Source organism: Seriola aureovittata, chromosome 7, assembly GCF_021018895.1.
Source record: "Seriola aureovittata isolate HTS-2021-v1 ecotype China chromosome 7, ASM2101889v1, whole genome shotgun sequence".
NCBI lineage: Eukaryota > Metazoa > Chordata > Actinopteri > Carangiformes > Carangidae > Seriola > Seriola aureovittata.
In genome coordinates, this window is record NC_079370.1 from 3,506,671 (window position 1) to 3,617,354 (window position 110,684).

Consider the following 110,684-nt stretch of genomic DNA (forward strand, 5'->3'; position numbering starts at 1 on the left):
CTGCACCTCAAAGTTATTTAGGGTGCTCGGTGTGGCATAAATTCAGCTCTATTCTAAAGTCTTACCTAATGCTGCTTAAACATGATGAACACCCTAAACTTTTCACCTTTATGTTGCCAAACTCGGTCGCATCCAGATGGCTGTGACTGCACAATAGCCAAACTAAATACTGACGTTTTGAAATGAGAAAAGAATTGTAACTACCCTTGCAGAATTTATGGGCAAGTTAGGCCCTGAAATGAGCTCTAAAATGTGAAATGATGCCTTCACTACTTGATTAGTAGCCATTCCTGTGGAAATTAAGTTGGCTGTGACTGTGAATAGCAAGCCGCAGGACGTGTGAGCTCGAAAAGCACATTGGTTTCCCTTCCTCCTGCTGAAGTGCCTTTCTCAGAGCATCAGTATCGCCGGAGAAGATCACACCCTGTATGGCACCAGCTCCATCACGGCTCCCGCTGCCTGGCCTGAAGACAGATTTAAGAGACAAAGGCAGGCGGGGATGGCCGCATGTAAAAAAAAAAAAAGGGGGCTCTTTGCTAGCGCCTAATGAGGATAAGAAAAAATATGGAGCCTTTTCTTTTCCGTCTTAACTCCTTGAGATGCCTGGGCAGGGGTGATAAAGAGAGGGAGAAAAAATGGAGTTCATTTTATGGAGCTGGCTGCGACAGAGATGAAGGTTTCCAGAAATAGGCAAGTTTAAAAGGTGCTGTCGCCTGCACTGATGGACAAATGTGACGGAACAACCTTTAGCTGCTTCTCAGCTGTTATTGATCAAGGAAAAACTGTCCACTTAACTTTAGTGAAGAGCTCACTGCTTCTTATTCTCATACTGATTTGACTTTTACTCCTCTGCTAGTTTTCTCCAGCTGCCAACTGAACAGGAATTAATTTTGGTCACAACCTGATAAAAACTGATTACTTAAGACTTAAGGTAGATTTGGAGCACAGGACCTTACATTTAAGGTCCTACATTTAAGAAGATTATACAAATATAGGAATGGGCTTGTCACAGATAGTTTCTTATTTAGGCTAACAAAGTCCCGGAGGGTTCAGCAGTTAATCTGCTTCAGAAAGCACATCTTTACATGAACCGCGACCTCAGTGTCAATCTCAAAAGTATGTTGGCCTTGAAGGTTTGAAAAGCAGAGAAACTGAAATATATTTAAAAGGTGTTTCCTGGTTTCAACTGCCAAATATGAACAGCAGTTATGAGGTCATATTGTGTCAGCAACAGTAGCGAATCAACATAACACCAGGTTGGGTTGGTTGGGTTGGTAACCTTTCACTAGACCGGAACCTCCACAGTACATGGAGTCCTGAATTTGACAAAATATGTATATTTCAAAATTGTCTGATTACCTTTTATTACAGTTTCTGTGTCAGTTTGAGTGCAACTTTAATTGAATATCTTGTTAGCATCCTTGTCAGGACTGCTCACCATGGAACTCTCCAAGGTCCTGATCCTGCAGCTGTCAGCAGCTAGGGAGCTATCATTGGGTGTCACATAAGCTATCATGAGTCTCCAGAACAGCTTTAGTCTTCCCCAATGTAAATTCTCCAAGTTTGTGGAACTGTTCTGGAGGGATGAACGTAATTCTTTCAATAGATATTCATTCATTTTGGGGTTTGAAAGTGGCTGGTTGTAAGTTTTCTCTGCCGCTGAACGTGGTTTCTTGCAGGAAGCGGGTGGTGGTGATTGTCGCTTCACATGAGCTTCAGCACTGCTATGTCTTCAGGGAAGATTGGAGGCTGCAGTGAGTCGCTATCAGAAAAGTGACAGGATGGGTCAGGGCTAGCTGGTTAGCCTGCTAACTTCAGTAGAAGAAAAGATGTGATGGAGTTAATAATTGTGTTGTTTTCCACCTATGGAGACAGCTGTTGGTGAGTAAAGGAATAAAATTTGATGCTGAACTTGCAATGTTTCTTCCAGACTGGTGAGTAAACAGCTCTTAATGCTAACGCTGGCCACGTAGCAATAGAAAAACTTACATGCAGCATATACCATCTGCCATAGGTGTTGGCTCAAGATCTGGTGACTATTAAGGCCATATAGTGTATGACTCCTAATTTTCATACACACTGAACACACATTCAGCCCTTATGTCCTTTATCTGTTTAGTTTTGGTGTCAGATGCCAGGATTTCCTTGGCTGTAGTGTTTCTGTGACTGCACCACTATAACTGTGATTAATATACATCATCTCTTTCTTGGGGAGATCTTTAGCTACTGGACTCAGAGTGCAAGCTGGCTGCCCATGCATGATTAGTGAGCAACACAGCACAACAATGTTAACTGTTGTACAGTGATGGCAGCTCTAAAGTGTGAATGACTGGATTTAGCAGTGAATGCAATAGAAAGAACAACCAAAGAAGTGTAACCAAAATCCCCAACACATTATTTTAGCCCTCCTCCCCTCACAGTAACCCCTAACATTTTCCTGGTAAACACTGTGCCGAGTGAGCTACAGGTGCTGTCCTGTCACTTCCAATTAGATGCCAGCTATCCAAATGCAGAGCTCTGCTAAGCAAGTGTCAGGACATCATTAGCAACGGGTCAAACTGCATTATGCTCAGAAAACCCCAATCATTATGGCCAAACAGGCTGGCTTGTCCACAGCACGGAGAAAATAGGTCTCAGTTGAAGGTAAGCGAGACTTCACTCAAACATGCAAACCATTCAGAGGACATCTCCCACTCACGGAAACGTACAGTTAAGGTTTATTTTTCCTCAGACAACAGCTTGAAAGTCCGGCTTCAAGTACAGCAGTGAGCGAACATGGTGTCTGGTGAAACTGAGGAACATATTTGATATCCTGCCAAGCCTTGAGGATTCAAGGACTGCGTCATCAGCCTTTTTTTGTTCATGAGTCTCTAAATGTTTACAGGTAAACCTGCTCACTGATGCTAGCTCGCTGAAACCCAGAGAAGCCGCTGAACTGACAACAGGTGTACATACACACTGTAAGATAATAACAGTACGGCTGTCAGACCTGCAACATCCAAACAGCAAAGAAAATGAGTCACAAACAGTCTCTTTACAACACACACCTCCTTAAAAGAAGCAAGATCTGAAACAGGTTTCATGCTTCACTGGTTCCTAAATTCTCTGATGTGACTTTGTTTAAACAGACCAAAACATACAGGACCGCATCAAGAAATTCAAACACAAAATAATGTATGTTTTAAAGAAGAAAATCCTACACACAGCTTATCGAATATACAGAAGAACCTCATATTTTTCTACTTCTTTTCAGTATGACTTAGCTCAATGAAACAACAAGGGAGTTTAGGTTTTAAGTTTTTTTTATATTTCTGCAATAGTCCGAGGATTACCAGAGTTACAACAATTCATCCTGAGGGGGAGATGGGCGGTTGCACCAAACTTCACGGCAATAGCTGGTTAGCCTGAAGCTCTCGAGATATTTCACCCAAAACAGAAATATCAACCTCATAACCACCTCTAGAAGAAAAATGTTGGTGCTAAATTTCATGACAATCCGTTCAGCAGTTGATGAGTCCAGTTTGGATAAAAGCAGTGACCAAGCAACCAAACAACCAATTTTGCCATTCCTAGAACCATGATATGATACTTGCCAATAAAAATTGATACATAACAAACACAATGAGCGTAGTAAGAGATTTTGAAGGGTCAGGTTTTAAGAAACCAGAATGAGCCTTGCTAAATTGACTTGGTGGCGAAACGAAAAAAAAAAGCTTATTTTTTATTAGACAGGCTACATTCATTGGAATCTCTGGACCAAAACATATACTTTCACATTGTCCCTTATTCATCTGTCGAACCTTTCAATCAGCCATCAAATCCCACAGACCTCACCCTGACGGTCGTCCCGTTGACTTTCCATTGACTTTATTTTAATTAGAAATAGTTACATCAGATTTTGTGTGCTGGAACGTGGCACATACCTATAATGACACTAAATAATCTCAAAGCAGGTATCAGTCACAGAATTCATTAGTAACCATCCCTTGGTGTTAAGCGATCCGGTGTTTTTCCTTCAGGCACTTTCCATTAACCTTCAGCTCTTTTTTAAAACACACCCATTGATGATAAAATTCCCTCAATGCAACTTCCTATAACAAATCTATTAGCGCCCAGTCCTGTATATTTCTTCAGGCACGCCCCAAGCTAAATGGTTTTCAGAGTTACCGTTTCTCATTACAGTAGTAAACATTTGAAACAGGATGACCTGTTAACTCAAAAGCCTGTAAACCGCTGTAGGGCTAAATAATTCTCTCTATTAAATCTGTTACCAGTATAAAGCTGCAGCCAGATGAAAACCTTGAAGCCTGTAACAAATCTAATTTTCCGGATTGTGGAGAAACAGTCCTTTTCCTTTTCTCTGACTGATAACAATGCATGTCTCAAAGTTCATCAGGACTTTTTGATTGTTTTTCATGAACCCACTATCGAGCTGCATTCGAGGAAAAATAAAAAGGAGTTATGAAGCAGACAGGAGTAGTTCAGTACTGTCCCTCCTCTGTGTGCCTGTCCAGAAGAAACCGAGCAGAGCAAAGCGAAAAGCAGCGGGATGTTTTGAAATGGATTAATGCTCCCACCATTTGAGGTTAACAGCCTGTCGCTGGGCTTCCTTATCAGACGGCCAAGATCAATGGCACAAACACATCTGCTCCCCAAACAATCTGCCAGAGTATTGCTGGACACTGCACTGAGAATGAAATAAAATCATCCAGCAGCTCCCGGAGCTATTTTATACCCATTTGTCTTCTGAATCTCACACAGCGTAAAGAGCAAAATTCATTGACCAGTTTAGTAAGACGGGTATTGTTGTTGGGAGACTGATTCAAAACTTGAAAACAAGGTGACACCTAACACGAAAACAGAGCAGGGTATTTTATTTCTGATAAACCATCTGAAATGTGCACTGTGATTAAAATATCAGATATGGGGACATGATGTATTTTTAGGGGCATTTTACAGTACATTTTCTGGCAACAGGTACCATGCAGTAAGTACTACCAGTCTTTATTGGTGCTTGAATTGTTCCAGTACTGGAATATTTTAATGAAATCTAAGTGCTGTCGGTGTCTGCCAAAACAGGCCTGTCTGTGGAGGCAAGAGGCAACTGAAAATGAGAAACTGTGTGAGGTACAATATGTACTCTACTGTAGTTGCAAAGCTGGAGGATAAGGGCTTAAATTTCTCATTCGATATGGTCTATAAATAATATTGCAATATTTTCAGACTATATTGCGATATACAATATATATCATGATATTTTGAAATCTCAAATGAATAATTCCCGCAGCATTTGTGCCCTCAATGTTGCATTTGCATGCTATGCAGGCCATTGTTTAAAATATGAACTTTTTTTTTTTTTTATTTCAGTTCATTTTAGATAAATATTGATATATAATATTTTAAATATCAGTAGATCTGCCAGGAAGATGTAATGCTCACATTACAGGTCTGGAGTTTTTCAGGTTTTGTGGTATTAGCCGTTGCGCACCTTTCAGGACACAAGAGTGCAAGGCTTGCTAACAGAATGTGCTGTTCCTGAGTGGAAGTAGCAATAGTAGTTAGCAATAATTGTAGTCTACATGATTACTTATGAAACCATCGTTTGATTCTACTTTTGTATTATTTTCCCCGTAAATAAACAAAAATCTAACAAAATCATGAGAGAGGCAGAAATAAGAAGGAAATTCGAGGCAACTGAAGTATTCAAGTCAATACACAAAACAGTTATCGACATTAACACTCATTACGAGTAGTGTGTGTATTACAGTGCAGTGAACACAGTGTCAAGGGCAGCGAGTCTGTAGGAGAGCTAATATCAGCAGCAGCTGAGCAGAGTCACAACGATCTCTGCAGCGAGTGCATACAGCTACAGTAAGCCCTGAGGGGAAACGTGTGTCAGTCAGACACCACCCACACCGCTTCAAGCAAGATAAACTGTGTCACACATTAATGAGTGAGTTTGTAACATGATTTAAAATTGTAATGCTTCCATCTCATTCACTGGCAGTCTGGTAAAACAGAATAAGAGCGAGCAGTTGAGAACTTTTGTCAGTGCAGACCTGGTACATGAAAAAGTTTCATTGAAAAAAGTAATTGTTTGTTCATTTTTTGCTAGCTCAAAATCTTGAGAACCAAGTGAACGTTCGTGCCAAATTTGAAAGGATACCCTTGAAAAGTTCCAAAGATATTGTGTCCACAAAGCCAAAACCATGGTTTGTGAGGTCACCGTGGCTTTGACCTTTCACGAAAATCGAATCAGTTCATCCTTGAGTTTTTGAAGAAATTCCTCAAGGTGTTACTGAGATATCACGTTCACGGGAATGGGGCATACGTATGGACTGGCGGACAACCCAAAACTACAATGCCTCCAGGCCTGGCTGTCGCCAAACACCGCAGCACTGAGGATTAAAAGACTACAAATGTACAACTCCTACATGTTACACTGTTTAGTTCCTCTGATCATTCAACCCGAGGAACACAAGCGAGCGACCAGAAACATCCTGATATTTGAATTTTGAAGGTAAAATTGAGGCAATTATCCCTTCAGGCTGTGTAATAGAAAAGTAATACAACAAGAATGCTCTTAGGGAGCAAGCAAATAAATGAATATTATTACTTCTGAACAAACAATTGACATGCAAATATATTCAACCCCTGTGTTTCTTGTCATTATCATAAGTTTCAGCAGTTCTAGTAAAGATTTCTGGGTAGGTTTGTGTGATTTTTTTGTGTATGTCTTAACAGCACACATTGTGCAAGATGACTTTTTAGCTCAGCTGAGCTGTGAACAGTCTGAGCACCAGTGTTGCTCTCCTTTTACAATGAAACACAATCAATTCTTTCATCACAAGAAAAGAAAGTCAAGATCCTCGTTTGCCATCTCAGGCCGGAAAGTCACATCAGCAGGAATTAACAGGTTGCTGCTGGTGATAAAGAGAAAAAGTTTGTCTGAAGAGGTGTACAGCTGCAGATCTGCAGAGTCTACTTGCACTCAGAGTCTACTCAGCATGTTGATCTAAAATGTTAATCTAAAAATATGGATATACATGATTGTTTGGTTTTGATGGTATTAAGCTAAATTCTGCTGCTGCTCATATATCAAACTTAAGCACATCGTCACACTCAAGATCAACATACACGAGGTCTTCTGAGCAGTGCAGGTGCACGCCTGGTAACATCCCAGCTGAGTGCTGTGATCACATCTTTGTTTTCTTGACATTAATCTCAAAGTAATTGTGTTCACATCAGTTGGTAAGGCACTGAGCTTCTCTTGGGAAATCAAACAGGGACTCTGCTGAACCAGAGAGCGTTGTGTTGTTGAAGTGGGACTTCTGGATGAAAAAAAAGAAAACGTAGGTAACACAGCATTACTCAAAAAGATCTTAAATACTGAATATTTCAAAACACACCTTTTACAATCCGAAATTATAATTAATAATTACAAACCATTTTTTGCTTTAATAGTCAACAAATGGAGTAAAAAAAAAAAAAAAAGGTTACCAGTCAGATAAATATCAATAAACAGAGTCAATACTTGACAGGGAGTCTAAGCTATCTACACACCATGTATTGACGATGATGTATAACTATTATCAACTCTCCCAAATGAAAACTGCTGTGGAGCTGCTACAAACAAAAACATCAGCATGTCATATTTGTGTCTCCTGCTCTCTCTTGCTCAGTGTATGTTTAGTTATTCTCCTGCCTCCTTTAGTAATAATGATACATATAATGAAAGTAGTTTATTTGCCATAATAGAGGCGAAGCTCAGTGAACTGGAAGCCCCACTCCACTTGCCTGCAGCTTCAGAGCAGCCAGGACACCAGGGCGGCTGGGGGACTGCCTGTGTGAAGAACTGAATCTAGTGACAAATCTGCTAAGTTGGCAACATCGCAGGCTGTAAAAGCCCCCCCCCCCCCCCCCCAAATAAAAACAGTTTGCACCAAATCATTTTGAAAGAGCAACGGCCAATGGAGAAACTTCAACTCAGTCACGTGGCATTCAGCTGTAGCTGCTACAACAACAATTACAAGAAAAAGTTATGAAATCTTTATTGTGATGGAGTAGTATCTGAAGTCCTTCAAGTCTTTTTTTACATTGTAATGAAATAATTAAAAAACAGTGGCTGCCTGGAAGATGTATAATCAACCCCTCCATATGTATATTCAAAAGTAGCTGTAAACAAACTGCAGAACACCAGACGTTGCTCTTTCTGTAGCTTTATTATATTACTGTGAATATAACAACAGAGTTTGATTTAATTATGCATAGACTGTTAATGTATTTAACAGCTCTGTTAAAGAAAATTAAGTTCATTCGTGTTCTACAACTCTACAAATATTTCGGTGAAAATAAAGTAAATATGTGTCTGAGTGGGACTCTCGTCTTGAACACCTTGTCCAGCCAGCATCAGAACAAGTTAGTTACTGAAGGAGGGAGTCCAGCTAAAAAAGAAAAGGTCACCTGGGAGTGTACAGCAGTGGGATGCCTTAAAGGTTACCTCCATCGAGCTCCATCAAATATTAATGACATCAGAGCCCCTGACAAGACCCCCCTGGCAGACAAACAAGTGCATTTAGCAAAAGGGGTGTTTTGAGAGCCCACTCACCATTGTGATGCAACACGTTGCTGTCCTGCTTCAACCTGATCCTCTCTGTTAGACCCTCACTTTGTGCAGCTTTGTCCTTAGTGCTTCAGCAAAACCTTGACTATTCTGCCATCGGGTTTAAAGAAGCAACATTCCTGGATTTCTTTTAAAAGGTCACTGACAGGTGGAGTGTGACTCCTTGCCCTTATATTTCCAGTATTTTGTATTAACTTATCGATCCAGTTATGTCAACACGGGAAGCATAAAGGTTACAGCTCAGTGCACCATCTCCACATCCCTGACTTATTAACTATGCAGCTGATATGGAGACCTTATTCTTGGCAGTAAAAGGAGCCAAAACTAATATTTAACTGGGGGAAATATGCCCCATAAACAAGCCCGTATGTTGTCCTTTCTAAAATGCAATATTGGCAGCACTCCTAAAAGAAATAATCTGAAATGGTGCTCTGAACTATTTTCTCTGATTCCTTCCAAAAGTGGATATTTTACCTCAGAGAGGGCAGCAATGGTAAACAGTGCAATAAAAGATCAAAATCTTTCCTGGCAAGTCACCACACAGGGCACTGTTGTTTACCTCTTTCCAAAGTTGCTTTCGACTTGCTGTAAACTGAGATGAAGACTTTACTCTGTGGATTATTACAGTAAAGAGATGCGGCGAGGCAGTTACAGGTGTTGGCCAGATGTTCGTGCAGAATGCTGGAAGCTGCACACAGTGTTTCTGCTGTCTGTTTGTCATCGTTGTCATTGTTTTTGGCACAGGCAATCTGTTTTTGTTTGTTTGTAATACATAAAAATCACTGAAGACATGGACTGAATTTGTGCAAAAGCCTCCAAAATTGCACTTATTTATTTATGTTTTTTTTTTTTTATGACAGCAGCTCTATGTTCAGTAATCACTAAAACTGCTCAATCTTTTCATGCAGAGCTTGCACAATCAACCTGATGACAAACTTCCTACATTTTCACATATTTCATCTTCTATCCTCTAACGCTTCATTTCTATCTCTCTATCATTTCATGGTAAGGTTTCATATTGGAATAATATTTTGTAGTTTCTCTTCCCTAAGTGTGGATCGCACTAAAAGAAATCTGGCATTCAGACTGAATGCAAATCAGGAGAAGCTCAGTTTGTTGCTGGAGGCTCTCTATGTATGTGTTTTATTTTATTTAATATTTTTTGCTGCACTCTCAGCCTGTAGTCACATTTGGAGCTGAGCTGCTGTGCATCTTGTTTGGTTGTTGAATTTATGGAACATCTTAATATTGCACAGGTTGCAGAGCTACTGCACTGCAACATGGTGTTTTTCCTTTTTTGAAGGTAGGTGTTAAGCAAAGGCCAAACAATTTAATTCAGTAGAGCTTTTTTCGTGCAAACATGCAAATACATAAAAAGAGGGATTTCCTTTGGTTTAAGTCTAAAGAAGAAAAAAAACATAAAAACATGTTTTGACTCAGTGGAACGACTGTGGTTTTTATAAAGGCCTTTTTCTGCCTCATGCTCTTTTGAGTCAAAAGGTCAGCAAAGTTGCTGTTTTCTTACAAACTACCACACACCCCCTACACATCTAAGACTCCGCATCACATATGTTGAGAATGAACAACGAATGAAATCCTCCTATGCTGCTTTTATCGCCTCAATACTTCCAAACCACTGAGATGAACCCTGTCGTCCCCAAAACTCCTGCAGATGCCCCCTTCTTCCCTCCCTTGATCCGGTGTTAAATAATAGATTGTGGTCAGCAAGTCTAGTCTTCCTCTTGCATTGGGGGGGGGGGCTTGCCTTCAGTTACAAGGCTACTGTACCGTACCTCTCTTTTCACAGCACAAGGATAGGGAAAACGGCTTCCCTGCCCACAGGCTCCTTACGTTGCTTTCCTGTTTGAAATAGCTTCTGTTGTGGTGTGGCAGGCGAGTCGGAGGTTCATGCAGTCACACTGGGGAACTGAGAGGAAAAATTCTGCAGTTCATTTCCATGTGAGGAGAGTGAACCGAGAAAAATAACCACAAGGAATTGCTTTATGTAATCTTTTATGTCTGAGTCTGCATCCTCAATTTATGAGGCTGTAAACAATATGCGCATATTTCATCACTGCAAAGGGAGAGAGTGTGTGTTTGTGTGTGGCGGGAGTGTATGTAGATGTGTGTGCATGTGTGTGTGGTGGCAAGGGAAGGGGAGGGGAGGGGGGGGTTGTAACAGCACCACAATATTAGAGTGTGAATAATGCATATAATCCACCTTTTCAGCGCGAAAAGAAGACTGGGCCATTAAAAAGCTCCAAACTGAAATTGATGATAAGCATCAGAATTTGCAGAGCAATCCACCATGGCAGTATGAGTGGTCTCTGAGTGGTTAGATGAAGCTGTTTGGCTGCAGTTGTACATGCAGTGAATGACTTACAGTTTAAGTGGCAATATCTGGGGCAGCTACAGCCTAAGTGCAAAATGAAACAGCATTGCGGTCTTGTGAAACTTTGTGTAATTAACATGTTGTCTTAAATGTGAAAACTCGCGCCATACGAGGCGATGGAGGGGTTTCATCATCGTCAAAGGAAGGAGGAGCATTTGCAGATGTGCAAGTACATTTACATCTGTATTTGTTATTATTAAATGCTTTATTGGTCAAGTTACTCGGGAACTGTAATCAATTACACATTACTCATTGTAAAAGTAATTACAATACTAACTTGAATGGCACATACCTCCACCCAGGCCAAACAGTCCTACACACGTCTTTGGTTCTCAAGTATAATTTATTTATTTAGTCTTTAATCTTTATACAGAGAGCTTTGGTTTTATTACCTGCTGCGTGAAATGATGACATCAGCATTATACAACTGTATGAATTGTGTCATTGCTCTGTCGCAACCGCTATTGTTCTTATCCAATTTTATTAGTTGCATGTTGCATGAATGACTGATGCTGCCGGTGCCATATGCACCGTTACTTACTATTAATAATAAGCACAACTGTGTGTAATGTGGATTCAGCATTTTCTTCCACCAGATCCACATTATCATCTGGATCTGGACCAAATTATGGAAAAATCATAGATGTCGACACCATAAATATGTCAGATTGTTTACATCAACATCCAAACGTTATTTCTCGAGAAATTGATGAGTGTCAAAAAATGCCTTATATCGTAATGTTAAGGAAAAACTTTGATTCCATCCTTAATTTTGAGATTTATGTTAGTGAGATACTCCAATCCTGCTTCTATCATTACAGCAACATGGCTAAAATCCTTTCAAGTCTGAGCTTCAGAGACACAGAAACCATCATACATGCTCTCATTTCCTCACGTTTAGATTAATGGTCTCCTAACTGTATAAATCAGATAACAATTCAACTAGTACCGAATGCATAATGCATAAGAAAGTGCAAGTAAAATTTTCATAAAAGTTGCTTCTAGGTAGCAGCATGTATCTCTGTCTACAAAGAGGGTCTTTTTAAAATTACCACCAGGTGCTACAACTCACAAATGTTCAAATCCTACACATTGTGACTTTAAAGCAGTAATCTTAAAGATTTTCATTTAAATAAATGTATGTTAAGTCTCTATTTATAACCAAATAAGGTAACTCAATGCTGACTGAGTCTATGGTCCACTGACAAAAGTATTTCAGTATTTATATATTTGCAGTATTATGAACTAGGTGTCTGTGGTGACATTCCTTGGAAAAAATGCTGTATCAAGTTGCTGCTAATGCTAACCAAACACTTCCTACTGCTGCAAGTTCACATTAAAAGCATTTAACCGGCAAAACACGAGTTGACTTTCATTACAGATGTCATTTATATACTGTATATATAAGTATTCAGATGAAGTGTTTGTCTTTTATCTAACTCTGCTCTCTGAAGCTAATTTTAAACTAAATGGATCAAACGCTGAGATGCACAGGGCACATACAGAGTTTGTGCACTTGTTACTGTACATTCCTGTGTGTCTGTATGTGTGAGCATTTATTTTAAAAGTCCTTCGTTCAGCCCGTGCTGGATATCAATTTGTGAGTGTGTACTGAAGTCTGGGAGAAGAGCATTGACGTATTGACGTGCGAGTTAAGGTGAAGCTGCACCACGGGAAAATGGGAGCCACATCCTGTTTACATGTGAATCAATACTGTTACAAGTCTAAATGGTGAGAAACGTCCAGGTCACACTGGGTAAGAGGAGTCCTGGATGAGGCTGGATAAAGTAAGAGAGAGAAGGCAAAAACGTGTCTAAGTACACGGTGTTATGGATAGAATGAAAGAGAACATTATGCTCTTTGCCGAACCTGAACGGTCTGTGATGTGATGTAAGATATAAAACAACGCTGTGTCTGCTGAGCTCAATGACGCACCAGCGAGTGTGGAGAGCTAAATTATTGCAGTATATACAGGCTTGTGAAAAAGCTTTATGCGAATAAAAGCCATCAGTTTTTTATCACCAAATTTCAGAGGCGACATCAACTCCTCTAATTAAGTGCAAAAAACATCAACAGCAACCTTTGTGGGGCTCAGAAAATGGTTCAATGACTAAGCATCAGTGGTTTTTTAAGGAGCTGTCATACAGGTAGAAAACTAAGATGTTCTCACATTTTTGTTCTGTCAAAGGATGCTTTGCTGAGCACACATGCTTTTTTCCTTCCTGCTTCACATTCACTCTGTTATGTACACCAGGGAGCTGGTGTAACTACAGATTTCTGCTGTTGGCCAATGAGCAACTGAATCAGAGGGGTTGGGATTGAAGTGCCTTGCTTAGAGGATGCCCTGCGGAGTTTTCATTAACATGTTTTGTTTGCATTCAACCTTTCTCATCAAAATTCACTTTGTGTTTCATTAAGACTTAACAAACATGATGAATCCTCCATCCTCCAACTGGCCTTCACTCGCACTATAAACAACCACTGCAGCTCTTTCCCATGCTCTAAACGAAGCCAATCAGACACATTCAACATCAAAACACCACTTGACTCTCGTTTCTGTCTTCTATCCATGACGGCAAATGTAAAAACCTTGATAGAGCTCGCTAGGGTTTCACACAGCAGACTCTCTATTTATTTGAACAACCACAAATGTTGTTTGACAAAACTCAAGGTTCACTTGCTAAGTTTCTGTGAAACGTTTAACAGCATCTTACAGTCAGTGAAATACATGGTTTGTCTATTCCTTCAAACATGAGACCAACAAATGTTTTTTTACGATGAATCATTTGACTTGTGCCTGATCTGCAAACTCTCTGTTTAAGAAATGCTTAGGCAAATAAAACTTCTTGGTAAGGTAAAAACTGCACTAATCAACATTTTTATACAAGCAGTAGGTTAAATTACTATGTCTAAGATGAGAGGGGTCGAACATTGTGATGAACTCAGAGATTTGTCACCCGGCCTTAACTTTCCTCAGCATTTTAACCTCTTTCAGCTCACTGTTTAGGTTTGGTTCAGTCTCAGCAAACTCATCAAACTCATTTCCAGCTGCATCACACAAGCTCTGATTAACCAACAGCATTTAGAAAAAAAAAAAAAAAAAAAAACTAAATTGCATGCTACCTAACGGCTGCTTGGCAGGTAGCGTACAGGAGCATTCAGCTGCTGAAGAGCTGTGATGTTGATGAAAACAGGGCTAGAAAGAGAATATATCAGTGACTATTGGACTTTAGTTGCCAAACCTGCGCCTGAAAGTCTATCCAAAGAAAGACCAAGCAAAAATATAAAAGCCTCAGCATCACCTAAGTGGGACTAGTTAAAGTACAAAGCTTTCAAAGAATACACAGGAAGAGCAGTTTCTTCCTTCCACAACTTAGACAGCACTTACAGTACTCAGTCACCCACTGTTAAGAGTGGAGGTTCCCAACTAGACCATAATTAAGGTTCTTTTCTTCAAAGTACTACTCTTTTCGACTTCTAGTTTCTACTGCTACTCCAACTCGAATTGTTGTTTTGTGCTCAGCCAGTGAGTTGCAAGAATAACAGGAGGAGATCATACCCTTTTAGAGTAGCTATGGGTGATAACTGACTACGTAACACACTGAGCAACCGAGTTTAGTTCCCTACGGATGTCAAGATGTTGTTGGTCCCTTCCAATATATTTACCCATCTCAAACAATCTTGCCATTTGAACTCCCCTCTGTGTTACCAGTAAGATCTGTGCAGCAACTATTAGTTGCCAGATTTGTGTGTTTTCTGCAAACTCTTGATTATAATGATAAAGAGGGACAGACCGGGATATTGGGATACTCAACTATGATTTTGCAACCCTCAACTTCAAACTGCATCATGCACTGTTGACCAGCTGCAGCCTGGCAGTAGCAGTAGTGGACTTGGTGATGAGCAATGGTGAATCCAGAATGGTAAGTTCACTGGACAAAATAAACATCAGCTGATATTATGTTTATAACTCAGTGGTTTGCTAATTTGTGATGTGAAAATGCCTCCCAAAGCGAAGGACAGGTCCTTTTTAAGGAACCTAAGTGTAACGAAGAACTCAAGTGTAAGAAACAGCTGAGCTCAGCTAATAAGAAAGTTCTGTAATTAATCCAAATATGTATCTTCTTTGAAATTAGCTGGAGGAATATTGAGAGTGAGATTTAAAAATGACTCACAGCAGATAGTTGGTTCAGAGTAGCGCACCATCTACAACCAGTTGGTTATTGTCTTGAAAATCTATGTCATAATTTCGTTTAATTAAAAAAGTAAAATAGCCCATCTGTTTAAAATCAGAGAAAAAAAGTCATGACAGTTTCAGTCAAGTTATATCAGCAAACACATTCAACTCAAGTCAACTTTCTGCAGAGTCAGGCCCTTTTTGCATATGAATACATGTGAATGTGAATGAGAAAACAGGGATAGAGAACAAGTGCACATATCGTTTTGGCCATGTGACAAAAAAATGTCCCTACCAAAGATAAAAACAAACCTAGGCCCTCGCTATAAAGCAATATTAATTGTTATTCAGCTGAATACTGAATCATAGTTTCCTTGTGGTAGGTGAATAAACAGAGGACCACAAACACACCAAGAGAATACATCACACATCACAACAGTTGAGGTGACGAACTTAACAGATGTGTTCCCTTGGAAACACAAAAAGTTTTGGTTGTGTTACAACTTTTTATCAGTGTATGTTTGTCACCTGCCTGATAAATTAACTGAAACAACAAACTGAAGTAGGTGATTTAACACAGACACACACAAAAACCCGCTAATGTGTGGAAACAAGGCCTAATGAAAAGGGAAGGGTGCAGCCTTTTCACATGGATCATAAACACACAAGAAGCACGCGCTCACTCTGACTTCCTTAATAAAATAACTGCCTGAAACAAAAGCCACCATATCCCCTCAGAATATTCAGTTACTGTATATCCCCGCTGGCTAATACCACTGTTCTAAATTAGTATGATTCTGATCCCTACATCAGCATGGATTAGCGCTCTCCATCGCTTGTGTGTTTTCGGAAGAACAAGCTGGGGTGGTACCATGGCATCAATTAGTTATGTAAATGTCATCATCGTTATTTAGACTGGGTTTTGATACCTCTATTCTGAGCGGCAGGGTTTAACCCTTGTGTGGTGTTCGGGTCTGTGGGACCCGTTTTCATTTTTTATCAAAAGAAAAATTATATGATTAAGTATTTTTTCAAACCCAGACTCATTGGCCTTGGCTCATTTTCTGTGAAGAATATTTATCAGAACACATTTTCAATGACCACACATTGTACACCCCCCCTACACATTTCTATTACATACAAGATGTTCGGGTCCACTGGACCCGGGGCTAATAAAAGTATGGAAATTGTTGTACCTTCACTCTGTCCTCCACCAGTCTGGGCCAGCTGTTAGTGTGTGTGTGTCTGTGTGTGTGTGTGTGTGTGTGTGTGTGTGTGTGTGTGTGTGTGTGTGTGTGTGTGTGTGTGTGTGTGTGAGTGAGTGAGTGAGAGTGTGTGAATGTGAGTTTTGTGTTTCTGCCACTGCCATTCCCACACAAGGTTGCAACATTGTTGCAAAATTCAAGTACCAACACCTGTCTGCTCTCACATTCCCGTACATCTTACCCTCTGTATTGCGGGAACCAATCTTTATTTTCTCATAGTCTATCCCAGCTGCAAATTGGGGGCGGGACACTATAAATATAGCTTTGCCAGTGTGGTTCCTTATCACAACTGATCAAGATGGCCAAAAGATTCTCTGTTCAGAGGGCCTTGCAATTGGTTTTTGAAGAGAGTGAAGCTTTTGATGATGATGTAGGCCTGGAGGAAGAGGTTTCAGAATGTGAGGATCACATTACTGAAAATTCAGAGTCTGACAGTGACTTAGAAGAAGCGTATGAGATTGAGCATCAGCTAGCTCCAAAACAAAGATGCCATTTAGGGGCCACTGCCCCTTTAGGCAGTATATACCATCTACACCTGCAAAATATGGTATAAAGATCTGGGCTGCCTGTGATGCCACTTCCTCATATGCTTGGAACTTACAAGTCTACACAGGGAAACCTGATGGACCCTCGTGTGTTGTATAGGCTGGTATGAAAAGGCAATGTGTTCAATGGGGCTGATGTGTTGTCTAAACTGACATGGTTACTATATGTGTTCAGCTTGTGTTGTGTAAACTGACCTGAATTTGTTAACCTCCTAAGACCCGAGCTCTATACTTTGCTATATAGGCTGATTGGGACCTGAGAAAAATGATGTCCACATATGAGGACATTAGTTTTAAATTTCGATTACTGAGTGGCAGTATAATATCCTCATATGTGGTCACCAGGCCTTTGTTGAGAAAAAGTTAGTATTGTGGTCTAGAGAACCCAAAATGTGAGGTCCACATATGTGGACGCCAGGTCCTAGGAGGTTAAATTTCAAATGGTGTTCAAATAAATGAAAATCAATAGTTACAAAAAACCTTGCTTCATTTGTAAATTTGTTGAATTTTTTCCAATCATATCTTGATTGTTATTGATTTTCTTTTTTTATTACATTTTATTAAAAAACAAACAAAATCGAGTAGCACTTTAATTTGTAAGTGTGATCTAAGAAAGGTAAAGGGCAAATATTAACCATAAAAGTAAATGCTGTTTACTGTATATTGCTTGTAATTGAGATGAAGTAAACATCTGTTAAGTATTTTAATAGAAAATTGTTTGATTGTGTTGAATTAAACCCCAACAAATGCAGCGGGTCCACCAGACCCGCCAACACTGGCTGAGTAACAAAAATATGAACATCACACAAGGGTTAAATGAAAGCTTAAAATGAAACGAGGGGAATGAGGAATCTGTTCTGATGCTATCCACACAGCTGTGGATAAAATATTAAACAGAGACCTCCGGGGCACAGCGGCTATCTGATTGGCAATAAAAACCACTTGAACAATTTGAAACGGTGTTAATTGTGATGCGAGAGACAATGAGGCGTGGCAGAAGGGGAGAGACAATGAGAGGGTTCAGGGATACCATGTGATCACGGATCAGCTTGCATTATATTTCCTTTATTACGTCTGATTTCGTCTTGCACAAAAACAATATGCCGTGTCTTCCCTCCTGTTTCGCACGCCTCGCCATCTGTTGTTTTTCTCACTGAATTGTTCTCTTATGTTGCACTTCGCTCTTACAGTGGCCAAGATTGTCTAACTGTACCTCAATTTCTCTAGGCGTGGAAAAAAAATGAAATGAACAAAAGGCCTATTTCTACACAGATACATTTTCTCTCAGCCCAGATTGGAATGAGTCAATCTGTGGCCCTCACAGAAAATGTAATCACACTTCAAGAAAAAAAAAAGAAAGTGGCCAACTTTGGCTCCAGGTGATGTCGAAGTCAGGATGAAGGTAGATAGAGCCGCTACCTCCCAAAAATCTGAGCCCTGTCAGCGAACAGCATCGGCACAGCAAATTCTTTTCTCAGTGCTTCCTCTCAGGCCTTTGATATGCTTTAATAAATGTTAATAGAATACAGAGTGCTCGGGGTAGAGTTTAGAAATTACAAATTGCTGAGCTCATTCGCAGGCATCCTCAAGGGACTTCTTGGACTCCAACACCTTGACACATTCCCTTGAGGGCTCAAACGGGAAGGAATGAGAATCGTGCAAGAATGTAAATTGACTGGAGGGAGAGGCTGCCAAGAGAACACGCAGATGGTTGTGTCAAGCTGGCAAAGGACGGTGGGCGAGGGGGGTGGCACGTGGCTGTTTTTGGCACACCGCAAGCATCTGGCACCGATGGCACAGCAAAAACGTGCTTCCCCACAACACCGCTACCACCCTCATTACTGACGACAGCCCCACCTCCTCCCTCTATATTTGGCTTATCTCACCACCCAGCATCCGGGAAGACAATGGGGCCGTGAAAATCCAGCCCGTGTGTCCCCTCACTGCAGGGGCCTCTCTGTTTGTGCTATGAATGTAGACGGCTAAAGGTTTATGTTAATCTCATCTCAGGGCTGACTGTGTTACGCAGGATTGGGTGGTCACAGGCAAGTGAAGTACAGAAGAGAGTTGTAGCTGCAGTAAATACGAGGTTTTGTTGACAAGATGGAAAACCTTACTCGTGCAGCACAGCACCTCTCTTGAATGAATCGATGTTGTACACACTGAGCTCCCCAGTGGTAGCCTCTTACACACTTATGGCTCGAATTGGTTCTTGCAGGCCTTACTGGCTGGAATGACTGCAATTACAAAATTGTTTTCCTGGTGTTCAATTGCAGACTTTTAAAAGATAGTTGTAATGTTGTTATTATCCAATTTCAGAGACACAAAAGGCAGGAAGCAAATGAGTAGCTCTTGGCCTCTCTATGAGCTTCTTCCGTCTCTGAAATGGATCTAAAACATCTCAGACAACTGTCTAATCCACAGGAGTGTACATGATTGAGCAGTGATTGAATGCAAAAATGTACATTTACTCAAGCACCGTACTACAGTACAATTTTGAGATGCTTACACTTTACTTTAGTACTTCCATTTCATGCTACTTTGTACTTGCTCTGCAACATTTAAAGACAGCTATCGTCACTGGTTCATTCACGAATTAAGATACTAATAGAAAACCCATAGTTAAAATTTGCTTCATCTTGTATATGCATCACTATGAAAGGGCCATTCTACTGTGGTTTGTTCCACATATAATGCATTATCTTTTACATTTCCTGATAACTGCTTTTACTAATAAATAAAGATCTGAATAGTTCTTCCACCACTGCGATTGTGACACCATCACAGCCAGAGACAGAGAGAGAGAGAGAGAGAGACTACAGAGAGATAGAGAATAGATACACAGATACAATAATAACAATTACAGCTATGTACTTGAAGTGAAGATATGGAGAAGCAGCCAGTGGGAAGTATGAGTCATACTCCTTCTCATGTTTTCACGCACAGCAACACACAGACAGAAGAAAAGAAAACTGCTCAGCGCTCTCATCCCTACTGTGTCTGTACTATTTGTCTCCCATTGCAACAAAACTCATTATGGTGCAAGGAAATATCTACCAACCTGAAATGTTTCATACCTGCGAGCTAGCTAAGCATGTTATTAAAGTAAAACTCCCAACTTTTGGGACATACTCTTTGGCTTAGCTGCAGTTATATGAGAAGATCGATATCAATTTCATCTCAGAGTGCTCACTTTGAGGTTGCACTGTGGCGTGCTGAGTCTGGTTTAGCACAAATCCTGGAAGCAAGGGGAAACTGCTAGCTTAGCTCTGTTAAGATGCCTTCTCAAGGTATCATATTACCACAATGTCAAGCACCTTGTGTGTTTAACTAGTGTAGAAAGAGGAAACTGGACATTGTAGTCTGACAGGCAGTTGTGCATTGGAGCTTTTTACTGTGGAAGAACTGACGGGCATGGTGTCACAGGTGGAAGTCCCAGCACTTGCCCTCTTTACACACTTTCCAGTCCAGTGCAGTTCAGGTGAAGCTTGGATGTATGGATGGCTTGCTAATATAAAAAAAAGCCACAATACAGTTGTGGAGTTGATGGAAGGTGTGTTTTGGTCTTGGTAGAGGCTGGCTATTTTCTATCTGCTTCCTGAGTTTGTAGTAAGCTTGGTTAATAACTAAACATTGTAATCATGTACTTAGATTTGGTCAGAATGGCTTTGTATACACATATGACATGCATTAGCATCTGTTATTGCATGCTATATACAGTAGGAGTATTTATCATACATGTGCAGATTGTTATTATTACATCTTCTTGTGATGAGCAGGCCTCAAGCTTTTAATGAAAAACCTATAAGGAACAATGGCTCGTAAGAATTTGTAATATCTTGTTCATTCAGCACATTTCCGATTTTCCATCACATTTTACATAGAGCTCATACACAGCACGTCGGCACTTTGGCAGGTGTCTCATTAATGAGTTTAACGTACGAGACCAACAATCTGGTATCCATTTACCTCCTATGTGGGGATTCCTGCTAACACCCAATCACTTGGCAGAGAACTTGCTTCGCAGCATCCAAAACCAAGTCACACAGCGATACATCGAACACATTGGCAAAACACACAACAGCATCTTATCGACACTGACACAAAAACAAATCCACACATTACAAGGGCAAAAGCTGATGCACTCAACAGTGTGCCATATGATCTTGAATTCTACACCAAACCTGTAGCTGTATTTATATTATTCTATTAATCAGCTACTGAAGTCAATCACTATCTCTTAAATGACATTTTTGAGCAAATATGCAAAAAAGTCAAGATAATACTGAAATAACAGACCTATTCATAGACAGACGGCATGAATTGCTTTGACGCAATTGAATTTTTGATTGCAGATAACTATTGTTCACAGACTGTGAAATTTGTACAAACCACTTCAAAAGGCCCTTCCTACGTGTTTTAATGCAGAATTTTGATGTCAAATGTTGCACCTGTACCTAGATATTACTTTTCTGCAAAATCATCAGAGCAAATGTAAATGAAAATCAGAACACAATGAAAGTCCTGGTGGCAAATAAATCAAACAAGACATGGTTTCCCCTCTCTTACTCTCTTGCTTTGCCCTAAAACATCAAACCTCTTAAATAAGACTGACATTGCTGCAAAGATTTGTTGCCAACTGTCAGTTGCCAGCAGATGCCAATACACACTGTCATCAATGATGACACTGCAGAGGGACAGCGTGAGTCGAGTTCAAAATTTTTGTATCATCTGCTCTCCAGAAGCGTCTTCTGAGACAGAGGATTATGGATCCAGTCCCAGCTCAAGCTGCTGGGCTCCGCCACCGGCCGCTGTGCCGGGGAGAGGGTCTGCAGAGGTCTCAGAGAGACTCAGAACATTTCAAGAGCTTTCAGGCAGAAGCACTGTGCTGGTTTATCCAGCAGGGGGTGTTTAACCAGCTCGTCACATTTAAGAGTACCACTGGGACTCAGGATTAAAGGACAATTCCCACTTCTGCCTCTCTTGCTTCTGTGATATTCAGTGTGTTCTGGCTGTTCTGTGATCAGGTGTGGACCCCCTCTCTCTCAACTTCTACTCCCACATTTGTCTCTTATATTTCCCAGAATTGCTTTTGACTGTCAACATGCAGGCAAAGTACCTGGACTTATTTGCATTAGCTGTGGGTAGTGGAGGATATAATGATACAAATGACTGCAGTTAGAGAACATATTTCCTGGAAAAAGAAGGGCTTCCTATTGCTTAAAATAAAAACCGCCTTATGGCTGCATTGTGAGTGCGTGTGAGCCTTTTATCTGTGTGCATCATTGTTGAGCATTTAAGGAAATTCTGAAAGAAGTTCATACTCTTTTATCGTGCGGCACTAACTGCAAAATCTGACATTTATTGTTTATTTTTTGATCGTTCGAAAATGTTCTCCCTCAAACTTCCTTGTATCTGCACAGGAAATATTTGGATATGTCGCATCCTCCACGTTTGGTCTCTTTGGTCTCTCTCTACAGCAATAAACCAACAACAGACAAAAATACTTTGTCTAGGTTTTGTTTGTTGTTTGAAAAAATAACTTTTATTGAGTTTTACTGGATTTAGAAAAGTTTCAGTCGAGCTGTTTTCTATTGACAAAACAAACCTATTGAACCACCAAAGTAAATCTAGCTAAAATTAGATATTCACATACTTTGCTGATAGTATCTCTGAAATAATAACAGAGCGGTTAAAGACCAAGAGGAGCCCATTATTACCCATGAGGCATTTCATTACCACCATCATCGACCTACTGGTAAGAATTCTTATGTTTCAGGCTGTGCTGGATGACAGTTTGTGACGAATGTGGTTAAAACTGAGAGTGAAGTTCATCCATTATTTCAATGTAAACAATACTTCAGCCATGATCGCCAAGTCTCTGCCACATTGTTCTGTGAATGATTTACGACACGCAGTGCTGAACTGCTTCACCATTGGAGGCTTGTGTTTTTGAAACAATATACTACACACCACACACACACACACACACACACACACACACACACACAGACACACACACAGACACACACACCCACACACACACACACACACACAGACACACACACCCACACACACACACACACACACACACACACACACGAGCGGGCCTACCACAGTCTGGCTGCAACCCTGTTTTAAATTACCACTCTCTGATGCAATTACCTCCCTTGCTGCGAAGGGTGATGTTGGCTTTTTGTTTCACCACCATTTGTTTTCACCGTACGTTCTCTCCGGAGCATCCTGACAAAGACTCCATGACCTTGCCTCCCATTTAGACATCGCTATCCAACCGCGCAAAAAAACCAAAGGCGCTACTCTGAGGGGGAAAAAAAAAAAAATCACAATTGAAGAACAATTCCCAGCGGAAACTCAGGGGAATAAGAACGGGAAATGGGATGTTCACTGATGTGCTGAGGAGTGCATGTGCATGCATGTAGGTTGAGTGTGTGTGTGTGTGTGTGTGTAAATAAGCAATTTGTGTGCCTCTGTGGAAGTGCGTGCATGTGTGTGGCAGGAACAAACTACAAAAGCAGACAAGGTGGATAAATGGACTGTTCAACATCTTTGTGCTGTTGTCTTTCCTGCTTCCTGTGTTGTGTGGTCACTGTAAAATCGCATGTTGGGAAAGGAATCTGCTGAACAACTGCTTCCTTCAGCACTTTGTTCAAGTTACTGAAATAAAACATAAAACTTTGCTTCACTTCACAGAGACTGTCTCAATATTTAATCTTTACCTGCCACTTCACAGGAGCCAAAGTATTTCCATGACTGTATTTAGGTCTGTTTTCACTTTTGGAGACTGCAAGAATGTAATTTACAAATCAAGGTTGTGAAGGGATTTATATGAATCATCTTGTATGTAAAGTGCTAAATGGTTGTCATTTGTGAAAATACATGTGTGATGTACATGTTACATCCTGATGAGAGCTTTAAAATCAAAACAGAATTGTCGCCAGGATCACTAACAATGGGCTCAATTATCTGCTTTTTGGTTTCATTCAGTCCAGTGTGGGCTGTTTGGCCCATAAAAATCAGTGTGGGCAGATGGCAGATCAGTAAATTACACATAAAAAGCCAGTTAATTCTGAAAACCCACAGACAGAAAACAGATAAAAGGAGCAAAAGAACAGAGCACTGATAGTGATTATCACAATTCATTTATCACTTATGCATCCACCCTCAGTGTCCTCACTTCACCTATTGCATCGATGCAATGTTTCCTGCCTGTTAATAACACCATCAAGGTGTGATCTTAACACAGAGCTGCAGCATCTGTTAGCAGCCTCGAGTTACTCTGGTAATACATTTAACAAATGCCTTGGAAAGCAAAGAAAATGCTTTCCTAGCAATTTAAGTTTTGTTGATACAATGCCTAAAAATGTTTCTCATCAGGAAGCAAGTACCTTGTCTCAAAATCCTCTAAAAAACCCAGCTCAATTAAGGCACAATTGCCCAGGTATTAACTGTGTAAATGACAAGGATAGTTATAATTTCCTCCAAAACTAATTGACAAAATACATTGTTTGTCATTGTATGTTGGTCATTTGTAACACAAGTTACATATGCTATTATAAAAACGAATCATGTATGCATTTTCTGATGTGCTATGGTTACGTTTTGGGAAGGTTTCGACACAAAAGCTACTTTGGGTTGAGCTCAAAGTTAAGGATTGATTATGGTGGGGGTTAAAGGAAAACGATGATGACTGCTGGTAGAAAATGGCAAACAAACAGTGATCTCCTGTGTCCAACTACTGACCGATCCTTCCACTCCAACATCCTCCCCGCAAAGCTTAGCGGCTCTTGTTCAACTCCACCTTTTTCTCTAAAAGACGAGTCATTATTCATGCGGTCATTGCAGGTCCTCCTTGCTTGGTAAATTTTAGCATAGGTTGTTTAAGGCATCTGAACAACAAATGCTGATGTTTTTGTGTGAGTACAGTCTCATATTTACATATATAATACATTAAAAACAAGTATTTGTAATCACAGGTCAAAATGAAGGCCTTTACAGAGCAGTTCTTTGGCAATACTTTCCATTTCTGTCCAAGTTTGTTGTTTGGCAGAGTATTTTTTCTCATTTCCAGCCACTACAATGGAATTTCGAAAACATCAATGGCAAAAGTCAGGCTTTGGTGTCAGTCAATCAGAATCAAAGAGCCAAGGGCTTATTTCTAATCTCACAATTCTGCACCGACATTCAATAATCAAACAGGGAGAAATCCATCATAGAAGGCGTGCAGAGACTAATTTCTCCAACAGTGGCCTCGGGAGACTGATGCAACACAGCCACATTCTGTGTTGGGAGCAAAAGGAAAGACTTACACCTAGTTTTACAGCCACTAAAGCTACTTTCTACCAATGTGCACAACTGCTAAATTCAAGAAATGTGAGAATTTACTTCAAAAGTATTTGGACCATATCTGATTTCAACATTTTGAACTTAATGAATTGTTGGTAATGAGGCATATTGATGGATTCTGTGGGTACACAAACACAAATCGTGGAGGGAAGGTAAGACTTAACCAGGATACCATTACTTTACACTACAATAATGGGGAAACATGGCGGTTCACTCTTGACCTTGTGAACAGATATACTTCTTAAATTCTAAACTCAACTCACTTACTAAGTTTTCAGCTGTAAGTGACCCTTGAGTTTAGAATTATCACACTATTATATTGGGGCTTAAAGGGTTAGTTCTCCAAAATCATATATTTCCATTTACCCCCAGCAGTACGTAGCCATTCAGATGGTTGTGGTTATATTTATGAAGGTTTTGAGACTGAATGTTTTCAGCATTGATAAGTGGCATAAAATATTTGGATTATAGTGAGTTTTTAAAATGTCTGAGGGACTGAGATCTTAAAATCTGACCTAAGAAACCCAAAGCATCCGCATGGCTGGATACAGTTAGAGGTAATTTAGATTTTTTTTGTTGTTGTTGTCGTTTTGGCTGAACTGACCCTTTGAATTCTGTATTTCACCTCAGTCCGAATCAAAATCTGAATCCCCTCAGATCTGTTGAATCTCTCTGGTTCCTGATGTAAAATCACAGATCATAGAGCTGATGCAGTATTGTAAACTGGCGTTTGAAGATGACAGATTGTCTGTGTATTGTGTGCAGTCAGGGATAGATGTGTGAGGTTTTGCATATGTGTGTGTGTACGTACTGTACTGTGCATGTTTGAACACATAAGCATATGTGTATGAGTCGGTGTGTATATGTTTGGATACTGTATGTGACCTTTTCGGAGTGTGCATGAATCACTTGTGTGTTTGTATGTGTGAGTGTGTACAGGGGAAGGAATCGGTACACAAAACCACGTTAGAGCTGTCACAAGCAGAGCTGAAATTAGATTAGTGTCAACCGTGATAAGGCGAAGGGGCGAAAGAGGGAAGAGGAGAAAATTGGAAGAAAGGAAACGGCTATTTCACCACCACTACCTCCTTCTCCACCTCCACAGTAATTTCATTTCAAATTCCAGGCAGTGAATGCATAACCGCAGTGCCATGCCGTTATGGAGCTGGCTGAAGTTAATGGAATATTTATATGCAGACTGTGGAACCCTGAATTTCCTTTCTTTTCCGAACATTGTGCAACCCCCCCTACTCTACCCTTATCCTATCTCTCGTTCTAGAATTGCCTTTGTTAGGATTTGACACTATTTTTACACCTCCAAGAGCACTGTATTTCCATCAGCTACAGTTGAAAGGGCCTGTAGAGAGACAGAGTGAATGTGAGCAGCTTTTGGTCAGGTGCTATTAGCTTCACCGCACTGTGCCATAGAAATCAATGCGAAAGGAGTGACAACAGATGACCCTGCACATCACATACTTTATTTGAAACAGCGGTGGAAGATTCAATTAAGCTAATGCAAAAAGAGGGAGAGAGAAAGAGACAGGGAGGGAGGACAAGCATGTGCAGGCTTGTGATGAACTATAGCATAACAGCAATATGATATCGCCAAACTGCTGCATTAAATACTGACGTAAAGACTGGAGAGAGTCTACATTACAAGAGATTGAGCAGGTCTGGGTAAAGAAAGTGAAAAAAAAGAAAAGTAGCAGCTGGAGTAAAGGATACTGGGGGAAAGATAGAGATGCTGACAGGTGAAACTGAAAAGAAATAGAGAGGGAGGAAGCAGGGAAGCAGGGAGAGCGGGGGGAGATTCACAGAGGAGCTATAAATACAGCGGGAGAGAGCAACAATAAGATGCCCCGGCATTGTTAGCATTCAGCTAGAGTAGCATTATAGCCTGAGTCCTACTGTGTCTACAGTAAAACCAATAAGAGGGAGGTATCGTGGGACTGTGCTGGAGAAATATGGCACATTCTTCGGGGGGGGGGGGGGGGGGGGAGAGGGGGGAGAGAGGGGATTGAGAGATAGGGTGGCTGGGATACAGATAGACTCCCATTAAGTATTCAACCACGGGGTCAGAGCAGTTACATCCCATCCACAGATTTCCATTTTGCCATATCCCGGGATTCATCCCTGAAGCTTTTGTGCAGTCACAGTCCTGCTACACTGAAGGGATTTACAATTTTATCTGGAGGGGCTGCTGGCTGTAAACAATAAGAACCTGTTTATGGTGTGAATTTGTCACCCAATAACTTTGCGGTCTGACTGAGTCGAAATGCTCCAATAACCTGTTTGTGCTTCGTGCCGATGCTAAATCAATGTCCCGTGTTTGAATGGTGAGCTCTTTTCCTGCTTTGACAATATGAAAATGATATCAGCCGCTTGCTTTTTGCTGGAGCTGAACGGGCCCGACTATGCATGGTTTCCTCCAGTGACCCTGATACTCCCCAGAGATTGTATCATCCCTCTGTTAGGCTGGCGGAGCCTGATAACTCCTTTAAGAGATAACAAGCAGGGACAGAAAGGAAACATATGAGTAGAGTGAAAAAGATACCACCTGTACGTGTGGTGGAGGGACAGGAAAATAGGGCTGTGTGCTCATTTGTGCAAGAGTGTGTCTATGTGTGTTTGTGTGTGTTTGTGTTGTTCACATCAAACAATGGGAGGGAGGTGTTCCTTGGCTCCCTGTTAGCATTTGAAAAATGACATGAATGGACACCTTTTGAAACAGCAGCACCTCTCTCTTTGTGGGAAAGATGGAAGGCAGGGTGTAATATTGGCAGGGCAAAGGAATATGAGTCATGCCTGCAGCACCTGTGTGGAGTTGTGGTTGGCACCATCAGCACATTGTTATCTCCTTCTGTTCCCCCGGCTAAGAGGCAGTGGCGGACCTCCCAGGCCATGTGTGGCACAGTTGCACTAGAGGCCATTAAAGACAGACAGCAGCATCTGGCAAATAGGGGGAAATGCAGGGGATGGAAAGGAAATGGTGGGAGAAAAGAAGCAAACAGAGACGCAAGCAATGGAACTGAGAGCGGCTCATTATCACTCAGAGCGGGTATTACAGAGTAGCTGTCGGCACACCTTTGGTTCCCAGGTGGAATGTAGGTGTGAGGAGGAAAGTGGTGACTGGATGAAGTAATTCTGGCTCAAAGTGTTTTTTTAATTAAACATTTACATGATATGTGTGAGGCTCCTAACCTTCCGGGTCAAAATTTGAATATGAAAAAAAAGAGCAAAAGTTGAGTAATTTTTCAGTGCTGAAGACCAAATCTGGTCTTTTTATGCAGGAAATGAATCACATCTGTATATATTGCAGCAGGACCTATATTAAAGGCCACAAATGTCATAAAATGACAGAATGCCTGATCTTCTCTGTCTGGCCACCAGAAGGCCAGAGTCTCACATTTCTATTAATTTTCAATCTAATTTCCCCTAGTGGAAGCATTGGATAAACCAGTAATAAATCAAGGATGCTGTAACAGTGCCCCCTAGTGGATATGTTGAGAAAAGTGGTGAGTGTCTGCCTTGAATTTGCAGGTTCTCTGTATTCTCTCCTAAAGACAATCAGCCACAGTAGATGACAGTTGATTAAAAAGCTTCTCTCGTCAGAAAACTGCCAGGTTCTTTAATTAAAAAAATATTCTTTTAAAACGCATAAGTAGTTTGTGTAGGTCAAAACAGACATCATGATATGAGTCAAAACACAAATGTTTGTCAACCTCCACTGATTGGCGACAGATAATGGCAGCCTTAACAGGGGGCCTGAATGTTTTGTTTCACTTCACAAGGCAACGAACAAAACCAAACCTTTCAAATGGCGATCTCAACACAATGCAATGTCAGTTTAACGTGCACCTGACCGTAATTATGCAAATTTGAAGTAATTAGTCAAGAAACCTGGTAGCCCTAATGAGTTGTTGGAAAAGAGTGTGGGCTAATTTCGGATAATGAGCCTCACACTGTGTGCTCGGTTTTACATAACAGAAACGAAATGGTTTATAAGGGATTCCTATATAAAGTAACAGCCACCCACAGACTTCATCTCCATACAAATACCTGACAAATTAGACCCAGTATGTCTGCCAGCCAATGCAGCTGAGATTCTGTAAAACATTTTTCTTTTAGCCCTTTCTTTGCTACCTGCCACAAACATGCCTTGGTGCTGCTATTTTAGCCCAGGTCACCTATTGACCTGACAGGCAAGTGTAAGGGGAGAGCGCACATGTCAGCTGCAGGTGGAAACCCTCAGCAGGGAGCGATAGCTGTGGCACTGGTTGGCACAGTTGGAGCCCAGGATAACACAGCAGTGAGGGACTGCAGGTAAGGGGGCTTCTCTTTTCATCATTTCATCCTTTTTTTTAAAATCGTTTCGGTTCAATTTTATTTTTATGTCTTTTACTGTAGTTAACTGATGGGGTGGGAGGATTACCTGATACTCGAGTTCACTGTTATGTTTTTTCAGTATTTTGTATTTGCCATAGTGGTGAAATTTTACAGTAATTCTAGTACGAGACAGCAGCAGACATGCACACTCACTGCTACAATTGCCTTTACTGAGAACATTGCTCTTTTCTTAGATGTAGCTGGTGTCTGAGGAGGTTACCTGAGGTTTCATGAGGTTGTGTGTGACGCAGGTAAAAGACTATTTCCTTCACTGCAAACAGGTGGACTGAATAGTAATGCCATTAAATGTGCTGCTAGCCCAGAAAATTTTAAAACAAGCAAATGTCCTCTTTTAGTCTTATTAGAAGACAGCCCCAAAGGTCTATAGTCTCAAGGAAGAATGATTTTTCAGAAATTTTCTCATCAGTCATATTTTAAACTACTGACCCCAACAAAGACAACTGCACTGCCTGAATTTCAAATATGTAATTTCTCCCCTGGTCTCACCTCAGTTAAGCAGTTAACTTGGGCAGCAGTCTGGAGGTTTCCCAACCCTCTGAAGATGTACGGCCTGTATTTGGAAGCAGTGAACGATTACATTAACGAATCCTACGGAGAGGATGTGTGGAGACTGATCGAGAACCGAGCGGAGATACCCCACCTCAAGTTTGTCAGACATCAGATGTACAAGTAGGTTGTTTTTTTGTTGTTTTTTCATTATACTCAGGACAAACCTCTAAAACGTTTGGTTTTCAATGCTTGAACAGCAACATATTGTATTTTTTGGCAAAAGACTCACCACATATATATTGAAAACTGTAATAACATACAAATATAGCACAGCAACCTTGCAGTGCTTAAACAATTGGAAAATTCAAATATACCACAATGAAACCTGAAAATATTACATCAAATGTGTCACCAGTCTCATTCAAGAAATATTTTGCATGTTTGCTTTGGTGGGACTAAGCTATATTCAGGAATCTAACACATTTAGCCTGCAGCTTCTGACTAGTGAGTGTTGATGTAGTTAACTATGACAAGGTGAGCACAATGTACAATGTAATACATTTTAACACAGTAATGTTCAGTTCTTTTTTTTTTTACTCTTTAGAGACTGTTTAGAGACTTTATGATGTTGTGTTCACCCCTGCATTTGATTTTGGTTGATTCTAGCTATTTTGAGTTTTCTTTTTTGATAATGTCTCTGCAGAAAAGCTAAATCTCTCTGGGCCAAGTAGCAGCTAAGCAAAATAACTCAAGAATAAAATCAATTAATAACTCTTTTTCTTACAGTGACAACCTAATCCTTCGGTTGGCAAAGGCAGCAGGTGAGGTTCTGGGAAAAACCCACGATGAGCTGATGTATGCCTTTGGGGTTTATATGGTGAAGAGGATTGGAAACTACGGATATGAGCGGATCCTGAAGGTGATCTATTGATCCTCCCTCCCAGCAAAAATATATTTCCTCAGACTGATTTAATATGATTGGTAATATATTAGTGATTCAATGCATGCCTGTCTCATCTGGTTATTTGGTATTTCCCAGGAAAATGCCCTCTGGCAGATGGGAAGTAGTATGTTTCACATTTCTGAATCAATGCAATAAGAAATGATTCTGTGCCTCTAAATATATAGCTTACCAGAAACTGTAAAAACCAATCCTTTCAAAAATATTAATGCAAGTGAAATTTCTTAAGGGGAAGTAAAGGTTTCATATATTCACTCAAAGTGAAACATGAACAAGTAGTAATAAAAATACTTCCCTGCTTATGTCCACTATGCATGGATATAGATATACTGCATATGCTGCATGTTGTATGTGTGTGTCCATGTATTGGGTTTAAAGGTGAAATTAAAATAGACTTTAAACTATTACCATAACTACCAAGTATTCTGGCAACATAAAAATTCTCTTTGTTATTATATAAACTGTTTTTATTCTGTATAAATATCCCTGTCCTACATCTTTTCCAGGTGTTGGGGCGAAATGTGCGAGACTTCATCAACGAGCTGGACAATCTGCATGAGTACTTTCGCTTCTCCTTCCCTAAGGTGCAGCCGCCGAGTTTCTGTGTGGAGGAGGAGTGCGAAACGAGCCTCACGCTGCACTACCGCAGCACCCGCAAGGGCTTCACCCAGTTTGTCAAAGGTAACAAGAATTACATCGGGGGAAACACTGGGTGTTAAACCAGTTACCACAGTTATATGAAACTGGATCTGAACCCCAACCTCAAACCTCCCTGTAGAGTTTACATCTTCCCCTTTTGAATTTGTGTGGGTTTTCTGCCCATTGCATGCTGGGATAGGCTAAGCCCTCATGTGAACCTCAATATGATTAAGTATTGTAAAAAAAACATGACTTAACAATTACAGTGTGTTTTTGCTAGTTTTACCTCATTTACTACAAATTAGGGATACCTAATATTACAGGAGTACTTTCCAACATGCCTCAGTGTATCAGATGATTTAATATGTTTTTCTTACCTTCCAGGAAGGTACAGATCCTCTTTCATTACGGTACGAAAATAAAACTTTCCAGAGAACTGAAACTTGCTTGATATAGACAATGCAAAGTGAACAACATATCTTTTTAATCAAAATTTTGATTGAGTTTTAATGCACTGTGAACTCTCAGCTGCTTTACCACAAATGAAAAAGTGATAATATAAAAGTAAAATTATGGCCACTGTGATGGACGATTTAACAATTATCTAGTCTGTGAAAATAAATGTACAAGCTGTAGTTAAATCAACTGAAACCTATAGCAAAGTGAAAGGTTAAAGAAAACACATTGACAACACTAGATTGTGCTTTACAAAGGAGGAACTTTATTGTACCATATGTTTTGAGCTAATTGCATTTGGTTTTAATTGTCTTAACTTGGAATATTAAATAACACTTAAATATCAGATATGACATTGACCTTTTTTTGTTTTGTTTGCTATTTTATTCCCTCCTTTAAAAAAATATTAGTATCGTTTAGTGAAGACAGGCAGATGTGTATATCTGTATAATGTGGAGTAAGTGTACAGTATCCTTTGTTGAGAAGTAAAACAAATGACTTGGCTGATGGGGACAAAGCAGCCGTCACGCCATCAGACAAGGGTAATCTATCCAGACAAAGTCACAGACTCAAAATGAAACAGTTATTCTACTTAGCATCGCAGTTTGCTCTGAAATTAACCTTACACAAACCCATTTTGACTGAATTCCTTTTAAGCAAAGTTGACCTCTACACATTCATGACCACTGTGTGTTATTGTCTCCTGCAGGGCAGCTCTCTCAAGTGGGACGACAATTCTACAACACAGATATCGAAGTGGAAATCCTATCTAAAGAAGAGACAGAAAAAATGACATATGTGGTACGTACTCAAGCTCAGGTCAAGTATTAGTTGAGCTGTTGAGCATCTGACCTTGACCCTGTGTCAGTTCTATCAGCATGGAAATTATTCCATCACCTTCAATGAGACTCCAGACGCAGTTCTTGTTTACACTCGAACAGTAAGTGTTTATTGGATGGAGATAAGTGTTTATTGGCCTGGGACTCTGGGTAAACTCAGAATTTACAGCAGGACAAAATATGAAATGTTCAACCCTGTATACCTTCAGTTCTGTCTAGCATCCGTCTTAGTTCGTCACATAATCATTATCCAAATCAAAATGATGAACCACTAAATGCTTCAATTCCAGATAAGTGGTTCATTAACCAGTTTAACTACAGACTTATTGACTTGTTATTATAATGTTGCAAACCAATGACCCTTTATAAATGACTTGTTAAAGTTAATATTACTGGGTCATAAATTTCTCAATCTATAATGTCCCACCAGGAAATTTATTACTAAAGGGTTTCTTCACTATGACAATCTAATAAGTCTTTAGTTGTTAATGCTAATAAAGTTGTTCATAAATAGATTTATTCGGCTAAACTCTTCAAAGGGCTTTTCAACTTTAACATTTATTTCCATTAGAGATTAGCTTGTTAACTATTTTCAAAAGTTCAAAGTTGCAGTTTAATATCCCAAACCTCCGCAAAAATATTTACACTATCCAACTTATATTTCAGAGATTCCATTAACTCTTCCCTACTCGTCCAGGTTTATAAGATGAACTTTGACAATGCAGCCTTCAAGCACCGCATGCCCCAGCAGAAGACAGCACCGAGCTACGAGAAGCTGCCAATGAAGCGAGGTATCTTTTTTGACATGTTCCCCTTCAGTGTCATCTTCCGCCGCGACATGACCATGTACCGCATTGGCGACGGCCTCAAGGAGGTCTTCTCTGACCTCCAGGGCAAGAAGGTCAATGAAGAGTTCACTCTGGTCAGACCCATGCTGGAGTTCAGCTGGGATAATGTGAGTTCAGAAGTTGTCCAATCTTTTTTTTTTTCATATTTCTATCGTATGGTAAACTTCTCATGTGACCAAAATCTTTGCCTTGCTAAAAGAAATACTGCCTTATGCCACAAAAATCTTTCTGCTTTCTCTGATCAGATCTACACCCATTTGAACAATGTGTTTGAGCTGTTGTCCAAAGCAGTGGTGGAGAGCAAGCAGAAGGTCAACATCCCCAAACTCAGCAAAGAAGAGCCAGAAGAAAAGGAAGAGAGCGAGAAAGCAAAGAGGGAAGAAGAAAGAGGTACCAGTCTTTCCATTTCAATCATTATTTTTCAATTCAAATGCAAATTGTATAATACGGGGTTCATTTCAAATGGATGGGATCACAAAATGTCCATCAATTAACTCAGTCATCTTTGTTCAGGTTACTGTACCCGGACAAAGCTAAATACAATATTTATAATATATTCATGCAGAAAAGAATATCAAACTGACTGATGGGCCAGACCAGTATTGTTCATTTAACAACAGTGAACAGATCTGGCTAAAGCTTATTTAACTACAATAGGTTTTGCATGTCAGGAATTTAATTGAAAGCAGTTTGCTAAAGATGTAATTACTTCAAGAGGATATGACAGTCACAATTTCTATGTTAATGTTATGTGTACAAATTAAACTAATTTTGATTTGGACATAATCCAGAATGCACAAGTACAGAATGTATAATGCTGTCCTCTTGTTGAACATTGCTACTCTGCTGCTGCCTAAGTGTGTGATTGTAATTCCCTGCGCTGCCTTCACACATCCATGCCCTTTTTAACTCACATGGTTAACACATATTCTGGTTCATCTGGTCTTCTGTCCTCTCACCGTTCCTGCTGCTCTCCCTCCATCCAGAGCCAAAGGCAGTGGAAGAGATGAAGGGCACGGACCAAGAATACAGCAGCGCTCTCACCCAATACAACAGCTCTGCCAATTCTGGAGGGGAGGATATTGAACTGCTGGCGTTCCAGACTGTCACCGGTCAGAACATTTTACACTTTAACCTTTGTAAACAGTATCTGATCGTTTGCTAGTTAGTTTGTATTTCTGGAGGCATCCAAGGGGTCAACTGTGTCCAACCTACAGTACATCCTATTGTCTTTCATATTTAAATACTGAATATCTAACTTCACTTCCTGATCGCATGCTTTGTATTGCCTCAATGTCAGTAACCTTTCTTTCATTATTATTCTCAGGGAAGTGCAGTGAGACAATCTTTGAGGATATGCGGGAGCCTCCTAAGAAGCCTCTCCATCTGAAGGGCCAGATGAAGTATGTCCCCCAGTGGGACTCTCTCATCTTCCTGGGGACACCAATGTGAGACCACAGTCTATTGTTTGACTATGTGTTAATGGTGTTGACTCAGGATGGGAGGTTTTCAGTATTTGGCACTAGAGTCGCGCTCAGTCCAAATTATATTTGGTTGTTTATTATTATTCAGTTATATCTTGTGTTGCACCATAATCATTGTAGGAAGAAGTTGTTTTTAAGGTGAAACATTGGTGTGGACTGTGAAGTAGAGGAAAAAAAAATAACAGGATTCCTGCCTTTTTCAAGCACTGCTGCTTGTTAATAGGTGACACATTGTGCTGCTGCCGGTGTCATTGTGTCCATCCTTCATTAGTGTCATCTGAATCAACTGCATTTTGAATTGGGTTATCTATTTTGAAACAGGTCTGACTGTCCTCGGGTCACCTTGGTCTTTTTAGAATAAAATATGTATGTATGCAGGGTTCAGATAGGCTTTCCACTTCAGATGGGTCCAATTTTTTTGAGGAGTTTTAAAACACTAATTATCATGCACACAACAATCTAATCTGTGGAAAGATTACATTTAAATCAATGCTAAGTGCTACTGTTATGCTCAAACTGTGAGCTGTGACCTCACTTTTGTTTGAGGTAGGCTATTATTAGAGATAGGCATACTGTTCTGTATATTTCTAATTTCCCGTTTTTTAAATACATTTAAGTAAGAAGCCTTCCTTTTCTGTGAATATTAATGAAATTCAGCACTTCCTCCATATGTTTCACACCCAAACATTTTTAGCAATTCAGTTTTCTTTGCAGCCTTTTGTCGTGAAACACATACAAGAGAAGTTTTCATTAACACCATCTTCAAAAAGACATTGTAACATGTAATAATCAGAAATAAACAATATGAGAACAGTATTTTCGAGTCATTTTAAGTATCAGCCTTTATTTGTTCATTTAGGGTAAAAACAAGGCAGCAGATCACTTTGTTCCTAAAATAATGTCCATGCACTACCCTGGCCTTCTTCTGTGTGTTGTGACACCTTACTTATTCAATACTAAATATACTGCTATGTTTTAAAATCACTGAAATCAGAGAGTTACAGAGTGAACTTTTGGGCACCAGTTTGGTTGGTTAATTTTCACCCTCTTGCTTTCTTTTCATTTTACACACAGTTCTATCTTCATTTCTTCTCTTTATTCTTGCAGTATAGAGACAGTGGAGGACATGATAAAGATGGGTGTATACGTGAATGATCTGAACCTGCATGACTCCAGCAGAGAGCTGATTTTGGCTGGGACACAGCAATCGGCTGAGCTCCAGCTGGCCCTCGATCAGGTGAAGGAAAACCCTGAATCCTTAGTCTCCAGACATAGAGCATCATATTAACAAAGCTCGATTGTGTTCAACAGGAGGAACTCAATTGTACAAACTCATGGACCAGGAGGGCAGTTTGAGGGTGGTTAATTTTTTTCTCATAAAATGTATTGTTATAATAGACATATGATTCAAAAACAGAGGTCATTATATGATACACTGCATGCAGTATAAGAACTGTCAGTCTTCTCTATGAAGCAGTTGGACCAGGTGAGCTCAGGTGAAAGCTCTGTTCCCATATTGATTTCACCCATTAAATCCACTTCAGTCATGCAGGAGAGATGTGGATTAAAAGGATTAGAGAAGCCAGAGAGGGATTTTTTTTTTTTTTTTAGCTTTAAGAGAGGTGAGACTGTAACTGTAGTGTCCTGTGTCCCATTTTTAATCCTGTAGGAGCAACAAAAATATGCCCAGCTGCAGGAAATCATCAAGAAGCTGGACGAAGAGAAGAAGAGAGGAGATTCGTTGCTGTATGCCATGATCCCTAAAGCTGTGGCCGACCGCCTCAGGAAGGGGATCACTGCACTGGAGACATGCCAGGTACAAGCCAGTGTTTTTTGTTAACAAGGATAGTGGTACTCCAAAACCACAAAATATCAGAGCATCAGGTTCAGGGAATTATAATTAATAATAAAATTATATCAGTATAAACTATCCCAAAAAACATCAAACTACAACAATAACAAACATCTAAATGATGATTCAAGGAACAGGTGGGTAACAAACATGTCCAGAGTCACAGTGAGTATACCTGTGAAAATATTATAACTTAATGCGTGTGTGTTTGTGTCCCAGGTCTTCCCAGATGTGACCATCCTGTTTAGCGACGTGGTCAAGTTTAATGAGATCTGCATCCACATTACACCCATGCAGGTGGTGGACATGCTCAATGAGATCTACATTGTCTTTGACACACTCAGTGAGAAGCACAACGTCTACAAAGTAAGAAAGCTACAAGAAAGCTACACACCCAGCTGCATGATTTTCAACTATCGTCTATATTTTCAGGTGTATCTTTGACATTCTTAAATGGGTCTGTTTTTGAAGCATACTACAGATATTTTTGGAATATAAAACAATAGCTGATGTTCATCTTAACATTTGGCCTTTTTCTGGTGGAGTGCAATTCCACTGGAATTTATTCAAATTAATGCAAAGAAAATACACATTCTGATGGGCTTCAGCCTGGCTGAGGAGCTGCACACGACAGGGAAAAAAGTGGAGCCATGAGGCTGTGAGCCATACATGAGGTGATACCTTTCATAGTGAAAACAAGTCAAAACTTCCTATTCATCACTCTCCTTTCTGTCCAGGTGGAGACGATCCGTGATGCCTACATGGTGGTGGCGGGCGTGCCCAACAAGACCACCTTTCACGCGCACCACATCTGTGACATGGCTCTGGATATGCTGAGCTCCATCGACCACCTTAAAGACCCCTCCACTGGGGATAACATCCAGATCAGAGTCGGTGAGCGGTGCAACTGTCTGGTGCTTTAGTGGCTCAGTCGTGATAAGGCGGCCAGATTATTTTTGATGTTTTGGGGTTTGACTGTTACTGTGTATACAGAGCTCATCCTTGAACTTCAGTTACTGTCAGGTTGAGGTTTTTGTCCACTCATTAACTTTTCCACTTTTACGTAACAGCCCCAAAAATATGATTTTAAGATTTTGAAGTACAATAAAAGGATTTTTCTTTAACCAAGCAGAGGACTCAGGGAAATTAAACAGATCAAGACACTGATTCCCCTGCTGTCACAAGGGGTCACTGCACTGACGTTGACACTGCCCTAAGAGGATCTTCCCAAAAAGGATCATGTTCATATTGTGTTGTATTTGTATATTCCTAAAGTTTGTAAAATTGTTCTACCTGAAATCTTGAGCTCAACAACCATCTGGAAGCAACTAAACAATTTGAATTAAATGAGCATTAAATGATTCATCTTTTCTGTAAACCACTTATATCAGGGTCTGCATATCCCAGCATGCATTGGGGTAGAAGACAGCATGGTAGACCCTTGACAGATCACCAGTCTCAAAACTAAATGTTGCTTTCCTGTTGATGTTTTCAATGGCAGGAAAAATTTTCAGTCACGACTGTGATGGGTCATTTATAACAGTCAACAAACCGACTCCCATATAAATATATTATGGTTTTGTTAACTAATTTTCTAGGCAAAGTTCAGCTTGTGAATTAAATCATTTAATTGAATTTTCCACTCTAAATACAGGACAAAAGGTTTATTTTCTGCAGGCTGAAGTTTTGACTCTTGCTGTGGCCGCAATTGGCTGATGATGACAACCTTGGAATATGAAATGTTGATGAAAAGTGATGAATGCAAGCTAAATAACTAAATGAAAAGAAATCGGCAAAGGCAATAAGACATGGATTCAGGCAGTTGAGGAATAAATCAGCTCCTGTTTGGTTCCATAAAGTGTTTTCCCTCTCCTTCCCAGGTATTCACTCAGGTATGGTGGTGGCTGGCGTCGTAGGTCTGAAAATGCCTCGCTACTGTCTGTTTGGCGACACTGTGAACACAGCCTCAAGGATGGAGAGCAATGGAGTGGTGACTACACTAACATATTTAACAACCCAGCGCCCAGCCAAATGTGCTAATTAACCCACGGCAATAGTATAAATAACTGCAATAACATTCATGATTTCCCTCAGTCAAATTCATGTCTGATTACTATAGAAAACCATTTTCTGTTTAATGATGCCACTGTGCATGGTGTCTTTAAGTTAATGCAACAGGCTAATCACTTCATTTGCTTTTCATTACTTACAGTAATAGAAGGTAATGTCATGTTGTGTGGGAAATTCATTCTATGAAAAAAATTGAAACGGACACAGTCTGTGGAGGCTTAATTCTCTTACTATACATTCCCATAAAGGAAGAACACTCTGAATTAACTCTCCTTTTAGAGTCCAGTGAGCTTCCCTTTGATGATTTGAAAAGGTTTCAATACCAGTGTAGCCTGTATTTCAATACTCTAGCTTTAGCAGTAGTTTTTCTGTGTGCGCGTCTGTCTGAGCAGGGCATGCAGATACACATCAGTCAGACCACCAAAGACCATCTGGAACATGAGCCCTACATCATTGAGGAAAGGGGCAAAATCTTTGTAAAGGTGAGAGGTTAATATCAGAAATTTACAGGTTCCTTTTTCCTAGTCTCTGTCAATTTAACAGCAAATTATGGCATCTCTTATGCACCGTCCACTGATTGAGATAGACATAATGATTAATACTTTACATATCAGGTTTTGTCAGTCTTGTAGCTGCAATACTTTATTCGAAGATGAGGTGTATCATTTGAAAAATGTGACACCTGCCTTAGCTGGTAGACTGTCCTAGTGTTTTATTCCTGATTTTAGATGGAATGTTCTTTCCAACATGTATACACAGCATTTTTTTTATTCAGACCCCTTTATCTGCTTAATTTCATACAGGGTAAAGGCTACATGAAAACCTACTGGCTGAAAGGAAAGAAAGATCTATCGTTCAAGACCCCGGCAGAGCTGCGCTACAGCAGTGAGCAGAAAGACTCTGAGGACAAGAGCTCTAATGGGTGAGTAGACAAAAGGAGAGCAGTCTGCACCAAAGAATCACTTTTCCTCCGTGCACAGTGTGGACTCAGTATGCCCCCTGTTGATTCAGTCAGAGCTGTGCTCATTGCTCCCTGCAGCACCAGACAGGAAGCAAACTGAAAAGCACTTTTGTATGTTAGTCTTGCTGACTACCAAAAACTAAAATTTCACTTAGATGTCAGCACAAAAATTCACGAGACAAAACAGGCAACACAGCACTGCAGAAAATATCCCTTTTAATAATTTAGTCTAATATCAAGAGACTTGTTTTTCATAAAACAAGAAATGAACTATTTGATAAGATAATTCCACTTGTTTCCAGTGCAGTTTATCTCACGGACTAAAATCTTTACAACTATAATCCCTGGGGACAAATGTAATTATTTCAGACAACATAGTGACAGGTGTAACATGTCCAGGTGTGAATCACTGTGAATTCAACCCATGTCTAATTGCACTAGTTCCACAAGCACCGATGCGAAGCGCATGGCCTCCAACCTCCACATCACCGGCAGCGATGAGCAAGCGGAAGGGAAGCCAAGCCCCAGCGACCTCCCCCTGGACACCCTGCCCCCACCAGAGGCCACTAACGAGCCCCCCGCTATTTCAACCGAGCCTCAGGAGAAGGAGAAAGCCAAAAAGACTAAGAACAACAAGGGGGCCAAGTTGGATGTGCCCCCAGGAGACACAATGCCGGAGTACTCGCCGCCCGCTGATGGGCTGGAGAACCCAGGTCCTTTACTCAACAGCAAGAGAAACAGCTTCAGGCAGCAGTACGCTAAGCTGCCCGCCAATCTGCCCATACGCAGCGCTTCCTGCTCCATTCTGTGAGAGCAAGGTCAGAGTGTAGGAATACAAGACAACGCTGACATGTGACAAGGCTGTGAAGTTTAATCGGGGGCAAGACAGAGCAGGCATTTCAACGTTTTCATCATTTATGGTCACAGACGACCTGCATTTTGAATGCCACTGCATGTCAAGGGGTTGTGACAGATGTAGGATTTTGTGACCTTTTGAGTAAAATAAGTTTTCTGGCAACTTAAACTAAAGACCAACACACAGAAAACCTGCATTTTGTCTCTTTGTTTCATTGATTTCCTGCGACGAAGCATTTGACTGGTATAGAAACTGACTAAGTACTTTTTTAAAGATCAGTTATATCACCTATATGAGTACTGCAAATTTACAGGTTTCATAACATGCCTTCCTTATGTCGAAAAAAAGGAAGTACACCGTCCTCTACACACAAACAACACACGCACAGTGAAACAGAGAACTTCAAAATCTTACTACAGGTAATGACAGCCAGGACAATGAGTGTATTTCTGATTTTCTTTATGCTATTTGCTGTATTATTTTACAGTTCTATGAGCAAACCATGGAGTATCTGCTATTACTGCTAAAGGAATTATGTTCAAACGTATAATGACAACAAATTACAGGATGTTTTGGAAAATTAAAGTAGGCCATTTTGTGACAGGGCTTACATGGTATCTAACTGAGGCAAGAGTCTCCACATAAACAAAAAACAACCCAACAAATTCTATGGCTGCTTCATTTTAATTCACTGAGAGTAGACATCGTCAGAGGTTGTATTTTATTTTGTTTAAACTAGGCGTATGGTAATTCATTAGGCATTTGGCAAGACCTTCACAACATTGTCTTAATGAGTTCTGGGACTTTCTGTATGTAAGTGACTGCATTTGTTCCGCTGTATGATAGTGTTTATGTATATAAAACTGTATGTACAGCCACTAAAGCTGTCAAGTTTTCATTGTTTGTAATTAGGCCATAACACTACTGGTTAACATGGTTGGTGGTTTCAAAAAACAACAGGTGTAACCAAAATTCACCTGTTTTTGGGCTTGAGACCTGTGTTACCACAGAAAAATTAAGAAAAAGCACCACATTGTCACAGATAGCAGCCCACACAGTTCCCCAGAACTGCAGAGAGGATGAGTGAACGAGCCTGGCTCGGTGTCATCTGTTTACGCTGCCATGCCTTTTAACAGCCACTAGGAGGTGATAGGATAACCACAAGTTAATGAATAAATTAATTAGTTAATAGAAGCAAGGACTGAGAACAATATGTGAGTTAATTTCTGGATCCATGAGGTTCTTCATTTCTAAAAAAAAAAAAAAAAAAAAAAAAAGTGAGATGGAAGGGTTTTATATCTGATCATGCCACAGGAAGAAAATGAATCCCTGTTAGCTACAGTCTGATCAAATTAAATATCTGGCCTCCTCTGAACCAGCATCTGTTCATCTTGATCTGTGCTCACAATCTATCTTGTAATGCTGCGAGCGGAAAGACACCACAAGCGCAGAAAGCAACTAAGCTCACCAAATCCTCCATCCAATTCAGGCTCCAAATCTTCAGGCGCAAATTCCCTGACCTCAGTGGTTATGAGGTCGGTTATTCCTGTCTTAGTCATCTGGTGATAACACACTGCCATTATATGAGTGACTGTGTGTGTGTGTGTGTGTGTGTGTGTGTGTGTGTGTGTGTGTGTGTGTGTGTGTGTGAGTGAGTGAGTGAGTAAGGTTAGAAGCTGAAAGGTCTGTGTGATCTTTTAATGAATGATAAGTGACATAATTGAAGTTCCTCTTATTATCTCATAACCAAAAGAGGCAAATGCGTAAGCTGTGTACGGTACCAAGGTGAGGCAGGTAAGAGCTCATTTCAGGACGAGTGTGCTATCTCGCACAAACACATGCAAGCATGCACACACTCACACACGGATATTCAGCTGAGTGCTCTCTGCTGATGTTTCCTTGTGAGATGTCATTACATGATAAAGAGGAAGCCATCAGGAAACCGCTTAAGCACTACTTCCTGTCTGTTGCCACGGTGACAGACCTCATTCTGCAGTTACAAAGTTTACCATGACTTTACTCAAGTTAATTTCTTGCAGAAGGGCTGAGGGGGGAGACAAAACAAAGAGGCAGGTGTGTCTCAGTCTTCACTGCACTCTGGTGGGCTGGTATCCTGTCCAGGCACTCCTCTTACTCCAGCTGGGTCTCAGCGAGACCTTTAACCCAACATCTGACAACAATTAACATTTACGAGTGTTCATTGGACGGGTCTTTTTGAATGGCCTGAGCTTCAGCCAACAGCCCTTCAGCACAGCTGGTTGCCATTCAGATTAACCTACAGATAAACACGCAGCTTTTTAAATCAGGAGACACTTCCTGATTCTAAATGAATCACCGAATTCATGACTTCAGACTGGCAGACATGTTGGCTGTAGCTGCCAAGACTGATCGCTCTGTTCTTAACAATACCAGGCTCAATACTGGTTTCTCTGGGTTATATCCTACATTACCCTCATCTGTGTTTATATTTCACTCACTCAGATTAGACTTTAGGGAGCTTGACAAGTTTTATGTCAACCAGCTCAAACAAAGCTTCATTCATAAGATTGATATCGGCCTTCAGTTTTTATTAGCCTGCGCTGTGACTACAATCAACCTCACCACTCTAAAAGGGAATTACTTTATGAAGTGTATTTTTCACTATGATAAATTATTCATCAGGGACAAAGTGCAATGTTTGTCAATTCAACTACAAAAAAATGAGGTATAATTAGTTTATGACCATGTTTTAAAAAACCAACAAGATGTAAGGCAAAACCTCAAAGCATGAAGATAAAAAGTGTTAAAAATAAGAAAATATGGCAGACGTTTAAGAATGCACATTTACATGACATTACTGTAACTTCACAACTACAGACTAAAGAGCTACCAGTGCTCTTGGTCCTTAAACTTTATATCGGTAGGTTGCTAAAAGTGTTCAGTTTCAGTTCAGTCAGTGTGCTGTGACTGTGAGCACGTGTGTCACACTCAGACACACTCCTGGTTATTCACTGTTTTGACTCTTCCTTGAATAAGAGACAAACATGGAGGGACACGGTGCTCAGTGACACTGACAGGAGCCACATTCCAGCGAAGGTGAACACAAAAACGAGGGTTAAGCCGCTCCCCTTTCAACTGGCTGCATCACTGGATTATTGCTAAATTCTTTCTGGGGTTTTCACTTGTCAGAACAAGCAGAGGCACAACGTCAGCAATACAGAGAAAGCGGGGTGAGAGACAGACGGATTCAGAGAGAGTGCCAAAGTGCGATGAGTGAGGGCAAGAGAGGAACACGGTAGTTGTGAAGAGTTTGAATTTGAATTTCAGAGGGAAACGCAACATAGGCTAGAGAGAGCGAGAGAGAAAGAGAGAGAGAGAGAGAGACACACACACACGCACGCACACACACAACTGAGGGGTGTGTCATAGCAATTTAGTTCCTCAAGGAAGTACAACTCAACATTATCTTAAGACAGTGTGGCAGTGACAGAAGCGCTGCAGGAGGGCTGTTTTCTTTTAGGGTTTTGGTTCTGCTCGTGCTGAAGATGAAAGGATCTTGTTAAATCAACCGGCCTGTGCCGTCAACCTGAGATACAGAGCAGAGGGAGAGAGATCTGACACAGACACGGAGGGAGGGGGACTCAGCACACACACAGGTAAGACACTTCTGCCTTGTTCATGTGCCAGTAAAAAAGGTTCCTCTGGGTCCAGATGTGTGTTATGTCTCTTGTTTTTTGTTCATGGAAAAATTAATTGTATTCATTGTTGAGCGCCCAGCACAGACAGACTCAGAGGGATGATTGGAACAAATTGTATGACTCTCCACTTCCCCATCTTGAGCGCGAGTTGGGAGACATGCATGTACACTCACAGTCGTGCTGGAACAAGTACAGTGACATGCACAGATGTAGAGCTCACACTTCTGTTTGCACAGGCTGGGAGTTGCTCAACTCCAGTCTCGAGACAGTGAGTGGACTTTCCCTTTACTCATTGGCCTACTTTGATTTGAAGCATGTTAAGTCAGAGCCAAAGACTGTGACAGGTTGAGATGTCACTCGCACTGCAGTTATGATTCGAGGGACAAATACAAGCTGTGGGCCTTTGCTGATGACACCCCACCATTTAGCCAACTGCTGTCTGTTTCGCTTCCCTTTTGAGGCATCGCAGATGGGTGGCAGGCTTGAGCAATGACAATTTACAAGAGTTGTGCAATGTTGAGAGAGAGAGAAACTGCAATATGTACTTTTTGAGGATTTCAAAATGATCCCTAGTATATTAATAACTGGAAGCATTTTTGTTTAAAACAAGATTTGTCAAATGAAGATTACTAAATTAAATATGAAACCAACTTAATCTTTACAAACTTGCATAAGGAGTTAAACATGCCACTGATGTAAGATAACGTAAGAATTACAAGTTACACAAGAATTATAGGTGCAAAACAAGATGTACACATCTCAACCTACAACCATGCTGTCCCCAGCTCAAAACACACAACGGAAGTGACATTACATCTTGGCACAATATTCATCTCACACAGAAAGCTGCTGTGTAAGGGCACAGATATCCTGTAGTTTTACTCTTACTCTTTTCTCCAAGTTCATTAACAAGAGAAAATCTTTCTGTCAGGTCAATACAACCGCCTTTGCAGCTCAGGGATGACCTTTCAACAATGGCCTCCTTGTTTTCATCTGATTGACTGGTTGGGCTTTTTTTCTGGAATATTCTCATTGTTCAAACTGATCAAAGGCTGCAGGTAGAGAAAAGAGACCTATCCCTCCTTCCTTTCAGTCTCACCAGCTACAACCAAGGCAACCCAACCCCAGGCCTGGTGATGAAAGTCAGTGAGGTTGTCCATCTGTCGAGCTCATGGTAACGAGGCCCTGCTGCACTCTAATAATTTCATAGACTGAGTCAAAGGGGGCTTCATGAATCCCCTTCTAAGCCCACACAGGCACACATGCACGCATGCACACACGCACACGCTGGAAAGGGCAAGGACACAAATACACACAAAAAAAAAAATCAACGCGTTCTTATTCGCAAAAATTTATAAACGCAAGAAAACCATGAGAAACGACTTTTACTCAGAAATGCACATCCTCATGCACAAGCTCATACAAGCACACAAGCACTCAATGCTGGAGTCATCTCAGGAATGCTAAATATTTACCTCTCCTGCCTGCCTGGATGGCTCAACCAATCATCACTCTCCCTCTGACTCTCCATTAACCTACCACGTAAAGATTCCTCACCGCCTGGTGTTACAGTTACTCTGAAATGAATGATGACCGTGTCTACTGTGATAGCACCACCTCTGCTCTTATTAACAGATGCGGCCACGTGGCTGGTATTGTTTTCACCTTGAGTGAGTGAGTGAGTGAGTGTGTGTGTGTGTGTGTGTCCTGAAACACCCACTGTAGCAGGAACTACCACAGATACTGTTTTGAGTACTTTGACAGTTGTTTATATGAGTGTAGACAAATTTTGTCACCGCAACAGCGTCACAACTTTGCAAGATACAGTCATAGAACTTTACAGGTCTGTAGTTGACATCAAAATGAAGGTCAGATTCAAAGATGGCATGGGTGTGGTCCAAGTGATGAGTAGTCCTGTAATAATGTAGTAATAACTACTAAGTACTCATGTAATAAATTAGAATATTAACTACTATGTGTTCATAGTTTGGAACATCAACATGTTGACGTGATCCCATCGCAAAATGGGGTCTAGTTATTTTTCATTTTGTTCCCCTGACAGTATTAGATCTCACACAGTATACAGGTGCTTGTCAATTCCAGCAGGCGTTTGGGAAGGAAACAAACACTTGAACATGTAATGCAGTCAGTCCCTGGTGTGTGTCAACAACAAACCAACACTTAAAGGCCCTCTTCAGTCCATGTGTACCAGAAAATTGATGCTCAACATCAAAAGCGTCCTTGATGTGACCGACTGAACGACGTCCATTATAGAAAAGTGGTTTCATGGCAATGTGCTGATGTTACACAAAAATGTTTCAATGCTCTCCAAACAGCCTCAACCCCCTGATAGATCTGCATAAAATAAACAATGGAGATGCACAAAAAGCCAAGTGACGAGCAGTCTCCTGCTGTGGGAGTTACATTTCTCTATGTGGAACTCTGGCTGATGACTACACACTGTGCATGTCCCTCAAATCCCTGTAGTCTTTTTAGCAAATAAATGAGATTGAAGCATGAATCTGAAATAGCTATCACGCTGCTCCACTTCCATTATCACCGTTAAGGGAAATTAATCTAATGAATGTTCTTTAATTCCCCACAGGGAACCCGAAGCTTTGGTAACAAAGCAAGCTATTAGAAATGTGACACTTGTTCAAAATGAATGGTTGTGCATGTAAAACGCAACCTAGTGAGATATCCTATAAAAGTGACTGTTTGCTTATTATGGATGTTGCAGCTGGGATTAGGGTGCAAGCCAGGGATAGGGGAGAGTCACAGCAAGTACTGCCTATTAGCATGATATGATCGTTAATGCGACTGGACCACTTTTCCGTTTATTAGTGAGCCGTGGAGTCATTTGCTAACACTGCTGACTGTGCATTACTGAAGTCGGACAATGAGTATCCCATCATTTCAATAACACCATTTAATACGCACAAACAGGCATGGAAGAAACACATTAAAGCCACTATCAGGAAGTCATTTAACTGACAGATTACAGACAATATGCTGTTGTTAACACACAGGATATATCAGCAACGGACTAGCTGTTGTTTTACCCAAAGGCAGACTCCAGGCCAGTAATTAAATTAGCCATTGGGTTCAGGGTGCTCGCATTCTCTTCTTGCCCCGCTGCTGATGGAATCTGGAAACAGCAGGCAAGGACCTGCCTCAGCTATGCGGCCTACATGCTCCTCTCAAATACTTGTCCACACAAGTCATGGAAGTGGGATTCAGTTCATAGAATTACACTGAAAGATGTTCAGTAACTGGTCTTTGAATGCCGACCTGTTCGCACACTCTGGGTCTGTACATGTGTGAAAATAAGAGAAAATGACACAGGAAGTAGGAGAGGTTACACAGCTGTCTCTGTGGCAGTGATGCACACTAGAGATACTGTACGTCTTTCCTTGATTCTGTTTTTGTTATTGCAACTCTTTCGATTAAGATGACGTTTGTGTGTTTGTGGTATATGAGATATAACAACTTATCTACCAAGCATAAGTATTGTACAAAGACACTTATTTACTTAATCTATTATAAGAGTCATATTACTCTGATCCTTTCAGCCTCTATTTGTTATTTTGATGATGATGGAATTTAACTTCACTTTGCTTGCCCAGCTTTTAAACACATCTCTAATAAGAACATCAGCTAAATAAAATGTAAACGTAGTTTTCCTCTGTCAGTGATCCACTTCAAATCTGCCTGCTTTCTTGTTAGAGATTAGGGGAAATTAAACTGAATTAAAAAGGAATTAAGTCTGACTGTGTTGACAATCAAAGATAAACAGTGGATTCTGTAGTTCTGTCATAGCGTGCTGTATGAATGCTGATGACCTCCCAGGGGGTTCTCTGTGATGGATGCTAGGTGTGGTTAAAATCTCAGTGGAGAAAATAAAAGCCTCTGTGGAGTTTCTTCCATGGTACTTTTCCCTTCTGGCATCATATGTGCATGTCAGATACAAAAACAAACACTGCAACTATCATTAGATAAAAACAGAGATTCATATTAGACAGAATGTATTGTATTTTCAGTGTTTGTTAATTTAGTGCTGTGAGGATATATACATTTGAATTATTAATAATGGCGGCACTAGAATGTACTTCATTGATGAGGTGTCATTATGGATGACAATCTGAAGGTTAGTGAGCCCCAGTAATGACTGGAAGGTCGCCACTTCAAAACCTCAGATGATCTACGAAATTTGGATAAGAGAGGTGAACAACAGGTGTTGTCCTCCCTATCCGCCACAACAAACTGCCTGCCCTTGAACATGGCACTTAACCTCCACCAACTCGAGTGGAGCTACTTGCTGTTTGGAAGTAAAAAAAGGCTGAAGTTGTGCTGATTGGTGTAAAAATGTTGTTCCTCCTCTTATTTTACGGTTATTACCATGAACACCTTCTTTTCTTAAGTGGAGCAAGCAGTCATCTTACATTTAGCACTTTTATTCTTATTCATGTCATGGAGAAAGAGGTGGTGTACCTATTCCTATTCTTTGACTATTGATGCCCTGGATTTATTGTAATCTGGTGTCAGGTCAGTGACAGGGAATCTTTCATGGCTACAGCAAGAGAGAAATCCAAATTTTTATGTGAAATACGAACTACATCGTATACACCCAGTGAGCGGTCACGCCACTCAGAGAAAACTGGAATAGTAAAGGAGTATTATGTGAAGATTACAGATGTTATGTTGAATGATTTATGGGCATTAAGTCCTAATGTTTTAGCTGTCACCACTGTTGGAAACTACTAATTTGCAACAATTATGTCTACAGTTTTAATCACTATCTGTCTCTACACACAATTTAAATATTCTCAAAGAGAACAGCTGAATGCTTTTTTGGATAATAAAACTCTTGAATGGATGTTATTATTTACAAGGTCTTTCTTTTTCAATATTGTTGTTAAAGTGCCTTCTCTTTTTCTTGACAATTCAGCCAACCATGGACGCCTTCAGTTCCAAGGACATGGCCATGAAGGCCCAGAAAAAGATCCTCAGCACCATGGCCACCAAAAGCTCTGTGCAAATGTTCATTGATGACACCACCAGTGAGATCCTGGATGAACTGTACCGCATCTCCAAAGAGTACTCTGGAAATAAACCTGAAGCTCAGAAAGTCATTAAAAACCTGATCAAGATTGCGGTGAAGATCGGCGTGCTGTTCAAAAACAACCGCTTCAGCAAAGAAGAGCTGGGAGTGGCCCAAGAATTTAAGAAAAAGCTGCACCAAGGGGCCATGACAGCTATCAGCTTCTATGAGGTACACTTCCATCTGTCAACTTTTTAATGTACAGGATGTGCAATGTTAGACTTAAGAGCTTCTTGTTATTCGGAGATCTGAAACAAATGCAATTAAGGGTAAAGAATATTTCCAGTTTAACACAAATAAATTAATAAAATAGGAATAAAGAGACCAGTAAATTAACTGTTTAGGAACAAAACGCCAAATAAAGTTCAAATGGATGTGATGAACACAAAACACATTAGTACACAGTATACAACCAGTATATTGTATTTCAATTCTGTATTCAAGCGTAAACATGTTCTATATGTGGCACAAACTTTCTATGAAGTGTTTGGTGGTTTTATTTTAGTTCAACGACATACTTAGTAAATCTAATTTACCTGCGTGTTTCCATCTCTGCTCTCATAATGTGTGACGGAACTTAAATAGGTTTGTATCACATACCTATATTTACATCAAAACGAAAACTGCAAGGAGAAGTGTAGATAGCTGTATCTAAATATTCCATTCAGTTTCCTTTTTCAAGGACATGCAGCTATCCTGATATAGGACTTTATTATTCTGCTTCTGTATTACTTGTATTGACAAAGTCACGAATCCCACTCAAAAATGTAAAATGTCGTCAATTTTCTAACAAAAATGCGTCTCCTGACTGATGCAGGTGGACTTTACCTTTGACAAGGCAGTGATGGCAGAACTTCTGACGAGCTGCAGGGATCTGCTGCTGAAGCTGGTCAACGCCCACCTCACCACTAAATCCCACGGTCGCATCAACCATGTCTTCAACCATTACTCTGACACAGAGCTCCTGACCAAACTTTACGACCCCAGCGGCCCCTTTCGACCCAACCTCACCAAGATCTGCAAAGGACTCAACAAACTGGTGGAAGAAGGCACAATATGACGGAGAAACAACAAAATGTCAGTGAGACACTGGGAGATCTACAGGCACACTCAGCTAAGACTCTGAACTTTTGGAGAAAATTGGTCTTACTGCTGCTGAGGACTGGCAACATAAGACAAGTGATATGAGAACAGTACTGCTGCCCCATCGTTCTCAAAGAACATGTGGGATATAAATAAATTTGCTTGAGTCATTCCTCGTTTTTTTTTTTTTTTTTTTAATGTTTAGACATGATATATATTGTAAAATGTTGATCTATATTTGTCTTTTCAGACAAAGTTCACAGAAACCAAACTTGAATATCAACTGGTTTATATTATATCTGCTGTTCTATTACATAATGAAATGTCATCCAATGTTTAATATTTGAAATGTTTTATTCATAACTACTGATGTTATGTATTATGCAGAGGGGGAGTGAATACAGCCGGAAAGACTGCATAAAGAGAACAGTCCAGGGAACAATGCCACTGTAATACAGCACTGCCATCTGGTGGTCAAAATCATGCATCAGCAACCCAATATACTGCATTTACTGAAACATCCAGAAGGACAATGCAGACAATAATAAAGCAAATAACCTCAGAGAGGACAATTACTCCCACCATTACTTTGCAGTTTCAAAACATGTTTCGAAGCATCACCACTCTTACATGGTGTTGACTGCGTGAGCTTGAATGTTAATCCTATAATTCATGTTTTTCTGAGAAATGGATCACAGTCATTGGCTGACATGTTATTCTTTGGTTTTCTGTGATAAAGACATTGAATTTCAACAGACAAGGGAAAGTCAAGTCCTGACTGGACATTCCACCTCATATAATAGCCAAATACTGTAACAACTGCAAAGTGATTTTCCTTTGTGCAAGCAATAATATGGAGTAAAGTCAGTTACAGTTTTTAAAGATCAAGTGCTGATGAGACTTACCTTTTTGAGCGCCAAGATAGCTCAACCTTGTAAGACAAATGTGGACAAACCTACACTTAGGCCTGAACCTAAACACCTGGGATCAATTATTTTTGTTTTATTTTAAAATGAACTATACAAAACATAAATGAAATGCACCAAAAACATTCCCATAACAAACAATAAAAAATATTGCTGTCAAAATATATTCTACAAAACATGTCTCTCTTTTTTTAAAACTTTGGCTACATTGGAATTTAAATTCTTCAGCAGTGACACACAAAGACCCATTTAGGAGCAATTTTGTGCTCTCAATATTACAGTGAACATGAATTATACACTTTATATACCATGGCTAAAGGTTTTAGTTAGAAAACTTGGCCACCTTTGCATTACCAGGCTGTGAGGTAGCATCACACACAACCACATGCTGACCATATGACTGACTGAAGTCATATGACGAAACCATGTGACTGTAAATTCAGATTTTTAACATTTCATGCTCTTATTTCGTGCATGTGAAATCAAGCTCTGAAAAAAAAAAAAAAAAAAAAAAAAAAAAAACAGCTATGGGCCATAAAAGGATTTTCAGAACCTAGCTCAATAAATAAAAAACAAGGCTACAAGAGTGCAATATTAAATTAAAAAGACTTGTTAAAAGACAGTGTAACTTCCCATTACAAGGTCTATATTAAATAGTACTATGTAAAAACCATACAGCAGCAGGAGGATCGCAAGGAAGTTATTCCTTTATCTATAATGCTCTCTTGTCTGGGAGGCCAAACCCAGTGACATGACTTTCTGGAAAAGTTTTTTTAATGATCAAGGTGAGATAGCAGAAAACATGTCACAGCTCAAATATCTCATCTTCCCTGTCTCTCAGTTTCTTGGTGAGTTTGGTGATAGTGAGGGGGACTGCCCTATGTGCTGCCTGCTGCTGTTGCATCCTGGAAGATGAAATGACACTCTGTGACCGTGTAAGAGGCCGCCAGTCTGATGTCCTGCTGGTACAAGCTGCTTCTAAGGCGGCAGCCCTGTGAAGACACAGATGAGAGGATACAGTAAGTCTGAAGACTGATATGATTCACAAAATCAGCCTGCACTCATCTTTGGCGGCTTTGAAAGACTACCTCTTGCTCTTAGAGTATGAGTCTGCTTAAATATCAAACCAGCTTCTTATGAATCAAATTCACCTACAACTCAAGAGTCAATGGAGGAAGTGGTTCATAAGAATGGGGAAGTGACAATCTTATGGCATAACATTTCCCCAAAAATGTGATTCTGCAATGCAAACTGCTATGGATGTAAGTTCTAAGAGATACACAAAAGCTAAGCGGCTTGATGCACAGTGAAATTTGCACACTCACATCTAGGAAGGCAGGCTTATATACATTATATACATATAAGACAGCATGGTGAAAATATGTCCATAACCCACACCAACTGTTTGGTCTTTGGGAGTGACATACAAAACAAACAAACAATGACTGGGAATGTCAAACTGCAGCACACAGGTAAATAAAATGGTGAGACACACAATAAACCAGGTCTGAACAGCGTGTGTAAACAAGCAAACAGTGAGAGCCATGCAGTCATACCTTTTCTCTGCTTCCTCGCATCCTTTGACAGCAGCCTGCTTGGACTGATTTATCAAATCATCCAACCTTTTCAAAAAATCTACTGGAGTAAGGTCTGATGCCCTTTCTTCACCATCATCTTGCTTATTCCCAGAGGAGCTCCCTGTGTGCCCATTTTGAGCAGGAGCACAGCCAGTATTGTCTTTCTCACCCTCCTGTTCTGCCAAATCCACCCCGTTACTGCAGTCATCCAAGTCTGACAGCACAGGGATTGATAAAGATTTCTTCAGGAAAATGGAGTCATTGGTGTACAGCCTGTTGGCTCTTTTGATTTGCTCCATCTGTAAGAGAATGACCTCATCAGCCTTTTGTAAATTCCTTTAACCTTGTCTCACTTAATTCTAAAAAGTTAGTTGATATGTTTTGCTTTATTTTACTAAAATCACACACAGGACAGCACTCAAATAATTTTTTCATGCATTGATGTTTTGGTCAGATGCCATTTCCTTGAGAACTGAATTAACAATTAAACTCGAGATGCTGTCCTGCATGTGATTTTTGGTCTTCTATCAATTTAGCAATCTTTAACACATACTGGGGTTGAGTGTGCTGATGCATTATCCTCACATCCAAAATATAAATAATACTGATGAATGAACAAATAACACATTAACAAAAGCAATAAGACAGCAATAAGAAAAATGTACATAATATACATATTTAAAAACTATAAAAAAAATAATTTTTAGGACTGCAACTAATAGTTATATTCATTATCAACATTTTAAAAAGTATTTTTCAATATTGCTATTCAGTTAAACAACATATTCTTTCAGCTCTGTCAATTACACTTTTACGTACGTTTTGTAGGCCTACATCCCAATATTGCAGAAACAGACAGACAACATCACAACATTATACATTTCTAGTTTAAAATAATTGATAAAAGGCACACACACTAGTTGCAGGGGTGACTGTTTAAAGCCAATTGGTTCTGGTTCATACTTACAGACACTCCATATTTCAGGGACAGGCCTTGTAGTGTCTCTCCTGGCTGAATTTTGTGTTCAATGCGTCTCTGACGAACCGGAGAGAGCGGAGAGCGGACCAAACTGCCGTAAGATCTCGTGCGGCTCCCGCGGAGCAGGCCATTCCCATCGGCTGGCAAAGGCGCTCGTCCCCCGGACATGGTCGTGTACCACTTACGCTGACATTAAGCTCGCAACCGACCAAGGAAATACGTTTAGCAGCAAACTTCGAGGTTTTTCATATCCAGAGAACATAAGTTACTTAGCCTTAATATGTTCTTAGAGTAACAAGCTAGCAGCTTAGTTAGCTTGCTAGCTAAGTTATCAACTTAATTAACGTTGACGCACCTTCTTTTTTCGACTGTCAAACAGATTGTATCTTGCTAGCGTTACTTGTCGGGTCCTTGCCACAACGTATTACAGTAACTTACCTAACTTCAATTTTAACCTACCTCATCTCTCAAACAAACGCCTGAAAAGTTGCTGAGAAAGTTGTTAACGTTATTGTTTTCATGACTCCTGCGGTCAGCTGCCTGCTACCATATGTTGCCATGGCTGCCGTATGGAGTGCCCAGTCACTGGTGTTGCATTCAATACAACTGGAAGAACCCCTCACAAACCGAAGCCTTATATACAGTCTGTGGTTTGAAACTTAATTAATACAATGCCACAAGGTGATTGGAGATTTCTGCTTATTTTGCTGTCTTCTGGTCGTTATACACACGTTGACAAGTAGTGTTTATCGGACCTAATGTTTAAAGGTACATTGAACACTACCAAGCCAAATCAAATGCAAAATATAGTAAGCTACTGAGCTTAGTCATAACGTTGTAATAGTTGTGTTGACTCTCCAAAACTAAGGAATATAAGAAGAAATCGATAGCAATTAAAAAATATTGTGGTAAAAACAACATACTGCCGAAAACCATGCTGAACGGTATTTTCAAATTGGAAGTTCGTCTTTCCTATTTTCACGTTTCATTGGAACGCATCATCGTCACCAGGAATTAGCTTGTCGTTTTCGTGAAGTAGCTAGCTTGTCAGCTAACCTGACACAGCCATCTATTTTTAGATTATCAAACATAATAAGTATGTCTTTTAAAAGGGAAGGTGATGACAAGAGTCAGTTGAACATCCTGAAGGTAACACTTTATTTTTTTTGAGCTTTTCTAGGAAATAGTTCAGCTGAGATTATACGTGTTGTTGTCGTTAGCATGCTGCTAGCTAACAACAAATTGTAGTGTTGTTTCTTTGAAACTGTTGCCAAAGTACAAAAAAAGAAAAGAATTAACCACTCTACTATTGTTTTTTCATGCCTTGTCTTTCAGAAACGGCGTGTGGCAGATCTTTTGTCTAATTTTATTCCCGAAGATGAAGCAGCTCTTATGAAGAATGGAAGGTGAATTAATTTACAATAATGATATGTTTTTGGGGAGGAACTCTTGTGTTAACAACCTTTAAGCTGTTAAAGGCTGTTAACACATAGTAACAGATAACAAGAAGCTGAAATTCATCCTGTGCATTTGGTTTCTACAGATACACTTGCCTTGTGTGCTCCTACCGTCCGGTGTTTGATACAGTTGATATGCTGACAGTCCACAGGAAGGGGAAAAGGCACCTAGAAGGTGAGAGATTTAAAGCCAACTCTTGATTGATGATGTTTGGTTTGGAGTTATTGTGTGACAAATTGTTTAGATGATGATTTCTGATTCTTCCCAAGGTTGTCTAGTTTAACTTTCTCAATAGGTAGCCTCTCTTGTAGCTGTATTCGGGGTTCAACAGGTGTAAAATGTTTCATCTCTATGTCTGCAAAATAGTACTTTTACCTTATGAAATATCTGTCATCTAGGATTGCAACAATTCATTCTTATTATTAGTGATTACTCTGTCGATTACTTTTTCATTCAATTAATCATTGCAGCTTTACTGCCATCATTTATTGGACTAAGACAACCATAATGATGACCTTAAAAATTTGCAGTGTGTAATTTACTGCAATTTTACTGCAATTTTCAACAGTTACTTGTGAATACATTTCTACTGCTAGCAGTGGCTAATATGTCATTTTATTATTATCTTATTTATAGTGATATATTATTTTGGAAATTGAGTGAACTGACGAACTGTCAATACATACAATAACCAGACTGGAATGTCTGTGTTTGAAAAATTCAGCAAATAAATTAAATTCCTCAAAAGTCACTTCATTGCAATGATGCAAAAATCAAATAACAGTAAAATCCAATAGAGCTGTCCAGCTCATTGATCTGCAGCATTACTCAGGATGCCATACTACAAACAGATATTGAATGTATAGCTGCAGTACTATAAGTAAATGGTATGCTTTGTAATGGTTGACACATTTTTATTGCCTCACAGTATATATAATCATGTTGCCCAACCCTAGATATATACATGTGTTGGGAAATAATGATTGTTCCTTTTTTATGTTCTATTTCTTCAGGATTAAAATCATTCTATGGCAAGAAAGCTCGGCTAAAAAATGAAATAACAAAAAGGCAACATGAAAACTACATCCAGGTTGAAGACAGAGAACAGGTTGGTAACTGTAACAGTTAGGAGCATCAATTGTGTGATCTGACAAGTCGCAGTTTAGTTGAATTTGTAAATGTTTCAGAATGCCTTGATACATAAAGTAGTGCAGAGAAATTGTGGAACCCAGGAACAACAGATATGTTGTTGTGTGTATTTTGTAGCAGCCCTGTGACCATCATATGACCATGACAAACCTACCAACCAATTTAAAGTGGTTGTCTGTTGGGGAAAACATAAACAACATTTGACGGAGCATTTGGTGGAGTTGATGACTGAGTGAGCTCCCAGTAGCATTTGAGAAATTTCTACAGTCCGCACAGACACACATAAAGCATGTTGTTGTGATTCTAGGAACCATCCAGTTCAGCCCCTTTACTTGAACAAACACGGAAGCTTACACATCACGCTTTATTGAAGACTGTACCATACAACAGTTGCCATCGAAAAACAAGGTGAGTGAGTTGCTTATTTAATACTCAAATTCCCACATGTACTTAAAATCTCATAAAAGGAATAAAGGGAAAAATCAACTTTAAATGTAAACCTGTGATTTTTAAGCACAAAATCTGAAAAGGGACCAGAAAGCATCAGCTCAGATCCCAGTGGCAACGCCAGCAGCAAAATGCCATCTGAGCAAGAACACATGCGTTGGAAATCTGAAGTTTCAAACAGTGTACCACCAAGCAGCTCTAGTAGCTTCACAGCAGGTAAAGTCTGTGACAGGAAATCTTTTATTTTCAGATTTAGTGTTGGAGAAAACCCAGGCCCGATCATGTTTTAACTGTGGGGATGTTTTGTCTCCTGTAGCCAATAAAGAGTTACATCCATCAAAAGACATAAAAGGATCTCAGCTTACAGTGGCACAGGAGGCAGAGCCCATAACAGCCCAGAGGAGGAGCGAGCTGGAGCACTACCTCAAACTGAAAAGGTACAGAACAGTTTTTTTGTTTTATCTGTTTAAACTGGCTGTATTTTTGGCTGTAAACATCTCATTGTTTACAGTACATTTCACCTTTTTCTTTTTCCTAGTGATGGGTGGCTACAAGACCGCAGTGGCCAGTGGATTAAAGACGAGAATGTTGAGTTTGATTCAGACGAGGAGGAGCCTCCTTCGCGTGCAAGCCTACCCACAAGTCACTGAGAGGACTAAGAACTGTGGGAACACAACACAGATTAACTTGTACCACAGTGGTACGTTCAGAAGTCACGCTGCTGTTTGAAACAGCCACAGCTCCACGTGTAAGGACTTTGTGTAACAGATTTATGCATTTCATAGAATCACATGGTTTCCTTGTGTCGACTCTACAGCGCCTTCCTGTGTAATCTGTGGACTCAGTCATGAGTCATAACAGAAACATGATACTCACCAGTGATCATCAGCTGCTACTGCTACTTTTATTCTGCTAAGAAAAGTCACAATTTAATGAAAAGTGTCGGCTGATTCTGTGAACAGGTTTATATCAACTCCTGTTACTCTAACTTGCTGAAAATGTTTTATGTTTGGAACATTCTACATGGAACATTAACCAGAATTAAAGATTACAACAAAGGATACCATTAAGCATTTTTGAACATGTCTCTTCTGTCAGTGGTGGGTTTTTTTTCTGTGTCCACTGATAAAAACTCCAGCCATGCTTGTGTCCTAATGTCTGGGAGACTTTAGAAGATAATCCTGGTTATTACTACTATTTTTATAGTTTTGGCCATGAGTTCTATTGGTTATGTTCACCAAAGTAGTTTCTGAGATCTGGGAACGAAGAGATGTTGGTACAACAAAGTCTTGTCAGTAATAGCCTCTCATTGCACAGGAACTGTACACAACGCTGAATCAGGAAGTTGTTCTGTAAAATGTGGTGGATGTGTGAAATAGGATCAGTTTGACTAACCTGGGGGTTTGTGTTTCCTGCTTGGTCTGGCTTCTTTTTAGTGATGTCACTATGTTCTCAAGTCTGAGCAATTCATTTGTTGAGTGCAGTTATTTTTACTGATTAAAATTTGTCAAATTTGAGTTATTATTGTCATATTTGCACCATCCTATCTCAACAGGAATCATCACAGTGAAGCGTCACTGAAATGCAGCTCTCCTGTTTCTTCATACCATGTCAAGAAAACTGACTGGATCACGTTAACTCACCACCAGCAGCCTTTTGTCCTGTTCATGGACACTTCAGGATCAAAAGAGCAGCACTGAGTAAATGCTTGAATTTTCAGCTGAATATCTCTGGTCCCACACTGAATGAGTAAGGCTATTTTCATCCCCCTTTGTTGTCTCTTTTACCCCTTTGAATAGAGTGCAATCGCCTCGATCTGGACGGACTAATCCTCAGTCAGCTTTGCTATAAATCAGCAGTATTGGTGCTAATCTGGGTAGAGAAGCCACTGGTTAGCATTCTCCACAACGTAGTCGGTATAAATTGGATAATACCATCAGGGTCAGTGGGATGGGGCAGAGGGACTTAACGTGGGTTAGTTTCTGATGACACCGCTAATATGTGTGGAAAGCTCACTTCATTATTTTAGCGCTCAGGGCGTCACCACCACATGGGGACGCACTCAATATACTCTATGTGCAAGATCTTTGTCACTTGTCGTGGAGATGTTGCAGGATGAAATATAAACACTGGTAAAATGGTTATCGACGTTTAAATTGTGATGACCTTTAATATCATGCCTGACCTTTTAATGGCACAACTTACACAGTCCTCTGACGCAAATATGACAGAAAAAAGAAACAAATGGAACACAATATGGAGAATACGTCTGTCACAGTACGCATGGCATCTAGCATTACAATCCGAAAATACACCTGTGTTTTATTGCAAAACAGTGATCAAAGGGAAGAGAAACTCAGAATAGATTGTGGCGAGGCAAAGCTGACTTTAAATCATTTCAAGATGCCAAATGTCAATGGAGTCTACATGGCTTGCAAAAATGTGACCTTTTGAGAAGTCTAGAAAATTAGTCGGAGGTAATGTCAACCTTGACATTATGTCAGAGCGATTTGAAGAAATGAAGAAATAGGTTAAAGAAACGACAGAGGGAACGGGGGCAGGAACCCGAGCAATGCTGTCAAAATCCTCAGAGGTGAACAGCTGTTTCTGTTCGTAAATCTCCACGGGTGCACACGGGTGCAACCCTCTTAAACTCGGTTCTTATATTTGGAACAAGGTAACTCAAGCCCAGTGGACTAGGTTACGTTTCCCATCAGGGTTTGGTGGTGGTGGGGGGGGGGGTTAAAAATAGCTCAGGTGCTTGGGGGAAGTCAGAGGATCAGAGGAGACTAAGGGATTAAAGAGCTGTGAATCTTTAAAAGAAAGGTTCATCTCTAAAACACTGCAGTATATGTCAACCTTGGGAGAATATTATCAATAAATATTTATTATTCATTATATAGAGAATCCAGTTTTTTGATAATGTTATAATTTTGTAAATGAATGAGGACAGAAACTGTACATTTGAAGTGACCCTGATCTAATTCAGACTGATCACGGTGCAATGACAACGTTATCAGTCAGAGTTGTTGGTTTCACAACATTAGAGAGTCCCTCTAATGAAAATCCCTGTTACCTTTGTAACCTTTAACCTTGTTAACATGTCCGTGTTTTTTAATATGATACAAGACATATCATGAGTGAAAAAAACAGACATGACTGAGTATTTCCACCTTGGAACTGTAGTGAACCAATGACAGTCTTGGATTCAAACAGCCAGGGTTTCATACGTCACAAACCTAAGGAACCGGGGAAAGAGTTTTGCATTAGCACAACTGCTAACACTGTGTCAGCCACTGCCAGTTACAAGCTGACAAACAGTTTAGAGAAATAAACGATGCTAACCTTTCTGATACGTCTGCTAGTCTCTGATTTTGGTGCACAACAGATTCCTCCTCTGAGTCTGGGTCAGACTGAGGCTCAGCCATGTGGCTGAGTCTCTCCTAACCACCTTGGTAGCACTGCTCTTTCACCTGTCAACCTAGAGCAAAAGCAGAATTTCTAAATGAAGAAGTAAGCATAGATGTTTTTTTTTTTTGAGGGAATATCATGTTAAACAAAATATTAATCATAACAGAGTATTTTTTACACTTTAAGTTAAATTATTGCTCCGCTGGGAGGTTTTCCCTGGAATCCAGTTTCAGCTGTAGATACTGAAATGTACCAAAGTACGTCTAAATAAGGTGTAGAAACAATAAAATTAAACTTGCCAAACATTTACAAAAAATACTTGAATATATATTTTTATTTAAAGTATTTACAGATTGTTGTCTTCCCATAGATAGCACCACATTGAAAGTGTTTTCATGAATGAAAAAACCTTTTGTTTGGGATGATGTTGGCAATGCTCAAACTAAAAGCACAAAAAAAGACACTTCACATTTTTTGCTTGTGACCTATACATGCCTTTATGATGAATTCAGCAGTCTACAAAAAGCTGGCTGCGGTAAATGAAATGAAATGGTTGGACACGGATGCTTCGTTAGTGGATGCACGCTGACCATGTTTGATTTGGGGGGACTGATTCAGCTCTGGTGCACCACGTTGAGGAAGCTGATACGAGGCCTTCGCTGGCTTGTCTTTGCAGGCTCGGACGTGCCGAACTAGTTGTTCTTCTGTTTGCTCCGTGTTGCTTTCATCTTAATCTCTGCTGGCGGACTGTGAAGACGAGAAAAGATAAACAAAAAAATTATGAAATAATCAGTCAATAATCTGGCATCTTCGCACATCAGTGGCTCTAAATGGGAGCCACTTTTCCACTCACTGTCATTAAGGCTGCTCATTTAAACTGAATTTTACACAGTAATTTTGCTGAATGCAAATATTTCTTCCCATTTCTTCCAGAACTGTACATGTGCATTTAAAACGATTTTCTGAGCATGAAGCCAGAGCGTTTCTCACTCATGTCGTTGTTCCGTGTGATGGCCATGGCGGCTCTGGCGCGGGGACCCTGCTGGGTGAAGTGGTAGCCGAACTTGAGGATGCTGGAGTTGTTCTCCAACATGGAGGCGATCTCCATCTCAACTGAATCTCCCAGCTTCTGCCTCTGTACCGGAGAGGAGGAAAGCACATCATTCACCCCAAAGGACAAGGATGTATTCAATTCTTGCATACTTTATATTATGAAAGTGATTTATTGCTATTAGCGCATGCAAACTACAAGTTTGTCTTCCACCAAGTGCGGGGTTGCCTGTATTAAACTGACGGCACATTATATCTACTGTGAGATGGACAGTAAGTACCACAGTTCTAATTTTGTGTTTCGGACCTGGTTGTCGATCTTGAGCTCCACCAGTGTGGCGTTGTTGGCCATGGCTTTGATGATCGCCATCATGCCATCTGCAGTAATGAAGTTGGATTCGATATTAAGACTCTGCAAGCTGGTGTTCTCCTGCAGCATCTCAGCACATGCCTGAAACACACACACACACACACACACACACACTGAAATCATTTTGTCTACATGCACAATTTAAAAACTAAGCCATCATCACCACCTCTACTGGAACCAGGCTTCAGAAAATATATTGGTTGTTATTTCCCAAACTTCATATCTACCAAGTATCTTCTAAAGAACTGTGTTTATTTTTAACTTGACCACCATGCCTCTAAATATCATCTTTCACAGTTTTTGAGACACCTGTAATCCTTAAATGTAGGTTTTATCGAACCTTTAATCCACTACAGGATTGCTGGGTCGTTAATATATAGTGTATTTCAATAATAAAAATAACTACTACAACATTGTTAATGCAGAGTTACATAAAATATATGTGCTTGCAGTAATAAAAATATATAACACTTATAATTTTTTAATTCCAGAGAAATAAAGTGCATAACATTAGCAATAAATTGTAATTGCTGGCGGTTCAAATGGGCGGCGTACTCACGTAGGCCACAGGGTCGTTGCTGCGGGTCGCGGCGATGCTCAGAGACTCCACGTGAGAGTTTCCCTTCATCGCGTCAAAGATCTCTTTCAGTGTTGGGATGGGAATGTCCTGCAGGAAAGATGAAGAGTCGTCATTTTATATCCTAACTGATCAATACAGCTGATGATTTCAGCCTATTCATTTTGATATCTGTTGTTATAAGGAAGATTATAGTGTAGTGTTGTTACGGCACATGGGTAGAAGATAGATTTGAGAATTCAGTTTCAAGTCCTTGTTTATCTGTATTCTTATGCTGCTGGGGTGCTGGCAAACTGCAAGGACAATAAGGTGTCATTGTTTCTTTGCTCTGTACTGCAGCATCCCATCGGACCGACCTTGATGTTGTTGAGGTTGACTTCCGTCAGGCCGCTGTCGTTGTTGTGGATTCTCTCCAGGGTTTCCTCCACGTTGGTGGTGTTTGGTGGCTCCTCGGGAAAGATCTTGAAAGGATCTGGTTTCACCACACCTGAAGGGGGGACACAACATCACAGCTGAGGCCTCAGAGTAGCACATTAAAAAGTGTTGCGGTAGCTACATATGTAAACAAACTCAGCTTTCTATGACTTTGAATGTTAGCTTCTAAAATATCTTTGCCAGTAAAAAAAAAGAAAAAGATGTAATACGTACTGTTGATGCCCTCTGTGTTGGCGATCGTGCCTGTGGTGCCCAGGGCGTCGTAGTACTGCTTGTTGCTCATCAGCGTGTACATTCCAAGGATAGCTGCAAGTACAAGAAAACAATCACTATGAATACATGTCAGGGCGGCAATCTAGATAAAAATATCTCTGTGATATTTGAATAAGATCATGTGTCCTGGGTTGTGCTCTCGTCGTGTTTGTTTTTACAGTCCCTGCTGTTGGCGTGTCCCCGCACTGATACCCCCAAGACAAATGTGTCGTGCATCGCTGAGTTGGCAAACAAAATGTTTCTGATTTGGATTCCAGCTCTGAGTCCAAAACAAAAGGAGGCACAGTTAGGTGTTCCGTCATCCCTCATGTGTGGCTCTGCTCTGTGCGTCTGTTTGACGAGATAAAGATACTGTTGTCTGAGTTTAGCAGGAAACTCGGTCACTGGCTGTAATCTCACTGTTTCCAGGGGCTGCAGTTGTAATGATATCACATATAAGTTTCAGGATGACAGGGTGGGCCTGTAAGTTTCTCATTGTTGTTGTTGTTGATGAGTCAGTTTTAAATGACCACATACAACTGAAGTCAGAAATCAGACAGCTTTAAGCATGGAAATTCAAAGTTATCATTATGCAGAATGCTGAATTATTTCAGTTACTTGCCAATGCATTTTGAGGATAAAATTGGTCAAGGGCATAGCATTATATTTTAGAATGATATCATATGTATGTAAATAGAACAATATTTCCCTCTGAAAAAGAGTAAGAGAAATTGAAAATACTCAAGTAAAGAAGAAGCACCTTAAAATTGTACTTTATACAGTAACACACACATAATACACTTAGCTATTTTTCAGCAAAATTACCTGCCAGTTAGTGATACATTTTAACTTGTATATATTATATTTGAATTGATTTGGAGGTTAAGTGACGATGTATTGGAAGAAAACACAATACACTAAACTGATAACGTTGATAGTTTTCTCTTGTTCTCCTGCTGTTATTTGTTAATAATGCCAGGAGGGGGCAGACCTGCTGGTTTCTTTTCTTGCTCTTTTTGTAACCTGCCAGCACCAAACTGTGTCACATGCCAACTGCTGTGACAGCGACCCCCCCCCATCCCCCCTCCCCTCCTCACCCATTCCCACCCACCAGCCTCCTGACCCGGTGTGGGGAACCATTGGAAGGGCCTTGTGAGGAGAGGGAGGCCAGGGAGACAGCTGCTTGCTCTGGGGGAGGCGTTATCAGCCGCAAACACCCCCACGTCATCCGGTTTGGCCCTGAGAATAACCCACAGTAGCTTTACAGCACAAACTGGGCTGCAGATAACTAAAAAGCTCAAGATAGCAACGTGTTAATATCATAAATAAAACGTGAAAATTAAGTCTCAGGGGTGACTTGTTGGCCCCACACTCTCTGTGAGCTCATGGAGCGGGGCGGCCAGGCTATTCATCCCCTTTTAGTCTGTTTGCCAAAAAGCTCAAACAAAAGACTGACAGAGGCTAACTGAGGTTTAATCCTCAGCTGGACTCGGTCCAGAGTCTCTCTCTGACAGGCTGATGGAGCCGGACAAACAGGCTCCCTCTGCTCTGTCTTTCCGGATGCCTGCCTGTTTGGTCTGTCACAGGAGTGTGCTCGGGTTTTCACTGTGTTCAAAGTATCACACTCAATAAAGAAAACACTTTTTATGACTCAATTTGACCTTAATATTATCCACCTCAGTGAAGAAAGTATCCACTAACATGATGTTATTTGATCCGAGTCAAGAAATCTTGCACTCCATCTTTCTTTGTGTATTTATTCATTATTTATTTATCAGGAACAATGCACATTAATTGACGTAACTGACCATTTGCTGATCCTGTCCCCAAACGGCAACTGTCCAGGTTTTGATTTCCCCATAGGTGTGCATGGATCTGTAGAGCATTACTCTGCATTTAAAATATTTGGTGGGTGGCATCTTGTTTTTTAACCTTTATAAATTCAAAAACACAAATTTTTTTCAGCTCAAATGTGTCCCGGAGAGCAAAATAAATCCAGCCACATGCTGGTTTTCTTCTGACCCAGTGTACACTTTGTTCCACGGCCCGAAACTGGCCCATATACAGCATGATCGTCAGATGCTACTTCCACATCCGCACCAATTCTGGCGCACATACAGAAAATCTTCGAGCTGTCAGCCAATAGTGGACACCCGGAAGTATATAGCAGCCACAGTCCGCCTACATGTGGAAGTATATGGGCCGGACTCGAGCCAAAGACCCAGATATATATGTGGCTAGAAGGCTAGCTAGGCTTAGCCTCAGTCTTTTAGCCTGATGTCATTTGTGTAGCCCTGAAGTGCATATTTAAGATCCCATTAACAAGATTCTCATTCTAAAACAAGTTGAAAATATTAGTAAGACAACTGGAGACAAATATTTCCACCCAATAATTGTTGGGTTAGCAATCGTTAACGCTTTTAGCGTTTATCTCCAGCTGACAAACCCTGCTAGCGACAGCTGTCACTTCAGATGGCAAAATCTTTTCTCTACCGTTGCCTGAAATCAAGGACCCATTGTTTCATAAATTACCAAGAATATGGAGCGGTGAATCTCATTATCATTACCGTTATGTAAACTGCCATACGTGCCATGTGAGAATGGAAAACTTGTTAGCCATAGTAAGGGTTACAGGGTTAGCCAAGTGGCTAATTGTCATATGCAGGCCAGTCAGTTACCATAGTTTCCCTTTATTTTGTTATAGCTACTACTACTTTATGACAATAATTTACAGTATATTGATAAAACATGTTGATATCCAGTTGATTTTAAGCTTCAGGGCTCAGTAACTTCCCACTTGTCTGTGTTAAAGAGATATAGTATCTTTGCCCCCACCATTCACATGTCCACTCCACCCTTCTGTTGGTGGCCTGGGGGCCAGGCTTATTTATTTCTGTGCTGCTGAGTGTGGGGAATTGGACCCCATCGCATGTCTGGCCATGTCTGTTAGCCTTGGACCACTGGGCTGCCTCAGTGTTCAGAGGAAGGAGTATGAAGCAGCAGCAGAGAGATAACTAGGTCTGTATAATAGAACTATGTGGGTCAGAGTCACTGTGATGAAAACACTGAGGTCACACTATGCTGTGTGTGTGTGTCATACCACGTTAATAAGCACTTGCTGCTGGGAAACAGCATGATCAGACCTTTTTTCACAGCAGACATTTTTCAGAAAAGTGCAGGTGTAATTGATAATATTAAGTATACGCTGAGTTTAGGTGAGCTAGCAACTTTTCCTGCTTGACAAATCAAAATTTCTGCTGTAAAAAAAAAAAGACAACTAGTCTTCAGATATAAAGGAGGTGAGATACTGGTTTGTTGCTTCAGGCTGCCACTACTCGTATTAATAGCTAAGTAAGAGTAGAAGTTATAGTAATAGTGTTTGTCTAACCTGCAATATCACACATCTCGGCATCAGTGGCGTTTTTCAGAGCCTCCTCCAGCTCCGGCTCCAGCATCACCTGCTCGTGTTCAGGGATCTCCGCTGCTTTCTTGGGCACAAAGGCCTTTCCTGCAGGTGGACAAAGAATAGAAGTGTTTATATAGAGTCTATGGTTAAGAGATGAAAACAGGAAAGAAAGACCGGACAACAATAAGAAATGAGACAGAGGTTTTGGAAATAGATGGCAGATGGAAGAAAAAGGAAAAGGAGTAAATAGCTAGTGAGAGTTGAGTAGGTGGAGAAACAGAAAGGGATCGGAATAAATGAATACGAGAAGGAGTCAGAATGTGCGTAAGAGTTCCCACAGTATCGTTTGCCTGATCATATTAGTCCACAAACCAAATTGCCCGACGTTAATGGGGTTCTGCAGACTGAATGTCTCAAACTGTAAATTTGTCTCTGTTTTGGTAAAAGCTCTGTTCAGATCATGTTTCCGAAAACATGAGTAAGCCAGGGCTTATCACAGATTCACAGACCAGGTCTAATAAACCCAGTTTTCCAGTGGAGCATACGTTCTGATTTCCCATCTTTCTTTCTTTTTTTTTTTCCTACTGCTCATTCATTGTTGTGAATCTGTGAAGAATGACTACTGTATTCCTGGTTTTCCATTTGTTAGATGTTTTGTACAGGAACTACTGCACAAATATTCTCAGCCAAGTCATTTCCCGGTGTAGGTCTGGACGTGTCAGCCTTTGGGACTACGATGAAAATGGCCCTGAAACTCAGTGAGCCGCAAAAATACCCACACAGACCTGAAAGTAAGAGCCCGAGCTGCTGTGCAGTGGTGCATCACAAAGTACAATACAGTACAGCTGTCTGAGGGAGAGGGAAAAATGTCTATGGAGATTGAAGACTTGTATGAACTGTGGGAAAAGACCCACTGATCCATTATATCCAGTATATATATATATGGTAATTCTATCATTAGACCTCTGCTGATGTCTTACAGTGCAAATCCTATGAGGTCTGTGCACAAACACTGAGGGGGATATGTTCTCTCCTCATGGGGTCATGTGATGGAGACACTGGTTAGAAACATTTACCTTCGATATCTGATTGTGTGCAATTAGAAAAATTAATTTCCTTGATTTCATGTCCACTAGTCTGCAGACATGCAAACACGTTAACAGGACAAGAATTATTATAAAGATCTTTTTCTTTTCTTAAACAAACTCAAAGGTCACACTGTATGTCAAAGTTAAATGAGTTACATGTGCGGTGTTTAGTGTAAATGTAAATCTGGAGCCCCCACCTTTCTTCTCTCCAGTGAAGGGCACCAGGTCCTCCCTGTCCTGGTGCTCGATGGCCTGCTTCTCCAGGTGCTGCATCAGGGCGTCACGGTCAAACGGCCCCGTCGGGGTCTTCTTCGTCTGGTCACGCTGCCGGAAGCCAGCTGGCAGCATGGCATTCTGGGAGAACAGGAGGTCAAATGTTATGTTGATGTGGCATTAGGACCAGAGAACAGACAGTGAAGAATCACTGCTTAAGCGTCTGAATGGATAAAATCAGAGAAGAGTAGAACAGCAAAGTTTTACACAAGTTCCCTTAGAAATAATTTACTTTAGTTAAATTGCATTGACATGGTTCTGCAGCATGTTTTAACTATGTACACAGGTCATTTGCAAACTGTATCTGTGGTTTTTCACTTTGTGATGCCATAAAATTTACAATATGCATCACCAATTTTCTTTTTTGAACACGATGATGGATGATCATATGCACAGGAGGCCTGAGAGTCATTTTCATTCCAACCAGCAACCATGGCGGTGGTAATAAAATCCTCCCTGATTGCCACGATTTTCCATCCCTGCAGCGAAGTCATAAAGTGCCTCCTTGCATCATGAAGTGTGTTCCCCAGTGCAGAGCAGCGGGAAACTGTTGGTGCACTCTGGGAAGGACTTTTAAATTTACAATGAAAACTGAGAGGAAAATGAAACAATCATGTCACTAAGGCCTGATGGTGTGCGATAACAACAAATGTCCTTTAGCTGTTTGAGTTTATAATTTCAAATCAAAGCTTGTACATGTTCAGTGTCTTATTATTTTAAATTCAGTAAAGTTTTTAATGGGCAAAATGTCCTTCCAGTGGTTGTGAGGGCTGGTTGCCGTCATGGCAACACAACGTGCTCAAGCAGAACCACATACACCTCATATCTCTTTGATATCCTGTATCCTGCAGGCCTCTGATGGGTAACGAGCTACACCTGGTGTCAGGTAGATGAAGAACACACTGATTGAGCACCTGTGGGAACAGAGACCTGCAGGGCCTGTGGACTTCAGGCACCAGATCTGACTTGATTGATTTGGAGGAAGTGATCAGAAGCCAATCACCCGGTAAGTTAAGACAAACTGGGTCCCTACCTCAGGGTCCATCTCCTGCAGCTCATACTCCAGCTGATCCAGCTCCTCAGCACTGAGGCCCTTGAGGATGGCATCCTCGTCGATGTCCCTGGGGTCCGACATGGCTCCTGAGGCTCCGGCTCACACACACACACACTCACTCATACACACCGCTGCACACCCCTAGGTGAGAGGAAGAGGAGAGGAGAGGGGGGGTCACAATGAGTTTTTTTATGGTCTCTTGTGTCCTTGGTGTCATGTTGAAAATATCCCTGCTCATTCACAGCTGAGTCTGAACCCCAACCTCTGTTTATGCTCTTACCAAGAAGTTAAGTGTAAATCAAGTTGACTGAAATATTTTTATGTCTCCATGCCAACGACAGCCGTGGTCGGAGGCACCCATCCAATTCTAATGAAGATGATACCTTGGACTACGACATTCACTTGGACTCAAGGATGAAGTGATTTGATTTTGATGGTAAAAGGTCAAGGGTCACGTTCACTGTGCCCTCACGTCCTTCCCCATTCTTGTGAACCCGATTACATCCCTCCTTGAGGGATTTTCATTATATCTGGTGCAAAAATCCACTCAAGGGTCAACTGAGTAGAATTTGGTGGCCAAAGGTCAAAGGTCAAAGTCACCGTGACCTCACAAAAAATGTTTTTTTCTGATAGCGCAAGAATTCATACGCAAATGATGACAAAATACACTTAATACCTTTTATGAAACACTTCACTGATCATTGTTGGGAACGCAATATCTTGATAACACCTTGAAGGATGGCCTGAATGGATTTCGAGGTCAAGGTCAAAGGTCAAGGTGACCTCAAAAAACACGTTTTTGCCCAGTTTTTGCCTAGTACTGTATTGTATCGTTGTATAATATGTTTCACGTCATTTTGTAAGGGTATCGTGTAATAATGTACACAAAATGAGTAAATGATAAGGCGCTCAGTCCTTATCCAGTCCATGGAGCCCTGTCAGGGACCACGGGGGGTCCCCTGCCCAACTGTCCTTGCCAAACAATGCCATGATCTTCAATGAGCTTATCAGCTGCCCTCTCCAGAGCGCTTCAATAATGTGACAATGATAATAATAGTTGCATTTCCAATAATAAAGGTGCAGTACTCAGGAGGCCAGAGTATGCTGCAGCAGCCTCCAGGGCACGGCCTTACGTAAGCTTAATTTTCACCTTAAAACACATGAGAGGTGAACAACCGCCAGCACTGATGCCCTGCAGTCTGAGAGGCGAAGAGGCAGAGCGAGGCAGATGAGCGAAGAAAGTGAAAAAGTGAGAGAGATCGAGGTCTTTGTAATTCTAAACCCTTAGCTCACCACACTAAGAATAGCAGGATGGAGAGAGGAGAGGGGTGGAAAGTGCAATCCCTTATTTATCATCGACAGACATTCGTCCTTACAGTAGTGGACCCGCCCGAAAAACATATCTGCACCCAGTGACGAGTAGCCACACACGAAAAATACATAACGGCAAACACAAAGCGCTCTCTGATACAGCAAAGAGCAGCAAGTTCAAACTGCACAGCGCTCAAACTAGGAAATACCACAATGATAACATACATATACCCCTGGGTCAAAGTATGAGTAATGCAGCTATCAGGTTTGTGAGGTCCAATGTTTTCATTTTCAGTCCAAATTTCATCCCAACTTGGCCAGAGAAGAAAACCCATCACAGCTCAGGTCACAGATGTGGTTTCATTCAGCCAGTCTGCTTGTATGTCAGTAAGCATTAACATCTGTGATCTGTGATGGCAACAAGAGTTCAAGTATCGTACAGCGGGCAGCTTTCCGCTTCAGTATATGATCATGTTTGTGCTCAGGGATGAAATTAAAGGGACCATTGATAGAAAAATACAACTTTACACCACCAGCAACAACAACCTGACAATTTGCAGGCAGAGGCACAGAGATTCAATGGAAACAAACTTGCTTACAAGCTAAGGACAGCTGACTAGCTAACAGGCTAGCTATTACCAGGGCACTTTTCTGGACCCTCTGTGTAGGTAAAGCAAGGCAAGTTTATTTTTGTAGCACATTTCATACACAAAGGTAATTCAAAGTGCCTTACATAATGCACTAACAACACTCGAATGGCACAGAGTAGAGCGCAAACCTCCGCTGAGGCCAAACAACCCTACACGTCGCTGGGATCCACATTATTATCTGGATCTGCACCAAACTGTACAAACTCATAGATGCAGACACCATTTATATGTCTGATCTTTTAAAGTAACATCCAAACATTATTTTCTGAGATATTGATCTTGCAATGATTAGGAAAGTGATAAAAAAAAGTTTTAAAAATCCTGGATCTGCCATGTTACCGGATCAGCACCAAAATTTTATGGCTTCTTCTCTGACCCATCCTGCAGTGCTCCATCGGACCTCCGCCAAATCATCCAGATCTGCCTCAAAACTGTTTCATACAAATATAGTTTATAATTAAATGATCTGTCTGGACTTTTCTAAATAATCTCTGTGTACGTAGACGGCAAAACAACAGCAGCAACTTTTTTGTTTGTGCGCTGTAACTTTGCGTCTGTGGTGTCAGTGGATGAAATACAAAGTCATGGTCCTGACAAGCCACAGCCAAATTATCAGGTTTCCTTGACAACAGGACAGAAGCTCAGTCGCCATGGAAATGGAACTGGACAGTTGTGTACACAATTACTCCAGGTTAATGTTATGGGACAGGCTGTGTATTCTGTTCTATTCTATGCTGCTGTGTATCTTGCATTGTTTTGCTCCAGTGACACACAAACTGTGACCATAACCTGGTCTTTCTCAAGGCAACGCCTGTTCACTGATCACATTACATGTTATTAGAGCTGACTGACACACACACACACACACACACACACACACACACACACACACACACCTTGTGACTGCCTGTATCTGCACACACAAACCATATGGCTGGTGAAACGATAACTGCCGAGAATCAGAGAATGCCAGCTTTGTGTGTGTGCGTGTGTGTGTGTGTGCGTGTGCGTGTGTGTGCGTGTGTGTGCATGCATGTGTGTGTGCGTGTGCGTGTGTGTGCGTGTGTGTGTGTGTGTGCGTGTGTGTGTGTGTGTGTTTCAGGAAAACTTTAACTTTTTTGTATACAAATGTAAAGCCTATTATTGGTATTTCAACAAACATAACGTCACATTTACTCGTTAGAAATTTAGGTTAGAAATCAACAAATACACACATCCCCAACCGACACACACCAACACACTACAGGACACACATTTAGACGAGAATATGAGCAGAAAACCCTGTGAAAATGTTTTAATGTTCAAACTTGACATCTTGAGTCACATTAGCTAAAAATAATGAATCCCTGTGTCCAGGCTCCTTCAACCTCTATTTACTCCATGCGTTTCAAACAGTGCACCAGCTCCTATGAACCACACACATGCAAAGCTTAACGGGGACATAAAAAGAGCTGCAGGCTCTGCAGACCTCTTCTGTAGAGAAATTAAAAGTCTAAAAACACTCCTGTTAAAACCTGCTTCTGGGTCCCCGGGTGCCACTAGCTGCTGCTCACTGAGGCCGTGTGGCTCTAATGCGTAAAGCCAGTGACACAAACAGGGGATCACACAGCTGAGTGTCGAGCAAGATGGAGGAGATCTAAAAGGATGAGGGGGAAGGAGGCTGCAGCTCAAAAGGACCAGGTGGAGGATGAATCCACCTAAACTCACTTTTTATCAGGGATAAAAGGTTTTACTTGCCTTTAAAACCCACAAGCTAAAAAACAGCCTTTGAATCTTGACAGTTTGACTTACACCACGGCCTCATGAAATGATACGATGCTGTAATATTATAAAAGCTGCATTTTTATAAAACTACAAGCATCCTCACTGCTTGAGGAGTCGTTGAGGAGTGAATCCTGCTGCAGTTCAGTCGTGTAATTGATATGAAAACAGTGTATTTGTAAAAGGTGCTAAACAATGATGAACACTCAATTGAATTATTGTAGAAGATAAGAAGATAAGTTTGTGGTCTTAAGAACGAAAAACCATCTCAATGGTGGGTCCAGGTGGGAGGGGCGCAGGGCGTGGCTGAGACCGGTAACTGCTTTGTTGTGACATCACAAAGTAACAGAAGTCCTGACGGCTGGTTTTAAGACTGAGTTTCTGAATACAGTCTGTGTGCATTTCTCTGTGGACTGAGGCTTTGATACTTTCACAGTATTAATATAGAACCTAGACCTGATCTATAATCACACAACACATGGAAGTCTCACTTTACACAGTAAGGGACCTTTAAACTCTTAAGTTAATAGTTCAATTCTGATTTTTATAAATTACAAATACTTCATTGTCATTTCATTTTAAGGCAGTTCTCTATCCTAAATCTCACATATATTGGCATGAAAATTATGACAGTATTAGACAGAACTACTGTATCAGATGTAGAGAGCTGCCTGTGACTTAAGGAGTGAATGTGACCCAGGGCTCCTTCCAAACAAGGCTCATGTGATTTGCCAGCAGTGAAGCCTTTGAGCCTCGCTTATTGTTGAGTTAAATACATGGCTGTTTTCTGATACTTGAGCTAAGAGCGACGGCTCAGACAACTGGATACCACCAGCCTGCTAGTTAAGGAACTGGACATCATAATAATTTTTCATACTATAGTGTATAGTTTTAGAAAAATCATATTGACTTTGGTTTTTTACATCTCCTCTTCAAGTATTGTACAGAAAAGCAGAATTTCAGATTATTGGTTGTCAGCGGTAAAATATAAAGTAGTTAAAATAGAAACAGCCAGGCCCAATGCTGTGTTTTCATTTGCTCTGACATTTAATTTGGCACGTTCCACGTTCCACCTCCGACCACACTGGATACCCACTGGACGTTTGTGAATGTGCATCTGTCCCCAGCAGTCCCAGCGGGAGTTTCTATATGATCCAAAACAAGCTGGGAGTGGAGCAGAGCGGTGGCTGTCACCTGCCGCTGCCAGCTGGCCCCGGACGATTCTTTTTCCAGCTTGAATCTCAACCATGCCCTGCACCTGCAGCTGCTGTCTTTATGAGCCGAGCCTGGTCATAAATGTACATCCACGTTTTCTCACTGTGGTTTGATTGATGACAGCTGCCATGTATTGTCTCTATAGCACTTTGACTATGTTCGGACTTCAACTGAGTGTGACCGGTCTAATTTTTCCCTCTTATGTGACACAGGTCTAATGTCCTCTATATAATGTCATCACCAAGAAGGTTTAGTTTTTCAGTTCTGACATGGAACAAACAACTTCTTCACAACTCAGAACAGAATTTCTCATCAGTTCCCCAACAGTAAGTAAAAATTTTTGACGTTCTCCTGAGACAACTGTGATAATTACAACTATCTAATTTGGAACAACGAGGCACAAGAAGGGACAAACTAATTTAGATTTAATTAAAACCCTAAATTAAAACCAGAGGGCTCATTATGTAACTAAAATGGATTTTAAAAAAAGTTGGGAAAATTAACACAGAACACAGGAGAGACTTATATTTTAGTCAGCAGTGAGTGGGAGTTTTGTATGTACAAAAATTCATATCAGGAGAAGAAGAAATCCAGTCACTACTACAACATCTGAAACAGGGCTGCAACTCAGGTGTCATCATCCAATCCAATCACTTATTTCGTCTGAACAACCAAAACAACACGAGAACTAAAACTCAACTTTGTCCAGACCCATGACTTGGAACTGGATCAAAAGCCGATTATCAGGCAAATCAAAGTCACAGATCGACGCCCGTACAGCTGTGCTCACTTATGTTTCATCACTGCTCTGCGCAGGTCATGTGCACACTGTGCTTCATAAACATTTTCTCTTAGTTTTGTTGCACCTGTTGGCCTGGACACCTCGGAGGAACTTGCATCAAAAATCCCTCCCTACTTAATGACCTCTACCATTTTACCCACCACCATTTTATTTGAGTGTAAAACATATGTCTTATTTACAGCTGTGCCCTCAGATAAATGAAAGAGCGGCATCTATTGTCTGTACAACTACTCTCTGCTCACAATCCCACGATGTGTGATTTGATACCGATGCAAAAATGACCACGATTGATACGCATCTGAAATCTCAGCCTACCGCTCACTACAGCCTGACTTCCTGAGTGTCTATCATACAGGAAGTAGAGACAGTGAACTGGAACACACCTAGACACTGGACCTGAGCAGGTTAACCAGAATAACTGAAAACACCTGTGTGGCTTGAGTTTGGAAGTTGATCTCCTGATGTTTGCAGGTCGACAGATTAAAGGTGCGGTCACATTAGTCTTTCACTGAATGAAATTTAACGTCATGTTTTCGATTGTGGCTAATAGATAAATACTGATCCCTACAGTTTGTTGCACTATAAACATTATAATCTAATCTAATCTGATGCTATTGGCCGACTGAGCCCATCCCTTCAGTCAAAGCTGAACAAAGGTGAACTCTGACCTGTGAGTCCACGGGAACAGGGTGGGGATCGAACCAAAACAGGAAACACATGCTTGAATTTGTTCAGGGCTTTTGTATTTGTATGTGTAGGAGGGGAAGTGTAATGTGACCGTACCTTATCTGTCCATCTATGCATCATCAAACAATTACAGTTAACATGACAGAATATCACATGGAGCAAATGTTTTTTGGAGAGGCAGCTGCGCCCATCTCCAACCATCTGCTGAGTTTGTGCAAGTGTGTGCACGAACACTTTGGTCACAGTATTTATGGCGTCATTTGAAGAAGACACTAACGGTAGCTTCTTTATTGTGTAGCAGTGTTTCTAAAAAAAAAAAAAAAGAAAAAGGGAGAGGGGGGGATTAATTTGTAGATAGATGCAGTAAAACCATGATTCACTGCATGTGAGCTCGTACAATTTCTTATTGTCCTTAACGGGCAGGAGCTCCAGTAACTCCATTTAAAAAAAAAAAAGTGCTGCTCTGAGGCAAACAGCAGAGGAGTTACTGCGTGTTTTATAAGTCAAAGACCATTACAAGGGTTTAGATTTCACAGTGACAAAGGTTATACTCTCATAAATGCTCCAAAATGATTTACACTCCGCTTCTGTGCCGGAGTGTTTGTTTTTACTGGGGCAGAAAATAAACTCTGAAGTCATTTCTCTTAGTTTTACAGTTTTTTCTTAATTCTATAAAGACCTCGTTTCTTTTTCTTTTTTTCTTTCTGTAACAGTAGCAGGGTTGGAGAGGCTTTTTAAATGAGCAGGCAGCGAGTTGCCATCCTGCCACCGACAGCTCAGAAGATTTGTCGCCATCCGCGGGTCATCTTCTCCACGTCTTACCGCCCAAGTGTAACATTCCAAATCAGCCCTCTGCTTAATTTTAGCTTCACAAGTCAGCTCCTTCCAGCTGCCTGAGTCCAACCCGGCTTGGGTTGCTCCTTGAGACTTTACTGGAGCGACATTTTGAAGCTCTGAGAACAACTTGGTTGCGTGGGTTTCACTCCAAAACAGAAGCTTTTATTAAAACAGTGCCAGTTTGCAGCTGTTGCAGAATTTCAAAAAAGAAGCAACAAGTGGAAAAAGCTTGTCCTGACACACAGACGCTGCAGCTGAGCTATACATTTGCAGTAAGGTCACATCTATGTGAAAAGCAAAGGCCCTCACTTTATCGTTTAGCACAATTAAGCCCCATTGAGACCCCAGAAGACAATTTGATCGTGTGACAGATACGAATGTCAGACAGTCATGTTCCAACTTAACCCACTTTCCTGGTTTCCAAACTGTACAATCCCCCTGAGACAACATCTCCGAATCCCCTGTGACGAATTCAGTGCAGAGCGACGGGCAGCTAATGGACGGCTTAACCCCTCAACATGCCACAATGATGGCTTCATGAGAGTGACAGTATTTCAGTTTTCAGCGGACCCCCCCTGCAGAGCCCCCCCCCCCCAAAAGCTGACACGAGTTCAAACTCTTCAAATAAAATAAAATGCATCTGCTCAGAAACATCTGATTTCTGGAAAACAATTCACATTCGTCCTGTTCCACAACTCAAGAATCTCACATTCACACAAGAGGCTTTGGTTTAACTAAGCCCCCCACACACACACACACACACACACACACACCCTTCCTTATCAAAGAGGCAACCCAGAGGGAGAGATTAAAGTTGGGATCACCCCAACATGCCACAAGGATCCCCCCCAAAAAAACGCACACACACACACACACACACACACACACACACACACACACACACACACACACACACACACACACACACACAGAACAACAGAGACAGGAGGAAGCAGCCTCACACCTACCTTCACAGAAGCGCAGTACTGAAGCCCCTCGGCAAGGCAGCGCCTGCAGATAGAAACCAGAGAAAGTTGTTTCTCTTTTTTCTTTACCCCCCCCCTTCCTCCTCCTCCTCCTCCTCCTCTTCTCTCCGACTCTCTGAACACCCCCCACCCACCCACTCCTCTCTTTCTCTCTTGCGTCAGGCTTCAGGGCTGCTCTGCTGAGACAGGCATACTGATGGCACTTTGAGAAGTCAGCATTTTATTATTTTGGCTGTGAGAGAGGGGGCGGGGGAGGTATAGAGAGACAGTGAAAAAAAAGGGGGGGGGGAGTGGGGCATGAACTCATATGCTCATCAGTCATTCAATTAAAACTGAGAGGGATCAGACAGAAAGAGAAGTGCTGACATCTAGTGGTTTGACTTGAAATGCACTTTCAACAATGACCCCGAAACTCTCTGCACCTCTGTTACTTTATCTGTTACTTTATCTATATTATATATATGTATTTTATTTGTATTTATTTATCATATTTCATCTCTTTTATTGTAAATTTCACGATAATTGGCTTTAATGTAAAACCTTTCATACATGGTTTGTGCTATATCCCATTCAGAAATATAATATATCACACAGTATACTGTATGTCCCTATATCAAGACTGATGCTGTAAAAATAATAGATTTTCATTTCATTTGTATTTTTATTTGATATGTACATATATATCATACAGACATTCATATTACATTTGCGTATGGGTACAGAAATCAAGTCTAATATTATCACTATTTTACATTTTTTAACTTTCATCTTAATAAAAACAAAGGTCGTAGACACAGCAGGTTGCCCATTTATCTGTAGTAATGGACAACGGGGGAATTATCTAAGGAACTTACAGACAGAAGTATTGAATTTGAATCTTGAATTGATGTTTGACAACAGGTAGCAGGGGATTTTCATATTAAGTGTAATATTAAGAATGTGCCCTATGACTGTGTTTAATGTGAAAGGCGGGTGTTCAGAGTGACAACTCAATTAACTCAATGACCCAGCAGCTCTTTTCAACTCTTTTCAACTTTTAGCTCATAGTTTTTTATTTGTCTATTTGTTTTCTGTAACCCAGCTCTGATAAAGCTGCTGTACATGCTTCCTACCCGCCCAGTACATCAGACAGCAGACACACACTTTGTGACTAGCTGATGGAGAAACTGAAGGATTTAGCAGCTGAAGATATTTAGCAGGTATTTTTCACAGAAGTTAGTGAAGACCCAAAGCAAAGCTGAAAGCAGAGTGAATGTTGGACTTACATTGGTCAGGTGGACAAAAGGACGACTTCAGATGAGTGCTGATGCTGCTTTGTAGTTGCTGGACATGTGAAATCAGCAGCTAACACAGCAGCCATATGTCAGGGCTGTGTGTTTACCAGCTGGTTGTGATTTTACAGCCACCTAGTGACCGAAATACAACATTACAGCAATTACCAGTGGGTACAGGTGTCATGTTGAAGGAGAGACATGTACAATGATTCTGTGTAAAAACTACGTGTTAAAATGTTGTATGAAGTTTGAACTCTCTCTGCAGATTGTTGAAGACGATTCCTCTGGACAATCCCTATCAATCTGATATCATTTCTCTCTCAGGTTACTGGTGTTTATCAGCACTCGAGACACTGGTGGAAACCACCTGCAGTTACAAAGAACTCACCACTCCTTTTGTTAAGTACCGTAATTGGTGTTTTTTGGAGCAGTTCTCAGTAAATGTCACAAAAGCTGAAAACGAAAATGACTCCGTTAAAACCCAGTTGGTAATATTTCCTCCTCTCTCATGCTACTTTACAGACCTGCCGGTTGCATCAGATCTTCATAAACTCAGGATTAACCTTGTCATTGTTTAACGAGCGGAAACTTACACATCAATAAATGAAAACAGGTCACACCACACAAACCGCTTCTTATGTAGAGATTAGTTGTTAATGAATAACTGCCAGTTATTAAACTGTTAACTGCGTATTTAACTCAACCAACTGACAAAACTAGCATTAGCTTAGATTGACATCTGACCTGACACTGGGAAGGTTTTAAATTACATCACACAAATAAATCAATCACAAATAACAAACGCCAGCAACTTAAAGACTAATGTTTGCTAGGTTAACATAATCAGATATTGGCTTACTAATTGATTAAAGACTATCAGTTTGTCAGTTTGCCCACCCTGCTACAGAGACTTCTTATCACATGGTAAATTAGTTCTGACATTTCTAACGTTTGAAAATAGCTTGTTAGCTCCACATAAAAATAGATCCACCAATACTTGGTCACCACATCTGGCTTTATTTCAAAACCCACTCACTTCTCTTTTCACGCCGTTTTTCCACCAACTCCTTCCTTCTCAGAAGTTTCACCTTTTTTTTTTTTTGTTTTGTTTCTATTCAGATCCTCATTCATTAATATTTTTCCCCTGTGGTCTGCTTTCTAATCCGCTTTTTTTTTTTGTTGTTGTTTCTTTCTGAGTTTCTTCTCCTCTGTTCTTTCACATTTTTTTTTTTACTTCAGTTTGGCTCCAGTTCTTCTTCTTTTCTCATTGAAGTTTTTAATTCAGTCCAGTTTTTGTATTTCAACTTTCTTCTATCATAACATCTTCAAATCTTTAATTCCTCACTTCATGATTGTATTTTTTAAATTTTTTTTTATTTGATGCAGTGTGGGAAAAAACACTTCCGTCACACTGTTAAGTAACAACATTACTTCTAAGAAAGTACCACGTGATAATAAATTCCCCTCCCTGGAGGGAAAACGATTGACTGCTGCTCCTCATCAAACTTCCGTCGTAATTCCCCTGTTTTCCCTGAACAAATAAAGGGCAGTTTTACGGCTTTGTTTAGGACAATGATCCTTAATATAAATTTGCAATAAACTGCTCATCACGCGTCGTCTTTCAGCTCCAAACCACACGTTTGAATCATTTTCTGAATCTTTATAGACGGCCTTTGAACCAGTCTGTACACATCTACACAAACCACTACTCCTCTTCGACCACTAGATGGCAGCAGATAGACACTGACAGTTACAATATCTTATGAAATCGTTGCTTCGAAATGGGCAACAGTGTGTTTTGACTGTGCAGTGCCCTCCAATGTTTGGCACTTTGGCTACTAATCAGCTTCAGGGGGGTTTAATGAGGAAAAACATGACAAGCAGCGAGCAACAGTGAGCTCATTATTGGAGGAATATATCTATCATGTGTTAAAAACTTTATGGCACTGATGATTAATTGATTTCCTGTGATAGCGGATTCTATTCAACAAAATCATTTCTGCTTTTTTTTTTTTTTTTTTTTTTTTTTAGCCTGATAGAGACAGATGTCCGTTAATAAATTAATCAGCGAGAATTGTGCAGACTCTTTGCTAACCTCCTGGCCGACACACTGAAACTTATTACACAGCACAAAATGCCTTACATCCGTTTCATACCTGACATATTTCACATAGCTTATAGTTTAGGTGGACGCTGGCATCACAGACATGCTACCTGAACACATTCTCTTCTCTTTGTCGTTCTTTATGGTTCATAGAGATACTAGGGACAACAACAAAGAGAGGAGTGTTCACCATTCAAATAATCCAGTGTGAGAGTGTGAGCGGTAAAACACCTGAGTTCTCACGCTGCTTGTATCTTTGGATTCTGTGATATAAACACTTTCTTTGTGTTCGTTTTTGCTTTTTGTTTTGCAAGTCTACACTTTCCTTTTGTAATGTCCTGATATTATCTATTGCACCTGCAGCTTTTCTATGTGAGCGACGGGTAATCTCCTAAAGGGGTAGCTCACCCAAAACATGAGAGGACAAACAGACAGTGTTGTCTGGGAAAAGCTGAAAACAAATGAGGAGTGAGAAACATGACAAAAGCCGATGCTTCCCCAGCACAGCAGGTCTATAAATGACATGATGTCCTCCATGTGTTTTCTCACAGCAAGTACGCAGGTAGTTTCGTTTTACCTGTGAGATGTCTGCCTCAAAGTGAATACCTGAAAAGCAATGATCCAGTGTGCCCCAGTTACCTCTGGATAATCCCCAAACAGCACACTTGACATTTTTTGGTTGGAACTATTTTCTACTAAAGAAATAGTCCCTATGAAAAACCACAGTGAAATCTAGGGATTATTATTTTATTTATTTAAATTCCCGTATTGGATTAGATGCGTAAAGTTTCAGAGACAAACATCAGATAAAATAAACCAAAAACTATCTTCATTTCCTCACACCAGGGTTTTTTTGTGTGTCTGTGCCACTCGGGTCATCTCACCTGGTTTTGTGAAACTGTATGTCAACATTTTGCGTCTGTTTGACGGAACAACTGATGTTTACACTGAGTAAAATATTTAAGCCTGAGATGCCGCATTTTCATGGTTCCCTCCGATACATCAAATCACAACGAGTGGATCAATTTCTATTGATTTTCCTGTCATTCAGGCTTTTCTATACAAACTCTGGAGCCTTGACAATGATTCAAAACAAAGCCGTGCAGGTTCGAACAACGCCTGCAGTATTCAAATGCCAGTCTACATTGTTTTATAGCAGTGATGTAATCAAAGTAATATTGTGAAGATATTTTTTTATCCTCCCTCAGGATCAGCTTCCTCCTACACTTCAGTTTCACTCAGTGATTTTTCTCTGGTTTACAGTCACTCCAGAACTCTAAAATTTCCAGACAAAACTTTAAAGCCAATGGAATTTCTTTTAACCAAAAATCTAGTGTGTGTGTGTGTGTGTGTGTGCGCGCGCGCGTGCGCATGCGTTGTGCGTGGGTGTTTCCAGTCAGTCACCCAGTGGGGAGGGGGGAAGTGCGAGCCAGCTTACTGATCTGAGACAGAAGAAGTGAGTAATATCGAGATAGGGACAAAAAAGGGTGAGACTGAAAGAGTGAGACTGTGATAGATGGATAGATATAACAGGTAAGAGGTCCAGCACAGCTCTTCCACAATCTGGAACAGCCACAGTATATAACAGGTTATAATAAAATAGACAGAAGTATGGATCAGCCCTCAGGCGCAGGGGAACTGAAAGTAAACTTGAGACGAGATGGATTAACATCTGAGAAACCAGAAGCTGACACACGCACAAAGTTACCACAATCTGTCCATTATGACTGTCCAACACAAACAGGGCAACCCAGAAAAAAACAAAACTGTGTCAGTTCTGCTAACAACAAGAGGGAGAGCAACAGAGCAACACTTCCTGCTACGGCGGGTTTTTTTTTTTTTTTTTGATTTTAAACCTAAATACCAAAAGTTTTGGACATTCACAACCTAGAACCAGTAAAACAACATAGTTCTTTCATAATGTAACTCACTGTTTCAACATTACATTCACTTGGCTCTGTGCCAATATTCATCCACAGACAGGAAGTGAATCATCACATTTTCTAAAATGTCAAAATAGTCCTTGAAACAGTTTTATATCTTTTTATATAGGCCTACAGTATATTCCTTTCCTTTTCAGTTATTTATATGTATATATGTGTGATATGAAAACCATATGTTCTCAATAAAACACATTTTCTTGAATTCTGAATTATTATATCCATATTGTAAACCTTGTGCAACCCACTTTTGAAGACTTTGCTTATGTAACATGGTCATGGCGACAAAGCAAGTTTAGATTTGAATTTGAGAGCGGGGGAGAGGAGGCGGGGCTCCCCCACTTCAACAGGAAGTCTGCGGGGCTCTCCCCTCGTCTTCAAACTACAGTCTCTGAGGGATGCAGCCAAATCATCGACAACCGAGACTCTTTTTCATTTTTTTCCTCTTGATAAACGATCACAGATATCCACATCTCTTTTCTGTCTATATCCTTCTGCAGTTCCCTCAGACTCACGTCATAATCACTTTCAGACCAGAAACCGGATGATGGGCTGAGAGCTTCCTCCTTCAGTGAAACGGGGGAAATACATAAACGGAATTCTTCTTAAATTCGTCATCATGTGAATTTTTAACCACTAGAGGGGGTTAATCAGATATATTACAAACACCGGCAGACAAAAGGTCTTTGTCTCATGGCGAGTACATGCCCACCTCTCCTACTTCTCCATTGTGTGTGTGCGTGTGTGTGGGTGTGTGAGTGTGTGTGGTACGTGCGCGGCGTGATCACAGGCAGAAGTAGGCTACATTAGCTTGTGTTGACAGCAAACACAAGCCCCGTCCTTCACTTCGTGTTTGTAATGTCCCTGGTTTTTCATCCTGCTTGGCTCCAAACACACAGGGAATATCAAACAAAACCACATGAGACACATTCCACTGTGTCTGACTGTACGCAGACTCATTCAACCACGAGACTGGTCCCAACACGGAGCACTGTCAACCCTGTGGTAAAATCCCACACAAGGTATTTGCCCTTATCCTGTCGTCTGGCGATGAACTACACGGCAGAAAGTCATAATCAGGCTGCATTGTTGCAGTTTTCATCTGTGTAAAGAAACACTCAGCTTACTCATCCGCAATGAAATGCCATAAAAAAAAATATCAGGATTTACAGGGAGGAGTGGTGTTGGCGTGTCATCCATTCATTTTGGATATCAGGTTGTAAACTGAAATGTGGCAAAGGGCCATAGGGTCAAAGGTTAACTGCTGCATCAGAGCTAGGTGTGGCTACAGCCGGAGGAGGACTAGCCGGATAGGTCAAAGGTATATTGTAGGGTAGTTAAGTGGCATTTGTACTTTTACCATTTAGATGGATCCAGCTGCAGTGGTGGAAGAAGTACTCAAGGGGCTGGTTGCCCAGAGGAAAGTTTTACTGCTCAAGGTTTTTGCTCTTCTAGAGCTCAAGAGGCAAAACTGAGATTCTCATTTCAGTCTCACTTTAGTTTCTATTTTGTCTGAAATGTTGTTTCACATATTTTCCTCCTAAAATTCACTAGGAGAAATAGGTGAGACACGACGACTTGAGGAGAAACCCTGCTGAACTTGATTCAGTGTTTTTAATGGCTCCTTTTATTCTCCTTTGTAAATGAAACTGAGCGACACGAGAGCTGCTATGGAGCAACATGTGAGGCTACATGGGAAAGTTGTCTCAGACTTTTGGACACCACTATATATAAACTAACACTATACTGAGAGGTGTTCCTAATATTTTGTCCTTCCCATTTATAGGAATTAGATTTGACAAAATATTAAGAACACTTTTCAGTGTATGCCAGTACACTTAAACATTACCGCAATTACAGCCGCCACAATGACCATTAAAATAAACCAACACTACAAATCAAGGATCAATTTATAGTTATAAGCTTAACAATTTTGACAATGGTGATCTCTTGAGAAATAAGTGCCTGCATATTGTCTTAAAGGTTCACTGTGTAACTGCTGCTAGATGTCCTGAACTGTCCGTCTCATCTTGTTACACCACTTTGTTCCTCAAGGGGCGAGAGTGAGTCACTGTAGCGCGATAAACTTATTATATAACTTACAAAGAGAACTTGAGGCGATAATTCTCCAGGGCTCCTCACCCTGTGATAGTGAGTCACGTGACGACCTTAGTTTTCTCAACCGATGCCCATCCATCCACTGTACCACAGCACATGATGTGAGCTGCAAGAATAGAAGAAAGCACACATTACAAATTAATTCTTACATACAGTAACAGCTAACAGTAAAACTAACTGCTAAGCTAAAGTAACTAGCAGATGAATAGCATGTGGACATGGAACCAAACAGATCAGACATCCCACACTGTTTCCACTGATCAAGTGCTGCAGTGACGCATGGAAAGCCGATATTATGAACAAGCTTTAACACAGGAAATGCAACTGCTCACGTCTCAGACTCGTGGCGAATTGTTAATCAACACCTTGATTACAGACAGTTTGAACAGAAAGACTGAAAGTGTGATTCAAACTAAGCTATTTCAAGATGACTCAGGCTGCTGTTAACACTCCTTACCTTGTACTGTGAGAAAAGACAACATTGAACCAAGATGGTGTCCGGCACCTCAAAACTACAGTGTCCCACAGTGGTCAAAAACAACACCAAAAGCAGGATTCACCTGGGAATAACTGCGACACCCAGTGGCTTATTTAGGCTGCTGCCCTACACATGCATGACTGTATGACTGTATGCATTCAGATACATTATATTCCTGATAGTATGCATGTATGTGCAAGTGCTTAGTGCCAGTGTATTTGTATGTGTAAGTGAAGTATTCAGTTTTGGCTTCTCAGCTTCTCATAGTATTTAATAAAGCTGAGTGACACACATTATATTGTGCCACTATGTGGGTAATAGCAAACTGAGAAATACAATTATTGAGCACAGAATAGATTTTATTTTGTTCAGGTTACGGTTTTATTTGCTCAAAAATATTCCTGTTTCCTGTTCACCTGAATTCCGAAACCGTCACATATGAAAAGTTCCTGCGTTTGTTTGTTCCCCTGTTTACTTTTCTGATGCTGTTATTCAAATTATTCTGGCAAAGACTCAGGCCCAGAGATCCGGCTGAGGTGCGGTCCGCCTGGTTTTCGGAGTGCAACAAACCACCACCGGGCCTGAAGCACGCCACACGTGCCGGACGGCCATCACTGTTCTGGCGTTGGGCCTGAACGGTGTTTGTTAATTTCCTGCTATTTTCCCCACGCCAGCCCTTGTCTTAGATGCAGGATGGGATCAGATTACATAACATGCTGTTTTATTAAAAAACACATTTACACAACACACAAGTACTCACATTCTCATGGACACAGAGTAAACCAGCATGAAGTCCACAAACAGCCGCAGAAATCATTAAGCTGCAGCTGTAAGTGAAGGTCAACTGCAAGTATAAGTCCAACAGCAGCTGTGCACGAAGTTCAAGTTACTAATAAATAATAATCACAACTTTCTTAATCATACAGTTCATTAATTTAAAATCAATTTTGACTAAATGAAAGGCTTAAATGTCACATGTGTTACTCCTGGGCCCAAAGATAGTTAAGTCTGAATTATCTGTCCTAAAGCCAGAAATCAGAGAGAATCCATAGATCAACAGAAGCGACGCTGACTTGAAGAGTCAACACTCGTGTATTCGATTAAAATATTGATTAAATGTCAGAAGTGACAAATGAAAGTGTGGAATGCAGGAATTGCATTACTCTTTTTAATTGAATCCCCCACATTAAGATATTGAGTACAAATCATGAACTGATACAGCAGAAAAACAGACAGACTCTTGTTTTCATCAGTCAGGCTATACTGAAGTTATATAGCTGAATTTACTTTGAGCCACTAAGTTCCCTCACTAACCCCATAATCTACATTATCTGTGTAGTGCATTTCCTAACAGGTCTCATCCAGATTTTGAATTTACACTCGTGTCGGTGCGAGGAATCAGACAAACATTTTAAGGCCTTGCAGTATCAGAGCCTCATTCATTGTCATGGAGCCAACTGGGATGACATTGCACAGTTTAAGGTTCACTCTTTGGTTTCTAACTTTAGAGGAGAGTGCAGCACGTTCACACATATTGACTGTTGTGGGGCATAGGACTAATGGCTGGATTCTCCTTTAAATGCACAGTCATTATACAATCACATTATGGTATAGTTTTCCATCCTCTAAGCATCTGGAAAAATAAAAAGCTAAAAATTATAAATGTTAAAGTCATTATAGAAGCCTATTGGAAATTTTATTAGATGATCATGTAAACTTGAAAATGAAAATGTAATTCCATGATAGCAATGTGCCCGTGAAGCAGTCAGCAGGTTCCATTTGAAAGTATTTAATCTTTTGCTTGCAGCGAGTCAGGTGTTGATGAAAGAAAACGTGCACACGGGTCAAATTCTATTATATTATTTTGAATAAAGTAACAAACGATTCTAAATGAAACATCAGTGACACAGTTCAACCGTGAGCCACTTCCGCCCCTTGATTTCCCCTTCCTGTGTTCCCTTGTGTCTCCACCCCCTGTGTGTGTAGGTGCTGTGGGTGCGGTTTCCCCTCTCATGCCCTGGATCAGGTCCTCCGCCTCCGCACCACAAGACCTCCTTCCTCCATTCCTTCCCCCATATTCTCCATCACCTGGCCTCTGTTCTCTTTTCTCTGCGTCACTCAGTTACAATTAAATCCTGTTTCAAATCTGCTTTCGGTTCCTAGTCCAGAATTCTCACTCTAATCATGCGAGAACAAACCAAAGAGATTAGATGTACCACTTCAAATCAAAATAAACATGACTTGAGGAAATATAATGAAATGAACTCACTCAGGTGAAATGACAGAGGGAAGCAGCTGAACTGAAGGTCAAACAGAGAATGAGCTCAGGACACAGAACAAAGGAACCGTCCAGGCACCTGTGTGAGCCGCCCAGTTAACACACCTGTTCTCCTGCTGCTCTTCGGTCCAGCAGTCATGTGACCCTCACTTCCAACAGTATGCGTCATCATTGTTATACAATTTCATGCTCATGGATTTTGGAATGTGCATAGACACGTAAGCATGACTTTTATTGTTGCAGCTTGCCATGGTGGAGCTGATTACTTGCTCTCTGGCCCTTAGCTGCTTCATGAAGACTCATTGTGACACTCTGATCTACAACGTCCTTCTGGACGTCCTGCCCAAACATTTACGCATTTATTATTTGCTATATATCTGATAACCACAGCGCACGCCCCCGGAACTTCTTTATAAAGTCCTTCCTGAGCTGTTAGGAAAAGAGCCGACTCCCTCTTTAGTACAAGGACATGAAACTTCAGGAACATGTGTCTTTGCATACATTTTGGTCAGTGTTCCTAAATTTTTTTTTGGTTGTAATTATGTGCCTTAAGATTTTTTAATATATTTATTGCAGCTCTCTTTTCTCTAAACCGTGTGACGATAGATCAACAAGTCCTCCAGCCCCAACAACCACAGAGGTTTGTTACAATCCCCAGGAGCGTCTCCTGAAATAGCTCAGCAGGCATACCGGACCTCGATTGTCATGGTTACAATAATAAACACACAGACTACGCCTACAGTGGCGTAATGGAACTTCGTCGCCATGGTTACAATAATAGACACGTAGCTAAGTTTATGGAGTAAAAAGTTTGGGTTAAAATAAATACTTCCTTCGGATTAGAGCACCTTCGTTGTCATGGTTACACTGATGACAACATGGCTAAGGTTTTAGAGCGGTCGTGGATGAAAGAAGCAACATAAACTACTGGTTTCACACAGGAATCAAACACCGGCCTCCTGTGTGAAAGTCCTGCGTGTCACTGACCCATCACTCGCTCGTGGCTGCACTTGACAAAACAATATTAACTCCAGGTCGACTTATTCACTTACACTCGTTTTGCTGTATATGAAATAAAAAGAATCTGGTTTAATTACAGCAGTGCATCACGTTATAAAGTGATAATTTGTTCTTCAATATAAAATCTTGATCTGCAGAGATAATATCAATAGCTGTCGAATAAAAAGCAGGGGAGACTGGGCACGGTTGCAACAAGTCTTATTCCTCCAATCAGAAACATGCTAATGTGATGACACTCTTACAGCACATGCTCAGTTAAAAAAAAGCAAAATTTAACTTGTGAAATTTTATGCATTTCTAATATGTTGCAACCGTCCCTCATTCGTGTTGCAACTGTGGCCAGGGCCTTTTAAGGGTCATTTAAATTCTTCCTTTCAAATACATTTTTTGAATGATATGTCATTTGTAATCATCTTTAAATTGTATGTGTAATTAGCAGATAGATGTAAGTTTAATATGTAAAAGTTTAGTTGGTCTAGTCCGAATAGTCTCTAAGTAACTGACAGAAATGCAAAAAGTGTTGCAACTGTCCTCAGTTTATCCTGTACATCCCTTTGAAATGCAGAGCAGTCAGTAAGGTTGCATAAAATGAAAATACTCATGTACCTTAGTCATAAATAAATAGTCAGAAATAAAACATCATTGTTCCAGTGACCTCATGTGGGTTAAAGTTAACAGTCATTTGTAAGATGTACTCATATATGATCTGTTAGCTGTTGCAGCTGTGGCCACATCTGCCACCCCTAGCGGTGATGTCACTTTCAGGTGTGGCAGTCTTGACCAATGGGTTTGAACTGACGTACAAAAGAACAAAAGTTGTCCCGCCACAACCCTCCATTAGAGTGGTTCAATGCCGCACTAATCCCTCCCTCATTTGGTGTTTTATGACGGTGGAGGAGAGAGGTGTCTGATACATCACTTCAAAATCTCTTGCAGTTGTCCATTAGAGTAGAGACGTGGTGACTGAACGCCACAGCATATGACTCAGACTCACAACAGGTGGAAACTGCGGCGCTCCACCATGGAAAAACAACTCCTGCTGAAAGATATAAAGATTTTAAAGAGTTGCTTTTCAATACCCCGGCGAAACTATGGCAACAAACATGACCATATGCATTTTTACTGGATCTATTATTTTTATCTATTTGTTTATTTTTCAACAGATTATAAAAAGAATATAATAGTTGAATTTTCCAAGGCACTATACTCATGCAGCGAGCTGATTGGGCAGTTACTGATCATACACATGGACAGTTGGCACCACTGAAATCACATGAATTCAAGCTCAAAGTCACAACTACAAACTTTTACCGCCAGGAGATGAGGCCATGAAAGGTCATAAAAGATGCTTTAGTATCGCCAACCCAGCATTTTGTCTCTGAGATGTTCTGGAGAAGAAAACAATGATTGTAAACCCACAGGAGGACGGGCAGCAGGCGCTTCCAGACATTGAGTGATGAAGAAACAATTCTTGTATTACTCAAACACCTGAAAGTTCACATTAGAGATCCATCTGGTGAAGGTGTGAGCCTCAAATGTAAAAAGTGATAAGTGTCATGGAAGAACACACTCAGTTGGATGAGTAGTATTTATCTTCCTATCTACCTATCTATCTATCTATCAGTATCTATCAGACATGTTAAGGCAAATAATTCTCTTAATGATGTTCTTCTGCGTCACTGAGGAGTGTGTGTTGTGTAAAAGTTCCTCTTGTAAATGATGACACACGATGGAGTAACCAGCAATAATGTTTATTTTGTTAACAAGATGTTTCAGCTTCCTGTCCTCCTGCTTTTTATACACTTCAGAGAAATTGTATGTACTCATTATAGACGATTAAACACAGTGTTATACAGCCATGTTATGTTTTATATGTAAACTGTAACATATAGAGTTCAAGATGAGAAAACAAAAGGACTGATCGTGGCTCATTCAGTCTTCAGTTTCACACCCACCGACTGGCACATTCCTACACACACACAGAGCATGCACTGGGACAAAGATGACTCACATTATAAATGGAGAAGACAAAGGCCCAGTCACAGGGAAATGGCCCCATGAATCTCCTCTGGGGCCCCTGTTAACCACCGCTACACATCACAGTTTCATTATGTCCACAGGCAGTCAGAAAGGAACTAGCACTCTAGAGCTGAAATGACTGAATGGTTGATTAATTGATTTAATTAATTAATCACATTTGTGCTGGTACCACTGGTAGCAGCTTCTTAACAGTGAATATCTGCTAATTCCCCAGTTTTCTATGTGACTTTTGACTGTTGGTCAAACAAAAAGCAATTTGAACATGATCCTTTTTCACTATTTTAATTACTGAACAATCATAATTAAAGATTTTCTGTGTGTTAATCATGTGATACTCAGACAGAGGAGGATAAAAAAAAACTAGACCGTGCAACGACTAAAGAGCTAAAATAGCTTCCTCCATTTTGGGCTGATCATGAAAGGTCAGCACTGTCAACATGGCTTGCTTATTGGTCAGCAGCACTAATTTCTGTTTCAGAGTTCCCCATTTGCGCAGATTGGTGGAACCAAGCCGGAGACAAGTGGGAACTGTTTTAAAATGTACACGCTCCAGTACTGAGAAATCATGTGACATGACTTTAAATGGACAACCAGAAAAAAGCAGAGACGTGTTTACCAACCCAGCTGGTTTTTTGTGGTTTTATGCCAAACAAAAGGTGTAATAAATTGTAACCGTTGTCTGGCAACAATATTAAAAATATAGTTATATAACCATTCAGGAAAGACAGGTGAGAAAAGGAGGGTTTCCTGTAAGTAACGGAAGGGAAGGGAGGTCTGGTTGAAACTGTGAACATGACTAAAAACAAAAACCACAAAAAATCCCAACACACACACATAAACACACACACACACACACACACACACACACACACACACACACACACACACACACACACACACACACAGAGACACACAATAAAAAGAACCCTGCAACCGACGCAACTATCAAGACCACAATATGGGAAAAAATGCACGAAACGCTAAAACAAACACTCAAAACCACAAAAATACTACGTAGGACATTTAAGTTTGTTCCAAGTGGCTGTGGGGCCTGATAAAGCTGAATGAGTGAAAAGCTGAATGGAGCCAGACGGGGGAGGCATGCGTGGCGTTCACGGTCACATGGCGGATCGCGTTTCATTTGTCTCTCAACCCCTCGGCCTGCTTTGTCTGACCGATGAGCCGATTTCCCCTCGTCTTTGATGTCTTCTCCTCCCACGCTTTCACGCCTGCTCTCTCCCCTCGCCCCCCCACCCTACCCCCCGCCCTTCTCCTCCCCATCCCCCATTTACCAACCGACTATGCCTCCCACACAGCTAGACACACACACACACACACACACACACACACTTGATCTTGCCTTCTGCTTACGGGAAACCTGGCACAAGGCTGCATCTGGAGGTGAAGTCATGGCCATGAGCCAGAACACCTTGTGCACACACTATGTGCTGCATATGGAAAGGATAAAGGTAAACATCAGGCCTACCAAAACTACCATCTGCTTTATGTCCGTTTAAAGGAACAAACAGGTGAGGAGTAAACGACGCTAGTAACAAAACAGTAGAAGAAGAGGTGTGTCGGATGTCATCATATAAAGGCCAACATTGCATTTTGCCCGTGGGTTATTGCTGCATTCACTTTCGGTACCAGAGTTTAAAGATATTTCGCCCTCAGAGAACTGAGCAAAGACAATAAATAAACAATCCCGAGTCTTAAATTCCAAACCCGTCTCTGTCCAAGTTTGGCAATGCTGAACTGAAGGTAATCTCGTTTCCTCCTCCAAAAGCATCGACACAGTTTACCTTATAAGGGAAAAGTTCAGAACAAACAAACAAACAAAAAAAAAGATAGATAAGTTGGAGGAGAGTTCCTGGTTTTAGAATATACTCAAACTGTATGCAGTTAACAAACTTAACAGTCTTCCAGTAATTAGTTCTAGTCCACCCACAAACATTTGGTGTGTCTTTCAGCAGTGTTGCTGTTACCTCTGCTCTCAGATAACCACTGTCCACGCTCAGCATGATTAAAACATCAGGGCCTTTGTGTGAGTTCATGCAAAGTACCTTGGGTAAATTGAATGAGGAAGGTTCGCCCTGTTTTTTTGTTGTTAACCTTTTACCACCCACTGTTTTTCCCTTGGGATACCAGCACTGTGTGGAGCTGTGATGGAGTCCTGGCACTATAAACAGTTCATATGAACTGATGTAATTTGTCTGTCTTTAGAGAGAGTCTATAACCGAAACTCTAAAAAGAGTGGTGTTTCCCAATCTTTAAAGCGGTTTAATAAATCTTTTGTCTGAAAACTTTTCTTGTCTGAATTCTTTGCAAGGGTCTAAAGATCAATGTTAAATTGTTTTAATTTATCAACAGATCAGCAGATCAACCCTGAAAGCTTAAGTTAGATTCCTGAACCTTTAAGGTCAGGGCTCATTTTTGGTGCATGAAAACAGGTTATTAGTGTGTGGTAGGAACCATCAGTCATCAATATAAAGTCTATTATTGTTGTATTTAATCTTAAAGTTGAAGTAGATATAGTTTAGAGCCACCACCAGGGCAACTGCCATGAAATTTGGTTTAGATGTTAAGTTGTTTTTTTTATTTTAAATTTTTTTGTCCATTACATTGGTTTGTTGCAGAGCCTCAACTCTACTTTATGTTTTGTGCTTATTAGCAAATATTAGCATGCTAACATGCTAAACTGTGATGGTGACCATGCTAAAACACTAGCTTGTTAGCGTAGCCTCTCTGGGCACATTAGCATGCTGATGTTAGCATTTAGTGCAGCCTCACAGAGCAGCTAGCATAGGTGTGGACTCTTAGTTTTAACAATTTAATGTTGGAAATATTTTAAGTGTTGTTATTGTATGTTATCCATTAGCGTCTTACACAGATCAAAACATTTAATCAAATCAACCTGTAAATCAAATCTATGGATAAACACTGCGCTTAATTATATCCTACCAACATTTACAGACTGAATCCTGTGTGTTTTACAGCTACAGACTCGTCAACATTTTTCCAAAATAAATTCATAGAGCTCTGAAAATAAGACTTGATCTGTGTAGCTGAATGTGTACAGAAGTATACTTAACACACACAGTCTGCGAAGCCATCGCCATGTGCAAACAGATGAGTTTATCCCCGACAAAAATACTACAGGCCTCAAACCGAAATTCTAAACAAGCCATCAGTCTTCAGTTGCCTCCACGCTGCACTTTTGCAAGCCATAATATTTACATTCAGCGTGTGACCTAAATTTCCATATAGCCCGTCTATGGGGGGGATAATCCATCTTAACGATCGCTGGGCATCGCCATCTAATTTATACCGCAAAACAACATGTGGTATGTAAAGCATCCCTTTGATTGCATTGTTATGGGCGCTTCTGCTGTCAGAGGTGGCAGGGGCCCCCACTCCGCCAGGGTCCGCCAGCCAGACTGCCGGGGTCAGGGGGGGGGGGGCTCTTCCCGCACACAGCCGTTTCGTTTTGAGGCAGCGTCCTTCCTGCAGCCGTGCTGATGTCAGGGCTGAGGAATGTAGAAAACACTGGGGGGCCTTGTTCTCCACCACTGAATAGTCCTTGGGCAGGAATCCAAACCACATGCCACACACACAGCCTGAGATGGGGGGCAGGGAGGGAGGAGAGTGGAGGGGGGGCAAGGAAAACAGACAGAGAGATCGGACTACTGGCAGCCTGTGAGTGTTTTGACGTAAGCCGGACGTGGCTTAATGGACGATTTGAGCTGATAAAATCGGAATTATGCAAGAGATGACCACGTAACATCAGAGTTTGGACATGCAGTAGTTTGTAAGAGTATCACGTTTAACTGAATGAAACTTAGAGTTGCACTTTCAAAAATTCATCTCACAGAGGCAGAGGTAAAAATGAGGCCTTCGGTTTACATGAAATAATACACAGAAACATGAATGGTGGGAATTACACCCAAATTAAAAAAAAGAAAAGAAAAATATGAATGCACTTGACGTTTTAATTTTTCATTCAGTCATAAAGATGGAAGGTGCTAACTAAAGTGTAAAGGCTCAAATGCTGTCCAAGTTCAAGCTCTTTTAAACAGGTAGGATCAGATGCAAGCAATTCAAATAAAATAAATAAATCAAGAGCTAGGACATATAGAGCAGATTTCAAAGGGAATATATAATATACAGTATAGATAGATAGATAGATAGATAGATAGATAGATAGATAGATAGATAGATAGATAGATAGATAGATAGATAGATAGATAGATATCTTATTTTTTTCCTTCTTTTTGTCATGTGATACTGATCTTCTGTGTACATTCATGCATGGCTGCACCTTCTCCTTCACACATCACATGAAAACACAACAATTTAAAATGTTTTCAGTTTAAGTCCAAGCAAATCTTCTATCAGGGCATTACTGATGTTGCTGGTTTTATCACACCAGTTTGGCAATTATCAATACATAAAATTGGGTCTTAACCGCTTGCAACTTCTCCAATGTGCAGATCCCATTTCGTGTGGAGTACCACATGGTTCTGTACTTGGTCCCAATCTTTTCTCCATTCATATACTTCCATTAGGCCACATTATACAAACACACAATATCTATTTAACTGGTATGCTGACGACACCCCAATTTACCTGTACATTAAAGCCAACTAACATAAAACTTTATATGACTTTAGTCATCTTCAGCTGGATTTACAGTGGAACCCCGGATTAAAAGGACGTTTAGTGACAGCTGCAAATGTTTTTCCTCCAAATCTGGCTTTGTTGAGCTGCAGTGGTTGCACATCTCATGTTGTTGCATTGATGTAGAAGTGTGCAGTTCATGGTCAGTGCACCGTGAGGCCAGAGCTGGATTTCTTCAGAGGTGAAAATGGTCAAACGTGGTGAAACTAACTACTGTGAAACATCAGTTATTTCGGTTCTGCAATAACACTTGGCTTGTGTAGTTAATCTAAACAAGGTCATCTTGTCAACTGTATATGCAAAAAGTCCTAAAAACCAGATTCAGTTGAAGCACTGACAATTCTCGTTATTTCTTGCTCCCTTACTCAGTGGGTTTGAACGGGAAAGTTGTCTCTTTTGGACAATGGGGACTTTTGGACCACACACACACACACACACACACACACACACACACACACACACACTCAGTCATTATGTACTTTCAGGAAATTAGAAAAACGACATTCACATATTTTTGTTGACAATATTTTGGAAATTTCAGTTTTGTCTCGTAGGATTCCTGCATATTTTGTTACAGCAGTTTTCAAAACAAAATTACCTGAAACAAAGACTGAAAAAAACCCCCCAAAAAAACCCACTACCAAGGTGACGGATGGATTGATATTAAATCTAAAAGCCGCATAATGACGATCACATTATCTGTCTGGAGAATAAATGACTAGGATACAGTAAATGAAGGGACGGGGACTTTTTACAGCGGGTAAAAACATGGTGCACGCCAGAGTAAATAATAGATCGATTAAGAATGAAAGAGAAAGCGTGGATGAAAGCGAAAGGAGGGGACTGTTGAAAGAACAACAAAGGGCATACTAATTGATGAGCCTTTGGCAAAATCCAGTGATAACAAGCTTGTTGGGAAAATTTTCTTGAACCATGTTCAAGACATACAAATGTCAGAAACTGCTCAGGAAAGCCCTGCAGGTTGGAGTAAAGCAAACTTGTTATGATTCATGTGATGAAGACAAAAAGAAATAAAGAAAGATGAGAGTAAGTGTGGAGAAAGAAAATATGCAGATGAGGCAGAGAGATAGATCAAGTTCGTCAAAACAGATGTTACAGGACTCGCTGCACCTGCATCAAAGATCCTGAGGAGGAGACAGATGACGACATCACGAAGACAGAAAACCAAAACAAACCAAACGTACACATTACATGCAGTCAGTGGTATGACTTAAGCCAGTAAAGAGTCATATACAGAGACGCCTAACAACGGATTTTCAAAATAAAAGCATGCCCTCTTTCTCCATCAAACAGAGCACCAATGTCTGCAGGGGTGTCATCTTTTCGTCATCTAATCAAACACACATTGTCTGGGACACAATGTTCCCATGAATAAAACACTGATGAGACACAGTGTCCTCGCCCAGTTTGACACGCCTGATGAATGACCACCGCATTCCTGAAAAAGAATAAATAATCAGACATATGTGGGCTTCTCAACCAGGGATAGGTGTATAAAATATACAATACAATTATTTTGTGTCTTTTCATGCCAGTTTCTTAAATCAGCATTTACAAAGAGAAACAGAAGAGGTGCGTATGAAAATGTAGGTTATATGCTGATATACCAACAAACAGCTAAACATGTAGGAAATGTTGGGATTACATTAACAGCTCAATAAAACATGAGAAAATCAGACATTAAAATATCTAATATATGATTAAATAAATATGATTAGATAGAGATATTAGATTTTTTTTTTTTAATTCATTGATTCACTCTGCAGTGGAGGTAAATAAAGGTCATACACAGTTTGAGAGTTTGCATTGTATAAATAGGGACCCATGTAGTTAAATTTATAGATATTACACACCACACATTGACTGGATGTGACTGAGCTGAGCTGTGTAAAAACCAATAAACCATACAGTAGGCTTATGTGTAGGCAGTATGTTCTATAGGAAGATGCCCTGCAGCGCTCCCTCAGATCTTCTTGCCCTCGTTCTTGCCGTGGTGTGTCATCAGTCAAGCTTGGAGTTGAGCCAGCGTCTGACCTCCTTCCATCTCATGATCCTGCCGTGTTATTGTAAGGCCCAGTCACGTCTGATGGGATTACATTCAACTCTTATGTAAGGCTCAGCAAGTCCAGACATGCACTTCCAACCAGATATTTCAGCCATGTGCAGGAATCTGCCTCGCTACAGCAGTTCAGAACAAGATGTTCCCAACTACTGATGCAGCATTTATGTGGAATGTCAGGCAGCATCAAAACAACTTCCAGCTCAAGCACATCTTCTCCCACCACTGACACAAAGAGGGCTATAGTGTGAGGTTAACACTTGCAGGTCCAGGTCAGTAAGATCATGTTTCATGCTCTAAATGCTGCATTTTTTTCCTTCAACCTGTTCCTGCGCAAACTGGTTTTAGTAAACAAACAATTATTTGAATGCCAGAAACATCGAGCTAGAGACGACAATGTTTGTGCACAACTTTGCTTCAGACTGAAATATCTTTTAACTATCTCTTGAATTATCAAGACTTCTTCACCAACTGGTTGACATGTTTCACTTTCATTACCGTCTAATTTGAAATAAACATTCATGGCGATCCCTTCACTTCACATATAGAACCATCATCAACTCAAAAATTCAGCCACAGCTGTATCATACATAAATGTAATATACGACATGCATGTCCATATATCAAGAGTGATGTTGCTCTATATGTAATCTACAGTATAAGGGAATGTATTATTATCTCACATCATATGCATCATTTAGATATATAAACATACATTTATAACATATATGAAATACCCATAGTATAATTTGTATATACATATATTAAAATATCTATAACATTTAAACATGTCTATCTCTACATTGTGGGAAAGTGGTCTCAGACTCTTGGACCCTGCTGTAAATAATATCAACATCATTTACATAACATACAGTAAGTCGACAACATAAGCATGGATACGTTAACATATATGTTTGTATGAGCAAGACATATTTGTAAATATATGTAAATGTTCCAATTTCTAGGTTTTATGCATAATTCTTACATATATATATGTTTTTAATTTATATTATAATATGTACACATATTTCATATATGGAATTGATCTAAGATCAGCCAGTTAGCATTTAGCACAAAGTACCACTGTGGTTAAAGTACAGCTGCCCAAAGACGCTTTTTGTTTGTTTGTTGTCTTGTTTTTTTTTTTTTTTTTTTACCTCCTCTGCTGCCTTACTTTTTTCTTACCACGCTTAAAATGTTATTTTATCACTCTACCCTTTATACAGCAGCAGTAAGTAACTAAAAGTTCATGTTGCCATGTCTTAATTTGCTGGTGGCACCATCTGCCTCCTATAAAGGACCTCCTCACGGACAATAGAGCTTCATGGATCGTGTAACGCTGTTCATTTTGATAACAAAGTAGGCCAACGCTGTTTTAAAAGGCTTACACCCTCATAGACATTCTGGTTCCACTTGAATGACGCAATGCCCTTATTATACACAGCTTATAGTTGAGATGGCCTCTGTTAAAAAAAAAAAATGCGTGTAAACAGCACTTAAGGGAACGTCATGTCTGCAGGCTTTGTGATTGGTTGATGCAACAGGAGCGCTCTGCAACGGTTAAAACAGTCGTCTTTATTTCACTGAAATCCAACAGAAATCCCCTCCATAATCCATCAGACTCCCTAGAGACATTCAACAACTGTAGAGAGAGAGAGAGAGAGAGAGAAAGAAAAAAAACACGCCCGCCCACAAGCTTCTGGTTCTATTGAAAGCATTCGAGGCAATAGAAAAAGCTTTTTGGGCAACGTGTCTGATTCCAAAATCATAGCTTGAGGGTGTAGGGAGGGATTTAAAGGAGGGGAACGATTGTAAGAAGTGTACAACACGGTGGATGTTGTTAAAGTCAGGATAAAACCTTATTTACATTTGTATAGATACATCCATGAGAACAAAGAGCAGAGGAGTTTCATTCCAGAATGAGACGTCCACCTACGCAGAGGTGAAATTAAAGGCACAGTTCGTGAACCAAAAGTGTGAGAGGAACCTGCTCTCACTTCCACATTATTTAAGCTGTACTTTAATACTAAGATAAACAGCTAAATCTAAGTTATTCATGTTTCACAAGTCCATATTTACATACTGTCAGTAGAGAAAAAAATAATTTACATTCAAGCAGAAAGGACCTAAATCTTTATGGACACAAAATTTACATTATGTGCCTTTATATCTGAGGTTTCCGATCAGTAAATAAATCTGCAGCATCACAGGATGATTAAAAGAAAATAAAGATTTCTGTCCCATAAAAATGAAATGAAATGCATTTTCACCATTTTCAACAGTGAACATCTGGTCGGAGTTTCGGAAAGAAAAAAATATTCAGGAATGAAACCTTTTAATTTGCATTTGAGGTGAGGAATAATAATAAAACCATAAAATACTTTCTAAAGTGCAGACAAACAAAACATTTCCATCCATCACAGTCATATTGTCGCAAAGAGGAATCACGATTTTCACCTTCTGAATCTGATGATTACCTCTCATACGGCTAAATCACTGTCCTCACAACATGTGAATTGAATTGAATGTACAAAACTAACAGGATAATTTTACATGAACGAAAAAGTGCAAATACATCATGTGTTTATGAATATGTAGTGTCGGCTGAGCGGTGCACACAAACGCTGTTCCAGAAAACAGCCATAGTTAAAGAACTGTTGATTGAAATATTTACAGGTTGATTTAAACCACAAAAATATTTGCTTACTTATCTCTAGTGGTATCGAGTCATGCAGAGAGTTTCAGTTTTATGTGCTGAGGTTTTGAGATTTCTGTGTCTGAAACTTCTGCTGACACAAAAACACGACACAGGTGAGTGGGATTTCAAAGCGTTCAAAAGTAATGAAGTCGAAAACAACATGCTGTAAAGTACAATGGTGAGGTTACTGATGACTGTAAACTTTAAAGGGACTATTTCTTCAGTGGAAAGATGGTTGACGTCATGTGAATCTGTGATTAATCCAGTGACCACGACATTGTTTCTGGGAGGACAAGCTGCTGTTGAATGTTTTTAAAGGTCCCATATTTTATACTTTTCTTGCGTTTTATGTTGAAATGCCGATCCATAAGAAAACATATTTGTGGTTTTAAGGACCAAAACCCATCTCTCGGTTAGCCAATCAGAAGAGATGAGGCTCTGAGCACCCAGTTCTCTGAGTGATTGAATAAAAAGTAAGGCTCAGTTTCTGAATTGCATTCCTTTGTGGACTGAGCGCTTTGATAAGTGAGGAAAGTGACCCTTTAATCATGTGTTATCCATCTGAGGCGCTAAGTGCACAGTATTTGGTTAACTCAACGTAAAGAAAAGAAACATTAAAGAAGAACAGAGTTAATGTTTGCTCAAAAAAACCTTCAGAAAAGCATAAAAACATAAAGTACTTGTGCAATCAGGTGCATGGTGCTGTGTGTTTTCAAATATAAACAGCTTCATTCTTTTAAATGGATCATACACAGTCACAGTGTTCAGTCAGAAGACGGTGGACGATACAGTAGATGATGGTGCTGTAGAGCGGGATTATGACTTTCTTCCAGGTAACATTCAGTCCGGTGGAGGTTGTTGAAGATTGCTGATCCTCACATCACATCATGGTGCTGCAAAAGTCAGAAGACAGAGGTTATCACATCATTTCTCTGCAAATCCTGTATCACCCAACAATCATCATCTATCACCCAGAACACCTGCAGAACTTTGGTTTCAATGCGTAAACGCTAAAAAATAAAAATTAGATTAAACAAAGAAAGATAACTAAAGTTGTCCATTGACTGTGCCTTATCATTTTTATCTCTTTAGTGAAGTTGTAAAAAGCCAGTCGTGCATTTGAAGCCTCATTCCATCTCTATACTTTATATAGTTTGTTTTTGAAACAGTAAAAATAAATGATTCACCAATCACATGGCTGATAAGATGTTAGGAGTGTTTTTATTTAAAATGTTGGCAGCAGTTTGGTGCAGACACACTGAAAAACTCCCACAGCTGTGCTTCTTAGTTATCACACCGATCAGGCCTGTAAACATCCCGGTCTGCAGCACCAACCTTGACCACTAACTCTGCTTGCAGTATCTGAAATGCAGCGTCAGCTTCTCGGCTGGTGGCGTGGGTGTGCTGCTGCTGCTGCTGCTGCTGCTGCTGCACACATGACAATACAGGGATCACTGTTTAATCTTTTTTCTCAGACGAGTGTACTTCAGCCAAATTGCACTTGGCGTGGTTATGTTTAACATGTTCTTCCAACGCCTGCAATGAGAAGGGTGTGTATGTGTGTGTGTGTGTGTGTGTGTGTGTGTGTGTGTGCAGAAAGGTGTGTGTGTATGCATCACCTGATTGGCATGAGGACTGATCCTTAGAAAAGCTGAACTACAACATATCAAAACAAGAAGAGACAAACAGACATTGCGTTTCCTAAAAAAATACAGTTGCATTCATGTGTTCACATACAGCTTGAAGCACAGACTTGATTTTACTTGAATCAGTGCCGCTGACACACCTGTACAGGTGAGTAGCTGTCTCATTCCTCATGAATGTAATGAACACAATGCATTTAATCACAGTAACACTCCCATGAATTAACCTGGATCCAGTTCACTAACCTATAAGTTCGTAAGTGATTACCTGCACATGTGCATGTTCCCCATGAGAGAAGACCACATGGTCCCTGCACCAACCCAGGCTCCACCTCCCCCGCTGGCTTTGTGCCCACTGTCTGCAACAATTAATGCGTGCATACTCGCGCTCTTGTCTTCGCAGGAGTTGCCTTTTCTCTCTGACCCTGTAGTTGGAACTGTGGACGAATCATTTCCACTTGCTTTCACGTGTCCCTAATTGTGTTCTTGGCAGGAAACAAAGAGCTGCCACAGATCAACAAGATCATCACCAAGCAGGTGTACACGCTGGGTGTGTGTGCAGAACACAATGTTTAAAATTTCGAGAGGCACCTGCCAGCTGTTTGCACTAGGCACTTTTATGAAGCAGCAGAGGTTTGCAGGTGCACACACCAGCTTAAGATCCATGCAATGGGGGCCTAATTCTCTTTCTCCCTCCAGTAATGGTCTGTTTTCTGATCCGGTGCCCCCTGTTGTCTGGAGGACATGATGCTTTCCTGATTAGACGACCGTCTCAACAGAGGGGCGTGTTAATGACACGCCATGACAACAACTTGTTTTTCCCATGCAGTGTAGACGAGTGACACGGCATCTGGGATCTGGTCTCATGACTTCCCAACAAAAAGATTATTGTTTTACAAGCACAGGAGGAGCAGGAGAGCAGCTCCTTCGCAAACAACTGTAAACACAGCAGAGTGGTTAAGGTCAGCTCCTGGCTCCTCCTCTACGATCTCTGATCGTGAAAGATGGCGAGCTATGGCAGGTCCACGGGTTCCAGCATGTGTTCGGCCGTGTTTTCGCTATTTATGACTTTGAGATGAAGACCTCACTTCTGTCTGTCTCTAACATGCAACAGATTCTGCCCAGGTGTCCTTGAGCAACACACATTATGCAGGACCTTGTCATTCTCTGGGCCGACCTGGTGACCGACAGCAGACATGTATTCGCTGTGTGGGCTGAAGGAGCCGCTGTCAGCAGAACCCCTTCTTCTTCTTCTTCTTCTTCTTCTTCTAAATATAGGCTAAAGGCACATGAGATGATGACAGCCAATAAATCACACAAGTGGTCTTTAACTTGTTGTGCAATCCCAGTTAGTGATGATGTGAGCCTTTTATTCAGAGTGCATGTTGTCATCCAGCTTTTCAGAGCCTTGATCCGCTCTCAGCTGTCGGGCTCTGCTGCAGAGACAGCTGCAGTGACACAAAGGTGGTGGTGGGGGGATGTTTTAAAATAACTGCTTCTTACAAGCTCTTATATTAATCACAGTGAGTCAGAACTGGTGTAATTATGAGTTGTGTCTGCAGGTCCTTACAAGGACTTAAAATCTGACACTGGGGAGTTTTAGAGAGGTTACTAACACAACAGTATGTTTTCAAAAGGTTTATGTGACGTAACCGAACTATATTCTTATGATTTTAAAAATGAACCAGGCTGAAGCAGGAGATCATCAATGTTGCATAAGCCTCACATGTATGATGCTATGATACAGCTCTTCCCCAAGAAATCGGCTTGTTTTTCAGAAGCACGCGTCCGAGGCATCTCTAACTCTTCGGGCTAATTTTTGGGGAGAAACTGATCCACGTGTGAACCGAGTGACTTTCTCAAATTCAACATTTTTCAGCGATGACCCGAGGCGGGGACTGCGTTGGGTGGGGGGTTTTGGACTGTGGAGATACAGTGATGCCCTACGACTCAGGGAAATCTTCTAATAAGGTGTGGTGAGTTTAATATTTTCAAACTGCAACACCCAGATTTTAATACAAGAAAACCGAAGGAAGTGGACGTCACGCAACTGTTTGATTAGGGGATGTTTTGACAACACGGCAACAAACCCTTAGAGACAAAACCACATACAAAAATTCTTTTTATAGCCTTTCATCGTTATTAACATCACTCCCTTTTATCCCTCCCTTCCTTTCTTTCACTTTTAATCAATTTATAACTCAATTTACAGGAAGAGACACACCTCTGATAATCACAAGCCCTTACACAGCCGTTCAGTCTGTCAGGCCACAGCTGCAGCGTTCTCAGTTGCATTCAGTCAAATTTATCAGCGAACCAAAGTCAGAATAGGTCAGCGATTTTGTCTTGGTTGCAGTTTTCTCTTCGTATAGGTTTTTGTAAATGACGGCAACATTTAGGTACTTTCCTCTCCACTGAAAAAAACACCAGCTGATATGGGCCACTAAACAACCAGGCGCTCCACCCCTTCACTCTCTGTGGTGCTGAAGTCGAAACTAATTCAACAAACCAGATGACTCAAATACAGTGCAGTGCTAATGCTATCTGATTCACTTCTTAATTACAAGGTTTTCATTTTAATTGTGCACATCTAAAGAGGATTTGTTTTTGCTCTGCACTCACTTTTTGCAGGATCTGAAAAATATATATTTATATTCATTATTATTATTACAATTTACAATTATGCAAGAATACTGGAGAGGTCATGGGGGGGTCTACTTGTGGTTTTTGGATTTGCAGAGGATTAATGACCCAGGTCCTGTTGGATGTTTGGTGAGGGGTTATATTCAGTGGCCTGCTGATGCTCCTGTATCTTTATAAAGTCTAACAATCTGTTTTCTGTTCACAGGTTCCTTTATAACCTTGTTCATGTAATTAGCCTTAATTGGAAACCACAGGTGTACTGGTATTTTCAGTGTAGTCTCTCTAACCTGTTTGGTTTTAATTATACGCAGGATTAGCTGCGCTGATATTGCTCAGGACTCTGGGTGCAGCTGAGGAGCTCAGCAGGAGATGATGAACACATGTAAAGGGAATCAGCAGGTCTTAAAAAGTCTTATGAAGCACTTCGTTAAAAAGGCCTTGGAGGTCGGGCTATTAAAAAATCTTAAATTGCATTTACAAAGGTCCTGAATATTAAGAGTAACATTAGTTATAACCTTTGGCTCTCGGCAGCTGTGAGGAAGCTCATCAGCTCACAATGGACAAGTTTTGATTTTAGCAAAAAACATCAACAAATGAATTATTTATTTTTCTAATCAGTAAATCCATCCATCAATTTTCTTCCACACGTCTAAGCCTTGGCACGGACGGATTATGAGACAATGGACCAGTGGGAAAAGACAAGTAAAATGACTACAAACAACATGATGAGGTCGTTTGCAGTCATTTCGAATCTCTTTGTTTTTCTGTAACTCTTTTTAATTGAGTTCTGTGACTTAATATTAACAATCAATTCGTACAGAGGCTCCGGCCCAAGGGCCACCTCATCCCTCATGTGATATGCATGTTAATAAACCTGTGTACTAAATGAATAACCGTCTGCCTCGTTGTTTGTTCTCCATCATTTTTTGACTGGTGTTGCACGGATTGCTTCCCATGGGAACAGAAACCCTGGCCTGTCATTCAGCTGCGAACCTGCTGGTTGTGAAGTGATGGGGAGTCAGTACTGTATATGGCTGCCGACCCAGACGAAGGGATTCAACGATCTCGGGGTCTCGCTAAAGATCTTAGCGTTTCAACTTTAGTCGGACTTTGGATTTAATCATTTAAAATACAAGGACTTGTCTTTATCTCGCCTTTCACCCTCCCGCTTACATGTGTTCCCTGTCTTAAGTCTTTGACCTGCTCAGTGAAAAGCTGATTAGAAACCCAGTTATCTGTACACATTTACAAGACATCAGCCGTCTCTCCGGGAGAATAAGGAAATCACATTTCTCTAATCCCTACCCTGATTATGGAAAACATGTCTCTTGTTTACATGACATTTAAGAAATCAGCTGACTGTAACCTGGTTGCTTTAGTGTCTGTAAACACGGCGATTGCTTCTTTAACGTAATTTATTTCCAGTCAGAACAGGACATTGGTGTGGGACATTAGAGGATGAAGGTTTAACTGAGAAACACCCAACAGACTATTAGTCATGGTGACAGAGGCAATTTGGTTACCCTCTCTGACAGAGGGAAAAACATTTGGTTAAAGCATTAGTGACGGCTTCATTGGTTAGGCTGTTAAGTTACACCCACATATGCAGCGCAAAGTCACCGCTGAAGATGCACTGTTTCTCAAGAAGTGGCAGAAGGAGCGGCGTGAAGCTACGTCAGGGGCGATGCAAGTGTTGAACCCAACTGTTGCGGTAATGGTGAAGGCAGAACCTTCTTCACTGGTCTGAATTTAAGGCTGTGAAGGTTTATCATGCACAACAGAATACTTAAAGGCCTTGACACATGTATTCTCAGTCAACCTGTCACTATGAGCAGTGGGATCCTGTGATCACACTGTTTTGTATAGAAGTTGGAGCAGTTGCAGGTCTTGCTTTTCACACTGGTTTGCAGTTGGTGAAACTTCACTTGAAAAACGTCATGTCACGTACTTTTGTGCAGAAGAGTTTGGCAACTCTGCAATCAAACTGTGATCACAGTCGTGGGGTTGTTTGCTAACGTTGCTAGGTTACTGTCAGTCCAATCTGATTGAAAATCTGATCTGATGAAAAACTCAATAAAAAATAAACTATGACTGTTTCAAACTTTAAACTGCCATTGCTGCTTATCAAGTCATGAACTATAGAGAAATACTCACACTAATTTGAAAGTTTTTTCAGGAAATTTCAAAATAAGGTTCAAAGAGGAAGCCTTCAATTTCCCATATCAAATTAAAGAAATAATCTAAACATAAGAAAAGAATAGTAGCATAAAAATTGCAAGTATTTCGGTCATCTTAGTATTAATATTCACTGGTATTTAAAATTTCATGACAGGTTCCTTTGGGTTTGTGTGGCACTTGTGCACATCAGTTGTTTCTTTTTATATCAGCTGTTTTCTGATGGTTAACTGAAATCATGCACTGGCCGAACAAAGAGCCAGCGTCGAGAGATGAATCATTTCTTTAAAGTTAAGCGATAAGATACCAGCATCCATGTGTGGGTTCTACCTTGTGAACTCCCACCACTGTTTGTACCAATCACACACAGAAACATATGTGAATGCTTGCAAAAAAGAATTCAGATCCAATGCTGAAGTAAAAATACCAATACCAGACTTTAAAAATACTCCATTACAAGGAAACGTCCTGCGAGTTTCAGCTCATTGTTTTTAACTCCGCACCACAACTTTCCTGTTTTGGTTCACTCTCACTGCTCTCATAGTGTCGTTTCTGGCAGCGGCAGCAGCTGTTTTCATAGAAAAAGCTCTAAAAAACAAACTTTACACAACCTGCTGAGCAGCAAACAGCAGACAGACACAGCCAGAGAGCAGCTGATGAACACAGTGGAGCATTTAGCAGCTGAAGAGCCAGACATTTCCCTCAGGAGCCGGTGGAGACCAAAAACAGAGCTAAAAGAGGGGGAATACTGGACTATATTCATCAGGTGGACACAAACAAATGAATGATGTTTCTCTTTAACAGCTGGAGGTGTAAATAAGCAACAGCACAGTCTTGTGGTTTACAACCCAGGGGTTGGGCCCCTCCAAAGGGTCACAAGATACACAGGAGGGACCATGAAATGATTAATGGGAGAAGAAAGAACTTTTCTCTAATCGTTGCTTTTTATGGGAAATATTGGAAAGTTTTACCTTTTTGGGCGTCAAACAGTGTTCAAATGAAATCATGTGAGGAGTTTAGAGATGAAATGACTCTTTGGTGGAACTTCTAGTTCCTAGGCCCGACTACACACTCCCTCTGAATTGTAGTGAAATGGAAAATATAAAGTAGCACGAAACTGAAGTACAAGAACCTCAAAATTACAGCACTTGAATAAATGCACTTGCTGCCATCTTCTCCCTCTGCAGTAAACATGTGAAGGTGAAGTTAACCCTGGACACAAACAGCGTGTGAACTGTTGGCTGACATGTGTTATGTGCACTCGGGGTGTTCTCTCTCTCTCTCTCTCTCTCTCTCTCTCTCTCTGCTGTTTGCCTTCACAGTCAGCTGACGTTGTTTATCTCAGCACTGCTCACTTGCTTATGAGGCTCATTTTCCACAGAAATGCGTGGGAATAGTGAGCTGGCTATTGCCTCACGTTGCACATGAGAGGTGCACACACACAGGCATACACACACACACACACACACACACACACACACACACAGCCACATACACACACATTGCTGCTGTGTATCCAAAACAAAAGGAAAACTGAAAACTGGAAAAACCAAACTGTGGGTGTCTCTAATAGGGAGAACAGGTTGGGTCTTGACAGACGCTAACGGCAGTTTCATTGCCAGCTGTCGTTCGGTCGGTCGGTTGGTTGGCTTTCAATTGTTTTTATTCAGCGCCAGTGCACCAAAGTACACCTTGCTATTCAAAGCGCGGCCGGGGCTGAAAAGGTTTAATGAATCACAGCTGAAGTAAAAGCTCTCACTATTTCTGTTTAACCATCCTGGCCTCAAATAGCCTCCGAACAAACACACAATCCCTCTTTTCATTCTAACCTGGAAATCCAGTCTTATAGTGCTACACACCCTCGTGCAAGTATATGAGGTATATTAGAACTCAATGTTCCCAGACCTCCTTTTTCTTTTCCCCTTGGCTCCTCCAGACCAACGCCTGCCTGTATCCTAATCCTCATTCCTCCCATTCCTCCCAAACACAGTCAACAAACGGCTCCTCTCTCTGCGATGCGTGTCAGTTTTGCAGCTTGTTTATTGTGGTACTGCACCAAAAAAAAACCAAAAAGTGAGAAAAAGGGGCAGAAAGGTCAAAAATGATGCTGTTTCTCGAGTGCAAAGATGAAACAGAGGGAATGAAAGGGCGAAGCTGTGGGCTGACGTGCGTTTACAGGTATATGACTTTGCTAAAGACAAGCCTGCTCTTGTGAGTTTGGCTTTCAAATGCATCACAGAGTAAATTTACTTTAGGAGGAAGCAAACACGGTCAGCTGATAGCAGAGCTGGGAAAGAGAGAGAGAGAGAAGAGACAGCCACTGCAGAGGACATCCCGACATGCTGTAAATGACATCAGGGAGAGCAACATGTCATCGGCCTGGATTTGGTCAAAGGTTTGTGCTGTCGTAAGCTTGGAAGAGCAGATGATCGTGACAATGCAGAGGAAAGATCAGAAGACAGCAAGCAAACCGCACACAATAATGCCACAGCAATGGGAAGTTGAATTCATAAAGTCTTGTTCATTTATAACACACGGGCGAGCAGGAATAGGGAAGAGAAATTAAACCCACTGAGATGCGTCAGAACGAAATCACATTAGTTTTTTTTTGCTTCGTCAAATGGAACATGGAGACCAAACACAGCAGAAAAGACCGACCGCACAGCTGACAACCCCAAAGACTAAAGCAGATACAATTCAATCATGAGGTCATCCATTTCCTGTGGAGACTTAGTGTCCGATTCAGTCAGATTCTCCACTGCTGACTAATCTGATTTACCGACAGGGGGGGAAGGGAGATTAAGACCGTGGAATTTTAATTACTGTAAGCAGGATGCAGTTCACATGGCCACCACCTGACTCACCCAAAACAAGTTAGAGTGACAAAGGTGAATCACAAGTTGGCGTTTAAAGTTTACTTTACCGAGAAACCCATTCAATGGATGGCTGTAAAAAAAAGAAAAAGAAAAAAAGAAAGTAGCTTGTATAAACAGATGGAGAGGCAAATATTGGGGCCCCAGCGGGGGGAAAAGGGCCCATGATGGCCCCTCATATTGGTACATTTTCAATGACAACTATAACTTCCCTTAAACTTCCCATAAAGACAGTATACAGTGTACTGCTCCCCCCCTTAGTGGGACCCTTGATGATGTGTGCTGTGTCTAGCGTCTACCACATTTCCTGCATGCGAGACGTTTGGGGACGTCTCACATGCAGGAAATGTCTAGGATCGCCAAAGCGTACAGCCCCCCTCGTCACAGACCCCACTCTCTTCAACACACTGACCTTTAATGTTTTCTTAATTCTAATGTTTTATATTGTGTTTTATGGACCGGTGAATTTATTTTCATGCATAATTTGTCTGTTTTTTGTGCCAAAATTTGTTTTTTTAATGCAATTCACATTTGTGGAGATGAAGCTTTTATTCTGGAAAAAAGACAAATATTTCTCATTGCACCCTCTGTTCTACACGAAGCAACTAAAACTTTGACTTTTTATCAGTTACTTTTCAAGTCTCGAGGAAGCTAAGTGTTGAAAAATGTTAAAAAGATTGATCTTGGGTGGAATAACGCTTTAACACAGCTGCTCTTATCACCAAAGGCAAAAAGTGTAGGAGTGTCGCTGCATGTAAAATGACACTGAAGCACTGTTCCTTTAAAAAGCGTGGGCGAGTGAAAGAATGTAAGGAGGAAGCAACACTCGGCGCAGACACACATACACACACAC

The 110,684-nt window shown here is 40.7% G+C and overlaps 5 protein-coding genes and 1 long non-coding RNA gene across 9 annotated transcripts; 3 read left to right on the forward strand and 3 right to left on the reverse strand.

Annotated features, from left to right (window-relative positions):
* Positions 1-29,520: 29,520 nt before the first annotated feature.
* Positions 29,521-41,424, forward strand: LOC130171740 (soluble guanylate cyclase 88E-like). Of its 2 annotated transcripts, XM_056379860.1 has the most exons (18): positions 29,521-29,689; positions 29,947-30,003; positions 30,265-30,442; positions 31,049-31,181; positions 31,730-31,904; positions 33,028-33,119; positions 33,855-34,112; positions 34,251-34,395; positions 34,992-35,117; positions 35,333-35,453; positions 36,597-36,726; positions 37,159-37,305; positions 37,561-37,707; positions 38,079-38,235; positions 39,222-39,331; positions 39,804-39,893; positions 40,215-40,333; positions 40,814-41,424. In XM_056379860.1, the coding sequence occupies exons 3-18, from the start codon at positions 30,315-30,317 to the stop codon at positions 41,181-41,183; spliced, it is 2,448 nt and encodes an 815-aa protein (XP_056235835.1). In that variant the 5' UTR covers positions 29,521-29,689; positions 29,947-30,003; positions 30,265-30,314; the 3' UTR covers positions 41,184-41,424. The 2 variants fall into 2 exon arrangements, with proteins under 2 accessions (XP_056235835.1, XP_056235836.1); XM_056379861.1 differs by lacking the exon at positions 29,947-30,003.
* A 2,992-nt stretch (positions 41,425-44,416) lies between these two features.
* On the forward strand, positions 44,417-52,193 carry tnfaip8l2b (tumor necrosis factor, alpha-induced protein 8-like 2b). Its single transcript, XM_056380015.1, has 3 exons — positions 44,417-44,863; positions 49,854-50,177; positions 50,824-52,193. Exons 2-3 carry the CDS (start codon positions 49,860-49,862, stop codon positions 51,064-51,066), a joined length of 561 nt encoding a protein of 186 aa, XP_056235990.1. The 5' UTR covers positions 44,417-44,863; positions 49,854-49,859; the 3' UTR covers positions 51,067-52,193.
* lysmd1 (LysM, putative peptidoglycan-binding, domain containing 1) lies at positions 52,076-55,127 on the reverse strand. Its single transcript, XM_056380013.1, has 3 exons — positions 54,560-55,127; positions 53,572-53,891; positions 52,076-53,007 (listed from the first exon to the last, which is right to left on the reverse strand). Exons 1-3 carry the CDS (start codon positions 54,737-54,739, stop codon positions 52,821-52,823), a joined length of 687 nt encoding a protein of 228 aa, XP_056235988.1. The 5' UTR covers positions 54,740-55,127; the 3' UTR covers positions 52,076-52,820.
* scnm1 (sodium channel modifier 1) lies at positions 53,017-59,142 on the forward strand. 3 transcript variants are annotated; one of them, XM_056380012.1, is made up of 8 exons: positions 55,515-55,720; positions 55,907-55,977; positions 56,115-56,203; positions 57,043-57,137; positions 57,486-57,586; positions 57,693-57,841; positions 57,942-58,062; positions 58,164-59,142. In XM_056380012.1, exons 1-8 carry the CDS (start codon positions 55,670-55,672, stop codon positions 58,273-58,275), a joined length of 789 nt encoding a protein of 262 aa, XP_056235987.1. In that variant the 5' UTR covers positions 55,515-55,669; the 3' UTR covers positions 58,276-59,142. The 3 variants fall into 3 exon arrangements, with proteins under 3 accessions (XP_056235986.1, XP_056235987.1, XP_056235985.1); XM_056380011.1 differs by lacking the exon at positions 55,515-55,720 and adding an exon at positions 53,017-53,034 and having other exon boundaries at positions 57,942-59,142; XM_056380010.1 differs by having other exon boundaries at positions 57,942-59,142.
* Positions 59,143-61,352: 2,210 nt separating this feature from the next.
* On the reverse strand, positions 61,353-77,916 carry tmod4 (tropomodulin 4 (muscle)). The gene is made up of 10 exons (XM_056380009.1): positions 77,773-77,916; positions 69,521-69,682; positions 68,412-68,568; positions 67,109-67,228; positions 63,682-63,774; positions 63,390-63,520; positions 63,016-63,123; positions 62,394-62,537; positions 62,027-62,171; positions 61,353-61,783 (listed from the first exon to the last, which is right to left on the reverse strand). Exons 2-10 carry the CDS (start codon positions 69,620-69,622, stop codon positions 61,761-61,763), a joined length of 1,023 nt encoding a protein of 340 aa, XP_056235984.1. The 5' UTR covers positions 69,623-69,682; positions 77,773-77,916; the 3' UTR covers positions 61,353-61,760.
* A 21,438-nt stretch (positions 77,917-99,354) lies between these two features.
* On the reverse strand, positions 99,355-103,274 carry LOC130172443 (uncharacterized). Its single transcript, XR_008828264.1, has 2 exons — positions 102,409-103,274; positions 99,355-101,390 (listed from the first exon to the last, which is right to left on the reverse strand). It is a non-coding gene; the product is annotated as an uncharacterized LOC130172443 (long non-coding RNA).
* Between the last annotated feature and the right edge of the window lie 7,410 nt (positions 103,275-110,684).

Excerpts from the sequence above, each read along its gene's own strand:
- LOC130171740 (XM_056379860.1), top strand. The coding sequence starts at position 30,315 with ATGTACGGCCTGTATTTGGAAGCAGTGAACGATTACATTAACGAATCC. Across the intron at positions 34,396-34,991 it reads AAAGAGGGAAGAAGAAAGAG|AGCCAAAGGCAGTGGAAGAG; the intron begins GTACCAGTCTTT and ends CCCTCCATCCAG. Across the intron at positions 39,894-40,214 it reads GGGGCAAAATCTTTGTAAAG|GGTAAAGGCTACATGAAAAC; the intron begins GTGAGAGGTTAA and ends AATTTCATACAG.
- tnfaip8l2b (XM_056380015.1), top strand. The coding sequence starts at position 49,860 with ATGGACGCCTTCAGTTCCAAGGACATGGCCATGAAGGCCCAGAAAAAG. Across the intron at positions 50,178-50,823 it reads CAGCTATCAGCTTCTATGAG|GTGGACTTTACCTTTGACAA; the intron begins GTACACTTCCAT and ends TGACTGATGCAG.
- lysmd1 (XM_056380013.1), bottom strand. The coding sequence starts at position 54,739 with ATGTCCGGGGGACGAGCGCCTTTGCCAGCCGATGGGAATGGCCTGCTC. Across the intron at positions 53,892-54,559 it reads CCCTGAAATATGGAGTGTCT|ATGGAGCAAATCAAAAGAGC; the intron begins GTAAGTATGAAC and ends ATTCTCTTACAG. Across the intron at positions 53,008-53,571 it reads TGCGAGGAAGCAGAGAAAAG|GGCTGCCGCCTTAGAAGCAG; the intron begins GTATGACTGCAT and ends GTGTCTTCACAG.
- scnm1 (XM_056380010.1), top strand. The coding sequence starts at position 55,670 with ATGTCTTTTAAAAGGGAAGGTGATGACAAGAGTCAGTTGAACATCCTG. Across the intron at positions 56,204-57,042 it reads GGGGAAAAGGCACCTAGAAG|GATTAAAATCATTCTATGGC; the intron begins GTGAGAGATTTA and ends CTATTTCTTCAG. Across the intron at positions 57,842-57,941 it reads CTCTAGTAGCTTCACAGCAG|CCAATAAAGAGTTACATCCA; the intron begins GTAAAGTCTGTG and ends TGTCTCCTGTAG.
- tmod4 (XM_056380009.1), bottom strand. The coding sequence starts at position 69,622 with ATGTCGGACCCCAGGGACATCGACGAGGATGCCATCCTCAAGGGCCTC. Across the intron at positions 62,538-63,015 it reads GCAACGACCCTGTGGCCTAC|GCATGTGCTGAGATGCTGCA; the intron begins GTGAGTACGCCG and ends TGTGTGTTTCAG. Across the intron at positions 62,172-62,393 it reads AGCTCAAGATCGACAACCAG|AGGCAGAAGCTGGGAGATTC; the intron begins GTCCGAAACACA and ends TCTCCGGTACAG.